The sequence below is a fragment of the Pseudophryne corroboree genome, chromosome 1 (assembly GCF_028390025.1).
Source record: "Pseudophryne corroboree isolate aPseCor3 chromosome 1, aPseCor3.hap2, whole genome shotgun sequence".
Classification (NCBI taxonomy): domain Eukaryota; kingdom Metazoa; phylum Chordata; class Amphibia; order Anura; family Myobatrachidae; genus Pseudophryne; species Pseudophryne corroboree.
The window spans coordinates 1,115,656,841-1,115,801,019 of NC_086444.1; the positions used below are offsets into that span (position 1 = coordinate 1,115,656,841).

General features: G+C 45.3%; 1 long non-coding RNA gene across 1 annotated transcript; it reads left to right on the plus strand.

Annotated features, from left to right (window-relative positions):
- Positions 1-2,696: 2,696 nt before the first annotated feature.
- Positions 2,697-97,541, plus strand: LOC134996004 (uncharacterized). Its single transcript, XR_010198764.1, has 5 exons — positions 2,697-2,776; positions 78,212-78,315; positions 91,295-91,326; positions 94,330-94,438; positions 97,110-97,541. It is a non-coding gene; the product is annotated as an uncharacterized LOC134996004 (long non-coding RNA).
- Positions 97,542-144,179: the final 46,638 nt, after the last annotated feature.

The following is a 144,179-nucleotide window of genomic DNA, read 5'->3' on the forward strand; positions in this document are numbered from 1 at the left end:
TACCTTGGATGACTGTTATTTTCCCAAGTAGCAGAGTGAACACACTTATTACAGTAATAACAAATATACAGCTGTCAATCAGCTGTTCAAATTTTTCTTTGTCTTACAAAGTGTAATGTTGCACATGTGCGGAGATAAGCCAAGAGGAATGGTGATCTTGTGCGGGATGTGCGGGATTCCGGCCGAACTCAGAATTTTTTTTAAAGAAGCAATCACTTACAAGGCATGGTTTTCCTTGTAAGTGATTAACCCTTTAAAAAAACATCCGAATTCAGCCGGAAGTGTCTATTCTATGTTACATGGCACTAATTACAATTGGATTATTACTCAATTAATTATTCCTTCTGTTACCTTATAGATATAGACAGTGGTCGGAGTGTGCCGGTATGCGGCATTATGGCATACCAGCACATCTCCACAGACCTGGAAGTATTTTTTTTTTAAAACTAATAGCAGTGTGCAGACTCGCTATTAATAGATACAGCGCTGTGCAGCAGGAGGATTGGGGAGTGGCCAGCCCTACATCATTAGGAGCTGGGCGCCCAAGTGGGTTGTGCCCGGTTCCTTCACCCGGCGCCACTGGAGCTCTCTGGGTGCTCGTATAGCCACCGCTGGGGCCCGAGCCTAGACACTCCTCTACCCCCTGCCATATCCCTGCTATAAGGAGAGCGGTAAGTGCTTTTCTGGGGTGGGGGTGGGGGGGGATTAAATTACAACATGAAAAATAACCTTTTTTGGTGTTGCTGGTTTTGCATTTAGATGTAGGTGTGGATGTAAGTTTTTTGTGTATATTACACTGGTTTTAAAATTACCCTTTGCAGCGTCTAGCAACTTATAGGGCAAAGTGTAAGGTTACAGTATAGTGATGGACCACGAACAGTGAATTGGCAGCAAGTCACATATTTTCTATTAGCAGATAAAAAACTTGTATTTTACTGTGAAAAGTTATAAAATTTTGTACTGCTTCCATACATTTGTCCCAATCAAAGGTCCTATTTATAATTTAGAGATGAGCGGGTTCGGTTTTACTCGGTTTTACTCGGATTTACTCTGTTCTCAAAACGGCATCTTATTGGCTCACGGATGTCACATGTTTTGGATAGCCAATAGAAAAAATCCGGATAAAACCGAACTGGCGTTAATTCTGGTGTTTAATCCAAACCTGCTCAACTCTAATTTATATATGTATGATTATGTTGTTATGGGGTTACCTGGAGTAACGTGTGTCAAGGTGCTGTACCTGGAATAACGTGTGCCAATGTTCTGTACCTGGAATAACGTGTGTCAAGGTGCTGTACCTAGCGTAACGTGTGCAAGGGGCTGCACCTGACATAACGTGTGCAAGGGGCTGAACCTGGCGGAACGTGTGCAAGGGGCTACATCTGGTGTAACGTGTGTAAGGGGCTCTACCTGGTGTAATGTGTATAAGCGGCCCTACCTCGCGTAATGTGTGTAAGCGGCCATTGGCATAATGTTAATTTTGGCTCATTCCGTGGGAATTTTGGCTCATTCTGAGCGGCATAATGTGAATTTTAGCTCATTCTGTGTGGCATAATGTGTAAGGGGCACCAGTACTAGATAGTGTAAGGGGTCCTGCATAATGTGTATAAGGGATATAAGGAGTATATGGTGAAGTACACTACACTTAATACCACGCCCCTTTTGGTGACCACACCCCTTTTTAGTGGCCACACACCTTTTTCGAAGCGTAATTACAACCTGCACTTTTCCATACCCCCACTTCAAAATTTCCACTTCGACCACTGGATATACAGTAGATGCAAATGAGATTTGAGTTTCTTCACATAAGTGTTAGTATGCTGGCAGCATAGAAGAAGACAATGGTGAGGGTTTTTGCAAGGGATCGTGGGTCAACCAAAGTCTTGGCTATGTGGTCGAGTGTCCCAGGTCTGTGACCCTGCTGTGTACCAGGGTTATTCCCGGGACTGTCTGCGTCACCTGTGGTCTGGAAGTCATTGCCTGAGTCGCTATGCCCTGGGACATCCCTAGAAGGAGCTTCTTGGCGGGCACAGCAGCTCTCAGAGATGACATCATCTCCAAGTGTTCACTGGAAGCCAGAAGATACTGGAGGACATGGGTCAAGTGTGAACGACGATAACCTGTGTACATCATTGATGTGTGAAAGGAAGTAAGTACTGAAACTCCGGCTTCAACCGGTGCTCAGTGTCCCGTGTCCGAGTCGGGTTAAAGTGGGGGTTTATGTGTGAAATGGGTATAAATGACAGACACTGCTGATGATTTTTAATTGTCAATAGAGATCCTAATAAAAGGAAATGTAATTCTGCTAAAAAGCCAGATAAGGCTTGTAAGTGCCTACAAAGGATTGGCTTTAATAAATAATAAGAAAACAATACAAAACAATAAGAAACCCCCTTCATAATAATGTAATCATTTTAAGATTCCTATGATCAATAGAAGAAAAAATAACAGCTATCGTCCATTTCTCTATAAATGAAAAATGATAGCCTTGATAAAGCTACAGTAGATGAAAAAACTAGAGTTGCCATGTTAACCCATGCTACTGCTATTTCCAATCCCAACTGTAATGCCAATGCGGTGATGGGCAGCAGAGCAGAGACTGTGAAGCAATCCACCTCTATCCTGCAGAGCTGCAGCGGTGAGACTTCTATTTTTGGTAAAAACTTTATTGACAACCAGCCAAGTGACAGAGAGTCACTTCTTGCTTTACCAGTGAGTAGAGGCAGATAACTTTAGATACAGGCGAGGAAGCCAGTGCTGGAAAAGACATCTGACAGTAAGTGACCTCTCACCTTAGTAGCACCTGGGTCACTTAGTGCTGCCATAAGTGCCTAAGGCAGCATGTTATTGTAACCCGCTATTAGCGCTACAGGCAGAAGGCGGAGTACATATAGAGAAGCCATTTGTACAGGGATTTTCTCTGCCTTTTCGTTTGACCCGCTTATCTCTCAGTATGCATGGACCCCTTTATCTCTCTCCACTTTATCTCTCTTTAAGTTTTGATAAATCTCCCCTACAGTAATACCGCTTTCAGATCGCAAATGCCGGATCCCACCCGGTAAGAGAAACGTGTCCTTACCGGGTGGGATCCGGCATTTTCTCTGCTATGGTGGCTTTCCGAACCGGCAATATACCGGGTCGGTTGCCATAGCAGCGGGGGGGGCACAGCAGCAGCAGGGGCGGGGGTGGAAGCGGTGCTGGGAGATAAGCTCATCTCCTGCGCCGCCTCTCCCTATGCTGTGAATGGGAGCCGTGTCGCATCGACGCGGCTCCCATTCACGTTGCGCCTGACCCGGTATTCAACCCGGGTATAATCCTTCTTTTATAACGGGTTGAATTACCGGGTCAGGCGACCCGCTAATTCGCCGAAAGTGCTTTCACATCGCACACTGACCTGTTTCGACATGGCAATATGCCGTGTCGATACCGGGTTATTTGTGCGATGTGAAAGGGCTATAAGACAGCTGATACATTCATAATATAACAATTTAACATGCAAGTTAAGTGGTAGAATATATTAGGGTGAGAACAATACAGACTACCGATATCAAACAAATGACACTTAGGCCTCAAGACAGAGATGGATTGGCCATAGAGCTCATCAGGAATATTCCTGGTAGGCCGACATGTCTGTGGGGCCTGTTTTGTGTGTTGTCATGTGGCCCCAACCCCGACATGACAGGCAGCCCACCACACTCAGTCCCCATTTATTCTGTTATTCCATCTCTGCAGTACAGCATCTCTGCCATCCAGTGATGCTGCCATGGCTACACAGTATGTTATACCTCTTGTGCTGCCCATGTCGGGCCACTTCTACAAAATGTTACAGGGACACTTTTACTTCCCAATCTGACCCTAGTCTCAGACACAGCTTCAGCAAGAGATGCAATGAATGTCCAATTGCGTACAATCAGGCCCTATGACGAGGGATCCTGCCCCCCTCAACAGACCACACCCCCTTATCAGACCACACCCCCACTAGGGCTGCTTCTGTAAATTTCATGGGCTGGTTTTCCATCCCAATGCACCCCTACCTCAAGATAACAAATTCAGGGAGACATGTACTAAGCAGTGATAAAAGTGGAGAAATGAGCCAGTGGAGAAGTTGCTCATGGAAACCAATCAGCTGCTCTGTATACTATTACAGTATGCAAATTAGAAATGTTACGTCAGTGCTGATTGGTTGCCATGGGCCACTTCTCCACTGGCTCACTTCTCCACTTTTATCACTGCTTAGTAAATCTACCCCTCAGTTGGTTACTGTACTGTACACATCAGTTTTGAGGAAAGCTATAAAAGTAACAGTGTGATCTCAAATGAATCTTGTTACCACAATCCTGTTTACTGTATTATTACTATACCTTAGAATAGATCATGGAACATTAATATTTGAACAAGAATAAGATATTTCAGAAAATGTAATTAACTCTGAATTAAAAAACTGATCTCCCAGACAATGTTTGGAGCCAACGTTGCCTATTCAGGAAAGGTATGACATGCAGAGAACTCTGGGCTAACATTAGTAACATCAGATTATAATATAAACCCTTGTGCTATGTTTGGGATTTTTATAATATTAATATATAGATGGAAAGAATTCCTTGACACACAAAGGAAGAAGCAGTACATAAATTGCTTTTCAAATTTGACATCTTTTATTTAAATGCTGTTTTTCATACACTTTTAGATTGAGCAGCTGACCTGTTGCTCATTGTATAAAGACTGCACTCAGTTCTCAGTTTGTTCCTCGGCATACGATATCAGAGCAGCCACACCAGGTCAGAAAATAAGTGTGACTTTAGAGCGTTACCTCTGTGTGCCAACAGTGGGATCTTCAATGCATAGAAAACTCCTAGATAAGTGGGATACCTTTGATTAGGAACTAAATCATTAGGGTGCTGAAACGGGATGCAGTTAAAATATCACCTGTCGGGATCCCGGCATTCAGGAGGTAGATGATAGAGGATTGGGTGAGGGCTTTGTACTTGAGTGTGAGAACCTTGAATTGGGGTCTGGAGGGAAAGGAAGCCAGTGTAGGAGAGGGAAGCAGATATAGTACGTTTGGAGAGGAAGATGAGTTGGGCAGCAGCATTAAGGAGAGATTGGGTTGGAGAGAGGTGGGAGTCTCGGAGGCCAGTTAGTAGGAGGTTACACTAGACCAATCTGAAGGTGACCATTTGCATCCAGGGTGAGAAAGGGTCTGATCCTAGAAATATTTCTGAGATGGAAACGACAGGACTGCGACAGGTACTGACTGTTTAAATGAGAGGGAGTAGTCAAGGATAACTCCAAGAGAGCGCATTTGGGTGCTAGAGGAGATGGTTGTTCTGTCAGTAGATAATGAAATAGTTGGAGATGAGGTTATATGGGAGGATGGGAAAATGATCAGCTCAGTTTTAGACATGTTAAGTTTAAGAAAGCGCTGGGACATCCAGGACGAAATAGCAGACGTCAGGGTAGGAAAGGTAGATCTGAGTAACATAAGCATAGAGATGATGTTGGAGGCCAAAAGAGCTGATGTGCTCACCTAGAGAGTACGTGTAGTGGGAGAATAGTAGAGATTCCAACAGAACCTTGGGAGACACTTACCGTTAGAGGGGGTGTAGTACGGTATGCCGGCGCTCGGACTCCCGGCGACCAGCATACCGGCGCCGGGAGCCCGATCGCCGGCATACCAACAGCGTGGCGAGCGCTAAGGAGTCCCTTGCGGGCTCGCTGCGCTCGCCACGCTGCGGGCACGGTGGCACGCTACGCGAGCCACACTATTTTATTCTCCCTCCAGGGGGGTCGTGGACCCCCACGAGGGAGAATAGCTGTCGGTATGCCGGCGCCGGTATAATGTGCGCCGGGATCCCGACATTCGGCATACTGAAGACCACCCGTTAGAGGTAGTGTGGGGGAAAGTGGAGTCTTGAGAGGAGAGTGAGATATGTTGCTCTTTGAAGCAACATCATTTTCTTCACCCAGGTTCTGACTAAAGGTGCATACACAGAGGGCGTTTTTGCCCAGCGTCTATACAGCAATGATCATGGACATCGCTGGCAGGAAGATAGGTCAGTGCTTACACACTGAGCTATTTTCCCTGTGCCAGTGATGTCCACGGGGGGTGAAGCACTTTCCACAGTAGGAGTCTGTGGAAAGTGCTTCACTCGGCTGTACAAACAGCCCGACGGACGGCGGCGGCCAGCGATGATGCGGAAGCGCGCATCAGCGCTCACCACTCCTTGCCCGCCCATATACACTGGCCAAGTTTGAGCTCAAAGTAGCTCAAAATGCCCAAAATTAGCTACTTTGAGCTCAAAATCGCTCAGTGTGTATTTGCCTTAAGTGCCGCCTTGTATGAGCTATATATATAATATACAGTACATACTGTGTATATAAAATGAATAGCAGTAAGTTTGGTTAACTCCTGTGTGCAGGGTGTTGCCCCCTCACCTTTTGCCTCCCCAGGCATGATCATATGAGGCCAGCTTTCAGCTTGTATATTACAGCTGCCTCCACAAACACATCCCCTGCCCTAGGGCTTATTCGTTTATTCTGTATCACACAATATGTGAAAATTTTATTTAAGCACCTGAACAATTACAAAACTCTAAACACATTTTTACATTTACTGTCATTAGAGGTTAATGATAGTAATAATAATATATGTAGGTGTGTTAGGCTTCCCTGAGTCACTGGCTTGTGATCATGAGCCTCATAACAAACCAAATCTGTGCAGCAGATTCCTCTATGGAATGCTTAGACTTGCCTGGGACTGTCAGAAGACCTTTGTTGTGACCTATTACTTGTAATATGGAACAACAACTGACAACAATAAGTGCAACTAATATATATAACTGACAGCATGACGAGCTGCTGATAATGTGCGTCTGCTGTATGTAGCTCTGAGTTACATTACTGCTTATTGATGTCACCATTTATGGACCTGTGTGTTTATGCGGTTGCTTGATAGTTGTAATATGGAGCACGGAACCCGTCACACAGGTGTTCTTTACCAAAACGTTCCCCTCGCCCACACATAGTGGATACATCCATTATGTGGGCTGAACTAATAGTGATATAAATACTCTATAATCTATCAATTCATTAGGTACCAGTCATGAAGGGTGGTATTCAGGTGACCGGCGGTCGGGAGACCGACGGTCACATATCCTCAACCAAAATCCCGCCCCCTCACTATCACGATAGTCGGCATGCTGACCAACAGGGACTATTTCCACTCGTGGGTGCCCACAACACCCATAGAGTGGGAATAGAACACAGTCGCCACCGAGCCCGCAAGGGGCTTGGTGCACTCCCCCCTGCCGGGAGCCCAGCATCGGTATGCTGCCTGGATCCCGGCGTCAGTTTGCTGACCGGCGGTCTCCTGACCGCCAGTCAGCCATACTACACCCGTCATGAGTTCATGAGTCATGGCTCTCTACACTGTGTCTACCTTAATGCTTGCATTGCCCAAATATAATTTGTATTACATTTGTAAAAGTTATTTAGTGGAGTAGAAACGAGTCATTTGAATATTCTATACTTTGTATGTGCAAGTAACTTAATTATCAACTTGGCCACAATGCTGTCATAAATGCACATTATCCATCTCTCCAAGGGGCAATTTATTAAGTACCAGGTTCTAGACTGCTAGTTCTAGCAGCAATGTGAAACTAGGGATCGTGTAAATGTATTGAAAACCACCCACAGGGACAGGGGGGTGCGAAAGGGCTCATCTCTGGTGGTATGCAGGTGTTAAGTCGACCACACTTAAGTCAACAGTCAATAAGTCGACCGCTGTTGGTCAATGTGTATTAGGTCGACATGGTTCAAAGGCCAACATGACAAAGGGAGACACAGGAAAAGGTCGATGTTAGTTTTTCACCTTTTTTTCCTTTTCATTTTTTAAACTTTTTCATACTTTACAATCCATGTGGACTACGATTGGGAATAGTAACCTGTGCCGAGTGCAGCGTTAGCGGAGCGAGGCACCTTGCCCGAAGCATGGCGAGCGAAGTGGGCCATGAGAGGGGATGCAGTGCACTGCTCGGGGTTCCTGATGAATTTACAGAGTAAACAACACCAAAAAAAAGATTCCTTCCACCCAAAGCTAAGTTTAGGTTGTACATCAACTGCTCTTCCAATTCAAGTCTCGGAAGTAGAGAGGAAAGGACCTTACTCAGTTTTATATAGAAGCACCAAGGATAGGAATACAGATATTTGAGGTAGCATTTATCAAGTACACTCAAAATGATAGGTAGTTGCTGATTGGTTGTCATGGGCAACTTCTCCACTGGCCCACTTCCCCACTCTTATCACTGCTTCATACATCTCCCCCATAGTCCTTTGTGGGAACGTTCTGGATAAGCAGTGCTAGGCTGGTAATGTTTTTATGATGTCACATTGTTTTGCCCCAAGTTATCAATATGCCACATTGTACTGCTGCCAGTACACATGACCAGGGCCGCCATCAAGGGGGTGCCCTGTGTACAGTTGTCCCGGGCCCGGCCACTCTGACAGAGTGGAGGGCCCGGGCTGCACACACAGCCACCCGTGGATACACCCGGCGGCATCTGCCGCTGCCGTACCCACGGGCAGGGCCGCCATCAAGGGGGTGCCCTGTGTACAGTTGTCCCGGGCCCGGCCACTCTGACAGAGTGGAGGGCCCGGGCTGCACACACAGCCATCCATGGATATACCCGGCGGCATCTGCCGCCGCCGTACCCATGGGCCGCTGCTCCCCGTCCCTCCCACCTCCCTCTGCTGCTCACCGGCTCCTGCTGATGTGAGGGGAGGAGAGCGCAGCCCTGCGCCTCTCCTGCCCCTCTGTGTCTTCAATTCAGCGCCGCCTGTGAGCCAATCAGAAATCGCGGACCGCGACCTTTGATTGGCTCACGGATCGCCGCTGAATTGAACGGAGACACCCGCAGCCGCCGGAGACTGAGGGGAAGGAGAGGCACAGGCTGCACTCTCCTCCCCTCACACAGATACAGGTGAGCAGCAGGGGAGGCTTCCTGCATATCTGGCACTGGGGGGATGGGGGCATGTATACCTGGCAATGGGGGCATATCTGGCACTGGGGGGGGGGGCATGTATACCTGGCAGTGGGAGCATATCTGGCAGTGGGGGCATATCTGGCACTGGGGGGGGGGGCATGTATACTTGGCAATGGGGGCATATCTGGCACTGGGGGGGGCATGTATACCTGGCAGTGGGAGCATATCTGGCACTGGGGGCATATCTGGCACTGGGGGGGACATGTGTATCTGGCACTGGGGGCATATCTGGCACTGGGGGGACATGTATACCTGGCAATGGGGGCATATCTGGCACTGGGGGATATCTGGCACTGGGGGCATATCTGGCACTGGGGGCATATCTGGCACTGGGGGGACATGTGTACCTGGCACTGGGGGCATATCTGGCACTGTGGGGGCATTTGTGTATCTGGCACTCCGGGGACATTTGTGTATCTGGCACTGTGGGGCAATGAATATCTGGCACTGTGGGGCAATATATATCTGGCACTGTGGGACAACGTATATCTGGTACTGTGGGGCAACGTATATCTGGCACTATTGGGGTCATATGTGTATCTGCCCCTCCCCCCATATGTGTATCACGCCCCCATTTTCATTGGCCACACCCCATGTGGCATTTGGTCACACCCATTTTTGGCGCGTGCGCCTTCGGCGCGAGCACACAGTACCTGTAAGACATTTTTTCTACTTGCACCACTGGCCGCCGGTGACACTGACCGCGGCTGACCTGCTGCTAGTCAGTGGTGGATTCGAAAATTTAAGCCACCGCCAGCGGCGCTGGGTCCACGCCTGTACTTCCGCGGGCCGCACCGTCCGAGCAGCAGCAGCACTGACTGAGTGTGAGAGACCGCCCTGCACTGCTGCTGCTGCTGGTAGGTTGTGATGCGGGGACTGCTTTACTAACGTGGCTATTACCTCCATTGGGTGGGTGGGGGCCCTGCCTATTTTTTCAGTCCCGGGCCCCACATTTTCTGGTGGCAGCCCTGCCCACGGGCTGCTGCTCCCCGTCCCTCCCACCTCCCTCTGCTGCTCACCGACTCCTGCTGATGTGAGGGGAGGAGAGCGCAGCCCTGCGCCTCTCCTGCCCCTCTGTGTCTTCAATTCAGCGCCGCCCGTGATCCAATCAGAGATCGCGGACCGCGACCTTTGATTGGCTCACGGATCGGCGCTGAATTGAACGGAGACACCCGCACCCGCCGGAGACTGAGGGGAAGGAGAGGCACAGGCTGCACTCTCCTCCCCTCACACAGATACAGGTGAGCAGCAGGGGAGGCTTCCTGCATATCTGGCACTGGGGGGGGGGCATGTATACCTGGCAATAGGGGCATATCTGGCACTGTGGGGGGGCATGTATACCTGGCAGTGGGAGCATATCTGGCACTGGGGGCATATATGGCACTGGGGGGCATGTATACCTCGCAATGGGGGCATATCTGGCACTGGGGGGGCATGTATACCTGGCAGTGGGAGCATATCTGGCACTGGGGGCATATCTGCCACTGGGGGGGGCATGTATACCTGGCAGTGGGAGCATATCTGGCACTGGGGTATATCTGGCACTGGGGGGGGGGACATGTGTATCTGGCACTGGGGGCATATCTGGCACTGGGGGGACATGTATACCTGGCAATGGGGGCATATCTGGCACTGGGGGATATCTGGCACTGGGGGCATATCTGGCACTGGGAGGACATGTGTACGTGGCACTGGGGGCATATCTGGCACTGTGGGGGCATTAGTGTATCTGGCACTGTGGGGCAATGTGTATCTGGCACTGTGAGGCAATGTATATCTGGCACTCTGGGAGCATTGTGTATCTGGCACAGTGAGGCAATGTGTGTCTGCCACTGTGGGGCAATGTATATCTGGCACTGTGGGGCAATGTATATCTGGCACTGTGGGGCAATGTGCATCTGGCACTGTGAGGCAATGTATATCTGGCACTCTGGGAGCATTGTGTATCTGGCACAGTGAGGCAATGTGTATCTGCCACTGTGGGGCAATGTATATCTGGCACTGTGGGGCAATGTATATCTGGCACTGTGGGGCAATGTATATCTGGCACTGTGGGGCAACGTATATCTGGCACTATTGGGGTCATATGTGTATCTGCCCCTCCCCCCATATGTGTATCACGCCCCCATTTTCATTGGCCACACCCCATGTGGCATTTGGTCACACCCATTTTTTGGTGCGTGCGCCTTCGGCGCGAGCACACAGTACCTGTAAGACATTTTTTCTACTTGCACCACTGGCCGCCGGTGACACTGACCGCGGCTGACCTGCTGCTAGTCAGTGGCGGATTTGAAAATTGAAACCACTGCCAGCGGCGCTGGGCCCACGCCTGTACTTCCGCGGGCCTCGCCGTCCGAGCAGCAACAGCACTGACTGAGTGTGAGAGACCGCCCTCCACCGCTGCTGCTGCTGGTAGGTTGTGATGCGGGGACTGCTTTACTAATGTGGCTATTACCTCCATTGGGTGGGGGGGCCCTGCCTATTTTTTCAGTCCCGGGCCCCACAATTTCTGGTGGCAGCCCGGCACATGACACACAGTACCTTCACTCCATATTATGCCACACAGTGCTTAGCAGGCATTTCCAGGGAACCTGGTAGACAACTTCACGACCTATGTGCAGTTGAGTCATGCACCAGAGGTAGGCCCCCTGTGCTTCTGGTCCCATAGCAATGGCACTCCCTGCACCCACTATAGCTATGCCCAGTTCACCTTCCCCGTTTACTAGATCTAACACTGCGAACATTGCAATGCATGACTTTGTTGGCCAATATTCACTGAGTCTATTCCACTATCCATGCATGCACATAGGGATTTACCCAGCATCCAGCGAAGCCTCTTGATTTTATCGGTCCCCATTACATGTTATAGCTAGCGACATCTTGAGATGGCATTAGTACCAAAAAGCTAGGGTTTTCACCACTTGTTACATTGACTAAGGCCGCAATCCCCATAGAGGTCTAAGCAGAGCTAGATTAGAGGAGGATGGGGGAGGGGGAGCATGGGGGCATGTGCCCTATGCTCCCTCTCTATGCCCCCCTCCCACAAGCGCAAATTTGCACGTTTGTCCATTTCTGCCTTTGCACCCAACCGGAGCACACTGCTGCACTGTGCATTCCCATCGATTTTCTAAGGGAAAGGCCGAACGAGTAGGAACGGACTGCACAATGAGTGGTGGGGGATCAGACGATGAGTGAGGGTGAGCCGGATGGTGAGTGGGATAGGGCCAGAAGAGTGTCTTAAGTGCCCTGAAGGCTTAATTTAGCCTTGGTCTGCGGGGTCCAATGTATAGACAGACAATGTGTAGTTTGACAGTCATTCAGTCGACTCCATAAGGTCGACATGCATTAGGTTGACGCTGACAAAAGGTCGGCAATGTTTAATGCACAAAGTTATAAAAAATATTGGCTAAAATGACCTTCAGGCTGTGTGCATAAGGTGTATATGAAACATAAGTGCTTCTCTGCTTAGACTTGGGTCCCATCACCATGATATCTCATTATGGTATGCAAATATTCCAAAATACGGAAAAATCCGATATCCAAAATACTTCTGGTCCCAAGCATTTTGGATAAGGGATACTCATCCTGTAATACAAAATTACAAAAAGACTGAAAACTGAATATTACGCTGCTCTAAGGAACATTTTGTTTTGAGGGTAAGCAGTCATAATTTTACAATATTGTGTCTGAAAATGTAAACAGGGAAAGCAATGACTAGAAGCTAAAATACAACCAATATGCTGCTTATATAAACATTTTTTTACAGTGATAAAGAGTTTATTGACATGAGGTCAGGGTGGGGCAGTACCCTCCTTGTTTGTAGTCCCCCTATTTTCTCTGTATGTCTCCTCCCTGCCACCAGCGCACAACACCTTTACCTCTCCCTCACCCTTCTCAGACCTCACACTACAGTACCATCCTTCTCCCCTTTTAACTTGAGCCTGATCAAGCTTGCATCACAGGCATTCTTGACAGAAATATACCTTCATCACATGAAATCTGGCAGCATTCCATTCTGAAGATGCTTAGTGGTAAGAACTCTTTGCCTCCAGCTCCGTAATTATAGTTTTGTCTAGTGTCAGGAAATATGACTTGTGAAATAACTTATTGTGTATTTTTTTCAGCAAATAACAAAGCTGATTCTTCAGTGTAGAAGTGAATCCCCTCACCACCCTTGGCGACCATGATTATTACTCTCTAAACTGCGCTGGGAGGTGACTAAGTTAAAAAGCTGTCAAATGGATTAATCTTCTATTTACCAAGTGATGCAAGACAGCTGAGGCCATTGTTTCTGACGCATGTGACCTCATTATGAGTTACAACCTGTAATTAGAGCTGGGGTGGGAACTTGTGAGGATCAGGCTTCACTGCTCATTGCTAACAGTTTCAAATAATTTCCAGGAACACTCTGCTGCTGCAGTAATAGAACGTGTGACAAAACATGCTTGGTACTGATGGAATACTACTCTTTAAAATACGTTCTTATTCCTTAATGAAGCCCAGAGACTAAGGGGTCCACAGATGTAGCCATACCCATCTTACTGCGATGCAGCATGCTGCATGGTGTGCCAGGCCGAGACCATACCTCCCAACTGTCCCGATTTTCGCGGGACAGTCCCATTTTTGGGGACTGCGGTTGGGGGCTCCTGTCACTTACTGCAGCGGTGAATAGACGCTGTGCCGGAATCCCTATTTCTACCTCCTAAAAGTAAGTATGCTGAGACTATTCACAGCCGGCAATCGCTCCATTAATTTCTTTAGGAATAAATGGAGGTACCGGCTGCGAATAGTTGCAGCCTGGCATGCCATGCAGCAAGCCATGTTGCAGCATGCGGCACCGCAGCAAAGATGAGGATGAACATGGCTACTTCTGTCTGTACTAAGCCTTGGAAGAGAGATAAAGTGGACAGAGATAAAGTACCAGCCAATCAGCTCCTAGTTATTATTTTTCAAATACAGCCTGTAAAATGGCAGTTAGGAGCTGATTGGCTGGTCCATTTTGTATCTCTCCAAGGCTTAGTACACAGACACTTATGAATAAATAAATAAAATGTAATAATAAATATTATAAATGATCGGGTTTGGTTCCCTGAGAACCAAACCCCCCTGAACTTCACGCTCCGATCCGGTAACCGAGCCCGGCTCGGGACTTCCCGCCAGACACGGAAATCAGAATGAGGCAAATTGTCATCATCGGAAACCAGAATGAGGCAAATCGTCATCAAATCGTCATCATCAGATTCTCGCTGGTTTTGGATTCCATATAAGGAGCCGCGCGTCGCCGCCATTTTCACTCCGGACTTCGAGAGTGAGGGGGATAGACCTCTATCTCTGTCTGTGGGTGGTGGCGTCGGGTGGGGTTAGTGTGTGCTCTGTAGGGGTGCTGCTGCAGTCACTGTTGTGTACGTGTGCTGTGTTAGGGGTGCTGTCCTGGCTGTCACTGGTGTTTCATGTGCAGTTACGGCGGGTGCTGCAGCTGTACAAGGGTGTTGCTGTCACTGTGTTGTACAGGGTGCAGGGGCACTGTCCTCCTCCTGTATACTGTTAAATATAGGGGTTCTGCTGGCCTGTATGTTGTAAATATTCAGGGGTGCAGTTGTTAAAAATTAAAAGCACACTGCTCCTGTATGCTGTAAAATATAGGGGTGCTGCTGTTAAAATAACATTACATTGGCCCTGTATGTTGTAAAAATTCAGGGGTGCAGTTGTTAAAAATGAAAAGCACACTGCTCCTGTATGCTGTAAAATATAGGGGTGCTGCTGTTAAAATAACATTACACTGGCCCTGTATGTTGTAAAAATTCAGGGGTGCAGTTGTTTAAAATTAAAAGCACACTGCTCCTGTATGCTGTAAAATATATGGGTGCTGCTGTTAAAATAACATTACACTGGCTCTGTATGCTGTAATAATTCTAGGGTGTAGTGAAAATCGGGCAGTACGGATGGTGTAATAGTTAGCATTACTGCCTCACAGCACTGAGGTCATGGGATTGATTCCCACCATGGCCCTAAGTGTGTGGAGTTTGTATATTCTCCCCGTACTTGCGTTGGTTTCCTCCGGATACTCCAGTTTCCTCCCACAATCCAAAAATATACTGATAGATTAATTGGATCTGAACAAAATTAACCCTAGCGTCAATGTGTGTGCATGTACTGTATATGTGGTAGGGAATATAGACTGTAAGGTCCAGTGGGGCAGGTACTGATGTGAATGGACAAATATTCTCTGTAAAGCAAATTCCAATAGTTACCACCCTCTATTCCAAGCGCTTTTAGAACATCCCAGGCAGGAATTCAATTTCTTAGAAAAGCTGGAGTGTTTGTCCTTTAAAATAAAATATACAACACAGACATAGGGGTATATTTACTAAGGTCCCGATTTTGACCGAGATGCCGTTTTTTCTTCAAAGTGTCATCTCGGTAATTTACTAAGCAAAAATCACGGCAGTGATGAGGGCATTCGTAATATTTTGGAAGTCCTAGGAAAAAATCACGAATCAATACACCATCGGTCAAATACGCCTGCAATTTGGTAGAAATCGGGAATTTACTAAAAAGTGCAAATCACAAACACTGCCGACAATAGCCAAACACTGCCGTGCAGAAATACAAATCGTAAAAAAGTGCAAAAAAAAAACAGACCTGCTTTTTTATCCCGTGTTTGGATAGGCATGCAGGGATCCATGAGATCCGTGCATGTTTATCAGTGGGAAGGGGATGGGAAAGTGTTAATTTTTAGAAAAAAAATTGTGTGGGGTCCCCCCTCCTAAGCCAAACCAGCCTCGGGCTCTTTGAGCCGGTCCTGGTTACAAAAATATGGGAAAAAAATTGACAGGGGTTCCCCCATATTTAAGCAACCAGCACCGGGCTCTGCGCCTGGTCCTGGTTCCAAAAATACGGGGGACAAAAAGCGTAGGGGTCCCCCGTATTTTTGAAACCAGCACCGGGCTCCACTAGATGGACAGATAATGCCACAGCCGGGGGTCACTTTTATACAGCGCCCTGCGGCCGTGGCATTAAATACCCAACTAGTCGCCCCTGGCCGGGGTACCCTGGAGGAGTGGGAACCCCTTCAATCAAGGGGTCCCCCCCCTCCAGCCACCCAAGGGCCAGGGGTGAAGCCCGAGGCTGTCCCCCCCATCCAATGGGCTGCGGATGGGGGGCTGATAGCCTTTGTTGTAAGTTATGAATATTGTTTTTAGTAGCAGTACTACAAGTCCCAGCAAGCCTCCCCCGCAAGCTGGTACTTGGAGAACCACAAGTACCAGCATGCGGCAGAAAACCGGGCCCGCTGGTACCTGTAGTACTACTACTAAAAAAATACCCCAATAAAGACATAACACACACACCTTGAAAGTATAACTTTAATGCATACATACACACCACCATACACACATACTTACCTTATGTTCACACGAGGGTCGGTCCTCTTCTCCATGTAGAATCCATGGTGTACCTGTTGAAAAAATTCTACTCACCAAATCCAGTGTAGACGGCTCCTCGGGTAATCCATTTGTAATCCACGTACTTGTAAAAATAAAAAAACGGACACCCGACCACGAGCTGAAAGGGGCCCCATGTTTTCACATGGGACCCCTTTCCCCGAATGCCAGAAACCCCCTCTGACTTATGTCTAAGAGGGTTTCTTCAGCCAATCAGGGAGCGCCACGTTGTGGCACCCTCCTAATCGGCTGTGTGCTCCTGTACTGTCTGACAGGCGGCACACGGCAGTGTTACAATGTAGCGCCTATGCGCTCCATTATAACCAATGGTGGGAACTTTGTGGTCAGCGGTGAGGTTACTTTCGGTCACCCGCTGACCACAAAGTTCCCACCATTGGTTACAATGGAGCGCATAGGCGCTACATTGTAACACTGCCGTGTGCCGCCTGTCATACAGTACAGGAGCACACATCCGATCAGGAGGGTGCCACAACGTGGCGCTCCCTGATTGGCTGATGGAACCCTCTTAGACTTAAGTCAGAGGGGGTTCCTGGCATTCGGGGAAAGGGGTCCCATGTGAAAACATGGGGCCCCTTTCAGTTCGTGGTCGGGTGTCCGTTTTTTTATTTTTACAAGTACGTGGATTACAAATGGATTACCCGAGGAGCCCTCTACACTGGATTTGGTGAGTAGAATTTTTTCAACAGGTACACCATGGATTCTACATGGAGAAGAGGACCGACCCTCGTGTGAACATAAGGTAAGTATGTGTGTATGGTGGTGTGTATGTATGCATTAAAGTTATACTTTCAAGGTGTGTGTGTTATGTCTTTATTGGGGTATTTTTTTAGTAGTAGTACTACAGGTACCAGCGGGCCCGGTTTTCCGCCGCATGCTGGTACTTGTGGTTCTCCAAGTACCAGCTTGCGGGGGAGGCTTGCTGGGACTTGTAGTACTGCTACTAAAAACAATATTCATAACTTACAACAAAGGCTATCAGCCCCCCATCCGCAGCCCATTGGATGGGGGGGACAGCCTCGGGCTTCACCCCTGGCCCTTGGGTGGCTGGAGGGGGGGACCCCTTGATTGAAGGGGTTCCCACTCCTCCAGGGTACCCCGGCCAGGGGTGACTAGTTGGGTATTTAATGCCACGGCCGCAGGGCGCTGTATAAAAGTGACCCCCGGCTGTGGCATTATCTGTCCAGCTAGTGGAGCCCGGTGCTGGTTTCAAAAATACGGGGGACCCCTACGCTTTTTGTCCCCCGTATTTTTGGAACCAGGACCAGGCGCAGAGCCCGGTGCTGGTTGCTTAAATATGGGGGAACCCCTGTCAATTTTCCCCCCATATTTTTGCAAACAGGGCCGGCTCAAAGAGCCCGAGGCTGGTTTGGCTTAGGAGGGGGGACCCCACGCAATTTTTTTTTTAAGTTTAAACATTTTTTTTTTTTTTTTACAAGGTGCACAATGAAGCCCAGCACGGATCTCTCAGATCCGGCCGAGATTCATTGTATTAAAGTCGGCAGTGTTTTACAAGTCACTCACGTAAAACACTGCCTAAAAAAACGAATGACATCGACATCGGAAAAACCGAAAATGCAGAATACGGCAGCTTAGTAAATTAGTCGTAATCAATTCAAAAAGTTGCATATTTACACTTTCGATGTCATTCGTGATTGAACTTTGACCTCAAACGGGAAAATACGATTCTTAGTAAATTTACCCCCTAGTGTGATACTGTAGGAAACTTAATATAAAATAAATGAGTAAGGTCCAGACTCGTACCCCAAGTTGTGGTCTACAATGGTAGACAATATCGCCTTATTGGGAACAGATCACCAACTCGCAAGTATCCTGGCACCTCTGTGGTCTTTTAGGAGAAGCTCCCCTTCTTACTCCACCAAAGGTATATGTGAATCAAAATAATTTCCAGATAGTGTATTACCGTAAAATTTATTGACACATACAACATAAAAAGAAATCTACAAGGTGGGTTCTCACCAGATGGAATGGTCTACACAAAATGGCAGACAACAGCGTTTGTTAATGATAAAAACCAGGCGTCCCCAGAGTTGATCAGATACAGCCAGGCAAGAACTCCACAAGTAGTCTGCTACCTTCACCTAGGTGATTTCTTTTTATGTTGTATGTGTCAATAAATTTTACGGTAATACACTATCTGGAAATTATTTTGATTCACATATACCTTTGGTGGAGTAAGAAGGGGAGCTTCTCCTAAAAGACCACAGAGGTGCCAGGATACTTGCGAGTTGGTGATCTGTTCCCAATAAGGCGATATTGTCTACCATTGTAGACCACAACTTGGGGTACGAGTCTGGACCTTACTCATTTATTTTATATTAAGTTTCCTACAGTATCACACTATGTCTGTGTTGTATATTTTGTTTTAAAGGACAAACACTCCAGTTTTTCTAAGAGATTGAATTCCTGCCTGGGATGTGCTAAAAGCACTTGGAATAGAGGGTGGTAACTATTGGAATTTGCATATGTATTGGAAGTGTTGGTGACACTTCATTACCACTCGTATTTTCAGGCTGCTCTTGTTTGGCGCACTGTATGTGATCTTTACTTTGTGTTTGGAATTCTCTGTAAAGCGCTGCGGAATATGTGTGCGCTATATAAATAACTGGAAATAAATAAATAAATCAATGTACACTGGCCCTGTCTTGTATGAGGTAAAAATTCAGGGGTGCAGTGAAAATAAATTAGAGAGGTTCTTCTCAGTTATGTCATGTTAGGGACTCACTCAAATGAATGGCTCCAATTAGTCAACCTTAATTTTGATTTATTATTGATCTTCCACATTTTGGGATTATTTATTTACAAGATGCGCATTTGTAGTACAGGGATCTTCTTTTCCTAAGGGCTGCGTAGGGTTATTGCAAGCCCTCGCAGTGTTAGAAGAACAGAGTTTCAGTGATCTTGCATTGCATCAGCTTTCCATTGCACTGCAGCACTAGATGGGCCAGGAGGTCCTGTGATGCGCAGACAGTTCCTGAATAAGGCCCAGTATGGAGTCTCATGGTGGCTTACAGCCAGGAAGATGTCTGGCTTGCCAGGCCGAGGCATGCTGTGGGCACAGAGGTTAGCATTGCTTCCTCCCACAGTCCTACTTATAGTCCTACTTATAGTATGAAATGAATTTGGTCTGTAGAGTGGTAAGCTCCACTAGGGCAGGGGCTCTATAACAAAAAAATGTACTGCACAGTCGTGCTTAGTACTTTACCGAACCCAACCCAAACTCAACTCGCTCCATCCGAGGCTGCTGTGGGGGCTCAGGAAGGGCTGCTAAAACATCTAAGGGGCTACTTTATTTAAAAAATAAAATATGAATAATATAAACAAGGCACACAGGTATGCTCACATGCGTGTAACTGGGACGCACAGATATGCTCACATGCGTGTAACTGGGAGCTGTTAAAAACAAAAATAAGGCATTGTTAGGATCTCCTGCTCTGTGCTGCCACGTCGCCATGGCAACCGGGAGGCAAGTGTTAGCGAAGAAACCTGAGCGCAGCTGATACTCAGGTCCGGGTTTTTACTGTGTAGTGGTTACAGGCTCTGTGCACGGCAAGGAATCCGGCGCTGGTTTTGTGCTCACAGTCTGTGAGGTCTGAGTGGGGCGTGGACAGCACCTGCTATATAAACCATCCTCTCAGGCTAGGCAAATGCTGCTGAATCTTTGTTTGTTAGTCAGTTCCAGAAAGTTAGCTAGTACTGTGTGACTTTGTATTTACTTGTTGCTTACTGCGAATAGGTGTAACACTGTGTTAGTAAATGCTAGGGAGAATAAGATAGTTCAGAGATTAATAATACTGTATAGTAATGTATAGAAGGTATTAGAGTACATTATAGAAATCTATGTATTAATGTGAATTGGGTGGCGCGAGGATGCTGGGGAGACTGTTCTGGAAGCCCTCGCTCCGCTGAGAAAAAAAAAAAAACTGAAGGGGAACGGACACCTGGCGAGCGCTGCTGCACGAGCCGCTCTGAGGGGGGCTGCACGAGCCGCTCAGAGGGGGGCCGCACGAGCCGCTCTGAGGGGGGTCAGACGAGCCGCTGAGGGGAGAGGCTGAGGAGATTGTGAGGGGAGAAGACGTACCGCTGAAGGGTCCCGCAAGCTGCCGCTAAGGAGTCAGAGCCGTGGCGGAGAAAGAGAACGGGGTTACCGCTGTAGTGTCCAGCCAGCTGTTGCTAAGGATACGGAGCTGTTGCCTAGAGAGAGGGAGAAGCTTTCCAAGGAGGACCCCTGACAGCCGCCACTGAGGAGACAGGAGTCTGCATTATACTCCTATGCCAGCCGACCGCAGCGGAAAGGGAGACAGCGCCAGTCATTACTGCTGGAGACTAGTACCACAGCCCTGAGCTGCCTTCAACTACCAACACTACTGCAGGAGGTCAGGTACTATGGCTAGCTGCAGGGACGAGCTGTGAGGAGCTATTAAGCCCAATGATAAGGGAGATCCACAGCCCTGAATTGTGACAGTGACAGAGGGAGGTGGGAGAGAGAATTAAGGCTGAGTTTGGTGGGGACAACAAATTACAAGCTGTAAAAAAATGGTATACAGCCATATATATATATCTAAGAGATATGACCCAAAACACCTAGATGCCACACAGTTATAGAACTGTCATATTGATCATCCCCCAGTCACTGAATAGACTGGAGCATTAGGCAAGGTCAGCCTTTTAATTGCGTCCTCTTTCCACCCCACACCTTATACTTTTCTTCTAGACAGAGAGAGATATTGGAACTATGTAAGCTAATTACCTCAATTTAGCCGGCATTGAGAGGAGCTGTATTTCTTTTGTCATCCTTCCATTCCTATCTGCTTGTTTCGCAAGAGACATTTACGTATAATAATTCATTGAGTGCACTCTTAATAACGCCTATTACCTGCATGCCAAGGGATTCTTGTCAATCATCTCTGCATTTCCTTGCTTAAATCTTTTACTCTCACTAATCCACCTTCTCTGAACCCTAACCTTTCCTTAAGGCGCTCAACTGATTTAAATGAATATAATTACCACCATTGGCCGATAGCCTGCCCCGCAGTATAAACTTTTAAGGAAAGTAGAGAAGGAGTCGGGGGAGTGCCCTACGAATATAATAAAAAAAAACAAAAACTAAACTGTGAGGAAAGGCGTAATAGGGGGGAATATTTGCACAGATTACCCTAATGGGAAGCAGTTGACCAGGGATTATAATCAGAGAAGGGAAGAAGATTGCACATCGTATATCCCCTCTGCAACTGGATTAAAGATCCATTACTGGAGAGTAATTTACCATAAGGAACCCCCTCATACCCTCTGGTGGCCATCCAGATACTGACACATTATAGAGAGTATATTATATAGGTAACTCTGCGCAGGTGGTAATACGGAAAATTATCTAAAACCCCGGGTCCACAGATTTTTTCTACTGTGGGTTAATTATAAATATAATTTTTTGTTGATGCATGCATATATGGTGTGACATATGTTTAAATGAGTGTAATATTGGAAAGTATATGATTTGATGCTTATATATATCATATAACCCTGCATGTTTTATCAATTTAGTACCAATAAAATTACTTACCTGTTTAGCTTGTTGGTTGTATCTGGGAACCCTGTAAGAGAAGAGAATAGTATCATAAATTAAGAAATCTGCTGAAGAAAACAACAAAGAAAGGTGAGGAAAGTTAACGTCCATAATTTTCCAGTATTTAATAGGGTTATTGTGATCTGAGCGATTATCACCATCTAACCCAATATCCTAATAAAGGAAGGCTTTCCCAAGCAAGCCAGGGTATATCTGCTTGGGTGGAGGCACGCCACAAGTGAATAAGGGTTACATTGTGGAGGCACTGCTGAGAGCCTATTATACCAGCGTCTTCTGTTGACTAACTATCTGTTGGAATATAGTGTCGTGATGGAGAAGGTTACGGAGGAAGATATCAGTCGTTGGTGCCAAGAGAAGGGAGTGCATGTTAACTATAGTCTGAGTTTGGTTGGGAATCTTTCCACCGTCAAGGAAGAAGAGGTATTGAAATTTATGGAACAAGTCTATGGGCTAAGTTATCCCTGTATCGTGGATAAATGGAAGGATCAGAATGGAGAAGTGTCTGCTATGCTCCTCAGTGGTAAGGACGTATTGGACAGGACTTTATTTCCAGGTATGATCATATTGGAACGAAGATCTGGGAGGAAAATCCAAATAATATGGCCTGAAGGACAAAGGTCAGAAGAGGAAGAGGCCACCCAAGGAGATGATCAAGGGGCAGGAGAACATATCACTGGTGTTAATTCTGCAGGATCCTATATGATTCGTGATGAAACCAATGCTGCATCTCGACAACGTACCAGCAGCTCAGAACCCCAGGTGGAAGCTGTAGTCGACAAAGTGGTTAGCCATCTGGAAAGATGGCACTTTGAAGGAGGATATCGTAGATTGAGGATATTCTCGGGAATTACGCCTGTACCTGCAGGAGAAGAATCATACGATATGTGGAGGGAGGCTGCCATCCAACATTCTGAGGAATGGCAATGCCCGGAGCATATAAGAAAGCAGAGAGTGGTGGAGAGTCTACGTGGGCCTGCTATGAGGGTGATCCAAGCGACCCGGAGGAGCAACCCCATTGCCACTTTGCGGGAATATATTGAGGCTTTGGATTTCTCCTTTGGAACCTTGGAAGATGTTGGAGATATGTTGGCCAGGCTGAACGGCACTTATCAAAATTACGGAGAGACGTTAACCCAATTTATATATAGAGTGGACCGGTTAATATATAAGATTGTGGACAAAGGAGGACTTACATCAGACGTCGTGGATGAGAGGCGATTAAGACAAATTTTAAAAGGGGCTCTTACCAACAGTCCGATAGCTCAGAAACTTCGTTGTACTATGACTCCAGCTCGACCCCCCACCTTGAATTGTCAAAGTCAGAAAAATATCTCTACACACACTGCCATATTTGCACCTCATACTGGTCCGCGCTGCGCATGCGTACGCTCTCCCGTACGTGCACATACTCACAGTCGCGGGCACCCGCAGGCGCACGGTATGCGTATTTACGGTAGAGTTTATGTAATCGTAGCGTGCGACCCATTCGTTACATATTTTCACTAATAATGTATTTTGTAGATCATGGTCCCTTTGATAGATACTGAAAGTTTAGTTAACATAGCATGTTCCTGAACAGAGAGATCCCTCTTTGTATTGTACGAAGGGTCTAACAGGGGTCATACAGTAGTGTTTGGTACCCATCGGAAGAGTATTTAAATAGCAATATTCCGGTGTTGGTTTGGAGCGGATTAATCGCTCGTGCGAATAGTTATGGACATAAGAAGTTTATGTCCATTTACTATTATTTGTTCTTACTTAGTCATGCGGCGGGAAACCCTGTATCCCACCCACCTGGACAGTTGGAAACAGTCACAGCCCACCTGTATGAATCAACCTATGACCTTTTGTTATAATGCGAAGCCGAATTCCTGTGTCCAATGAACAATGAGATTGTAGGGACCATTGAATTGTATTGTGTGTGGGGCATAAATAGGCAGGCCGACCGTATCCAGTACACTCTCTTCAACGGTTCTCATTGCTGATAATCGGGAGCTGGATATCGAGGCGCATGCGATCGTTTCCCCTTGTGCGTAAGTGTTTCTCCGCAATCATATTGTCTTGATGTTATTGTGAGCCATATCTCTCTCTCTCTCTCTCTCTCTCTCTCTCTCTTCTATTTCTCCCGTATTTTTCCCTTAATTGTATTGTATTGTATTTCCTGTGTAGTTATCTGGTTGGTTAGTCTATGTTATATTGTAGTGTATGCTTTGTACTGTGATTCTTTTGCAAGTATAATAGTCATAATACATATAATAGGTTTTGGACCCTAAGCCCAGGTATCTGTGTATTTCTTATAGTGTTAAGTATTCCCTGAGCGTCGGTGACGCTCAAGCAGCTTTTTAGTTAATCAGGTTACACCAGGTTGCACTTACACTCTGTCACCACACTAAGGTTTACTGTATATTTCGTTGTTAAAGGTATAGATATAAAGGGTTAACGTTATAAGCGTCTGCACCGCTGGTGATCTCCTCGTGGTCCTGAGCGTCCGCTACGCTATAGCGAATCATTACGTTAGTCGGCAGCCAATAGCGTGCCTGCCTGTGATCTCTGGGCCGTAAGCGAACGTGACGCTTGAGCGTCTCGACTACGGTTGAGCGATCGTTACGCAACTTGCGTACCCTTACGGTACTTCTTACGTAGATAGCGTATAGTGTTCTTAGACCTCTTAAAGTGTTTTATATACAATAAATATTTAGCTTTATCAATTGGGGGCTCATCCAGTCCTTCACATATCTGCACTAGGTAGATCAGCAGACATTATCCCTCAGCAAAGGGCGGGAGGTTGTATCCCTCGTAGTGCTGACGGGATAAGCGTCTGCTTCGCTTAGGTAAAGGGTGCTGAAGGAATCCGGGAACCGGAGGTAAGAGCAAAACGCTAGTGTCTTTTAAAACTGTTTATTTTTCTATCTTGCGTACACACGCACGCATATATCTGCATTTCCTTTTCATTTGTGTATTTTCGTATACCACTCTCCTGTCTGCCAGTTTTATAGTTGATAAAAGTGCTAAAAGAGATTTGCTGTTATTTCATAATTTAAGAATAGAGGTAATATAGTTAAAGTATAGACAAACACACAGTTTTTGCCTGGGAGATAAGGCGAAGTCAGTGTGGTGTGTGGTAGATGATCAAGGATCATCTACATTGATAAAAGTATAAATTGTGTTACGGTGGATCTTTGCTTTGCGTGCACGTGTCCCTAACAAAGACTTGCGTACGCAATCCAAAGGCCGACGCACGCAGCGTATATTACGCAACGGAGCGTCCGGTTACGCCCATGTAGCTCAAGTCACGATAAGTTGATTTTTAACGCAAAGCGATAAATAACGCAAAGCGGTAAATAACGCGAGGCGAGAAATAACGCAAGTCTATTTTTGGGTGTCCGAAATTTAAATTAACAGATCCTGCTCCTAATTGGTAACACATCTGGTCTAAAGAAAAATTTCTGCGCAGAAATAGAAATAGAAACAAAAGTGTACATGTGATGAGTGAGTGTTTTTGTATTACATAAGTTTATATAACTTGGAGGTTGAACCAAAAGAAATCACCGAGTACTCGTGAGGAACATACGTGTAAGTGACATGCACGGTGGCTAGGGAGGCATCCTTAGTTAAACATACAATTTGAGCATTAGAGTATAGCGGACCAGGAGGTCGTATAAAACAAGACCAGGAGGTCAGACCAGGAGGTCGTATAGAACAAGACCAGGAGGTCATAGTAGACCAGCAGGTCCAGGTACAGTAAACAAGGAAGTCCGCTATACAGTCCACAGGCACAACACCGAAAAGGGTTGGTGCAACACCCATATAGGCCATACAAGCTCTCGCTGAAGGAATTCGCAGCCGCAATTTTCGATTCCATTGGTCTTTCCGTACATAAGCTTAGTTGCTTGTGTGCTGAACGATTGGACCGCACGTAATTGTGTACAGTAGTTAGTAATCTGACCTAGTACCATTAGAGTAAAGGGGTCACAAACGCTATTTGTACATTCTAACGTGATTTGTGTAATTTTTTATTTTTTCAAAAAGGGAAGTTCGCTGGTCACTCAGGAACTATCTGACAACCCCACCTTTACTGGAAAGGGTAGTGCTCTTCGGATCACACTCGCATTTTTCAAGTAAACAAAGGTTAATAGGTGCCCTGGGTCGAGTGCGCCAGCACCATATCGGTGTGATCAGGTCGCATTGGTCGGCGTGGGCGAGCGAGTGGGGTGCTCGGTAAACTTCACCGTCTGCCTATCGTGAATATTTTGGTTTTCTGTAAGGGTTCGCTGAAGACCCTGATATAGAGATCAGAGGTAGAGCAAGCAACACCTGCAGATTATGGGGGCCAGTTGTTCAGGAAGGGGGCGATCAACCTCGGTTCGGGTTGACTCTGTAAACCGACCAGTAGGATCGGCCAGATACGTAATGTGTGAGAAATATGGAAGTCACACAGAGGTTTTATGTGATGAATGGGAGAGAATGACGGTACATAACGGGGAGAAATTCCCAAGAATAGGTAGCTTCAGCCCAGAAGTGTTACAAAATTTAAGGAGGAGGATATGTCTCATAAAATCAGCAAAGAGACGAATCAAGCATTATGATTATTTGCAGTTGTGGCAACAGGAAGGTGAGATACAGAGAGGTTTGGCTCAGGCGGCGGGATCTGGGTCGGTCAGGAAACTGATAGCCACGGCCCCACCGCCACCATATATAGCGGGAGAGAAGTTGATTGCGGAGAAAGACGCACTAAGGTGTAACACACAATCACTTAGTAACCATGTAAATGTTAAAGATAATGTTGAACCATTAACCCATGCAAGTATTAACCCGTGCAAGTTGTACCCTGTTTTGAACTTTCCTCAGGAGTGTGATCAAGAAGACGATTCGGCAACAATTTCAGCGCTCTCTCTAGCGGCCACCATATCGGAAACCACAGTAGGAACTGCTCCACCCCCGAGATTAGTAACAAAGGCCCCTAGCGGAGGGATAGGTGAGGTCGTGTCAACGGGTAAGTACGGCACCATACATTATGCTGAAACAATTTCACCACAGGCTGTAGAATCTACACAGAATGAGGTTGTTAGAGTAAATCCTGTTAAGGTAATAGTAGTTCCCAATGGGAAAACAGACACGTCAGGAGCCACACCCGTTAGGAACATTGCCATGTATTGCCCGTTTACCCGAATAGAATTGAGGACCATAGTGTCTGAATTCCCTGACCCTAGAAAAGATTTAGTTGCTAGCCAAAAATACATCAGGGACCTAGGAAACACTTTAGAGCCCAATAATAAAGATTGGCAGATATTGCTAAGAGCTTGTTTACCCTCCAATGTCGACGCAGCTCAATTCTTAGTTGACTGTGGATTAGATCAGGATGTACCTCTTACAGATGTGTACAACAAAGATAACGTAAAAAGGATAAATTTACAGTTAAAGGAGTATTTCCCAGCCGTTGTTAAATGGAACAAAATATTCTCCATTAAACAAAAGGAGTCAGAAACGGCAGCAGAATATTTTCACCGGGCACTATTAGAAATGGCAAAGTACACTGGTATAGAGGACATTAAGACCAATGCAAACCATCAAGAAGTAGCAGTATCTGTACTAATGGATGGTTTAAAGGAAGCATTAAAGGCAAGGGTACAGACCACGCAACCATGTTGGCGAGGTCTGTCAGTGGCCACTTTGAGAGAGGCTGCTATTGATCACGACCGGAACATCACCAGACACAGGGAGTCACAAGGTGATAAGTTAATGTCAGTAAGTATACAGGCCCTGACCACAAAGCAGCCTGTGGTAATATCACCAAACCCTGTGGGTAAGTCAACTGTGGTAACATGTTATTTTTGTCACAAACAGGGACACTTTGCACGAGACTGTAGATCAAGAAATCAACAAAAGTCTTACCAACCCCCTAGACAACGACACGACACACGACATTGGGATCACGGTCCACAGAGACGGAGTTATGAGCCACATACAGGGGAAACAAAAAGATATCCCCCGAACAGAGACTGGCATGCCTCTGGTAGTTCCCAGCTATCTCCCTCACAAGTAGTTGCTGCCAGCGGGATTCAGGGAGGTCACCATACCCAATAGGGGTGTGGCCATACCTGTAATCTGCAGCCAGTAAAATTGATTGCAAGCCTTGGAAGTGAACCCGAAATTGCAATTAATGTAAATCATTAAACTTTCTTGTAGACACAGGGGCGGCCAAGTCAGTGATAAATTCGACAGTGGGCATGAGAACCACTGGTAGGACAATTCCAGCCATGGGAGTAACAGGAGTAGTCCAGCACTACCCTGTTAGCAAACCAGCCGAGATTACAATAGGGCCTTTGCATACCAAGCATTCCTTTTTGCTGGCTGCATCGGCACCAACTAATCTCCTGGGAAGAGACTTACTGTGTAAAATGGGGTGCGTCATTTATTGTACTCCTGAAGGTGTATTCTTGGACATACCTGAGAATCACGCTCAGGAAGTGCGAGACATGTTAGACTCCCCGTCAAAATTAATGTCACATACCACTATGACAAATAGGACTCCCTCCCAAGTAGAAGAAATTACATCTCAGATACCAGAGTCACTTTGGACAAAAGACGGACAGGACACTGGATTAATGGCAAACGTAGCTCCAGTAGTTGTACAAGTAAAAGATGGTAGGATAGCTCCAAAAATCCCACAGTACCCTCTGAAGCCAGAGGTGGAGTTAGGAGTTTACCCAGTAATAGAGCGCTTGCTACAACAGGGCATTCTGGTAAGAACGTCCAGCACTGCCAATAGTCCCATCTTCCCTGTTAAAAAGAGTGGGGGGAGGGGTTACAGACTAGTGCAGGATCTAAGGGGGATTAACAAAATAGTTGAGAGTCAGTTCCCCGTAGTGCCAAATCCAGCTGTCATCCTAATGCAAATCCCTCCCACTGCCAAATTTTTCACTGTCATTGACCTCTGCTCCGCTTTCTTTTCGGTACCTCTGCACCCTGACAGCCAATATTTATTCGCATTCACATACAGAGGAGTCCAATACACGTGGACTCGATTACCCCAAGGTTTCATAGATAGTCCAAGTATATTTTCTCAGGCTTTGCATGATTGTTTACAGTCTTTCCAACCAGAGAGTGGATCAGTATTGATACAGTATGTGGACGATTTACTGCTGTGTTCAGATTCACTGGAAGCATCCCTGAAGGATACGAAACAGCTCCTGTTTCATCTTTCAGACACAGGACACAAGGTTTCCAAAGACAAGTTACAATTATGCCAAACTAAGGTAAAATATTTGGGACACTGTCTAACACAAGGACTGAGACACCTGACCGCTGATAGAATCCAAGCAATTAGAGACATGACTCTGCCACAAACCCAGCAACAGATCAGAACGTTTTTAGGAATGTGTGGGTATTGCCGTAATTGGATCCCAGGGTTTTCCATTTTAGCGTTACCTTTGCAGGAAATGGTCTCCTCAAACAAACCTGATAGGATTTCGCATACAGACGAGTCCGAAACAGCATTTGAGAGACTTAAACAGTGCCTAACGCAGGCACCAGCACTAGGTATGCCAGACTATGGGAAACCCTTTGAACTATACGGAACAGAAAGTGCTGGTTGCGCGGCAGGCGTACTAACCCAAAAGCACGGTGATGCCAGCAGGCCAGTTGCATACTACAGCGCTCAGCTAGACACGGTAGCGCGATCCCTCCCCACATGCTTGCGAAGCGTTGCTGCGATAGCATTGCTAGTGACAAAAAGCGAAGATGTCGTGCTAGGCCACAACCTCACAATCCATACGCCACATGCAGTGTCAGCCTTATTGAATTCTGCCCAAACCAGACACGTATCATCAGCGAGGTTTACAAGATGGGAATTGGCCCTAATGGCCCCCGTAAACATCACCATAAGGAGATGCAGTGCATTAAATCCTGCAACATATCTCCCAGGTGTGCCTGGTCAGGCACAAAGGGTGGAAGGTGAGAGTGATGGGGAAGGAGGATTTAATACAAAGGAAGATACACATGATTGTATGGAATATTTGACCCAAAATTTTACCGCAAGGCCTGACATCAGTGACAACCCACTGGAAGATGCAGAACTCACGTTCTACACGGACGGTAGTTGTCATAGACAGTCAGACTCGGGAGACTTGTGTACTGGATACGCAGTCGTAGATGACCAAGACACCATAGAAGCGGAACCGCTAGGCCCACCTCACTCAGCCCAGGTTGCTGAACTGGTCGCCCTAACCAGAGCATGTGAATTGGCTAAGGGTAAGTCAGCCAATATCTACACCGATTCTAGATACGCCTTCGGGGTAGTCCATGATTTCGGAGCCCTATGGCGCCTCCGAAATTTCATGACGGCAGCTGGTACACCGGTAGCGCATGCAGCTCACATAAAAAGGCTTCTAACAGCGATACAGGAACCCGACAGAGTGGCTGTTATCAAATGTAAAGCACATACATATAGCCAAGACCCAGTATTGCTTGGTAACAGCCGAGCAGACGAAGCAGCTAAGTTAGCAGCTGCTACCCCCAGACAGACAGACACAACACAACTGATGGTATTTAATACCATCAACACACAAAAGTTGTGTGAGATACAAAATTTGTGTTCCACACAGGAAAAGGCAGTCTGGAAGGCAAAGGGATATGGCCAGGAGTCCTCAGGACTCTGGACGGATGGACATGGTAAACCAGTGGCCCCCAGAGCATATCTTCCATGTCTGGCTGAAGCAGCTCACGGGCTGACTCATCTGGGCAAGGAAGGGATGTGCAAATTGGTAAGAGCATATTGGTGCGCCCCAGGATTCTCCTCTCATGCGAGTAAAAGAGCAATGTCATGCCTTACCTGTTTGAGAAAGAATATTGGAAAGGCAATACCTACAGAACCATCCCATATCCCACCTGCCGGCAGCCCTTTCCAGGTAATACAAATTGACTTTATACAATTACCCCCTTGTCGGAATTTGAAATATGTACTTGTTTGTATAGATGTTTTCTCAAATTGGGTCGAAGCATTTCCAGCGGCCACAAATACCGCTATGTTTACTGCGAAGAAAATTGTGCAGGAATTTGTATGTAGATATGGTATCCCTAGAATAATCGAAAGTGATAGGGGTACCCATTTTACAGGTGATGTCTTTCAAGGAATGTGTAAGTTGATGGGAATTGATAGCAAGCTGCACACTCCGTACCGTCCACAGGCGAGTGCGAAGGTCGAAAGAGTGAACAGCACTATTAAAAATAAATTGAGTAAAGTGATGGCAGAGACAGGATTGACATGGCCAGAAGCTTTACCCATTGTATTGTACAGTATCAGAACCACTCCCAGGTCCCCTCTTAATCTGTCTCCCTTTGAAATCTTGTTTGGTCGACAACCGCATGTCATGATTAACCCTCAGGATGATTTGAAATGTAACAATGAAGTGACTGTAAAGTACTTGATTAACATGAGTAAACAGTTAAGGAATCAAAATGATAATCTGAAGTTGGTGATTCCTGATTTACCAGATAGTAATTGTCATGACATTGAACCTGGGGATTATGTAATGATACGGAATTTTCTACGCTCAGGTTGCCTTATTGACAGATGGGAAGGACCATACCAGGTCTTATTGACTAGCACTACAGCATTGAAGGTTGCTGAGAGAGAGACTTGGGTTCATTCATCCCACTGCAAGAAGGTTGCTGATCCAGAGAAGTCCCGTGATAAGGAACAGACGGTAGAGGTTGTATCACTGGAGTGTCTGTTCCAGGAGGACTGAGGCGGCACCTGAGCCGTGAAAATCTCAAGACCAAGAGCTGTTGTCGACTCCCCACTCCCTTTTATTGTTTTTCTCCACTTCCCATCCCCTCTCCCTAAAATTTCTTTTTCCCCCTTCTCATTCTTCTCCGTTTCCTCCTATAAGATGGACTTGCCCCAAGAGACTGTGATCCGGATTTTCCTGTTAACCATGATGTTGACCAGAGCAGTCTGTTCCGGCGAGAGTACCATGGAGGTCGAGAGAGGTTCTGGAATGGGTTCTGATGATAAAGATGGAGGCGTAGTTTTCCGAGAACAACATAACCAACAAGCAAAGGCGAGTATCAGAAAACGATCCGATAGCATTGACCATAGAAGGAATTGTGAAGGATTGTTAGCTGAAGAAAACTGTATCTGTAGGCTCTGTAACAATGTCATTGAGGATGGGTGCATTAAGAAATGCCAATCCAGTTTTAATATCCATATGGACCGGCATCCATTGAGTGATTATCACTCCTTAGTGGGTAGTGTGTTAAACAAAACAGATTGTTGGGTATGCTCTCAAGTACCTCAGGGTCATAGCAAATCAGGGCTAGTACCATTTCCTTTAACGATAGGGGAGGTACTTGAGTTAAATGGTGGGAGACCGGTGGACCGGAGGTTTAATATCTCCAGTCCTCCTAGTTTAAAGCTCCACCAATACCACGTGGATAGGTCCCTATTATGTTTCAACATCTCCAATCCCCGAAAACCGGGAAATTGGGAAGTGTCATGGAGTAACCACACCATGACCTTTTTGCATAGAGCAGATAGAATGCCTACAGATACAGAGCTTGTACGCCACATAGCCAGTAGAGGAAAATCTTTCCGGTATAGGTATACCTTAGGAAATAGGATTACTAGAGTTGGAGAGGTATCACCAGGATACTGTGCACATATCGTACAACCTGATACGTGTACTAAACAGATGGAAGAATTAGGGTTAGGAGATTTCACATGGAAGGTGTGTAATATGGTTATGTCCTACTCCGTCCCATATGTTCTCCCCGATGATGCATATTTCATATGCGGGAGAAAGGCGTACAAGTGGCTTGCCCCAAACTCTGAAGGATTGTGTTATATTGGAAAAGTATTGCCTGAAGTAATGACTGTGTCACATGACAAAATGAAAGACATACACCGTGGTGCCCAAGCTCCTTATACTCACACCCATTACGAGCACGTTGTTAAAAGGCACCTGATAGAGAAGACAGAGCATCCGGCCTCTGATCTGATAAGTGAATCCACCGGGATTCAATTCTTAATCGCGTTAGATTTCACCCGCACCGCTAGAGGAGTGCTGAATTATAAATACATATCGGCGCTCGCAAATTTGTTAGATAATATCACTGAAATGTATGATGACACGTTTAGATATACTGGAAGGGAACTTCAAACTTATAAAACAGAACTGGTGCAGCATAGAATGGTTCTTAATTATCTCACAGCAGTGACAGGCGGATATTGTGTCACTCTGGCAACACAATACGGCGTGAAATGTTGCACATATATCACGAATAGCACCGAGGATCCGGTCGAGGTCATAGACCAAAAAGATGGACGATATTCTCCAATTGAAGTGGGAATTTCGCCGAAAACACAATCTCACTCTTGCTGCTGTAGGTAATGAGCTGACTGGTTGGGTGTCATGGTTGAACCCGCGAAATTGGTTCTCCGGTTTAGGAGACTGGGCTCAAGGAGTCATAATGGATGTTGGGAAGTTTCTCCTATGTATCTTAGGTGTTGTCATATCAATTGGCTTGATATTTAGATGCGGTCAGGCTTTAATGAAGTGCAAACAAAGTACAAGAGTAATGAGTTTGAGGAGTGAGGAAACTGTAATTAACCTGGATTTGATTTATGACCCAACAATAGAAACAATGATGTAATGAAAATGCGATTATACGGTCCGTTTCTTTCACCTGTTTTTCTGGTTTTTTTCTCCAAGATAAAAAGACCCACTTGGACAAGGAAGTTGACGAGACGCTATACAGACAACGGATTGACCAAAGAAGAAGTTTTGACCACTGTAGATACGGACATTTGATGAACTTTGCCATGGATCCCCAGTTTCCCTAGAATTCTTAAACTTACGCTAGCCCAACATTTTTTTTGTAAATCTGATGGCATTGACAAAGCTTTTTGCTCGCACCTAATGGGCAAAACAGCGCAAAGAAGACGACTTTCAACTGATACCGAACAAAACTTCAACCGACAGATGTACATTAACCTGACATAGAATACCACTGCATTTTCCATAAGTGTTCTTTATCATCATCTCTACAACCCTCAGGTAATAACACACATAGTCGATAGGGAATACAGGCACAGATATCAGCAACCACATACCTCCCCTATTCATGTATCATCAACTAAAATGTGCTCCCCATTTTGTTCAAAATCCGAAAAGAGCTCGGTAAAGTTTGACAGCCCATCCACAGACCCGTACCACGGGATAAGAAGGAATTCAAATGTATACTTCGCAATACCTCGAAGCTTGATTTTACAACACGCACGGCACGATGATACATGACCCCCCAAACATGGACTCATACACACATGCTTCTGCTATCTCACTAGGTCATACCCTCTTCCCACCTACTCCTCTCTCCTCCCTTACCCAACCATGGAAATGAATTAACCCCTGACATATATTTTTCTCCTTTTGAAATGTTTTAGAAGGTGGCAGTTATTATTGACTGCCAAAGGGTGGACTGTCAAAGTCAGAAAAATATCTCTACACACACTGCCATATTTGCACCTCATACTGGTCCGCGCTGCGCATGCGTACGCTCTCCCGTACGTGCACATACTCACAGTCGCGGGCACCCGCAGGCGCACGGTATGCGTATTTACGGTAGAGTTTATGTAATCGTAGCGTGCGACCCATTCGTTACATATTTTCACTAATAATGTATTTTGTAGATCATGGTCCCTTTGATAGATACTGAAAGTTTAGTTAACATAGCATGTTCCTGAACAGAGAGATCCCTCTTTGTATTGTACGAAGGGTCTAACAGGGGTCATACAGTAGTGTTTGGTACCCATCAGAAGAGTATTTAAATAGCAATATTCCGGTGTTGGTTTGGAGCGGATTAATCGCTCGTGCGAATAGTTATGGACATAAGAAGTTTATGTCCATTTACTATTATTTGTTCTTACTTAGTCATGCGGCGGGAAACCCTGTATCCCACCCACCTGGACAGTTGGAAACAGTCACAGCCCACCTGTATGAATCAACCTATGACCTTTTGTTATAATGCGAAGCCGAATTCCTGTGTCCAATGAACAATGAGATTGTAGGGACCATTGAATTGTATTGTGTGTGGGGCATAAATAGGCAGGCCGACCGTATCCAGTACACTCTCTTCAACGGTTCTCATTGCTGATAATCGGGAGCTGGATATCGAGGCGCATGCGATCGTTTCCCCTTGTGCGTAAGTGTTTCTCCGCAATCATATTGTCTTGATGTTATTGTGAGCCATATCTCTCTCTCTATCTCTCTCTCTCTCTCTCTCTCTCTTCTATTTCTCCCGTATTTTTCCCTTAATTGTATTGTATTGTATTTCCTGTGTAGTTATCTGGTTAGTTAGTCTATGTTATATTGTAGTGTATGCTTTGTACTGTGATTCTTTTGCAAGTATAATAGTCATAATACATATAATAGGTTTTGGACCCTAAGCCCAGGTATCTGTGTATTTCTTATAGTGTTAAGTATTCCCTGAGCGTCGGTGACGCTCAAGCAGCTTTTTAGTTAATCAGGTTACACCAGGTTGCACTTACACTCTGTCACCACACTAAGGTTTACTGTATATTTCGTTGTTAAAGGTATAGATATAAAGGGTTAACGTTATAAGCGTCTGCACCGCTGGTGATCTCCTCGTGGTCCTGAGCGTCCGCTACGCTATAGCGAATCATTACGTTAGTCGGCAGCCAATAGCGTGCCTGCCTGTGATCTCTGGGCCGTAAGCGAACGTGACGCTTGAGCGTCTCGACTACGGTTGAGCGATCGTTACGCAACTTGCGTACCCTTATGGTACTTCTTACGTAGATAGCGTATAGTGTTCTTAGACCTCTTAAAGTGTTTTATATACGATAAATATTTAGCTTTATCAGAATGAATTAGTCAGAGATGTCAAATTGGAGGAAGTACAAATGGAAAACCGGGAAAAGTCTATAAAGAAGGTTAAAGTTATATTACCAACTGCTGATCCCCCTCCTGTGGATGACAGATTATTGAGGATGATAGAAGAACAGAACAAGAAAATCGATCAGCTTATAGCTTTGCAGACTAGCCAACAACGAGCCCCCAATAGGCTGTTGGGTGTAGGAAGAGGAGATAGAAGAAGTGACTTTAGAAATGCCTACGAGTGCTATAGTTGTGGGCAGTTTGGACATCGGTCATTTGAATGCCCTATAAGGGGGTCTGAGAGGAGGGGAATTAACAGCAATGAAAGAAGAAGGTCATATGAAGGGGGAAACTCCAACGGGAGTGCTGTGGACCCCTCACAGACTCCCCAATAATACAAGTTAGAGCTATGGGGAGTGCACAATGGTCCCACTCTGTTCCCGATAGTTTATTGGGACATGCCCCTATAACTAAGGCTATGATCAATGGTCACGATTGTACTATATTGATGGACAGTGGATCACAAGTGTCCATAATATTCGAATCTTGGTACAACCACCATCTGTCTGATGTTCCCATTCAACCTCTTAGTGGACTGACTATATGGGGATTGAGCGAACAACGTTACCCATATCTGGGGTATGTGGTTACCCAGATCACGTTTGATCCAGGATTGAGTTCTACTAACCAAACAGTTCCATTAGTAGCCTTGGTATGTCCGGATTCCCCTGGGGACAATGGGAAGTTGCCAGTAATCGTGGGCACCAATACAAATATGTTTCAGAACCTTATACAATGGTGTGAGAAGCAAGAGCAGGAAATATTGGAAGGGGTGAAGCCAGAGTCGCTAGGTACCCAACCCCAATGCCGAAGTCAACGGGTGGAGGGAAAGATGGCGACAGGAGAAAAGGATGTCCTCTTACTCAAGGAGGGAGTAAGGCCTTTTTCAAAGGTGGAGTTAGAAGCTTGTTTTACGGGAAGTGATATTGACTATGATAATAAACAAATTCTTATAGAACAATTACTACTGAGAGAGTCGGCCTTCTCCAGAAGTGAATGGGATTTAGGCACTGCTACCGGGGTTGAACATCACATTAAATTAAACAATGAGACCCCTTTCAGAGAAAGATCTAGACGTTTGGCACCAGCTGACTTCGAGGACGTGAGGAAGCATCTCAGGGGACTGCTTGAAAATAATGTGATAGCTGACTCTGAGAGCCAATACGCTTCTCCCATAGTGGTAGCTCGGAAAAAGAACGGTGAAATTAGATTATGCATTGACTATCGCACCCTTAACAATCGCACCGTGCCAGACCAATATACTGTCCCGAAAGTTGATGAAGCACTTGATTGTCTTCAGGGTAGTCAGTGGTTCTCGGTATTAGATCTGAGGAGTGGTTATTATCAGATACCGATGAGCGCTAATGATAGATCTAAAACTGCTTTCATTTGCCCCATCGGGTTCTTTGAATTTCTCAAGATGCCTCAGGGGATAACTGGTGCTCCTGCTACATTTCAGAGGACCATGGAAAAGACAATAGGGGATATGTGTTACAGGGAAGTACTCGTATACCTTGATGACATCATAGTGTTTGGAAGAACCCTTGATGAACACAACCAGCGCCTACTCAAAGTAGTGGATCGATTAATTGCCAGGGGATTGAAGCTCTCTCTTGAAAAATGCCAACTTTGTCGGTCATCAGTAAAGTATCTTGGTCACATAGTCAGTAGGCAAGGAGTGGCTACTGACCCAGATAAGGTAGAAACTGTAAAGAACTGGCCCCGACCTGATAATCTCCGAGATCTGAGATCCTTTCTGGGATTTTGCGGCTATTACAGAAAATTTGTGCCGCAATATTCTAAGATTGCCCGTCCCTTAACTGATCTGACCCGAGGCTATCCCCCAACGAGGAAAATTACAGGTTCTTCTATTAACTATGAGACCAAGTATTTAAAGCCTAAAGAGTCATTTGGAGTAAGATGGGATGAAAAATGCGAAGATGCTTTTCGTCAACTAAAAGAAAGTCTAACAAAATCTCCAGTGCTGGCATATGCAAATCCAGAACTCCCTTATGAGGTCCACATTGATGCCTCCTTTGAGGGACTTGGGGGAGTATTATATCAATTTGATGATAATCAGCTAAGACCTATTGCCTATGTAAGTCGTGGACTATCTCATAGTGAAAAAAATTATCCTGTACATAAATTAGAGTTTCTAGCTCTCAAATGGGCAGTCACGGAGAAGTTTCACGACTATCTATATGGAGTGGAATTTTTAGTGCAGACTGACAATAATCCCTTGACATATATTCAGTCCACAGCAAAATTAGATGCAACTGGTCATAGGTGGCTGGCCGCGTTAAATAACTACCAATTTACCATCAAATATAGACCAGGAATCACCAACCAGGATGCAGATGCGTTGTCCAGAATGCCCCATTCAACAGAAAAAACGGACAGCAATGAGTGGATCGAAGTTCCAGCTGCAGGCATCCAAGGACTATGCCATCAGATCAGTAGTACTGGATATCTACATGTGGCAGCAATCCGGATGATTGGGGCCTCCGATAAGGCCATACCACCCCAGTACCAGAGGGTAACAAGGTCCCAAATGGATGGATTGGAAACTATTACGACCCAACAATTGGCGCAGGATCAGAGGGCCGACCCTGATATACTACCTATCATTCAATGTTTGGAAAACCCTCATAATTCTATAAATTATAGGACCTTGTCCCCTAAATCTCGAGTACTTCTTCAACAATCAAAAAGATTGTGCATCAGGGAAGGTATAATCTACCGATACAGCCGAAGGAAAGATGGTCGGGATAAGTGGCAGATAGTACTACCCTATAAATATCAGTCATTGGTGATGATGGAGCTGCATGACAGGCATGGTCATCTTGGATATGAGAAGACTCTAGGTTTGATATCAGAAAGATTCTTTTGGCCCTTTATGAGTAGGGATATCGACCAGTACTGTAGGACATGTGGGAAGTGTATTCTTCGAAAGACTTTACCTATGAAAGTGGCCCCTCTAGTAAATATTCATAGCTCCGGGCCCATGGATTTAATTTGTATTGACTTTCTTTCATTGGAAGGGCCAGGAGGACAGGAAGGGAACATACTGGTAATCACAGACCATTTCACGCGCTATGCTCAAGCCTATGTGACTCCGAATCAGAAGGCCGTTACTGTCGCCAAAACCCTTTGGGAGAGATTTTTTCAACATTATGGATTGCCTGCTCGGATACACTCTGATCAAGGTCGATGTTTTGAAAGTGATCTCATTCATGAATTATGTAGATGTTGTGGGATAAAGAAATCGAGAACAACTCCATATCATCCTCAAGGCGACCCCCAACCTGAACGGTTTAATCGTACACTATTAAATATGTTGGGAACATTAAATGATAAGATGAAAAGGCGATGGAAACAGTGTGTCTCTTCGTTGGTTCATGCCTACAATTGTACTCAGAATGATTCTACGGGATATACTCCCTATTTCCTTATGTTCGGCCGAGAGGCTATACTACCCATCGATGTATGTTTGGGGACGCAAGTCAATTCACCTAAGGTAGCCTCACATCATCAATATGTAAAGCGATTACAACAGCAGTTAAGAGAGGCTTATCATATGGCTCAAACCTCAGCTGATCATATTGGGGAAAGGAATAAAAACAGGTACGACAGTCATGTAAAAGAAAATAGACTGTTCCCAGGAGATAAAGTGCTAATCCGAATGTTAGGGGCTCCACGAAGACAGAAAATGGGAAATCGGTGGAGATCCCAACCCTATATTATTGTAAATCAACTTGCCGATCTTCCAGTGTACCAACTGGCCCCTGAAAATGGACAGGGGCCCCATGTAACATATCATCGGCAGCATTTGCTCCCCATTGGACAAGATATACGGTGGGGGAGGATATTGGATGTGACATTCCTAAGAATGATCGGGGTGGTTCCACAGGGATGAACATCGGTACGGGTAATGGGAATTTAATGCATTCTGAGAATAGTGACCCTACGGATGAATATGCATCAGGATGTTTTTATCAAGACCAAGACTGTTTACAGGAAGAGAGTGCTCCAGAGCTGAATTATCGATACTCCGAATCTATTGATAAAAACCTTACGGGGGAAGTTACAGAGGAAAGTTGGGAAGTACGAGAAGACTCTGAATTGTTACCCGACACCCCAGTTGGAAAAGAGGTAGTGTCGGAGGGACTACATATGTCACCTAGACCTCAAAGAGTTCGGAAACCACCAAGAATTTTAACTTATGAGCAGTTAGGCACTCCCACGGAAGTTCCTTTGATAATACATCCTAGTTTGATAATGTCATGGCCATATTTTGGTTATAGTGTGTGTAAATAATAGATGCATCAACATGGTTATTAATTATATGGTGATTTTCACTCCTATCATAAGTGCCAATCACCAGGGGGAGAATGTAACACTGTGTTAGTAAATGCTAGGGAGAATAAGATAGTTCAGAGATTAATAATACTGTATAGTAATGTATAGAAGGTATTAGAGTACATTATAGAAATCTATGTATTAATGTGAATTGGGTGGCGCGAGGATGCTGGGGAGACTGTTCTGGAAGCCCTCGCTCCGCTGAGAAAAAAAAAAAAACTGAAGGGGAACGGACACCTGGCGAGCGCTGCTGCACGAGCCGCTCTGAGGGGGGCTGCACGAGCCGCTCAGAGGGGGGCCGCACGAGCCGCTCTGAGGGGGGTCAGACGAGCCGCTGAGGGGAGAGGCTGAGGAGATTGTGAGGGGAGAAGACGTACCGCTGAAGGGTCCCGCCAGCTGCCGCTAAGGAGTCAGAGCCGTGGCGGAGAAAGAGAACGGGGTTACCGCTGTAGTGTCCAGCCAGCTGTTGCTAAGGATACGGAGCTGTTGCCTAGAGAGAGGGAGAAGCTTTCCAAGGAGGACCCCTGACAGCCGCCACTGAGGAGACAGGAGTCTGCATTATACTCCTATGCCAGCCGACCGCAGCGGAAAGGGAGACAGCGCCAGTCATTACTGCTGGAGACTAGTACCACAGCCCTGAGCTGCCTTCGACTACCAACACTACTGCAGGAGGTCAGGTACTATGGCTAGCTGCAGGGACGAGCTGTGAGGAGCTATTAAGCCCAATGATAAGGGAGATCCACAGCCCTGAATTGTGACAGTGACAGAGGGAGGTGGGAGAGAGAATTAAGGCTGAGTTTGGTGGGGACAACAAATTACAAGCTGTAAAAAAATGGTATACAGCCATATATATATCTAAGAGATATGACCCAAAACACCTAGATGCCACACAGTTATAGAACTGTCATATTGATCATCCCCCAGTCACTGAATAGACTGGAGCATTAGGCAAGGTCAGCCTTTTAATTGCGTCCTCTTTCCACCCCACACCTTATACTTTTCTTCTAGACAGAGAGAGATATTGGAACTATGTAAGCTAATTACCTCAATTTAGCCGGCATTGAGAGGAGCTGTATTTCTTTTGTCATCCTTCCATTCCTATCTGCTTGTTTTGCAAGAGACATTTACGTATAATAATTCATTGAGTGCACTCTTAATAACGCCTATTACCTGCATGCCAAGGGATTCTTGTCAATCATCTCTGCATTTCCTTGCTTAAATCTTTTACTCTCACTAATCCACCTTCTCTGAACCCTAACCTTTCCTTAAGGCGCTCAACTGATTTAAATGAATATAATTACCACCATTGGCCGATAGCCTGCCCCGCAGTATAAACTTTTAAGGAAAGTAGAGAAGGAGTCGGGGGAGTGCCCTACGAATATAATAAAAAAAAACAAAAACTAAACTGTGAGGAAAGGCGTAATAGGGGGGAATATTTGCACAGATTACCCTAATGGGAAGCAGTTGACCAGGGATTATAATCAGAGAAGGGAAGAAGATTGCACATCGTATATCCCCTCTGCAACTGGATTAAAGATCCATTACTGGAGAGTAATTTACCATAAGGAACCCCCTCATACCCTCTGGTGGCCATCCAGATACTGACACATTATAGAGAGTATATTATATAGGTAACTCTGCGCAGGTGGTAATACGGAAAATTATCTAAAACCCCGGGTCCACAGATTTTTTCTACTGTGGGTTAATTATAAATATAATTTTTTGTTGATTCATGCATATATGGTGTGACATATGTTTAAATGAGTGTAATATTGGAAGGTATATGATTTGATGCTTATATATATCATATAACCCTGCATGTTTTATCAATTTAGTACCAATAAAATTACTTACCTGTTTAGCTTGTTGGTTGTATCTGGGAACCCTGTAAGAGAAGAGAATAGTATCATAAATTAAGAAATCTGCTGAAGAAAACAACAAAGAAAGGTGAGGAAAGTTAACGTCCATAATTTTCCAGTATTTAATAGGGTTATTGTGATCTGAGCGATTATCACCATCTAACCCAATATCCTAATAAAGGAAGGCTTTCCCAAGCAAGCCAGGGTATATCTGCTTGGGTGGAGGCACGCCACAAGTGAATAAGGGTTACATAGGCCTTGGGATTCGGTACTTCATTCTGCCAATCCGGACCTAGCAGTAAGACTGGAGTCAGTTGTTTGACCTGCTGGGGTTCTTTTGCTATTCTGTGAACCCAGCAGGTTTGCGGCTGTACTCTCAGACCTGCTTGCTTAATCCTCCCTCACTGTGCAGGGCGTCCAGGTGTCAGTTTAGTGGCAGTAAGCTAAACCTGTGCCCTGCAAGTGGGGGTTAGGATTGTGGATACTCTCCTTGTGTCTATATTTCTATGTCTGACCAAGGAGTTTATTCCCACACCCGTTGGTAACCCTTTGGGTTTTTTTCTGTTGCTCTTAGCAACATCATTTCAGGTGCTCCACATGTTAAATCACTACACATCGCTTCATTGTCCGCTCTATTCCATCTGAGCATTCCTGACACTAGGGAGACACCCAATTCCTGAGCCTTTGGGCTTCTCCGTTCACTTTGTGTTTATCAGTTATTCCATCACCTCCTGTGTATGTTATGTTATACTTTCTGTGAGTTCGTTTGCTTCGCTTCCCTCTCTGTTCATACACCGGTATACTCCTGTTAGCACTGGTGTGCGTAACATATTCAGCAGCCTTACTCCTGTTGAAATTTTGTGGGAATATGGAGCATACCCCTCAAAATACTTTGCAACAGGTGGTCGATCAGGTGCAGGTCCTGACTCGACAATTTAATGAGATGTCCATTAAAATGAACACCCCGCAGGCCGCTAGCGGAGCTCCCGCAGCAGCAGCGGCAAGTTCAGGGGTTAAGGAGCCGAAAGTAAATCTCCCGGATCGTTTTTCTGGAGATCGCTCGCAGTTCTTTTGTTTCAAGGAGAGCTGTAAGCTATATTTCAGGCTTAGGCCCCAGTCTTCTGGGTCGGAGATTCAGCGGGTGGGCATGGTGATTTCCTTGCTACAAGGAGACCCACAGGTCTGGGCATATGGGTTACAGCCTGACTGTCCATCGCTTAAAAGTGTTGATGCTTTTTTTACGGCACTGGGCATTTTGTATGATGACCATGACAAGATGGCTTCAGCCGAGGCTCAGATCACGGTTCTTAAGCAAGGGCGACGGCCAGCTGAGGTTTATAGTACGGAGTTTCGGAGGTTGGCTCATGATACCCAGTGGAATGACCCAGCCCTGAGAAACCAGTACCGAAGGGGCCTTTCTGACCAGATAAAGGACCAACTGGTACAATATCCCTCGCCTGATAGCTTAGATCAGCTCATGCAGTTATCCATCCGGGTGGATAGACGGCTGAGAGAGCGTAGGCTTGAAAGGGAGACCGCAGTTTCCTTTTTTCCCAAGGGAACCTCAGACTCTGAGGAATATTCCGAGGAGCCTATGCAGATTGGGGCTACCCGCCTCTCCTCGCGTGAGAAGACGCGGAGGAGACAGCAGGGTTTGTGTTTGTACTGTGGGAATAAAGGTCATGTTGTAGTATCATGACCAGAAAAAACGGAAAACTTCAGGGCCTGAGGGTGATGGGAAATATCCTGTCAGGCCAGAAGTCAGAATTTCCTAAAAAGACTTTCCTCATTCCGGTGACTTTGGAGATCCTCGGTCAAACTGTCAAGAGGCCTTTGTTGACAGTGGGGCCAATGGGGTTTTCATGGATCGTCAATTCGCCCTGGAACACTCTGTTCCCTCAGTACCTTTGGCATCAGAGATTGAGATCTGTGGGTTAAACGGGGAACCATTGTCCCAGGGTAAAATTACCTCCTGCCAAGCCAAATTCCTTTGTTTATTGGAGCCACACACTCTGAAAAATTTTCTTTTTATTTGACTGTCTGTTCTTTTGCCCCATTGGTTTTGGGGTTACCCTGGTTAAGGGCCCATAACCCTCAATTTGACTGGGTCTCTGGGGAGATTCTTAGTTGGGGTAGTGATTGTTTCAGGAGTTGCTTGAGCCTTCCAGTCAGGCTCTTGCAGCTAAGTTTGCCAGGATTGCCAGGATGTTATGCAGATTTTGCGGATGTGTTCTCCCAAAAAGTTGCGGAGGTACTACCTCCCCATCGCCCCTATGACTGTGCCATTGATTTGTTGCCGGATGCTAAGCTTCCCAAGAGCAGGTTGTACTCCCTGTCACGTCCTGAGACTCAGGCTATGGCAGAGTACATTCAGGAGAACTTGGCTAAAGGATTTATCAGACCCTCACAGTCCCCAGTTGGGTCGGGGTTCTTTTTCGTGGGTAAAAAGGACGGTTCGTTGCGACCCTGCATCGACTTCAGGGAATTGAACCGTATCACGATTAAAAACTCGTACCCACTGCCTCTCATTTCGGTTTTGTTTGACCAGCTTCGTACTGCCACCATTTTTTCTAAGATTGACCTACGCGGTGCTTACAATCTAATCCGAATAAGAGAGGGGGATGAATGGAAGACTGCCTTTAATACCCACTCAGGGCATTATGAATATTTGGTGATGCCTTTTGGGCTCTTTAATGCCCCGGCAGTCTTCCAGGAATTCATGAACGATGTGCTCAGGGAATATTTGGATAGATTCTTAGTTGTTTATCTAGATGACATCCTAATCTTCTCTCATTCCCTGGAGGAACATCGGAAGCATGTACGCTTAGAAACTCAGAGACCACCAGCTTGGGGCGAAGCTGGAGAAGTGCGAGTTTGAAGTCCAGCAAATCGCATTTCTAGGGTATATTATCTCCTCAGAAGGTTTCCAAATGGAGGGTTCTAAGGTACAGGCAGTCCTGGATTGGGTGCAGCCCACTAGTTTGAAGGCGCTTCATCGTTTTCTGGGCTTTGCAAATTTTTATAGACGGTTTATCGCTGGATTTTCGTCTATAGTGGCCCCCTTGGTGGCACTCACTAAGAAGGGGGCGGATGTTGCTCACTGGTCTTGTGAGGCCAAAGCGGCCTTTGCCCGTCTCAAAAGGGCATTTGTCTCGGCCAAGGTGCTGCGGCACCCAGATCCAGAGCGTCCTTTTGTGGTAGAAGTGGATGCCTCTGAGATAGGTATTGGGGCAGTGCTCTCTCAGATGGGGGTGTCTGATAATCGCCTTCATCCCTGTGCTTACTTTTCCCGTAAATTTTCGTCTGCCGAGATGAATTATGATGTGGGTAACCGGGAATTGTTGGCTATAAAGGATGCACTCGGGGAGTTTAGACACTGGCTTGAGGGGGCTAAGTTTGTGATCTTAATTCTCACCAACCATAAGAATCTGGCATATTTAGAGTCAGCAAAGCGGCTCAATGCCAGGCAGGCACGATGGGCTTTGTTTTTTGCTCGCTTTAATTTTTTGATAACAATTCGCCCTGGGTCAAAAAACATCAAGGCTGATGCGCTCTCGCGGAGTTTTGCTCCAGTTCAAGAGACCACCGAGGAGCCATTGCCCATTGTGTCCCCATCATGTATTAAAGTGGGCATTACCCAGGACCTCTTGTCATTAGTCCTTAGAGCACAGGAGCAGGCTCCTCCAGACCTTCCGGTAGGTCTCTTGTTTGTGCCTCCTAGGTTAAAACAGTGAGTGTCCCTGGAATTCCATGCCAAGAGGTCGGCAGGGCATCCGGGTATTGCCAGAACTCGGGAGTTGCTGTCTAGGGCGGTGTGGTGGCCCTCGGTGGCTAGGGATGTGGATCAGTGGGTTCGGGCATGTGACGTTTGTGCCCGAAATAAAACTCCTAGAGGGGTTCCTGTCGGCCCATTACATCCACTCTCTATTCCGTCTAAGCCATGGACCCACATTTCCATGGATTTTGTGGTGGACTTGCCCAAATCCTCGGGGGTGACAGCCATTTGGGTTGTCGTTGACAGGTTTTCGAAGATGACGCATTTCGTTCCACTGGTTGGGTTGCCATCGGCCAGACGCCTGTCTGAGTTATTTATGCAGCATGTTGTGCGCCTCCACGGGTTGCCACTTGATGTGGTCTCTGACCGTGGATCCCAGTTTGTGGCCAAATTCTGGAGGGCATTTTGTTCTGATCTCCAGATTTCTGTGAGCTTGTCGTCAGGCTACCATCCACAGTCTAATGGGCAGACTGAGAGGGTGAACCAGTCCTTGGAGCAGTTCCTCAGGTGTTATGTCTCCAAGTGTCATACTGACTGGGTTGCTCATCTGTCCATGGCGGAGTTTGCCTATAACAACGCGGCTCACTCTGCTACAGGGATCTCTCCCTTCCTTTGTGTGTATGGGCATCATCCTAAGGCCAATTCTTTTGACCGCCTGGATTCCACGTCTGGTGGTTCCTCTGTTGTTTCGGTCCTTAGGGGTATTTGGAGGAAAGTGAAGAAAGCCCTTGTGTCTGTGTCATTAGTGACCAAAAGGGTTTTTGATAAGCGGAGAAGACCCTGCAGCTTCAAATTAGGAGACTTCGTCTGGTTGTCCACCAAGAATTTGAAGTTGAGACAGCCATCTCATAAGTTTGGCCCCCGGTTCATCGGCCCTTATAAGATCACCAGGGTTATCAATCCGGTGGCATTTCAGTTAGATCTGCCCCGTTCATTGGGTATCAATAAAACATTTCATTGTTCCCTTTTAAAACTGGCGGTTAGTAATCCTTCTTCCAGTGGAAGACCTTCTCCTCTTCTGATACGGGGTCAGAGGGAGTTTGTGGTTGAAAGGGTTCTTGACTCCAAGATGGTTCGGGGTCGGCTGTCATTTTTGGTGCACTGGAAGGGGTATGGCCCGGAGGAGCGGTCGTGGGTGCGCAGTTGTGATCTTCATGCCCCCAGACTGATACGCTCTTTCTTCTCGCAGTTCCCCGATAAACCCAGTGGTAGGGGTTCTTTGACCCCTCGTCAGAGGGGGGGTACTGTTAGGATCTCCTGCTCTGTGCTGCCACGTCGCCATGGCAACCGGGAGGCAAGTGTTAGCGAAGTAACCTGAGCGCAGCTGATACTCCGGTCCGGGTTTTTACTGTGTAGTTGTTACAGGCTCTGTGCACGGCAGGGAATCCGGCGCTGGTTTTGTGCTCACAGTCTGTGAGGTCTGAGTGGGGCGTGGACAGCACCTGCTATATAAACCATCCTCTCAGGCTAGGCAAATGCTGCTGAATCTTTGTTTGTTAGTCAGTTCCAGAGAGTTAGCTAGTACTGTGTGACTTTGTATTTACTTGTTGCTTACTGCGAATAGGCCTTGGGATTCGGTACTTCATTCTGCCAATCCGGACCTAGCAGTAAGACTGGAGTCAGTTGTTTGACCTGCTGGGGTTCTTTTGCTATTCTGTGAACCCAGCAGGTTTGCGGCTGTACTCTCAGACCTGCTTGCTTAATCCTCCCTCACTGTGCAGGGCGTCCAGGTGTCAGTTTAGTGGCAGTAAGCTGAACCTGTGCCCTGCAAGTGGGGGTTAGGATTGTGGATACTCTCCTTGTGTCTATAGTTCTATCTCTGACCAAGGAGTTTATTCCCACACCCGTTGGTAACCCTTTGGGGTTTTTTCTGTTGCTCTTAGCAACATCATTTCAGGTGCTCCACATGTTAAATCACTACACATCGCTTCATTGTCCGCTCTATTCCATCTGAGCATTCCTGACACTAGGGAGACACCCAATTCCTGAGCCTTTGGGCTTCTCCGTTCGCTTTGTGTTTATTAGTTATTCCATCACCTCCTGTGTATGTTATGTTATACTGTCTGTGAGTTCGTTTGCTTCGCTTCCCTCTCTGTTCATACACCGGTATACTCCTGTTAGCACTGGTGTGCGTAACAGGCATCTGCCACAAAATATGAAAATAAAAATGCAATAAAAAAATGGGGTAAAAAAGGAAACCCACAAGATTTTCACAAAATAAGTCTCCAGACTCCGTGGAGGGGAAAATATCCAAACTTGATCCTGTGGTATAAACCAGTTTATTTGCATCTCAGCATTAAATCTGAGATTATCTTAATCTCTGAAAATGGAGAAGGGGGTACAATTTTGGAGGCTTTGGCCCCTAGTTTTTCAGTTTGTCCAGTAATGTGGTAATTATATATTTCCTTTCTGTTCCACACCAATATAGGAGTGGAGGTGAAAGCCTGTGTGTTGTTCCTGATTGCATGCCTCTCTAATTTTTAATCACCTTCTTGACACTGTCCTCTACCTCTTGCCTCTTCACATAATGTGAAAAGTCATCAAATATGGAGGTGGTATGTTAGTAGCTAGCTATGATTCAGAGAACTTGGCAAGCTTTTTCCAGGGGGACCACCTGTCGCTGAAATGATGGGTTTATTAAACTGTGCATGTCCTGTTTAAACAACATAAGGGTAGGTGGGTGAGACAATTCCATCTTGCACCTCTTTTCTTACTTTGCATTATGTGCTCTTTTGGGCCTAGTTTTTAAAACTGCCATCCTGTCTGCCACCGCAGTGCCACTCCTAGATGGGCCAGGTGTTTGTGCCGCCCACTTGTGTCGCTTAACTTAGTCATACAGCTACCTCGGTGCCACCTTTTGGCCTAAAAACAATATTGTCAGGTGTTCAGTGGTCAGAATAGACTGGAAATGAGTGGAAATGAATGTTATTGAGGTTAATAATAACGTAGGATCAAAATTACCCCCAAATTCTGTGATTTTAGCTGTTTTATGTTTTTTTCAAAAATCTTCCAGATCCAAAACCCGAAAGGGTGGTTTTGGCAAAACCAGTCCAGATCCAAAACACGAGCAGGGATCCAGATCCAAAACCAAAACACAAAACCCGAGAAGTGTCCGCCACACATCTCTAATAAATATATATAAAATAAGAACTACAGTAGGAGACACTGATGAATAATAACAAAAGGTCATTTTATAGGGACAGAAAGTTATTTAAACCTGGGACACTCCCTGAAAATGAGGGATGAGACTTATTATTAATAGTGTTGGCCCAATTCAGGGGGTCTACGCAACCTTGCATTACTTCCCCCAAGCGGTCACTACCCGCCCCTCACTTTGAGAATAAGTCTTCACTATGTCCATCATTGCAAACCAATCACCATTCATGCTCAGTGCAGATGTGATGCATGTGTAGTAGCAAACAGTTGCTCCACTGCATCCGACATTGCACCACAGTGCTCTACACTGCCACACAGTGGGGAAATCACGGCATACACGCACTCTGTTTGCATTCTCTATTTCAATTTAACATTGACCCTGCTGATGTTACAGACTCACCCTGTTTGTAACTGCACGCTGGTACTTTACAAGGAATAAAAATGGTGCTCTCTTTCTAATCCATTAAGAATGTAACCTTCATCAAAAACTAGTCATAAAGTGTCTGAAGAAGCTGGTAGTGGTCCCACGAAACGCGTAACACACACAAGGTGGATGTGTCAGAATGCCGACATTAGGATTAGACTGCAGGACAGGAGGGCTAAGGTTAGGTCATTCTGAGCATGGGCAGAAGCCTGGAAGCCTGGTACCCATACTCAATCCAGTGATTTACCTCAGTGCATGAGCAGTGAAACCTGAATTGGGCCGATGTATGCGCAGAACAGTCCTGTGCTCTGCTCTTCAAGATGGTGACCCAGCACTGCCGTACAGCCCTCACCTCTAGGACACATAGCAACTGCACACTCTGTAGTGATAGTGCCGAAACTGCTGTTAGCGATATCAATCTGCAACCTGTGTGCTATGTGTAAAAACGTTCCCCTACCGTAACATACAAAGACCCTTCATCAGCATTCTCTAATCTTTGTCATTGGTCATTGGCCACCCATGAAGAGACTGATGTAGCGCTGAATGGAAGATGTCTGTAATTACTCTATCATCGAGGAAAACTATTCTTGAAAACAGGCATATTTTGCTCGGCCCTGTTAAGATGCCCATTATCACCCTTCAGCTGCAGACGAAGATGTGACTCATTTGCCTTTGACCCTGAATTACGCATAGTTGTGTAGGCTCCGCTATTGAGCAGGTGCACTGCAAACACACGAAGACCCGTCCCCAAACCTGGCCTGCGTTCAACTTTGCCTAAAGCGTAGACAAAACATTGAACACCCCTGAAGCATAGAATAGTGTCTGCAAAATGAGTTCTCTCATTCACTCTCATTCACTTCCATTGTACGCTTAGGAGCTCAAACATCTCGGAAATCTTCATGCATTGTCTTAATTAAAGCGAAGCAGAGTGAACGCTTGTCAGAAGCGTGTGGACAGGTCTAGCACTTACATTGTTCTTTTTTAACTTCTGTACCAGCGTCAAAGAGCACTTACTAGGTTTTAAGAACTCACATTGATGGGGGGAATTCAACTGCTGGTGAAGGGTGCAAACTGACGTTGTTGCATTGTTTAAATGTTGGCAACAGCGTCCTGCATTGCACACTTTGCCCGGCTGGCCAACTGCCAGATTCGCCCTATGGGGTAGCAAACACTTTTGCGTGGCAGCTGCCTCCCCACAATGTATCTGCCTCTCACTTTGCTATAATAACCTCACTGTGACCACCACCGCAATACCATCACGGCACATGCGCAGTCCAGTCTGTATGCATGCGCAGTGGTACGAGGCCCAATAGAGAACCTTCTTTTCATTTATTCCTTGTTGCTGACAAGCATCAGCAGGGAGCAGGCACAGCGCTCCTCCTCTCACTGACTGTGGCATGGTGAAGGTGGCCTAAGGACAAGCTTTGCAATCCAGTGAGCCGCAAACTGACAGATATTCTCTAGTTCTAGGCAAAGAAAACCAACTGTGAGCATGGATACATTTTCCTTGGCAAGCCAGTCATGGTGTTACATTTCTGTGAAGGACACTTTTGTACACATGCTGGGCTTGCTGATTGAGAAAGATAGCATGGTATGATTGGTTTGCATGGATTAGCATTGTCAGCCCGGTGTACACCCATCTCCCCGCTGCTTTCATGCAGTCACAAACTAATCCAGGGAAAGGAACACACAAGATCTATAGAAAATGCCGCTCCTGTGAGGACTGCAAGTGATGGAAGTGCAATGTGAGGGGTTGTTGTGTATTACAATGATTGCTCACTCCAATCAGTCATTTTTATTCTGCACATTAAAGGACATTTTCAACTTGAAATTCTGTACAGAAATCTGAAATTTGCCCTGAAATTGTGTCTGTGGGTTTTTTGTTTTGCGATCTTGGCTATACTAGAAACCAAGCTATAATGGAGTGGCTGTCATGACGCTGGCTTTTATCGTTAAGTACCATACATGGGATGTGTTCAATTTGCCGCCAGCCGGAATCCCGGCGCAGCAGGGCTATTCCCACTCGTGGGTGTCCATGACACCCATAGAGTGGGAATAGATCCTGTGGTGAGTGCAGCGAGCTGCCGAGCCCGCAAGGGAACTCAGCGCTCGCCCCGCTGCCGGCATTCTGGCTGTCAGGATATGAACAGCCGTCACCCCGTCCGCCGGTGCAACATACTGAATCCTCATACACGTGTAACAATATGCACTACCTAGTCAAGGTTCTAGTCTATTTTTTCCAATGATGTAGATCCGTGGGAGAACCATCGTTGGTTCTACACCCATGGAACGATGCGCACTAGTTTTTCTAACGTTGTAGAATATATAGTGCATATTGTTAGCTAGTAACGCTCGGTATGTGTGCCCCTTAAGTCCTGGTAGTAGCTTTCTGTCTTTGTTTCGTGTCATAATGCAGTTCTAGGGTCCAAGGCTGGCTGATTTTGCATATATGTCATGGACTGCACATGCTCTGGAGCGGACCGTACTGAATTCAGACGCATGACCACTTGTGGCTGTTCTCATATTGGCTAAGCTCAGAGAAGGTGTGTTGATGGACTTGTGGGCTGGCAGATGTGTGTATACACGTAATTATGCTTGTTTTCGGATGGATTTGTGCTCCAAGGATAATGATGTTGGCTGTGAGACCAACTGTATAGTCCGACATACATCACTGCATGTGGGCAAATAAACGCGTTTAATCCTGTGCATAAAATCATGGAACGTCTATTCAACTCTGCATCATCCCCAATTACATGTGCGCTCTGCAAAGTGCCTTGTGCATCTGGAGGCATTTACACTCTGGTCATGAAGATGACTGCAAAGTCCCCAGGTGCACTTTGGTGTAAGGAAAAGCAAAGAAATCTCCAGAGACACACTGTGTAATTCAGCAAATATATGATCAAAGTGTTATAACTCACAATGTGCATAAATCCAAATACTGATTCAGTACCAGATGCAGGTGCATAAAATGTTTATTTTCCACAGCACATGTGAAAGCGAGGTTATACAGAACCTTGGGGGCTGAAGAACAAACACAGAACTCGGGATACAGTTCAAAGAATAGATGCAGAATAATCCACACTATAAATACAGACATATGCAGCAGCATACTTGCCTACTTTTGAAAAAGCATTTCAGGGAGATTGTGAAAGTAACACCTATCAGCGCGGGCGCGTACTGCTACATCGGAGAGGCGTGTCATGAAAATTACTTACTTCCAAATGTTAATGAGCCCCACAGTTAGTAAGATGTATTTGTTGAAGAAAAGACACTGATATTTTGCAGGATTTGTTTGTGTATTGTGTTTTACAAGAGCTTCCATATACTGTAAGTGGCCATAGGGATCATTGTGCCTTATAACCAAAGCAGGGAAATGGCACTAATGATCCCAATTGAATGTATGTAGCTCTGATTTCTTTTCCCCCCAAGAATGTAACAGCTGCAAAATGGGGGTAAGGTGCAATCAGGGAGATTGCTGGACTATTCAGGGAGTGAGGGGGATTGCTGCTATTTCAGGGAGTCTCCTGCTGAATGAGGGATGGTAGGCAACTATGCTGCAGCAGTGATCAGGCAGTTTTTAAAGTGTATACAATTTAGAGATGTGCAGCGGGCACTTTTGGTGTTTTGGTTTTGGTTCTAATTCCCCGCTCGTGTTTTGGATCTGGATTGGTTTTGCCAAAACCACCCTTTCATGTTTTGGTTTTGGATCTGGATGATTTTTGAAACCCCCCCCATAAAAACAGCTAAAATCACAGAATGTGGGGGTAATTTTGCTCCTACGGTATTATTAACCTCAATAACATTCATTTCCACTCATTTCCAGTCTATTCTGAACACCTCACAATATGGTTTTTAGGCCAAAGGTTGCACCGAGGTGGCTGTATGACTAAGCTAAGCGACACAAGTGTGCGGCACAAACACCTGGCCCATCTGGGAGTGGCACTGCAGTGGCAGACAGGATATCAGATATAAAAAAGGCCCTTCCTTATATGGAATCCAAACCCTGTGAGAATCCGACAGCGGGTTGATGACGTTTTGCCTCATTGCCTCGTTCTGGTTTCCGAGTCAGGCGGGAAAACCCGAGCCAAGCTTGTGTGGTGAAGTCTAGTAGGGCTCGGTTTCTCTGAGAACCGAACCCGCTAATCCCTAGTATATATACAAGCGAATGAGTCCAGCAAATGTGGTTACACTATCTCTTACACCCCATTTTTCCATGTCTGTCAATTCTTGTCAGCTAAGGTTTGGAACTAGCAGTGCAGCGCCATGTCAGGGATTACATCATACTTGCCTACCCTCCCAGAATGGCTGGGAGACTCCCAAAAATTGGGTGACCTCCCGGCTCCCTTGAAAAACAGGCAAGTCTCACGAGTCACGATTTTGTATGTTCCCCCTGCCCGGCCGCCCACTTAGTGAGTAAAGTGGGTGGTCCGGGCGGTCGATGACACGATTCATGCTGAATCGCGTCATTATAGCCATGCCCCCTGTAGTATAATACCGCTACTCTCAGCATTACAGAGCAGGGGTGTGGCTACAATGTCGCAATCATGTAACAACGCCCCCTTCCACCTCCACCCTGCCCCTTTGATGCACTATAACTCCGCCCCCGTCCCCTGCTGAGCCGACCTGGCTGCTCTCTCCCAGAGAGAGCAGCCAGGATGTCGGCAACTATGGACTACATGGAGGGTCGAGGAGCTCGCAGATCTGCAGGCGGCTTATTTCCGCTGTAGGGAGATACTGTCTTATAACATACTGTATGCAGAAACTGACAACAGAGGCCAGCTGATAGAATTCAGAGGCTTATAATTATCAAGTATTGTAAATAATGTCATATTTCTGTACAGTACATTTGTTATATTTATGTTTATAGAGCAGCTATGTACGTGCTTATTACTACACAATCAAGTCATCACTTCCATCACTCGTGATTTATCATACAAGGAATAATATACCCCTGCTGTACAGAATAATGAAATCACAAGATTAACCAAAATTCTTTGACTTTTTAGCATAATCACTTAGGGGTAAATGTAATAGGGCGCGATAAGCCGCAGGTGTGGGAGTTTATGTGGAAATGGCCGTATTTTTTAAGTGACAATCATTTACAAGGCAAAACCAGGTTAGATTTGACCTTTAAATGATTGCCGCTTTAAAAATACGGGCATTCTCGCGCAGATTCTCGTATTTCCGGCTTCTCACACCCTATTACATTTTACCTTTTATGATCAATGATGTCCTATGTTGCTTATTTATAATACCATTATAGTTAGGCTATAAACAATATTAATATCTCTATCTATATATCTATTAATAGTATACGTATAAAACAGATGTTCCATAGATGTAGGGCCGTTTACTAATGTAATGCTGAGAAATCTCACAAAAATTTCTCCAAAAAGTGCAACAAAAACATGAATATTTTAAGCTACAGTAATTGCTCATTGGGATCACACAAGGATTTCTTTCAATAGCACTTGAATTTAGAGGACAAGGACAACACCCAGTGTAAAGTACAGCTATTCAGCTTTTCCCTTTGGAAGGCAGGCTGGCTTCATGCATTCAGTGATGACTGACGGCGGTGAGTGCAGTTATTTTTTTTCCTCATCAGTGAATTTCTTCTTTGTCTGTGAGCCATCAGGAAAGGCGTGTAATAGGTGTGGTCTGCTGTTGGCACTTGCACATTAGGCAGAATGGCTAATTTTCCTATCATAGCCTGTTTCCTTTTGCCCTGGGCCTTAAATCTTCGTTTTGACTTGGAACGTTTCTCCAAATCAACAATGTAGTCAGTGATGACCTAATTACAGCAGATCTGCGCTCAGGTAGCTTGCCAGTGGTGTAAATACAATAGGATCATACTCTCTGTTTATAACTAGACCAGCAGTGACAGCAGCTGGAATACCGTAAGGCCCCCTCGTGGTCCCCGCTGCTGATTGCAGAATTGCAGTACCCCTATTATAGATAAGCTATTGTTAATATCATCACACCAGTAGCAGAAATACCAGTGGGTTCAATTCCCACCAATGCCCTAACTGTGTGGAGTTTGTATATTCTCCCTGTGAATGTGTGGGTTTCCTTCAGGCACTCCGGTTTCCTCCCACAGTCCAAAAATATACTGATAGGTTGATTGACTCCCAACAAAATGAACCCTAGTGTGTAAGTGTGTGCGTGTACATGTGGTATGGAATATAGATTGTAAGCTCCACTGGGGCAGGGACTGTTGGGAATGGCCAAAATATTCTCTGTAAAGTGCTGCGGAATATGTGTGCTATATATTCCACAGCGCTTTACAGAGAATGATATATAAATAACTGGTAATAATGATAATAGTCATTGACAGCCAGGGACCGTTTGGGGTTAGGTAATGGGGAGAGGCAGCAAAAACGCAGGCATGTCACTGTTTTGGGGGCATGTTTGAAGCCACAACAGTGATCCTCTATGCCACGGCAGTGTCTCTTATTTCCTGCGGCCATGCTGCTTGACTATAGGGCTTCTCAGAATGTTGGTAATCGTCTGATCTGCGACGGATGCTAAGTCTTTGTACGCAGTCGCTAGGATTTGTAAAGCCACGGGCATCACAATACAAATCCAGAAGGCAGCGACATTGGCAAACTTTTGCACAGTTTTTTCGTATACATTCACAGCTGACAATGCATTAGTGTACAGGCCCTATCAGTGCACACTTGCACCTGATAATTAAACTGTACGTAGTATTTCTCATCTTTAGATTTTATTTAAATAAAACAGTAAGAAGAAAGCATTTATTTTTCTCTATTTCTATTGAAGTTGTATTTTATATATAGTAGTGCATATTTGTTTTCATATATGAGGATGTGTCTTCTCTCTTTGTGGCAATTGACATCTCAGATGGGTATGGGATGTGATAAATTCACCCAAACTTGCAATGCTATATTTGAATACATCACAAGAATGTATCAGATGTCACATGCAGAGACAGAGCTTGTGAGGAAGTTCTGTCCTTTACAATCCTCTCCCCGCACTTCTCAGGGTATTGTTGCACAAAACAATACTCTGGGAGTGTGAACGCACATGTGCCACCTGCTGTGGCTGGAATTCAAGGTCACACTCTGTCTGAGCTTAGCATGGGTAGGGGAACCAGAGGGAAGCACTAATAACTAGAGATGAGCGGGTTCGGTTTCTTTGAATCCGAACCCGCACGAACTTCACTTTTTTTTTCACGGGTCCGAGCGACTCGGATCTTCCCGCCTTGCTCGGTTAACCCGAGCGCGCCCGAACGTCATCATGACGCTGTCGGATTCTCGCGAGACTCGGATTCTATATAAGGAGCCGCGCGTCGCCGCCATTTTCACACGTGCATTGAGATTGATAGGGAGAGGACGTGGCTGGCGTCCTCTCCATTAGAATAGATTAGAAGAGAGAGAGAGAGAGAGAGATTGTGCAGACAGAGTTTACCACAGTGACCAGTGCAGTTGTTGTTAAGTTAACTTTTATTTAATATATCCGTTCTCTGCTATATCCGTTCTCTGCCTGAAAAAAACGATACACAGCAGTCACACAGTGTGACTCAGTCTGTGTGCACTCAGCTCAGCCCAGTGTGCTGCACATCAATGTATAAAAGCTTATAATAATTGTGGGGGAGACTGGGGAGCACTGCAGGTTGTTATAGCAGGAGCCAGGAGTACATAATATTATATTAATTTAAAATTAAACAGTGCACACTTTTGCTGCAGGAGTGCCACTGCCAGTGTGACTAGTGGTGACCAGTGCCTGACCACCAGTATAGTAGTATATTGTTGTATACTATCTCTTTATCAACCAGTCTATATTAGCAGCAGACACAGTACAGTGCGGTAGTTCACGGCTGTGGCTACCTCTGTGTCGGCAGTCGGCACTCGGCAGGCAGTCCGTCCATCCATAATTGTATAATTATGAACAAATTGTATCCAGCGCTCTACTTGTGTGGATAAACGCTGTGGCAGCAAAATTGTGGTGGAGGTTAAACCCAATACCTCTTTAAAGATATATAACATAAGGGTACACAATTGCGCCTGAATATGTGGTGGTAATGGTTGTAATACTAAATGACAAGTATACACTGTATATATGAAGAATTAGTGTATTTATTCTAAAACAAAATGACAGAAAGAGAATAAATGGAAAAAGATGTGAAAAAATAGAAAATTAATACATTAATGAAAGAGTGTATATATATATATATGTATATGAAAGAATTCTATACATATGTATACTTTGGTCCGCAGTCCAGTACAATAGAGTGTGGCGTCCCACCTCGTTTAATTGTGCTCAAACTTCTACCACAATGTGTGGAGGGGTATATACAACACAGTCCCAGAGGAGCTCGTTCAGTAATATATGGGGGTCACGGTCAAAGAGTCTGTTGCAGCAGCTTGATCCTGTCTTGAGAGGGAGGGGGGGTGAGGTGATCTTCTGACGGTGCTAGCAAATGAAGGGGTACCCCAGGTGGCTATGCGGGAGGGATGAGTTGCAGGAGATAGGTAATTATTGGCTCTGGACTCGCCGCTCTCTGACTCGGTCTGTGGCTGCGGAAGGTGCCCGTGTAGACAGGCGTCTGCCGCCGGACAGATCCGAGGAGTGCGGTCGTGTCTCTGGGGGGGAAAGTGTCACTGACTTCGAGACCCGGAGCGGGACTGTCCGCAGCGGACAGTCCCGCTCCGGGTCTCGAAGTCAGTGACACTTTCCCCCCCAGAGACACGACCGCACTCCTCGGATCTGTCCGGCGGCAGACGCCTGTCTACACGGGCACCTTCCGCAGCCACAGACCGAGTCAGAGAGCGGCGAGTCCAGAGCCAATAATTACCTATCTCCTGCAACTCATCCCTCCCGCATAGCCACCTGGGGTACCCCTTCATTTGCTAGCACCGTCAGAAGATCACCTCACCCCCCCTCCCTCTCAAGACAGGATCAAGCTGCTGCAACAGACTCTTTGACCGTGACCCCCATATATTACTGAACGAGCTCCTCTGGGACTGTGTTGTATATACCCCTCCACACATTGTGGTAGAAGTTTGAGCACAATTAAACGAGGTGGGACGCCACACTCTATTGTACTGGACTGCGGACCAAAGTATACATATGTATAGAATTCTTTCATATACATATATATATATATACACTCTTTCATTAATGTATTAATTTTCTATTTTTTCACATCTTTTTCCATTTATTCTCTTTCTGTCATTTTGTTTTAGAATAAATACACTAATTCTTCATATATACAGTGTATACTTGTCATTTAGTATTACAACCATTACCACCACATATTCAGGCGCAATTGTGTACCCTTATGTTATAATTGTATAATTATATACCACCTAACCGTGGTATTTTTTTTTCTTTCTTTATACCGTCATAGTGTCATACTAGTTGTTACGAGTATACTACTATCTCTTTATCAACCAGTGTACAGTGCGGTAGTTCACGGCTGTGGCTACCTCTGTGTCGGCAGTCGGCAGGCAGTCCGTCCATCCATAATTGTATTATAATATATACCACCTAACCGTGTTTTTTTTTTCATTCTTTATACCGTCATAGTGTCATACTAGTTGTTACGAGTATACTACTATCTCTTTATCAACCAGTGTACAGTGCGGTAGTTCACGGCTGTGGCTACCTCTGTGTCGGCAGTCGGCAGGCAGTCCGTCCATCCATAATTGTATTATAATATATACCACCTAACCGTGGTTTTTTTTTCATTCTTTATACCGTCATAGTCAGTCATACTAGTTGTTACGAGTATACTACTATCTCTTTATCAACCAGTGTACAGTGCGGTAGTTCACGGCTGTGGCTACCTCTGTGTCGGAACTCGGCAGGCAGTCCGTCCATCCATAATTGTATTACAATATATACCACCTAACCGTGGTTTTTTTTTCATTCTTTATACCGTCATAGTCAGTCATACTAGTTGTTACGAGTATACTACTATCTCTTTATCAACCAGTGTACAGTGCGGTAGTTCACGGCTGTGGCTACCTCTGTGTCGGCACTCGGCAGGCAGTCCGTCCATCCATAATTGTATTACAATATATACCACCTAACCGTGGTTTTTTTATACCACCTAACCGTGGCAGTCCGTCCATAATTGTATACTAGTATCCAATCCATCCATCTCCATTGTTTACCTGAGGTGCCTTTTAGTTCTGCCTATAAAATATGGAGAACAAAAAAGTTGAGGTTCCAAAATTAGGGAAAGATCAAGATCCACTTCCACCTCGTGCTGAAGCTGCTGCCACTAGTCATGGCCGAGACGATGAAATGCCAGCAACGTCGTCTGCCAAGGCCGATTCCCAATGTCATAGTACAGAGCATGTCAAATCCAAAACACCAAATATCAGAAAAAAAAGGACTCCAAAACCTAAAATAAAATTGTCGGAGGAGAAGCGTAAACTTGCCAATATGCCATTTACCACACGGAGTGGCAAGGAACGGCTGAGGCCCTGGCCTATGTTCATGGCTAGTGGTTCAGCTTCACATGAGGATGGAAGCACTCAGCCTCTCGCTAGAAAACTGAAAAGACTCAAGCTGGCAAAAGCACCGCAAAGAACTGTGCGTTCTTTGAAATCCCAAATCCACAAGGAGAGTCCAATTGTGTCGTTTGCGATGCCTGACCTTCCCAACACTGGACGTGAAGAGCATGCGCCTTCCACTATTTGCATGCCCCCTGCAAGTGCTGGAAGGAGCACCCGCAGTCCAGTTCCTGATAGTCAGATTGAAGATGTCAGTGTTGAAGTACACCAGGATGAGGAGGATATGGGTGTTGCTGGCGCTGGGGAGGAAATTGACCAGAAGGATTCTGATGGTGAGGTGGTTTGTTTAAGTCAGGCACCCGGGGAGACACCTGTTGTCCGTGGGAGGAATATGGCCGTTGACATGCCAGGTGAAAATACCAAAAAAATCAGCTCTTCGGTGTGGAGGTATTTCACCAGAAATGCGGACAACAGGTGTCAAGCCGTGTGTTCCCTTTGTCAAGCTGTAATAAGTAGGGGTAAGGACGTTAACCACCTCGGAACATCCTCCCTTATACGTCACCTGCAGCGCATTCATAATAAGTCAGTGACAAGTTCAAAAACTTTGGGTGACAGCGGAAGCAGTCCACTGACCAGTAAATCCCTTCCTCTTGTAACCAAGCTCACGCAAACCACCCCACCAACTCCCTCAGTGTCAATTTCCTCCTTCCCCAGGAATGCCAATAGTCCTGCAGGCCATGTCACTGGCAAGTCTGACGAGTCCTCTCCTGCCTGGGATTCCTCCGATGCATCCTTGCGTGTAACGCCTACTGCTGCTGGCGCTGCTGTTGTTGCCGCTGGGAGTCGATGGTCATCCCAGAGGGGAAGTCGTAAGCCCACTTGTACTACTTCCAGTAAGCAATTGACTGTTCAACAGTCCTTTGCGAGGAAGATGAAATATCACAGCAGTCATCCTACTGCAAAGCGGATAACTGAGTCCTTGACAACTATGTTGGTGTTAGACGTGCGTCCGGTATCCGCCGTTAGTTCACAGGGAACTAGACAATTTATTGAGGCAGTGTGCCCCCGTTACCAAATACCATCTAGGTTCCACTTCTCTAGGCAGGCGATACCGAGAATGTACACGGACGTCAGAAAAAGACTCACCAGTGTCCTAAAAAATGCAGTTGTACCCAATGTCCACTTAACCACGGACATGTGGACAAGTGGAGCAGGGCAGGGTCAGGACTATATGACTGTGACAGCCCACTGGGTAGATGTATGGACTCCCGCCGCAAGAACAGCAGCGGCGGCACCAGTAGCAGCATCTCGCAAACGCCAACTCTTTCCTAGGCAGGCTACGCTTTGTATCACCGCTTTCCAGAATACGCACACAGCTGAAAACCTCTTACGTCAACTGAGGAAGATCATCGCGGAATGGCTTACCCCAATTGGACTCTCCTGTGGATTTGTGGCATCGGACAACGCCAGCAATATTGTGTGTGCATTAAATACGGGCAAATTCCAGCACGTCCCATGTTTTGCACATACCTTGAATTTGGTGGTGCAGAATTTTTTAAAAAACGACAGGGGTGTGCAAGAGATGCTGTCGGTGGCCAGAAGAATTGCGGGACACTTTCGGCGTACAGGCACCACGTACAGAAGACTGGAGCACCACCAAAAACTACTGAACCTGCCCTGCCATCATCTGAAGCAAGAAGTGGTAACGAGGTGGAATTCAACCCTCTATATGCTTCAGAGGTTGGAGGAGCAGCAAAAGGCCATTCAAGCCTATACAATTGAGCACGATATAGGAGATGGAATGCACCTGTCTCAAGTGCAGTGGAGAATGATTTCAACGTTGTGCAAGGTTCTGATGCCCTTTGAACTTGCCACACGTGAAGTCAGTTCAGACACTGCCAGCCTGAGTCAGGTCATTCCCCTCATCAGGCTTTTGCAGAAGAAGCTGGAGGCATTGAAGATGGAGCTAACACGGAGCGATTCCGCTAGGCATGTGGGACTTGTGGATGCAGCCCTTAATTCGCTTAACAAGGATTCACGGGTGGTCAATCTGTTGAAATCAGAGCACTACATTTTGGCCACCGTGCTCGATCCTAGATTTAAAGCCTACCTTGGATCTCTCTTTCCGGCAGACACAGGTCTGCTGGGGTTGAAAGACCTGCTGGTGACAAAATTGTCAAGTCAAGCGGAACGCGACCTGTCAACATCTCCTCCTTCACATTCTCCCGCAACTGGGGGTGCGAGGAAAAGGCTCAGAATTCCGAGCCCACCCGCTGGCGGTGATGCAGGGCAGTCTGGAGCGACTGCTGATGCTGACATCTGGTCCGGACTGAAGGACCTGACAACGATTACGGACATGTCGTCTACTGTCACTGCATATGATTCTCTCAACATTGATAGAATGGTGGAGGATTATATGAGTGACCGCATCCAAGTAGGCACGTCACACAGTCCGTACTTATACTGGCAGGAAAAAGAGGCAATTTGGAGGCCCTTGCACAAACTGGCTTTATTCTACCTAAGTTGCCCTCCCACAAGTGTGTACTCCGAAAGAGTGTTTAGTGCCGCCGCTCACCTTGTCAGCAATCGGCGTACGAGGTTACATCCAGAAAATGTGGAGAAGATGATGTTCATTAAAATGAATTATAATCAATTCCTCCGCGGAGACATTGACCAGCAGCAATTGCCTCCACAAAGTACACAGGGAGCTGAGATGGTGGATTCCAGTGGGGACGAATTGATAATCTGTGAGGAGGGGGATGTACACGGTGATATATCGGAGGGTGAAGATGAGGTGGACATCTTGCCTCTGTAGAGCCAGTTTGTGCAAGGAGAGATTAATTGCTTCTTTTTTGGGGGGGGGTCCAAACCAACCCGTCATATCAGTCACAGTCGTGTGGCAGACCCTGTCACTGAAATGATGGGTTGGTTAAAGTGTGCATGTCCTGTTTTGTTTATACAACATAAGGGTGGGTGGGAGGGCCCAAGGATAATTCCATCTTGCACCTCTTTTTTCTTTTCTTTTTCTTTGCATCATGTGCTGATTGGGGAGGGTTTTTTGGAAGGGACATCCTGCGTGACACTGCAGTGCCACTCCTAGATGGGCCCGGTGTTTGTGTCGGCCACTAGGGTCGCTAATCTTACTCACACAGCTACCTCATTGCGCCTCTTTTTTTCTTTGCGTCATGTGCTGTTTGGGGAGGGTTTTTTGGAAGGGACATCCTGCGTGACACTGCAGTGCCACTCCTAGATGTGCCCGGTGTTTGTGTCGGCCACTAGGGTCGCTAATCTTACTCACACAGTCAGCTACCTCATTGCGCCTCTTTTTTTCTTTGCGTCATGTGCTGTTTGGGGAGGGTTTTTTGGAAGGGCCATCCTGCGTGACACTGCAGTGCCACTCCTAGATGGGCCCGATGTTTGTGTCGGCCACTAGGGTCGCTAATCTTACTCACACAGCTACCTCATTGCGCCTCTTTTTTTCTTTGCGTCATGTGCTGTTTGGGGAGGGTTTTTTGGAAGGGACATCCTGCGTGACACTGCAGTGCCACTCCTAGATGGGCCCGGTGTTTGTGTCGGCCACTAGGGTCGCTTATCTTACTCACACAGCGACCTCGGTGCAAATTTTAGGACTAAAAATAATATTGTGAGGTATTCAGAATAGACTGAAAATGAGTGTAAATTATGGTTTTTGAGGTTAATAATACTTTGGGATCAAAATGACCCCCAAATTCTATGATTTAAGCTGTTTTTTAGTGTTTTTGGAAAAAAACACCCGAATCCAAAACACACCCGAATCCGACAAAAATAATTCGGTGAGGTTTTGCCAAAACGCGTTCGAACCCAAAACACGGCCGCGGAACCGAACCCAAAACCAAAACACAAAACCCGAAAAATTTCAGGCGCTCATCTCTACTAATAACGCCATCTGAAGATGGCAGTATTATCACAGTACTCCCTCCAGTATTTTCTTTTCACAATATAATTTTAATAAATTTGGAAGATCACATTTCCCATTACAAGTATAAGAAATGGTATCTGATTAATAAAAAATGTGAATTTAAGTGCTTGTTAGAGAATTTAGCAAAATCTCCTCCAATTGCCCTTTCATACATTTCTGCGATACTGAAATAATGTGAAAAGGGTGTGGAAATATGTCATGAAACCTATTATTCTCCCCAGCCCCGTGTCCCCATGACACCTAACTTGCACATTCACAGGATGCCATATATTAAACATAAACACAGATTGAAATGTGTGTTGGTTCAAAAGGTCATAGCCACACTGTAACAGACATATTTTATTGCTGTGACAACAATAGTGTTTCAGGTATGCTGAGGGTAGTGAGACATATATTCACGTCCACATAAGCTGTGTTGATCTTTCTGAAACATGTACTGTACATTACACTGCACAGAATATGTTACACCGTGACTAGCAGGCAAACCTACAAATCTTTAAAGCAGCGGTTTCCAAAGTTTTTTGAATTACAGTGCCCTAGAGTATCAGAATTTTTTTCCGGCACCCCTAGGCCAAAGTTTCTTATTGAGAAATTTAAAAAGATATATTAAATTAAGTAAATTGTGTTTATATGTAATCCTTCGGTTCAATTGTGTGGTGAGGGACAAGGGAATGTAAAATATGCAGAAAGATTTAAATTTGGGTGGGGTGTGTCCAAACTAACATCTAAATTGCAGTATAAAAACTAAAGCTAACATTTGTTGGCTACATGCAAAAGCAGCCAGTATTTACCCTGCACAGATAAAAACTAAAACACATTGTTTCACAACAGGAAAAAAGAAAACACATTGGCCCTCACAGGAAAAAAAATTAAAACATATTGGCCCCTCACAGGAAAAAAACCCACATGGGCCCCACTGAAAAAAACACTTTGGTCCCTATAGGAAAAACAAACACATTGACCCCCACAAGAAATAGAACACTTTGGCCTCCACAGAAAAAAGAAAAGAAAACCAAATTGGCCTCCATAAGAAAAAATAAAACACCTTTGCCTCACAGGAAAAAAATAAAATACATTGCCCCTCACAGGAAAAACACACACATTAGCCCCCACAGAAAACCCCCCCCCCCACTTTGTCCCTCACAAGAAGAAAATAAAACACATTGGCCTGATAAAAAAAACAACAACAACCAATTGGCCCCTACAGAAAACAATAAAACACATAAGTTCACACACACAAAAAAAGCAAACCCATTGACAGGAAAAAAAGACATTAGCCCCCACTGGGAACCCCCCCACAAAAAACACTAGCCCCCATAGGAAAAAATAAAAACACATTTGCCACCACAAGAAAAATAATAGGGTGGAGAGTGTATGTCTCTGGGTTGGGGGGTTACTGTGTCTATGGGAAGAAAGGGTCAGTTGGATGTGTATGTCCCTTGGGCCGGAGGATAGGGTGGATAGTGTATACACCCATGGATGAGGGGGTAGGGTGAGTACTATATGTGCCTGGGGCCAAGAGGGAGGGAATATGGGTGGTAGGGCCAGTAGTGTATGTCACTGGACTTGGGGTTTAATGTATGTCTAGGGGAACAGGGGGTAGAGTATGTTCTGGAGGCTGGGGTGGTAGGGTGGGTTACAGGTATGTTCTGGAGATGGGGGTGGTAGTTATGGTGGGTACTGTACTGTACTGTACTGTGAGGCCAGGGGGTTAGGCTGAGAGAAAACTCCTGGAGCACAAACTCCATATACTTTACCACCGGTGGCAGTAGTAGGAGTGTGGATCAGTAGGTAGGATGGGAGTAGTAGTAGTGCAGAGCACAGTGGGCAGGCTGGGAGTAGAGGGCAGAATGGGAGTAGTAGCAGTGCTGAGCAGAGGTGGATGGGAGTAGTAGTGCGGAGCATGGTGCAGGATGGGATTAATAGTGTAGAGCAGGGGGCAAGCTGGGAGAGCAGTAGTGAGAAGCAGGAGGGCAGAATTGGAGTAGTAGTGGGAAGCAGGGGGAAGGATGAGAGTAGTAGTAGTAGTGCAGAACAAGGGGCATATGGGAGTAGTAGTGCGGTTCAGGATGAGAGTAGTAGTGCGGAGCAGGCGGCAGGCTGAGAATAGTAATACTTGTCATGACTGCAGTTTTGTGAACCCGGCGTATATGTGAAATCCGTGTGGGTAACTGGAGGACTATGTGTATATTTGGCTGGTCTGTGGGAATCAGTGAGATGAAGTAGTAAGGAGCAATCCCTGACTGGGAGTTGAACCCGGGCCTCTGCAGAGGGAGCCGTATCCTGACTACTGGATCACCAGGGACTTGGTATTGATAGCGGGATGGTGAATGTATTGGTGAGAATGAACTGGATCAACGATGAACGGGATATGGCTGAATACACTGCAGGACCGAACTGACACAGGACTAGGTGTTTGTGTACCCAAAGTTAATTATGAAATAGGTTCTCTGCCTGGCACTGTCACCCCCTCCCTGTGTGTGTCTCTCTCTCCCTGACTCCCTTTCTCTCTCTTTCGTTCTCTCTCTCCTGGTCTGTCTCTTCCTGACACACTTACTCTCTCTTGCTGCCCTTCTCTTTTGCTCTCCCTCCCTCCTTGACACTCTCTCTCCCTCTGACACACTCTCTCTCTCCCTGATGCCATCTCTCTCTCTTCCCCTCTAACCCCCTTTCTCTCTCTCCCTGACCACTCTCTCTCTCTCTTTCTTGCTCCTCTCTCTCTTTCTGTTTCTCCCCTGACACCTTTGTTTTCTCTCTCACTCCCCTCATTATGTCCTGCTTCCCAAGGGGTATTGTAGTGACAATGGCGTGGGGGGCCCTTTGAAGATTTTGCTTTGGAGCCCTCAAAGTTCTAGTTACGTCCCTCCCTTTAGCCGTTAGCCATTAGAGCACCATATATACACCAGTCATCAGAGTTAATCCCTGAACCAGATTCATATTCTTACTGCATTATTAGGATCAAAGTATTTCTGTCACATTGTTGCTCATAAAAAAGAGCTGCAATCTGATCCTTCCTTCAGACCAATAACCCATGTGCCAAATTACACTTCTTTGGAAATCTTTCAACAACATTGTAATGGCACCACATCGTTGGGAGACCACATGCTGTAGAAACCACGTATGGACATCTGGTTGTGAATGAATGCATGGCTGATTATACTGTACCTGTATGCAGGAGCAGATCCACTATTGACCTCATCTTCACATTTCCCAGTAGGCCGTTGGCCTTATGGGGTTGCCCAGAGTATGGAGCTCACCTGAAGTGTTTTTTATTTCCCATCACCATTAGATTTATTTTCTTTTTGCAGGCGTGGTTTGGGCAGTCTGCAAAACGTGGACTGGGAAGGGTGTTTAGATAGGTGGTCTTACCACTGCTGTTTTAAATAGGAGGCATCCTCAGCACTGTTCTTGTAGGGGCTGTAAACATGTCCCCACCTTTACACAGATGCAAAGCCAGGACCTGTGTGGTTTGAGGCACCGTAGAGAAAAAATGGGAATGGATCACCAATAGGTGAGTGTGGAGACAGAGACCAAAATGCAAAAAGATATATCAGTTTAATAAACAGAGACAACAAAAGTGGTACAGGTTGAGTATCCCTTATCCAAAATGCTTGGGACCAGAGGTATTTTGGATAACGGATTTTTCTGTATTTTGGAATAATTGCATACCATAATGAGATATCATGGTGATGGGACCTAAATCTAAGCACAGAATGCATTTATGTTACATATACACCTTATACACACAGCCTGAAGGTCATTTTAGCCAATATTTTTTATAACTTTGTACATTAAACAAAGTGTGTCTACATTCACACAATTCATTTATGTTTCATATACACCTTATACACACAGCCTGAAGGTCATTTAATACAATATTTTAATAACTTTGTGTATTAAACAAAGTTTGTGTATATTGAGCCATCAAAAAACAAAGGTTTCACTATCTCACTTTCACTCAAAAAAGTCCGTATTTCGGAATATTCCGTATTTCGGAATATTTGGATATGGGATACTCAACCTGTAGAAGTAAACATGATATGTGAGATATTCTGGTACAGGCAAATTTGTGAAAATCTAATATATAATGTTTACCAAACTACAGTTTTCAGTATAATACCCCTGAAGAGATGACAGTTGAATACATAGTAGGTAAATACATTTTCCCACATAAAAACAGATTTTAAATGAGACTTAAAATGGTTGCTGGAGAAATCTTGGTGGTTTTGTTTTGACCCTGATTATATTACTGACATAAACCAAATAAAGGAAACTAAGAGGATTAGGGTTTTATAATGAGGGTGAAGGAGTTAATGCATTTAATGGGGTTAATTAAGATCTATTTGATGAGACAGAATTAAGCGGTAAATAACATAAATAGGTTTGATTGATGATGTGGTCTAACTAATTATTTAAACGGGTTAATTTGTTATGAAGGAGTTATTGATTTTTGAGGCGGGTTTAATCAATGACAAAAATTCTTACTTGTTTGGCGGTCACTGAGATGGTCTTTGCATTGTATGACTGCAATTGGAATGCTCTTTGCACTGTATAGTAGTCGCTGGGATGTATCCTGTGTTGTATGGTAGACACTAGGATGCTTTGTATATTGTAAGCAGAGTCCTTAATATTGAATTACTTGCTATTATGATACTCCCTGTATTTTATGGCAGCGATTAGGATGGTTTCTGTATTATATGCCAGACATTAGGATGCTCTCTGTACTGTATAACAGTCACTAGGATGCTGCTTATCCTTTTTAAATCACAGATTTTGCTTGAAAAGATCTTCCCCAAAGATTCATTGTAGTAGCTATCACCATGTGGGTAGATTATCCCAAATTCTTTATTGTCCAAGTGGAGGGTTGTTCATAGCAACCAATCAGATTCTAGATATCATTTTAAAGAATGCACTATATAAATGATAGCTTGAATCTGGTTGATATATGCAATATCTTTATAACATGAAGTAGGCAACACTTGTATTTATGAGACATCTGAATTGGCTTTCTCCTTGTACTAAATAAACCTGTAAAAGAAGGTGTCAGCACACAGAATACATATAATTAAGTGTACTGCATATTGGTACATATGTCGAAACATAAGATGTGAGACACAGTAGCTGTACATCTCAATATCTAGAAAAACACACATAAGTTGTAAGTAACGTTGGTATTCAGAAATGTGAGAACGTTGATTAATATGTCATCCGAAAGGTTTAATATTACTTATTTGTGATTAAGGGGCATAGTTATCAAATAATATTTGTGGCATATACTCCAAAAACACAGACTTATGGGGGTACCAGCAAATATTAAGGATTATTCTATTTCCAACAGTAGCGGGAAAGGGTTTATATGGAAAGGGCAAAGATGTCAGATTTACCAAGCTCCGATGCAAAGCATTCCAGAGTAGAGATGTGAGCGGACGCCCATGTTTTGTTTTTGCCAAAACTACCATCTGTGTTTTGTTTTTATTCTCTGCGTTTGACAAAACCACCCACACGTGTTTTGTTTTTATTTTCTGGTTTTGGGAAAACCACCCACACGTATTTTGGATCTGGATTTAAACCCCCCCAGCTAAAAACAACTAAAATCTTGTAAATTGTGCCTGTGTTTGTTCCTACCTGTTTAGTAACCTCAATAACAGTAATTTCCAGTCAATTTTGACCACTCACAGCTCACAATATTGTTCACCAATATTAACTAAAGGCTGGCTGACTAATCAAAGCCACAGAGCAGCGGCACAAAGAGTTACTGTAAGAATACAGCACATCTTTGAAACATTGCAGCACTGCAGTGGCAGACAGGATGGCAATTTAATAAACTATACAACATACCATAGAAAGAATGTTTACCCCCCCCCCCCCCCAAAAAAAAAGACCCCAGGGCAGTACAGGAAAATCAAAGTGGAGTATGTAGTGGCAGGCAGGTAAAGCATTTAATGATTGATTGATTGATTGATTGATGATTAATTAATTAAGTGAAAAAATTTATTAATTTATTGATTAATTTAGAAAATTAAATAAATTTGAAATGAGTAACAATCTGTTTTGCAGTAAATGAGATGAGAAAAGGCCATAAAAGAATATAATACATACTTCCCAACTTTGAAGGCTTCTGATGAGGGACATATGGCGCACCAAAAGTGCGCATCCAAAATTAGGGGTGTGGCCTCATGACTAGGGGGTGTGCCCTGTCGGTAGTGCCACAATTGTGGGCCACGTCCCCGTTTTCACCACTGTGGGGCATGGCCAGCGCTCTGTGAGCTGCTGGCCATGCCCCCTGTCCCTCTTTACGGTGGAATAGACGCTGTACGCATGTGCACAGTAGCTATTCCCCGCTGCTCTCCTAAGCAGAGCAGTGAGTGAATGGGACTGTCTCACCAAAATCGTGACAGTTGGGAGGTATGTATAAAATTAATAACCAAGGATTCCTGACAGGGATGAAAGAGAAGCCAAGAAAATGAATAGTTGCACTGCAGATATGCAAACTCCAAATCAGTTTATGTTACACAGTACTAAATATTAGGAGGCTGCATTTCTATTGATGATCTATATTTACTCCTAGGAATGGGCAGAGGTGTAGCTAGGCGCCATGGTGCCCGGGGCAAGGGTATGTTTTGGCGCCCCCTCCCCTGTACTGAATTGGGGGCCTGCCCAACATGTGGTGGCATGTTATATTTAAAAATAAAAAAATACTTAAATTCTAAATTGGTGACAGGACCTTGTAGCGCTCAGGGCGAAAGTTCTCTTTGAGCACCCCTCCCCCTCCCCCACCAAGTTTAAAACAGGGTCGGGGATTCATGGGGAACGGATGTGACCACAGTATAGTACCAATTTACATTACACCGCACAGTACTGTAGTTTCCGTTAATCACTTTACATCACACAGTACAGACTCTTATACATGTTACACCACAGTAGAGCCACTTATACATGTTACACCACAGAAGAGCCATTTATACATGTTACACCACAGAAGAGCCATTTATACACGTTATGCCACAGTAGAGCCCCTTATACACGTTACGCCACACAGTAGAGCCGCTTATATGTTACCCCACAGTAGAGCCACTTATACACGTTATGCCACACAGTAGAGCCACTTATACATTTTACGCCACACAGTAGAGCCACTTATACATTTTACGCCACACAGTAGAGCCACTTATACATATTACACCACAGTAGAGTAGCTTATACATGTTACACCACAGATGAGCCATTTATATATGTTACACCGCAGCTTTTACTGCAGAGAGAGGTGCTGCAGCATCAATGTAGAGAGAGGTTCTGTAGCAGCCGAGTCAGAGAGGAGTGGTACAACAGTTGGGCCAGAAAGTGGTGCTGCAGCATCCGAGGCAGAAAGTGGTGCTGCAGCAGCCGGGGAAGAAAGAGGTGCTGCAACAGCCGGGGCAGAAAGAGGCGCTACAGCATCCAGAGCAGAGAGAGGTCCTGCAGCAGCCAGGGCAGACAAAAGTAACCTGGCTGCACAGCTACAAGCAGACAATGAGACATATAAAAAGGGTGGGCAGAGCTCCGGCATGTGCTGGAGGTCAGTGTCTCCTGCTGTCACCACTGATCTGACCTGTTCATCACCTAGTCTCAGTCAGTGTGTGCCCCATCTGCGCCCTCTAACTTTTTTGGCGCCCGGAGCTTGCGCTCCACTGGAGCCACCCTCGCTACACCCCTGGGAATGGCTCCCTAATGAAGTCATTTTTTAACACAGTGCCTGAATAACACACAACAGTTTTATTTTCATTTATTTTTACATGTTGCTTGAACACACAGCACAGTGCCTCACAGTGGTGCAGCCCACAGTGCCTCTATGGGTTTTGTTTTTAACGGCACAGTGCCTCTTTAAGTTAACACAGTGCTCCTAATTATGTTTTTTTTTTTAATAATACAGTATAAACTATAATGGATTACACATTGCCCATTTATGTCTGGAGTGGCTTTAAGTCACACAGTGCTCCAGAGTCTGTTTTTTTTTTAGTGCCTTTGATACCACAGTCCTACATTCTCCATCTGGTCATGGCCACTGGAGTGTGTCCTGGGCTTTTGTTTTATTGCCTCAGAGCCCACAGTCCACACAGAGCTCCCAGTCCCACAACCTCTCTCTCCGCTATCTACTACTCCCTGGACTCTGCTGCCTTAACGTGTAAAAAAAGGGGACTCTGCTGCCTTAATGTGTACAAAGGGAACTCTGCTGTCGTAATGTGTAAAAAAGGGGACTCTGCTTCCGTAACGTATGAAAAAGGGGACACTCCTGCTGTAATGTGTGAAAAAGGGGGACTCTGCTGCTGTAATGTGTAAAAAAGGGGACTCTGCTGCCTTAATGTGTAAAAAGGAGGACTCTGCTGCTTTAATGTGTAAAAAGGAGGACTCTGCTGCTGTAATGTGTAAAAAAGGGGACTCTGCTGCCTTAATGTGTAAAATGGAGGACTCTGCTGCCTTAATGTGTAAAAAGGAGCACTCTGCTGCTGTAATGTGTAAAAAATGGGACTCTGCTGCCTTAATGTGTAAAAAGGAGGACTCTGCTGCCTTAATGTGTAAAAAGGAGGACTCTGCTGCTGTAATGTGTAAAAAAGGGGACTCTGCTGTGAAAAATACCCTGAGAGTGTGACCATGCAGGCACCGCCTGCTACAGCCCCCTTTCACACAGCGCTCACAACCCGGCATATTGCCGGGTTGGTGACGCTGCTAGTGAAGCGGCAGGGGCGGCGCTGGGAGATCACTGATATCCCAGCGCCACCCTCCCATACGCCTCCCGTTCACACTACACAGCTTGCCAGGTTGAACACATGTTCAACCCAGCAAGCTACCCTGGTAGGATTCCCGGATCACTTTATCTGGGAATTTGCAGGGGGACTCTTTTCCACTAGGGAAAAACATGGGTAAATGCGCGTCCCCGTGCATTTACCCTTGTTTTAAGGAGCTAGTGGAAAAGGGGTATTATTTTAATGCACCGGGGGTCACAGCAGGAGCACAGTATTTAGATGACCGCCTGTCCTCACTGGACCACCAATCACCGGTTTCTGTGTGCAGCTATTACTTTTTTTTCTAACTTTTCAGACACTCTCTATCAGACACACACGGCTGATCACAAGCGGCATCACTGAGCTCAGGCATCACTGTCAGCAGGCAGACTACGCAGGAAAAGAGGGACCAGAGGGAAGTCTGGATAACGTTATCTCAAGTTAGCATTATTATCACAGGGTTCCCTACAGTATTTATTAAACCTGTTTTATTTTTTCGTTTTTTATTCAGGCAGATCGCATATCCCATTACAATTATGTGATTTAAGGGCTTGGGAGACAATTTTGCACATTCTCCACCAATTGTCCATTAGTACATTTAGGGGATACTAAAATAATGTGAAAAGTGTGTAAAAACGCCCCTTTTCACATTATTTTAGTAAAAATTATTTAGATAAATATGCCCGCTAAAGTAATGCATCAATATAATCTCACCGGGACAGCTCCTCCAGTAAATTATTATCCTGGCACAGTCTTTACTCCTGGGTTTCACACCCGACAGATGTAATGGGCTTAGGCTCTCATCCGAAGGATCCCTCCCCATAAAAATGATCGATATTGTAGCCAGTATCATGCAGTGGATAATGCTATAAAAGTATGGAGTTAGTGATCAGAACTCAAGGTCCGAAAAGCTTTTCAGAGTTTTATATACTTGGCCAGATTGCAGTCCCTTACAAACCTATGAGGACAGCACTGCATATTGAAAATAGACGGACCGCAGCATCAGATATCTCATATATCTCTGCGGATCCCTTTTCAGTTTTCTTACATACTGGGAACCCTGAGCTGATGCAAAAATATTCAGAAAACTGCAGTTTTTTGAGGATTTCTGCATCAGGTCAAGATTGCCTCAATTATGCTTTGACACGTCTCCTCCTTTATTTCAGGAATCTTCATAATCCATTCCATTGTCCTAAACCAGTGGATTGGCTGGAAGAAGAGAGCTAGGTTCCTTAAGGCTGGAGATAAACAGGTTGCTTTCCTCTGTCCTTCAGCTTTAATGTTCCAGGTCTAAACATTTGGGGGCTGATTTAATACAGGTGCAAAGAGCAATATCGTTATCAGGTTATGGGTCGTTGGGTCGACCCAACTTAGGTCGACACTCATTAGGTCGACCACTGAAGGTTGACATTACCATTAGGTCGACATGGGCGTTAGGTCGACATGTACTAAGTCGACAGGTCAAAAGGTCGACATGAGGTTTTTGGTGTCGTTTTCTCCGCAAATTAGTGCACTGTGTCCCCTTGCAGCTTCGGGCAAGGTGCCTCGCTTCGCTCGGCACAGATTACCGTTACAATCGTAGCCCACGTGGATCGTTAAGTATGAAAAAAATCCAAAAAATGAAAGAAAAAAAATGTGAAAAACTCATGTCAAACTTTTGACCTGTCGACATAGTACATGTCGACCTAACGACCCTGTCGACCTAATGACATTGTCGACCTAATGAGTGTCGACCTAACGACCGTAACTCGGTTACCATGTGTTATATGCATAGTACAGTATTTTATTATTTAAGCCCTGATTGGGTCAAAAAATGCATATTCTGTTTTGTGATAATTGCTATTTTTTGCCATAAATTTAGAACCATTTGACCTATTAATCAATCTTTCTTTAGGCTGCATAACAACTGCTATTTGCAATGGGTATTTGAATGCAAGTAAAAAAGCACATAAGCCACAATGTACATTATATGTTTGATATGCACTTCCAGTTGCCATTAATCTGAATTTTTTGTACACATGCATCTGGGACAAAAGAGGAAGCCGTTATCTTATTCTAGCCAAACGCGTCGTAATTTTTTTTAAACCTATCACATTTACACAATGATATTTTATTTTATAATGCTTTTATTGTTTTGGCGCTACAAAGTGTCTACAGGGCTATACAAGGGGTAAACTTAAACACACTGCAAAATAACAGTAACTGAGCAAAGTATAAAACAACAGCTAACCTTATGTAAGTACATAGCACAAGCACTAGAGATGTGCACTAGAAATTTACTAGAGATGTGCACCAGAAATTTTTCGGGTTTTGTGTTTTGGTTTTGGATTCGGTTCCGCAGCCGTGTTTTGGATTCGGACGCGTTTTGGCAAAAAACCTCCCTGAAAATTTTTTGTCGGATTCGGGTGTTTTAAAAAAAAAAAAAACCCTCAGAAACAGCTTAAATCATAGAATTTGGGGGTAATTTTGATCCCATAGTATTATTAACCTCAATAACCACAATTTTCACTCATTTTCAGTCTATTCTGAACACCTCACAAATCACAATACTATTTTTAGTCCTAAAATTTGCACCGAGGTCACTGGATGACTAAGCAAAGCGGCCCAATAGGGCGGCACAAACACCTGGCCCATCTAGGAGGGGCACTGCAGTGTCAGACAGGATGGCACTTAAAAAAATTGGCCCCAAACAGCACATGATGCAAAGAAAAGAGAAAAACAGGTGCACTGTGGTCGCTGGACGGCTAAGCTAAGCGACACAAACACCTCAATATCACAGGAATTATTCTTTCTAATCAATGGTATTATTGGTCCAAATCACTGGAGAAAAAAATGACAAAATCACTGGAATTATTCGTAAACATTTGTAGAAAGTCGCTGCTTTCTGATTACAGAAATGCTCAGATATTCCTGCGAATCCACAATCCCTTCCCAGAGGAAAAAGAAATAGAGAAACCGTTGTTTGAGAACGTTTGTTCTCTTTCCTTTACAAAGGAACAAACCACTTTCCAAGAAGACTGACGTTTTTGGGATTATGGAGACATAATGTTTTTGAATATAAATCCTAAAGCAGGTGGTGTATTAGAGCAAAAGAGTGCAAGAGACCAGCCATGCAGTTTCTGAAATATTATGACAAAATGGTACTGTATTTCATAAGCACTCATTCCTAACTCTGCTAAGTACTGTTTGGTATACTGTATCTGGCTTCCATGAGGTAGTTGTCCATTATTTCAGCTTCCATTGACCTTTTTGAAAGCGGTAGAAGTTATCAATTCTTTTTTTTTATTTTTATTTTCCCCTATTTTTAATTTTCTCCTGCATAGCCCAGTAAAATGTTGCAATGTTAAGTATTGACTTGTGCCTTCTGGGGGTCCACTTCTTCACCAAACCCAGCCAAATCTCATTTTAACCCTCTGTTCCACGTTCTCTATGTACCCCATCTGTGTCACCCATGTCTGTCTACCCCTCCGCTTTCGATTGTAAGCTCTCACGAGCAGGGCCCGCTTCCTCATGTGCTTATCCTTTGTCTTACTTTAATAATCTTCAACTGTACCACATCCAGCAGTCTTCTGCCACCTGATACTTATTCCAGTGTCATCTGCTGATGTAACTATGTTTATTTACCCTGTACTTGTCCTATACTGTCATCAACTGTAAGTTGCTGTTTTCCTGTTTGAGTATTTATGTACTCTGTAATTGGGCGCTGCAGAACCCTTGTGGCGCCATATAAATAAAGGATAATAATAATAATATAGGGTGTATAATCCCCAGGTGTATCTCACACATCCCACAGTACAGTATATAGGGTGTATAATCCCCAGGTGTATCTCACACATCGCTCAGTACAGTATACAGGGTGTATAATCACCAGGTGTATCACAAACGTTGCACAGTACAGTATACAGGGTGTATAATCCCTAGGTGTATCTCACACATCGCTCAGTACAGATTACAGGATGTATAAAATCACCAGGTGTATAACACACGTCGCACAGTACAGTATACATACTGGTCACAACAATACAGCAGATATTGAGCACTGATCAGGATACTAAAAGTGACACAGAGCTGCAAGATACAGCAATGGCCTAATGTACTGTACTATACGTATACTGCTGGTCACCAAAATGCTGCACTGTCCTACTATATACTGCTCACAATAATGCAGCACAGAGATAGTATACTTGACACAGAGCTGCAAGATACAGCAATGGCCTACTGTACTGTACTATATGTATACTGCTGGTCACCAAAATGCTGCACTGTCCTACTATATACTGCTCACAATAATGCAGCACAGAGATAGTATACTTGACACAGAGCTGCAAGATACAGCAATGGGCTACTGTACTGTACTATGGGGGTAATTCCAAGTTGATCGCAGCAGGAATTTTGTTAGCAATTGGGCAAAACCATGTGCACTGCAGGGGAGGCAGATATAACATGTGCAGAAAGAGTTAGATTTGGGTGGGTTATTTTGTTTCTGTGCAGGGTAAATACTGGCTGCTTTATTTTTACACTGCAAATTAGATTGCAGATTGAACACGCCACACCCAAATCTAACTCTCTCTGCACATGTTAAATCTGCCTCCCCTGCAGTGCACATGGTTTTGCCCAACTGCTAACAAAATTCCTGCTACGATCAACTTGGAATTACCCCCATATGTATACTGAAGGTCACCAAAATGCTGCACTGTCCTACTATATACTGCTCACAATAATGCATCACAGAGATAGTATACTTGACACAGAGCTGCAAGATACAGCAATGGCCTACTGTACTGTACTACTATAATTATATACTGGTGGTACCCAGTCCCCACACTGCAGCACACTGAGCACAGATATTTGCAGCACACTGAGCACAGATATGGAGCGTTTTCAGGCAGAGAACGTAGATATTTTCAGCACACTGAGCACAGATATTTGCAGCACACTGAGCACAGATTCCGGAGCTTTTCAGGGAGAGAACGCAGCCACGTCCTCTCCGTTCAATCTCCAATGCACGAGTGAAAATGGCAGTGACGCGCGGCTCTTTATATAGAATACGAATCTCGCAAGAATCCGACAGCGGGATAATGACGTTCGGGCGCGTTCGGGTTAACCGAGCAAGGCGGGAAGATCCGAGGCTGCCTCGGAACCGTGTAAAATAGGTGAAGTTCGGGGGGTTCGGATCTCGGAGAACTGAACCCGCTCATCTCTAGTTTTTACTTGAGTTTGAACATCTGTATGAAATGAATCCTACATGCTGAGTTTTACTGCCACTGTGTCCAATTACCCTTCTGTAGATCTTAACTACTTTAATGTAATTTAGAACTTGCTATTAAAATCACTATTTTAATATATATATGTATTTTTATGTTCTCACTATTCCCTTAGACATGTCAATGCATAAATCCTGTGTCCTCTACTTCAAGTCTTAATAAAGTGAGAAGAAGGTGCGCTCTCGAAAAGAGGATACAGAAATATGTACAGTATACCAGGTAATTGTTATGACACCTCTGTGTTATTTGATATAAGGGTTAATCGCAGAGGCACATAATGAACAGGTACACACAAAGTTCCTGAAGGAGCAACTTGTCTCCTCCTTGCATCAATACACAACTCCACCTATTGCCTCTGGGGAAAAGGAGGGTGAGATGGGAATCCAAACACATACACACCCAATGCGTTTGCAAAATTTCATGACAATTTTAATACACTGGGGTTATACTCAGGTCATGGAAACTAAATACCTTAAAAAACCTCTACAGTAAGGGCTTGATTTAGAATGCTGTAGAAATTAATTTAGAAGGGGACAGTTTGCACATTTGTAAACCTTGGTGGTGGTGGTGGTGGTGGTGGTAGTGGAGTATTTATGGGGCAAGTGCCATAATTAAAATGTTCAGGCACAGTTATTGTTGTTAGTGGGGTGTAGACTAGAGCTGCCCAGTACCTGTGTTATGTGCTGGAGCAGCAGTATTTTCCCTGCATGCAATAGTTGCATCTACACCACATGGATTTGCCTAGGTGCAACTTTGCACTGTTACGATGGATTTGCGTCAAATTGTGAACTAGGCACTTCATTTAGGCAAATGCCATTATTTATAGGATTAACAGCTCTAAGGGGCAGATTCAATGAAGTGGTGTAGCGCTGGCTGCAACATGTGTTAGCTCACATCTGCTGAATCTTACTTGCAGCATATGGAGGTTAGAGCAGAAGTTAGCTACTGTAACAGGCTGGAAAAGGCACCTTGCGCCTATTTCAGTAAACCTCTAAGGAACATCATTATTCAACTGTCCAGATAACGGTTTAATGCAAATAAGACTAAACATAATATTAAGTATTACCAAGGGGAGGATGTATCAAACCTTCTAAAGAGTACATGTGAAGTTACTCAGTCTTCCTATCATTTATCTAGTACAGTGTATCACACGACAGCTAGAGTCTGGTTGGTTGGGCACAACCTCCAGTTTGATATCCCCAAACGTCTCTAATAACAAGTTAACATATCATTTAAGAAACTGCAGTAATTCCAGTGATGGCGACTGTGTATGAGGCTACTATATATGAGGCTACTGCATATGGGCCCTCATTCCAAGTTGTTCGCTCGCTAGCTGCTATTACCAGCCGTGCAAACGCTAAGCCGCCGCCCTCTGGGAGTGTATGTTAGCTTAGCAGAAGTGAGAACGAAAGGATCGCAGAGCGGCTACAAAATAATTTTGTGCAGTGTCAGAGTAGCTCCAGACCTACTCAGTGCTAGCGATCACTTCAGACTATTCAGTTCCTGTTTTGACGTCACGAATATGCCCTGCGTTCGGCCAGCCACGCCTGCGTTTCCCCAACCATGCCCGCGTTTTTATCTGGCACGCCTGTGTTTTTCCGAACACTCCCTGAAAACGGTCAGTTGCCACCCAGAAACGCCCACTTCTTGTCAATCCCTCTGCGGCCAGCAGTGCGACTGAAAAGCGTCGCTAGACCCTGTGTGAAACTACATCGTTCATTGTAATAGTACGATGGGCGTGCGCATTGCGGCGCATACGCATGCGCAGAAGTGCCGTGTTTTTGCCTGATCACTGCGCTGCGACCGAAATCTGCTAGCGAACAACTCGGAATGACCCCCCTGATGTGTTTAGGAATGTTAGTTGATGAGTTTCAACACAACAAATTAAAATGTCAGCTAATGGGTATTAAAGGCGGTTGATGGGTTTCGTGTTTGAAAAATGACAGGGGCGGGTTGGTTGGTACTTTATCTCTCTCCACTTTATCACTCTCCAAGGCTTAGTACATCAGCCCTCATGTCTTTTCCAATAAACAATTTTTAAAATACATTTCTAGGTACTTTGCTTCTAGTACCAGAATAAAGTACTAGAATAATATTACACTCTGCAGACTCTCCTATCCTTTGTACCCTCCCCCCTTATAAAGTTGGCATGGCCCTGCACTGAATCCACTTTGATGGTTACTCAAATTATGCGGGTGCCAAAGTGCTTGTTTTTGTATAGCAGGTTAAATTAGTCTAAATGATTACAGTTGATTATCTGTGGATCACAGGAACTAGAGATGAGCGGGTTTGGTTCCCTGAGAACCGAACACCCCACCCCCTGAACATCACGTCCCGAGCCCGGATCCGAGTCCAGCTCGGGACTTCCCGCCAGACTCGGAAGCCAGAACGAGGCAAAACGTCATCATCCCGCTGTCAGATTCTTGCGGGGTTTGGATCCCATATAAACAGCCGCACGCCACCGCCATTTTCACTACGGACTTGGAGAGTGAGGGAGAGAGACCTCTGTCTCTCTCTATGGGTGGTGGCATCGGGTGGGGTTAGTGTGTGCTCTGTAGGGGTGCTGCTGCAGTCACTGTGGTGTACCTGTGCTGTGTTAGGGGTGCTGTCCTGGCTGTCACTGGTGTTTCATGTGCTGCAGCTGTATATGGGTGTTGCTGTCCCAGTGCCGTAACTAGGCATTTTAGCGCTGTGTGCAAGAAACGACATTGGCGCCCCCCCCATGCAAGATAGGGGCAGTGCTCGCCGTAGGCGCGTGGAAAATATATAGGGGCGTGGCTTCATAGGGAAGGGGCGTGGCCACAAAATAATAGCAATTCATACTACGGTGCACAGTAGTCTCCATTATTCAAATTACGCTGCACAGTAGCGCCACTACACCAGGTAGAGCCCCTTTTATACATTACAGCAGACAGCGTCCCCCTTTTTACACATTACAGCAGATAGTCTCCCTTTTTACACATTGCGGCAGCCAGGACCCCTTTTTACACATTGCGGCAGCCAGGCCCCCTTTTTACACTTTGCGGCAGCCAGTCCCCCTTTTTACACATTGCGGCAGACAGTCCGCCTTTTTACACATTGCAGCAGCCAGTCCCCCTTTTTACACATTGCGGCAGCCAGTCCCCATTTTTACACATTGCGGCAGCCAGTCCTCCTTTTTACACATTGCGGCAGCCAGTCCCCCTTTTTACACATTGCAGCAGCCAGGCCCCCTTTGCGGCAGCCAGTCCCCCTTTTTACACATTGCAGCAGCCAGGCCCCCTTTGCGGCAGCCAGTCCCCCTTTTTACACATTGCGGCAGCCAGGCCACCTTTTTACACATTGCGGCAGCCAGGACCCCTTTTTACACATTATGGCAGATGGTGTCCCCCAGAGAGAGAGAGAGAGAGAAAGAGAGAGAGAGAGAGAGGGATATACTTACCTTCTCCCCGCTGACAGGCTCCTCGTGCTGGCATCTCCCTCTGTGCAGTGTGCAGGCATCGGACAAGGAGGAGGAGGGAGGGGGACTGGAGCCGCAGCAGCGCTATGTCATTGGTAGTAAGCGCCGCTGCAGCATCCCCCTCTCCTTCCGTATTGGTTGCCTGGCGCTGCTGTGGATGCTGGGATGGAGGAACCGCATCGGAAGGAGAGGGGGATGTTGCAGCGGCGCTTACTACCAATGAAATAGCGCTGCTGCGGCTCCAGTTCCCCTCCCTCCTCCTCCTTCTGCGCTGCTCTCCTCCCCAGTGCGGCTACGGCGCACGGCGCGGACTTCAGAGGCGGCATGTAATGAGTCAATTTGACTCATTACATGCCGCTGGCCGTGCGCCCTCAGGGCAACTGCGCTGTGTGCCAAGCCCACTTGGCACACACGTAGTTACGGCCCTGTGCTGTCCTGTCTGTCACAGTGTTGTACAGGGTGCAGGGGCACAGTCCTCCTATATGCTGGAAAATATAGGGGTGCTGCTGGCCTTGTATGTTGTAAAAATTCAGGGGTGCAGGTGTTAAAAATTTAAAGCACACTTCTCCTTTATGATTGAAAATATAGGGGTGCTGCTGGTCCTGTATGTTGTAAACATTCAGGGGTGCAGTTGTTAAAAATTAAAAGCACACTGCTGTATGCTGTAAAATATAGGGGTGCTGTTGGCCCTGTATGTTGTCAAAATTCAGGGGTGCAGTTGTTAAAAATTAAAAGCACACTGCTGTATGCCATAAAATATAGGGGTGTTGCTGTTCAAATAACATTACATTGGTCCTGTATGCTATAAAAATTCAGGGGTGCAGTTGTTAAAAATTAAAAGCACACTGCTCCTGTATACTGTAAAATATAAGGGGTGCCACTGTTCAAATAACATTACACTGGCCCTGTATGTTAAAAAAATTCAGGGGTGCCGTTATTCAAAATTAAAAGCACACTGCTACTGTATGCTGTAAAACATAGGGGTGTTGCTGTTCAAATAACATTACACTGGCCCTGTATGTTGTAAAATTCAGTGGTGCAGTTGTTAAAAATTAAAAGCATACTGCTGTATGCTGTAAAATATAGGGGTGTTGCTGTTCAAATAACATTACACTGGCCCCATATGCTATAAAAATTCAGGGATGCAGTTGTTAAAAATTAAAAGCACACTGCTCCTGTATGCTGTAAAATACAGGGGTGCTGCTGGCCCTGTATGTTGTAAAAATTTAGGGGTGCAGTTGTTAAAAATTAAAAGTACACTGCTCCTGTATGCTGTAAAATATAGGGGTGCTGCTGGCCCTGTATGTTGTAAAAATTCAGGGGTGCAGTTGTTAGAAATTAAAAGCACACTGCTGTATTATTATTATTACCAGTTATTTATATAGTGCACACATATTCCGCAGCACTTTTACAGAGAATATTTGGCCATTCACATCAGTCCCTGCCCCAGTGGAGCTTACAACCTATATTCCCTACCACATGCACACACATTCACGCTAGGGTTAATTTTGTCAGGAGCCAATTAACCTACCAGTATATTTTTAGATTGTGGGAGGAAACCGGAGTACCCGGAGGAAACCCACGCAAGTACGGGGAGAATATACAAACTCCACACAGTTAGGGCCATGGTGGGAATTGAACCCACGACCTCATTGCTGTGAGGCAGTAATGCTAACCATTACACCATCCGTACTGCTGTATGCTGTAAAATATAGGAGTGTTGCTGTTCAAATAACATTACACTGGCTCTGTATGTTGTAAAAATTCAGGGGTGCAGTCAAAATAAATGTACACTGGCCCTGTGTGCTGTAATAATTCTAGGGTGCAGGGAAAATCAATGTACACTGGCCCTGTCTTGTATGCTGTAATGATTCTAGGGTGCAGTGAAAATCAATGTACACTGGCCCTGTCTTGTATGCTATAAGTTTTCTAGGGCGCAGTGAAAATCAATGTACACTGGCCCTGTCTTCTATGCTGTAATTATTCTACGGTGCAGTGAAAATCAATGTACACTGGCCCTGTCTTGTACGCTGTAAAATTACAGGGGTGCTGTAAAAATACAGGGGTGCTGACACTGTCTGCGGTTGCGATATCTAGGCCTGACCTTCACAACACTGTATGAGAAGAAGAGGCTCCTACCACCATTTGCATGCCCCCTGCAAGTGCTAGGAGGAGCACCGCCAGTCCAGTTGCTGATATTGAGGATGTCACTGTAGAAGTACACCAGGATGAGATGGATATGGGTGTAGCTGGCGCTGCAGAGGAAGTTGACAATGAGGATTCCAATGGTGATGTGTTTTTTTTTGAATAAGGCACCAGTGGAGACATTTGTTGGCCATAGGATGAAAAAGCCCATTGTCATGACTGGGCAAAATACCAAAAAAGCCACCTCTTCGGTGTGGAATTATTTCTCCACAAATCTGGACAAACAGTCAATCCATAATAAGTAGGGGTGATGACGTTAACCACCTTGGAACATCCTCCCTTATACATCAACTGCAGCGCATTCATCATAAGTCATTCTCAAGTTCAGAAACTTTGGGTAATAGCATAAGCAGTCCACTGACACCTAAATGATGTGGTTTTGTCTGTTTGAAATTATTCCTCTTGTGAGGATGAGGATGTAAACACTGAAGGGGAAGGGGGGGGGGTCTGAGGATGAGGACGACATATTGCCACTGTAGAACCAATTTGTGCAAGGAGAGATTAATTGCTTCTTTTTTGGTGGGGGTCCAAACAAACCAATCATTTCAGCCACAGTCGTGTGGTAGACCCTGTCACTGAAATGATTGGTTTTTTAAAGAGTGCATGTCCTGTTTATACAACATAAGGGTTGGTGGGAGGGCCCAAGGACATCTTGCATGTTTTTTCTTTGCCACATCATTCCAGGGGTGCTGCCTATGCTGTATAAATCCAGGGGTGCTGCTGTACTTGATCCTAGGTTTAAATGAAAGCCTAGAGCAGATATGAACAAGCTTCAACATCACAAACAGATTTGTGAAAACTAGCCGAAAAGCTGGAACTGGAAATGGAACGTGTTTTTAAATAAAGTGGGGAGAGACCAAATTTGTGGCCAAAGTCAGTGTGAGTCACAAGAGACTAAATTATAATCCAGCACAACTGCCAGAGAGGTAAACATGATGTTTTCTGCTGGAGCATTAGACAGAGGTTCTTCTCCATTATTTCATATTAGGGATTCACTCAAATGAATGGCTCCAATTAGTCAACCTTAATTTTGATTTATTATTGATCTTCCACATTTTGGGATTATTTATTTAGAAGATATGAATTTGTTGTACAGGGATCTTCTTTTCCTAAGGGCTGCATAGGGTTATTGCAAGACCTTGCGGTGTTAGAAGAACAGAGTTTCAGTGATCTTCCATTGCATCAGCTTTCCATTGCACTGCAGCACTAGATGGGCCAGGAGCTCCTGTGAGGCGCAAACAGTTACTGAATAAGGCCCAGTATGGAGTCTCATGGTGGCTTACAACCTGGAAGATGTCTAGGTTGCCAGGCTGAGGTAAGCTGTGGGCATGAAGGTTAGCATTGCTTCTTCCCACAGTCCTACTTATAGTAATAAATAAGTTTGGACTGTAGAGTGGTAAGCTCCACTAAACAGGGGCTCAATAACAAAATAATGTACTGCACAGTCGTGCTTAGTACTTAATAGGAATAAAATAAACAAGACACACAGGTATGCTCATATGCGTGTAACTGGGACACACAGGTATGCTCACATGCGTGTAACTGGGAGCTGTGAAAAACAAAAATAAAGCATCTGCCATAAAATATGTAAATAAAAATGCAATTAAAAAATGAAACAAAAAGAAACCCACAAGATTTTCCCCAAATAAGTCTCCAGACTCCGTGGAGGGGAAAATATCCAATCTTGATCCTGTGTATACACTAGTTTATTTGCATCCCAGCATTAAATCCGAGATTATCTTAATCCCTGAAAATGGAGAAGGGGGTACCATTTTGGAAGCTTTGGCCCCCAGTTTTTCAGTTTGTCCAGTAATGTGGTAATTAATAGTTAAATATTTGCTTGGTTGAAGTCCTTTCTGTTCCACACCAATATAGGAGTGGAGGTGAAAGCCTGTGTTGCATGTGCCTCTCTAATTTTTAATCACCTTCTTGACACTGTCCTCTTCCTCTTGCCTCTTCTCATAATGTGAAAAGTCATCAAATATGGAGGTGGTATGTTTGTAGCTAGCTATGATTCAGAGAACTTAGCAAGCTTTTTCCAGGGGGACCACCTGTCGCTGAAATGATGGGTTTATTAAACTGTGCATGTCCTGTTTAAACAACATAAGGGTAGGTGGGAGGGCCCAAGACAATTCCATCTTGCACCTCTTTTTTTCCCTTGCATTATGTGCTCTTTGGGGCCTAGTTTTTAAACTGCCATCCTGTCTGCCACTGCAGTGCCACTCCTAGATTGGCCAGGTGTTTGTGCCGCCCACTTGTGTCGCTTAGCTTAGTTATCCAGCGACCTCGGTGCACCTTTTTTTTCTTTGCATTATGTGCTCTTTGGGGGCCTATTTTTTAAAACAGCCATCCTGTCTGCCACTGCAGTGCCACTCCTAGATGGGCCAGGTGTTTGTGCCACCCACTTTTGTCGCTTAACGTCATCCAGCTACCTTGGTGCAACCTTTTGGCCAGTGGCGTGCGGTGAGGTCAGTGGCTGGTGAGGCATGTCCGCTACCACCACCGCTATGGCCACTGCCAGTGCCCGCTACTGTACTGCCGCCCATGCCAGCTGCCAATGCCTGCTAAAGTCGCCGCCAATGCCAGCGAAATCTGGGAAGCAGCAGCAGCCAGGGCCGGTTAAGGAGAGCAGTGGAGGGTCTGCCTGGAAGTGGGATTACAGCTGCAGGCTGGTTGATAAAGACAATGGTAGTAATTGTCCCCCTCTCCATATACCCCAGCACACACACAGTAATTACCCCCCTCCTCTTATAACCCAACACACACAGTAATTACCCCCCTCCTCTTATACCCCAACACACACACACACACACACACACACACACACACACACACACACACACACACACACACACACACATCACCCCCCCTCCCCTTATGCCCCAGCACATATTTAGTAATCACCCCCCCTTTTATGCCCCAGCACATATTTAGTAATCACCCTCCCTCCCTTTTATGCCCCAGCACATATCTAGTAATCCCCCCTCCCCCCCCCCTTTATGCCCCAGCCTCTCCCCTTTTCCCCTGGCACACATGGTGTTTGATTGCCTGCCAACCCCTGCCCGCCCGCTCCCCCCCTCCCCCCCCCCCCCCCATACCCTGGCACAGTGCACACATCTCAGTGCTGAGCACTGCTGTGTACGGTCCATGTGCTGTCCTGCTATCTGAAACATAGAGCGCAGGGCAGTCTATGGTCTGCAGTACGCAGAAGCGCTCAGCACGGACACGGGTGATGGCGGGACATGCGGGTCTGTACAGCGGCTCTCTACAGCGGCGCGGACACAGACATGTGGAGGGGCGGAGGATGACGGCTTATGTTGTGCTGCGGCGCCCCTGACGCTGGCCCTTACCTGGAGCAATCCCGGCGGCAGTGGGAGCGGGACCCGTCAATGAAATAGAGGTGAGCAGACAGGTGTTCTGGTGCAGGAGCCTCTCTAAGGGTGGAGGGTGGGCTGGACCCCAGGGGGGAGCTGTGATTCTGGTGCCCAATCATATCTGGCTCAGTGACAGGGGCGTGCTTTGATATGGGCTGCAAGCACGCCCCTGTCACTGAGGCACTCACACTAGTGCCGCTTACAGTGCTTTTTAAATGGGCTTTTTACTGCCCATCTCTTAGCCCCGCCCCCTGCCCGCCCCCCGCTTCCAGTCCTTTATAATTGACCGCAAGAGGCACCGTTCTCGGTGCCGCCTAGACTAATTTAAACCTGTTTTACAATGAATACAATAATATAAAGCATTTACTTATGACACAGAATGTGTCATAAGTATCTCTTTGTATTATTGTAATCATTAATGACAGGGGAGGCACTGCCTCCCCTGCCTCCCCTGACTGCACGTCCCTGCTTTTGGCCTAAAAACAATATTGTGAGGTGTTCACAATAGACTGGAAATTAATGTTATTGAGGTTAATAATGCCGTAGGATCAAAATTACCCCCAAATTCTGTGATTTTAGCTGTTTTTATGTATTATTAAAAAATCATCCAGATCCAAAACCAAAACCCGAAAAAGTTGTTTTGGCAAAACCAATCCAGACCCAAAAGACGAGCGGGGATCCAGATCCAAAACCAAAACACCAAACACGAAAAGTGTCTGCCGCACATCTCTATATTACCCTCACAGTAAAGTGGCAGTATAAACTGCTTAAGAGCACCTTTTGCCCTCCGCACTTAAAATGGAAATAATATTAAAACAAAGCACACTTGGTATAGCCTTTAATATTACTGCCATTTTAAAACTGTGGGCAAAGGCGACGACAATCAGTAGCTTGGAAAAAATGCTGTTTAGTAGATATACCCCCTGGTGTGTTTTTGGATTTAACAATTTTAATCCTGAGATGGTCCTCACACTTACACATTTGGGTGGTAGCTATGACAGCAAAATGCAGGTGATCACAATTGCACAGTGATTTCATATACTCCAACACTTTGTGTTAAAGTATGCATATTAAATAAATATCTCTACCCTTCGCTTAAACTCATATTGCACCTTTTCCTTTCTTAAGCTCTTCCTCATACCTAAGAAGTCAAACAAAGTCTGGCCTCACACGGGCGTGTTGCAATCGCATGGCATTTATGTTTTATACTGTTTGGAACCTCAGGCACGTTCACAAGGGTGAGCACAGATAGAACTATTGAACACTTTAAACAATAGAGTTCTAGAGAAGAAAAGAACAACGTACAAAAACATGTGATGTGAAACACAAAATGCAGAACATGTTGTAGAACTGCCCCAGGACATTCAAACACCCACCAAGCCAAACGTTAAGCTTTAAAACCACTGGATACAAAACTGACATTTCAGATATTTTCTGCAAAACCCTTCCCCCCTCCCGGAAGCACAAATGGGTGATTGTCTCACACCTTGTCTGACGCATAAGGAGTGTGCTTGCCTTGAGAGGCATGTTGCGTGTATACCACAAGGGTTTCAAACAATTACATCAGTGACCCTAAGTGAGCATTTTTCCCATACATCTAGGATTTGATCTGCTCAGGCCTATGGGGTCTATATACTAAAGGGAGGATTTACTAAGCAGTGATAAAAGTGGAGAAGTGAGCCAGTGGAGAAGTTACCCATGGCAACCAATCAGCATTGACGTAACATTTATAATTTGCATACTATAAAATTATACAGAGCAGCTGATTGGTTGCCATGGGTAATTTCTCCACTGGCACACTTCTCCACTTTTATCACTGCTTAGTACATCTCCCCCTTAGTCTTGGAGAGAGATAACATGGACGGAGATAAAGTACCAGCCATCCAGCTCCTGTCATTTTTCAAACACAACCTAAAACATGGCAGTTAGGAGCTGATTGGTTGGTACCACTGGCATTTCTATAATGGGTGCAATGTGTGTGAGTTTCTTCCTCATACTCCACAGTTTCTTCCCACAATCCAAAAGTATAAATTGGTAGGGCAGCTGGCTCCCAACAAGAAATAACCCTAGTTTGTAAGTGTGTGTACATGGGCAGACTAGATGGGCCAAGTGGTCAAATTCTATGTTTCTACATTACTTGAGGACTGGAGTTGAATACCCTGGAGTTCTAAGAGTATTGTAAAGGATATACTGCTTCTAACCTGCCCAGTGACATGTGAATTAAGGAGTATGAGCCTGAGGGGTTCGTGACTGCACTCACTAGAATCCCAAAAGTGACCCAGGAGGGAGGGTGGTGAGCTTGGGAGTGTGCTTATGTGACTGCAAGCAGAGAAGTGAGAAAGTTAGAGAGAAGTCCAACTACATGAGACGGTCAACTCTTATACCAAGCATAACTATTGCCTTTTATTTATATGTAATATACTGTACATATGTGTGTGCATACAAAGACCCCCTTCCCCACCCTTACAAGTCCTATGTTTGCCTCAATCTGTGTGACTGATGACTGACATGAGAGTGAGGGTAATACAGTGGCAGGTCCACCAGCAAAACAGCAGTTTACATCTGTATCAAATCATACAGTATGTAAGTGTATGAACGACCCTTGCGTGGAACAACATGGCTGCTAAGCTGTGTCCTAAAGTTGACCTAACTTTATCCGGGAAAGGGGAGAAGGAGAAATTTATGTTCAGGGAACAGATAGCGATCTCTTATCTTGTACCAGTCATAAATGTTTGGGGGTAGAAAACTGCATCCTTCATGCTCAAACAACCAGACTTGGTCAAGCTAGGCCAGGAGTAATAAATTAAAGTACAATTTCACCTTTTAAGAAGAATGGAATGTCTGTGTCCCATCTGGGCTATATCCCCCTACCCTATCTACTGAGTTACAGACTTGGGAGGACATGATACCTTACATGTCCAGTGTCCAGCAGTGAGCTACTTAAAAACACAAAGGTGGAAGGGAGAAAAAGTATAATTGCACCTCTCCCTAAAAGCTAAGATTTAATTCTTTTTTGGGATTCAGCTAAGAGAGCTGAGGAATGCGTCGTCCTAACCTGTCAATTCCCCTCACATCAGAGTCATCTAAGTTCTTTGTGTAAGTGTTAGGATTCTGAAATATTACTTTCTTTTTGTTTTCTGAGATTCATGTATTTCTGTCCATATTTGCAATCTTTTAGTTATAATACCTTGGATTATTTTGAACGAATTAAAAGATAATTAATTCTAATATGCTCCATGTCTCTTGGTGAGTCTATGAGCCTGTGAGGCCAAAGCTACTAACGAAGCGTAAGTGAGTGTGCAATTAATAATTTTGGATGCAGATAACTGCAAAGGACTGTCTGTTATCGATGCACTTAAATCTTTATTTGCTGGTGGCAGTTACCAGGTTTTCATTAACCACGTGTGCTGATGTAGCCATAAATCACTGGTGGTGATTTTTAGATTGAGGTATGTGGAGAATCGGCTTGTCAGTCATGACAAATACGATATTAAAATAATACTAAATGTTCAAATGTAAAAATTAACGTGTTCTAAAATACAATAAACTAGAATGTTATACTGAAAAAGGAAATACAAATTGGTATTTCCTTCACAATTTACACCCTTCCTTTGCTTTATCTCACTCATGACCATTCTAGCTGATTGCATTTTAGAATAAATGTATATGTATATTTAAAATAAAATAAAAAGTCAATGCAGCGCTGACGTTTTTAGATATGGGATGCGGTCAAGATGCCGCCGGCCGGAATCCCGGCGGTCGAAATACCGACGCCGGAATCCCGACCGCCACAAGCCCGACATATTCTCCCTCCGTGGGTGTCCACGACACCCATAGAGGGAGAATATAATAGTGTGCCGAGTGTAGCGAGGCACCGTGCCCGCAAGGTGCTGCGTTCTGCTCGCCACCCCTGTCGGGATTGTGTGGTCGGGATTCCGGCGTCGGTATTTCGACCGCCGGGATTCCGGCCGGCGGCATTTAGTACTGATCCCTTAGATATTTGCTTTTACACAGCCTACAGTAGCTCATAGTGCATAGCAGAATTATTGGTTAGAGCAATAATAGCCATTATAACTTTACATGATACATTCTAATATGTTACAGTGCATTCGTTAGTGGCATGAAGAGAAGTATTATATAAACATTGTAACACCAAAGGATTTCTGTGTTTGTCCTGTAGGTCTATGACTAGTTATTGATAGGATCTTAAAGGTAAGAGGACTGAATGTAAATGTTCTAGGATTTCCCATCAATAAATATATTTAAGGACGAATGATTATAATGAATTGTTATAGTTTAGTTTTGAAACCAAAAGAGAAAAATTTTTGAATTAAGCCACCTCCTCGATTGGATTACCATCTAAAAATACAGGATGTAATGGTCTACTACTACCACGTCTAAAATCAATTACCATTTCCTTTGTTTTAGATATATTTAAAATCAAACAATTTTCTTTACTCCATTCTAGTAAACGTAGAATTTCGTGTCTATAGGCCGTCGAATCATTTTCACTTATCAGGCCAACAGCAGCTGTGTCATCTGCGATGTCACAACTGAGGGCTGGTGCTGACCAGGGGAAGCCTCAATTGTAGGAGCTGAGGTATATGTGAACCTGGGAGGCAGTACAGCAGGGGTGGGGAACCTTTTTTCTACCGAGGGCCATTTGGATATTTATAAAATCCTTCGGGGGCCATACAAAAATTCTCAACTTAAAAAATTACCCTGCCCCCCAGTAGGTCTGCCCCTTAGAGGTACTGTGTGTGTGCGCCGGAGGCGCGCACGCGCCAAAAAAATGGGTGTGGCCAGTTAAAATGGGACTTGATACACATATGCCCCCAATAGTGCGGTGCCAGATCCACAATTGCCCCCACAGTGCCAGGTATACAAATGCCCCCACAGTGCCAGGTATACAAATGCCCCTCACAGTGCCAGGTATACAAATGCCCCTCACAGTGCCAGGTATACAGATGTCCCCACAGTGCCAGGTATACAGATGCCCCCACAGTGCCAGGTATACAAATGCCCCTCACAGTGCCAGGTATACAGATGCCCCCACAGTGCCAGGTATACAAATGCCCCCAGTGCCAGGTATACAAATGCCCCTCACCGTGCCAGGTATACAGATGTCCCCACAGTGCCAGGTATACAGATGCCACCACAGTGCCAGGTATACAAATGCCCCCCACAGTGCCAGGTATACAAATGCCCCTCACAGTGCCAGGTATACAAATGCCCCCACAGTGCCAGGTATACAAATGCCCCCACAGTGCCAGCTATACAAATGCCCCTCACAGTGCCAGGTATACAAATGTCCCCACAGTGCCAGCTATACAGATGCCCTCCCCCCTCACCTCCGTGCTGCTTACCGTGGGACACGGAGGAGAGCACGGCTGTCGTGTGGGAGCGGCGGCGTGTAGTACTTCAATCCAGCCGCCGGTTCGAGAGCCAATCAGAGCTCGCGGACCGGCAGCCGCGGCTCCTGATTGGCTGCCGGTCCGCGAGCTCTGTTTGGCTCACGGACCGGCGGCTGGTTTGAAGTACTACACGCCGCCGCTCCCACTCGACAGCCGCGCTCTCCTCCGTCTCCCTGTTCTGACAGCTGAGACACGCTGCCGCCGGACTGAGCGGCAGCGTGTCTCACTGACACAAGCTGGTGGGCCGGACCAAACGGCTTCGCGGGCCGTATACGGCCCGCGGGCCGGAGGTTCCCCACCCCTGCAGTACAGGGTTCTTAGACATGCAGGGAACCTTTATCACAGATGTCCGAAGGCGTGACCACGACAACAAAGGAAAGTTCAAAGGTTTTATTGAAACTCAGTTCACAAGCATATGTCGGCAGTTAGCAATAATAAGAACAGCGTATAAGTCACAGTTCCCAGGAGTATATATAGGCAGTCTCTAGGTGTGGTATAATTAAGCACAGTCTTGAAGGACTTGGAGATGATATGTCCTTACCAACACCGATGCACTGGGTAGCTGATGGGAAACAGAAGCTGATGACTGAACTGCCGGGAAATGCCGGATAGAACCGACACAGGTGGTGAGCTGTGAAATGGTGTCAGATACCAGTGTAATGGAAGATCAGACGCAGAAACACTTGTGATACTAGAGATCGATGACAGAGCACCGATGGTGACTTGGGATCGATGACGGAACACCGATGGTGACTTGAGATCGATGGCGGAACACCGATGGTTACTGGAGATCGATGGCAGAACACCGATGGTTACTTGGGATCGATGGCGGAACACCGATGGTTACTGGCAGAGCAGAGCACCGCTGGAAGTTGGAAGCTGGAAGCCGGTGTCGGGTAACTGCCAGTCACAGGGTGCAATGATGAGACACTGCAGAGTCAGGCTGTACTGCAGAGAAAGTCCATGGGAGGACTGCACACTGGAATTACTGAAGACAATTGAAGCACTGACAATCTTCCCAGCCCAGGAACAGGATATATATACCTGCTGGGAAGCACGTATTGGCTGGGCAATTAACCAGAGACCAGAGTGCAGCTGCTGGGTAATCAGACAGAGAGCAGAGTGCAGCTGATAGGCTGAAAGGTAACATGTGATTAGGAAAACATGGCTGCGCCCATGTTAGCTTTTGGAGGGAAAGTCTGTTTGTAAAACCAACAGAAAATAGCAGCGCTTAAGTGTACAAACTAGCAAACATAGATGGATTGAATGAAAAAAATTGACAACATTTATTAAAATACTCCAATAAAAACTAATAAACCATTTTCACCAACAAGGTTTTTAGATTGTAGTGTCCGTTCCTGTTCATAATAACTGGACCAATAATGGTATGGAAATATTTTTGAGAAACTGATAGCACAGTCCCAATGGTTACTTTACCGCTCTTGCACCGCTGAAGGAAAAAATCCCTTTGGAAAGTCCTTTAGTTAAGGGTTGAAGCCATGCTCATATGTCCTCACCAGATTGTCTGTGAAAATGGTTTATTAGTTTTTATTGGAGTATTTTAATAAATGTTGTAAAAAAATTTCATTCAATCCATCTATGTTTGCTAGTTTGTACACTTAAGCGCTGCTATTTTCTGTTGGTTTTATGTTTTCTTGGTGTTCACAGGATTGACTAATCCTGTGTTTTTAGCAGCAGCATTAGAATAGTGACCCTTTTTGCGCCCGAGCACCTATCTTGATAATTTTTCTTGAAAGTCTGTTTGTAACCTGCATGTGAAACTTAACCCTGATGCTGCCAGAATCACAGTGAGGAGACCTGAGACAATGGGATGCAGCGTGCTGCACGCAGACAGCACAGATGGAATCCGGGCTTGGAACGCTGGGACAGTCTCAGGAGGCATTTGGAAGGTAAATACTGATAAGGAATTACCTGGATCGTGACATGCGAATTTCACCACTTTATCAGAATCAGAAACTGAAAAACAATCATACGTAAATAACAAATATAGTAGTGGACTCAGGATACACCCCTGTGGAACACCAGTTCCTATCCGAACTTCACCAGACACAAACTTACCTAACTTCACTACTTCAGGCCTATCAGTCAAAAAATGTAAGATCCAATTGCACATAAACCTGTTTAAGCCTAAATTAAAAAGCTTAAAAACCAAAGATGCCGGTACTATTGTACTAAACGCAGAACTAAAATCCACAAATAAAATTCTAACACATGTCCCTTTCTTCACTAAGTGGTTCTGTGCCTGATGTAAAACAGTCAAAGCTGCATCATCTGTAGACCGGTTCTGCCTATAGGCAAATTGAAAAGGATCAAAGTTGGCAGAAAAATGGGATTTGATATGACTTAACATCAGGCGTTCGAAGCACTTCATAACTAACGACGTTAACACAATAGGTCGATAATCGTCTAAGCATTTGGGCGTGCCCTTTTGTAAGTACGGGAATAATTTTTGTAAACTTAAGACAATTTGGAATTTTACAGACCTGTAATGAGATATTAAATATTAACGTAAAAATCCCAGCTAGTTGATCACTGCATACTCAGAGATTTTTACCTTGAATCCCATCTGGGCCAGCAGCTTTACCTATGCTGACACCTCGAAGGCACTTCAGAACATCTTGTTCGTCCACAGGGACCTCACCAGATCTAATCTCAACAGTTTTGGCAATAGTCAAATTATTCCTATCAAATCTAGAATAAAAGATATTAAGATCTTCCGCTAAAATACTATTTTCTGCACTAGACTCCTCCTTTTGTGGTTTATAATCAGCAATATCTTGCAGGTTCCTCCACATACTCTTAGAATCATGACATTGTTTAAACTTATCCTCCATTCTATTATAAAACTACATTTTTGCCTTTTTTATCCCTCTCCTCAAATCTGCCCATGCTACTGAATAGGCGTCTTTATCCCCCCTTTTAAAAGTCCTATCCCTAGACTTTATTAAAGAACGTACTTCAGCATTCAACCAGGGTTTCTCATTTGCATAGACTTTAAAACACCGCTTAGTTGTTACACTCTCTACACAGCAATTTATATAACCTATCACCATAGTTGCTAATAGGTCAATAATATCTATGGCTCCACTTCTCATGGACTCCTCGATTAACAACTCCCAATTTGTGAATGCAAAGGTGTCCTGGAGCCTCTCTACAGCATTTTCAGGCCATACTAGGACAGATCTTCTAGCAGGCCTAACACGTCTGACTAAAGATTTATACATAGGGATCAGAAATAAAGAAGCATGATCTGATTTTCCAATATGCGGTAACACAACAGTCTCGTAAGCAAGATCCATATTAGTATACACTTGGTCCAAAGTATTTTCACCACGTGTGGGTACCTGAAAATGTTTATAAAATTTCGTTAGGACCGTTTGTAGATAAGACCGATTAAAATCCCCAGCTATAATAAAAGCAGCAGCTACATATTTTGACTGTAAACCAATTAACATATCATGTAAAGTGTCAAGTGCACAACCCACATTAGCCTTCAGACAAATATAAACAACCATTACTATAATAACTGAGTATTCTCTAGGTAAATAATAAGGACTACATTTAACCAGCCAATATTCTAAGTCCTCTGAGCAATAGGTTTCAATAAGGACAGCATTAGAACACACAGATTATTCACAAAAATACTAACCCCACCGCCTATAAGCTTCTCCGATGCACTAGTCCTATCTGCTCTAAACAAAGTCCTGTCCATATGGTCCAAAGCGGTATCAGGAACAGTCTCAGTCAACCATGTCTCAGTAAAAATTAAAAGAGAACCATTTCTCAGACAGTGCTTATTAGCTATTTCCATTTGGATATCATCCAATTTATTGGCCAGAGAACGCATATTATCCAAGAATAAACTAGGCAAAGGAGGCTTCACAGGGCAAAGCTGTAGTCTTACTTTCGTCTCTCCCTTCATGGGCACCGTTTCCAGCCTCCCACAAGGTCAGACCCCCAGCTCTCCTGTTGTGGTGGTATTGGTATTGACGGCCATGATGTCTTCCCCTTCCTTGGCTCGCCCAGCTCCCCCTCCTTCACCTGGGAGACCAGCCTCCCCTGCATAGCAGCCATGGCCGGGAGCACATGACCGCTTCCCTCAGCAGCAGCAGCAGCAGGGTCAGCGGGAGCAGCGGCCGCGGCTGGAAGCACATAGTCGCTTCCCGCAGGGCCAGCGATACCATCAGCCCCCGCTCCAGTGACCGCGGCCGGAAACACATAGCCGCTTCCGATACCATTCGCCCCCGCTCCAGCTCCGACACCGTAGGCCGCCTCCACTCCACCATCAACTGCTCCACCATCAGCAGCCTCCGCATCGCCATACAGGGCCCCTGATGTCACAATGCCGCACCGCAGCCCCAGCAAGACTTTGCCGGGGGTGAAGTAGTCCTCGTAATGCCGCTGCCCCATATACATGTTATGAAGAAAATAATATAGGTTGCTGTCGTTCCAGTAATACAGGAGCTCCGAGCCGCTGCATCTGAGCGCGCCGCCATGTTAGCAAGTCATGAGATTCTATATAATCCACTTTGGGATTTGATTACACTTTGTTTATTTCAGGTTCTAGCGTGACAATATGCAATACCAGGAAAGCTCAGAGTCGTGTATGGCGGTCGGAGGGGACGGACGCGTCCATTAATAAACATTACTGAAGAACGGGCTAGGTTTGGGACACAACAACTGAAGCGTTACCCTGCAGCAGAATCCCCTACCCGAGACCTCTCCCCTGGCCGCTGCTGGATGGCTCACCCCACCCTCATCATTAGCCCTGCCCACTGCCAGCTGCGAGAGGATCCAGGAGAGCTACACCCTGCCTGCTGATAGGTAGACCTGGATATGATTAGCATGTCACCCACTGTCGCAGTGTGCTGGGAAGCTAGGGGCACCAAACGGAAATTATATCTTGCCCCCACCAACCTAAAAAAGTTCTGACGCCCCTGTGTGCAATAAATAATATTTGTTCAAATAAAAAATCCATCATAAAACTATTAATTTTTTTGCAATTGCACTCTTTTTTCTGAGTGCTAGTCGCTCATTGGGTAAGCTACAGATGTTCCATTTTAATAAATGTGACAATCAGGGTTCCATATTAACATTAGTATATTGTGATTGTATATGGGCTGTTCCGGTGCTTCTTCAACCTTTATTCACAAGATGTGTGGGTTATTTTACTACACAAAAGAGGAAAACAAGTATAGTGTACAATGCGTGAGTCCAAAAACATACACTCAGTATGATAGCAAGTGTTAGGTGTTCCTCAGAAAGGGCTACAGAAAAGACAACGTAATATCTACTGTCACGTATGGTGGTGGTGGTATTGGCCATGATAAAGCCTTCAGGCTCATATTCACCCTTTATAAATGTGTTGTTTGCCTTGTACATTCATTTATAGTACAGTAATATGTACAGAAGTAGTGCCCAGTAATATATACAGTAGTAGTATTGCCCATTAATATGTACAGTAGTAGTGCCCAGTAATATGTACAGTAGTAGTATTGCCCATTAATATGTACAGTAGTAGTGCCCAGTAATATATACAGTAGTGGTGCCCAGTAATACTCATACAGTAGTAAAATTGCCCAGTAATATGTACAGTAATAGTGCCCAGTTATACAGTAGTAGTATTTCCCAGTAATATGTACAGTAGTAGTGCCCAGTAATATATACAGTAGTAGTATTGGTGAGTAATAAGTACAGTAGTATTGCCCAGTAATATGTACATTAGTAGTATTTCCCAGTAATATGTACAGTAGTAGTGCCCAGTAATATATACAGTAGTATTTCTGAGTAATAAGTACAGTAGTATTGCCCAGTAATATGTACAGTAGTAGTGCCCAGTAATATATATAGTAGTAGTAGTGCCCAGTAATATGTACAGTAATAGTGCCCAGTAATATATACAGTAGTAGTATTGCCCAGTAATATGTACAGTAGTAGTGCCCAGTAATATATATAGTAGTAGTGCCCAGTAATATATACAGTAGTAGTGCCCAGTAATACTCATACATTAGCAAAATTGCCCAGTTATATGTACAGTAATAGTGCCCAGTAATATATACAGTAGTAGTATTTCCCAGTAATATGTACAGTAGTAGTGCCCAGTAATATATACAGTAGTAGTATTGCAGAGTAATAAGTACAGTAGTAGTGCCCAGTAATATGTACAGTAATAGTGCCCAGTAATATATACAGTAGTAGTATTGCCCAGTAATATGTACAGTAGTAGTGCCCAGTAATATATATAGTAGTAGTAGTGCCCAGTAATATATATACAGTAGTAGTGCCCAGTAATACTCATACATTAGCAAAATTGCCCAGTTATATGTACAGTAATAGTGCCCAGTAATATATACAGTAGTAGTATTTCCTAGTAATATGTACAGTAGTAGTGCCCAGTAATATATACAGTAGTAGTATTGGTGAGTAATAAGTACAGTAGTATTGCCCAGTAATATGTACAGTAGTAGTATTTCCCAGTAATATGTACAGTAGTAGTGCCCAGTAATATATACAGTAGTAGTATTTCCCAGTAATATGTACAGTAGTATTGCCCAGTAATATATACAGTAGTAGTATTGCTGAGTAATAAGTACAGTAGTAGTGCCCAGTAATATATACAGTACTAGTATTTCCCAGTAATATGTACAGTAGTAGTGCCCAGTAATATATACAGTAGTAGTATTGCAGAGTAATAAGTACAGTAGTAGTGCCCAGTAATATGTACAGTAATAGTGCCCAGTAATATATACAGTAGTAGTATTGCCCAGTAATATGTACAGTAGTAGTGCCCAGTAATACATATAGTAGTAGTAGTGCCCAGTAATATATACAGTAGTAGTGCCCAGTAATACTCATACATTAGCAAAATTGCCCAGTTATATGTACAGTAATAGTGCCCAGTAATATATACAGTAGTATTTCCCAGTAATATGTACAGTAGTAGTGCCCAGTAATATATACAGTAGTAGTATTGGTGAGTAATAAGTACAGTAGTATTGCCCAGTAATATGTACAGTAGTAGTATTTCCCAGTAATACGTACAGTAGTAGTGCCCAGTAATATATACAGTAGTAGTATTTCCCAGTAATATGTACAGTAGTATTGCCCAGTAATATATACAGTAGTAGTATTGCTGAGTAATAAGTACAGTAGTAGTGCCCAGTAATATATACAGTACTAGTATTTCCCAGTAATATGTACAGAAGTAGTGCCCAGTAATATATACAGTAGTAGTATTGCCCATTAATATGTACAGTAGTAGTGCCCAGTAATATGTACAGTAGTAGTGCCCAGTAATATATACAGTAGTGGTGCCCAGTAATACTCATACAGTAGTAAAATTGCCCAGTAATATGTACAGTAATAGTGCCCAGTTATACAGTAGTAGTATTTCCCAGTAATATGTACAGTAGTAGTGCCCAGTAATATATACAGTAGTATTTCTGAGTAATAAGTACAGTAGTATTGCCCAGTAATATGTACAGTAGTAGTGCCCAGTAATATATACAGTAGTAGTATTGCCCAGTAATATGTACAGTAGTAGTGCCCAGTAATATATATAGTAGTAGTAGTGCCCAGTAATATATACAGTAGTAGTGCCCAGTAATACTCATACATTAGCAAAATTGCCCAGTTATATGTACAGTAATAGTGCCCAGTAATATATACAGTAGTATTTCCCAGTAATATGTACAGTAGTAGTGCCCAGTAATATATACAGTAGTAGTATTGCAGAGTAATAAGTACAGTAGTAGTGCCCAGTAATATGTACAGTAATAGTGCCCAGTAATATATACAGTAGTAGTATTGCCCAGTAATATGTACAGTAGTAGTGCCCAGTAATATATATACAGTAGTAGTGCCCAGTAATACTCATACATTAGCAAAATTGCCCAGTTATATGTACAGTAATAGTGCCAGGTAATATATACAGAAGTAGTATTTCCTAGTAATATGTACAGTAGTAGTGCCCAGTAATATATACAGTAGTAGTATTGGTGAGTAATAAGTACAGTAGTATTGCCCAGTAATATGTACAGTAGTAGTATTTCCCAGTAATATGTACAGTAGTAGTGCCCAGTAATATATACAGTAGTAGTATTTCCTAGTAATATGTACAGTAGTATTGCCCAGTAATATATACAGTAGTAGTATTGCTGAGTAATAAGTACAGTAGTAGTGCCCGGTAATATATACAGTACTAGTATTTCCCAGTAATATGTACAGTAGTAGTGCCCAGTAATATATACAGTAGTAGTATTGCAGAGTAATAAGTACAGTAGTAGTGCCCAGTAATATGTACAGTAATAGTGCCCAGTAATATATACAGTAGTAGTATTGCCCAGTAATATGTACAGTAGTAGTGCCCAGTAATATATATAGTAGTAGTAGTGCCCAGTAATATATACAGTAGTAGTGCCCAGTAATACTCATACATTAGCAAAATTGCCCAGTTATATGTACAGTAATAGTGCCCAGTAATATATACAGTAGTATTTCCCAGTAATATGTACAGTAGTAGTGCCCAGTAATATATACAGTAGTAGTATTGGTGAGTAATAAGTACAGTAGTATTGCCCAGTAATATGTACAGTAGTAGTATTTCCCAGTAATATGTACAGTAGTAGTGCCCAGTAATATATACAGTAGTAGTATTTCCCAGTAATGTGTACAGTAGTAGTGCCCAGTAATATATACAGTAGTAGTATTGCAGAGTAATAAGTACAGTAGTAGTGCCCAGTAATATGTACAGTAATAGTGCCCAGTAATATATACAGTAGTAGTATTGCCCAGTAATATGTACAGTAGTAGTGCCCAGTAATATATATAGTAGTAGTAGTGCCCAGTAATATATATACAGTAGTAGTGCCCAGTAATACTCATACATTAGCAAAATTGCCCAGTTATATGTACAGTAATAGTGCCCAGTAATATATACAGTAGTAGTATTTCCTAGTAATATGTACAGTAGTAGTGCCCAGTAATATATACAGTAGTAGTATTTCCCAGTAATATGTACAGTAGTATTGCCCAGTAATATATACAGTAGTAGTATTGCTGAGTAATAAGTACAGTAGTAGTGCCCAGTAATATATACAGTACTAGTATTTCCCAGTAATATGTACAGTAGTAGTGCCCAGTAATATATACAGTAGTAGTATTGCAGAGTAATAAGTACAGTAGTAGTGCCCAGTAATATGTACAGTAATAGTGCCCAGTAATATATACAGTAGTAGTATTGCCCAGTAATATGTACAGTAGTAGTGCCCAGTAATATATATAGTAGTAGTAGTGCCCAGTAATATATACAGTAGTAGTGCCCAGTAATACTCATACATTAGCAAAATTGCCCAGTTATATGTACAGTAATAGTGCCCAGTAATATATACAGTAGTATTTCCCAGTAATATGTACAGTAGTAGTGCCCAGTAATATATACAGTAGTAGTATTGGTGAGTAATAAGTACAGTAGTATTGCCCAGTAATATGTACAGTAGTAGTATTTCCCAGTAATATGTACAGTAGTAGTGCCCAGTAATATATACAGTAGTAGTATTTCCCAGTAATATGTACAGTAGTATTGCCCAGTAATATATACAGTAGTAGTATTGCTGAGTAATAAGTACAGTAGTAGTGCCCAGTAATATATACAGTACTAGTATTTCCCAGTAATATGTACAGAAGTAGTGCCCAGTAATATATACAGTAGTAGTATTGCCCATTAATATGTACAGTAGTAGTGCCCAGTAATATGTACAGTAGTAGTGCCCAGTAATATATACAGTAGTGGTGCCCAGTAATACTCATACAGTAGTAAAATTGCCCAGTAATATGTACAGTAATAGTGCCCAGTTATACAGTAGTAGTATTTCCCAGTAATATGTACAGTAGTAGTGCCCAGTAATATATACAGTAGTATTTCTGAGTAATAAGTACAGTAGTATTGCCCAGTAATATGTACAGTAGTAGTGCCCAGTAATATATACAGTAGTAGTATTGCCCAGTAATATGTACAGTAGTAGTGCCCAGTAATATATATAGTAGAAGTAGTGCCCAGTAATATATACAGTAGTAGTGCCCAGTAATACTCATACATTAGCAAAATTGCCCAGTTATATGTACAGTAATAGTGCCCAGTAATATATACAGTAGTAGTATTTCCCAGTAATATGTACAGTAGTAGTGCCCAGTAATATATACAGTAGTAGTATTGCAGAGTAATAAGTACAGTAGTAGTGCCCAGTAATATGTACAGTAATAGTGCCCAGTAATATATACAGTAGTAGTATTGCCCAGTAATATGTACAGTAGTAGTGCCCAGTAATATATATAGTAGTAGTAGTGCCCAGTAATATATATACAGTAGTAGTGCCCAGTAATACTCATACATTAGCAAAATTGCCCAGTTATATGTACAGTAATAGTGCCCAGTAATATATACAGAAGTAGTATTTCCTAGTAATATGTACAGTAGTAGTGCCCAGTAATATATACAGTAGTAGTATTGGTGAGTAATAAGTACAGTAGTATTGCCCAGTAATATGTACAGTAGTAGTATTTCCCAGTAATATGTACAGTAGTAGTGCCCAGTAATATATACAGTAGTAGTATTTCCCAGTAATATGTACAGTAGTATTGCCCAGTAATATATACAGTAGTAGTATTGCTGAGTAATAAGTACAGTAGTAGTGCCCGGTAATATATACAGTACTAGTATTTCCCAGTAATATGTACAGTAGTAGTGCCCAGTAATATATACAGTAGTAGTATTGCAGAGTAATAAGTACAGTAGTAGTGCCCAGTAATATGTACAGTAATAGTGCCCAGTAATATATACAGTAGTAGTATTGCCCAGTAATATGTACAGTAGTAGTGCCCAGTAATATATATAGTAGTAGTAGTGCCCAGTAATATATACAGTAGTAGTGCCCAGTAATACTCATACATTAGCAAAATTGTCCAGTTATATGTACAGTAATAGTGCCCAGTAATATATACAGTAGTATTTCCCAGTAATATGTACAGTAGTAGTATTGGTGAGTAATAAGTACAGTAGTATTGCCCAGTAATATGTACAGTAATAGTATTTCCCAGTAATATGTACAGTAGTAGTGCCCAGTAATATATACAGTAGTAGTTTTTCCCAGTAATATGTACAGTAGTAGTGCCCAGTAATATATACAGTAGTAGTATTGCAGAGTAATAAGTACAGTAGTAGTGCCCAGTAATATGTACAGTAATAGTGCCCAGTAATATATACAGTAGTAGTATTGCCCAGTAATATGTACAGTAGTAGTGCCCAGTAATATATATAGTAGTAGTAGTGCCCAGTAATATATATACAGTAGTAGTGCCCAGTAATACTCATACATTAGCAAAATTGCCCAGTTATATGTACAGTAATAGTGCCCAGTAATATATACAGTAGTAGTATTTCCTAGTAATATGTACAGTAGTAGTGCCCAGTATTATATACAGTAGTAGTATTGGTGAGTAATAAGTACAGTAGTATTGCCCAGTAATATGTACAGTAGTAGTGCCCAGTAATATATACAGTAGTAGTATTGCTGAGTAATAAGTACAGTAGTAGTGCCCAGTAATATATACAGTACTAGTATTTCCCAGTAATATGTACAGTAGTAGTGCCCAGTAATATATACAGTAGTAGTATTTCAGAGTAATAAGTACAGTAGTAGTGCCCAGTAATATGTACAGTAATAGTGCCCAGTAATATATATAGTAGTAGTAGTGCCCAGTAATATGTACAGTAATAGTGCCCAGTAATATATACAGTAGTAGTATTGCCCAGTAATATGTACAGTAGTAGTGCCCAGTAATATATATAGTAGTAGTGCCCAGTAATATATACAGTAGTAGTGCCCAGTAATACTCATACATTAGCAAAATTGCCCAGTTATATGTACCGTAATAGTGCCCAGTAATATATACAGTAGTAGTATTTCCCAGTAATATGTACAGTAGTAGTGCCCAGTAATATATACAGTAGTAGTATTGCAGAGTAATAAGTACAGTAGTAGTGCCCAGTAATATGTACAGTAATAGTGCCCAGTAATATATACAGTAGTAGTATTGCCCAGTAATATGTACAGTAGTAGTGCCCAGTAATATATATAGTAGTAGTAGTGCCCAGTAATATATACAGTAGTAGTGCCCAGTAATACTCATACATTAGCAAAATTGCCCAGTTATATGTACAGTAATAGTGCCCAGTAATATATACAGTAGTATTTCCCAGTAATATGTACAGTAATAGTGCCCAGTAATATATACAGTAGTAGTATTGGTGAGTAATAAGTACAGTAGTATTGTCCAGTAATATGTACAGTAGTAGTATTTCCCAGTAATATGTACAGTAGTAGTGCCCAGTAATATATACAGTAGTAGTATTTCCCAGTAATATGTACAGTAGTATTGCCCAGTAATATATACAGTAGTAGTATTGCTGAGTAATAAGTACAGTAGTAGTGCCCAGTAATATATACAGTACTAGTATTTCCCAGTAATATGTACAGTAGTAGTGCCCAGTAATATATACAGTAGTAGTATTGCAGAGTAATAAGTACAGTAGTAGTGCCCAGTAGTTATATGTACAGTAATAGTGCCCAGTAATATTTACAGTAGTAGTTTTCCCAGTAATATATACAGTAGTCTTCAAACCTTCAAGCGTTCTCTGAAAATTTATCTATTCAGACAAGCTTATCAAATTCCAAAACCACTTACATTACCTTCATAGCTTTCCTATCCAATTATATCCCCACAGTACAGTCCACACATATCCCCCACATATTTAAATCTTCACTCTTCCTTCCTCCTAAACCCGGTTCATCACTGCTGTGATGTCATATCAGGCGCCCACCAAGAACGTTTGCAATCTGGTGGACAACTATGCAATAGATAGCACCTATCCTTGTGTATCAATGCCTATTTCCCCATAGATTGTAAGCTTGCGAGCAGGGCCCTCCTACCTCTATGACTGTTTGTGTTTACCCAGTTTTGACTTCTAATTGTGTCCAGTTATAAATTGGCCAGTAATATATACAGTAGCCCAGATGAGCAGTCTATGTCCTAGACGGAGGCTGGGACAGTAGACCATAATGCGGCGATGGGGGGGAAGTACTGGAGCGGCACCCCCATATCAGCTTCTGCACACTTTATGAGTGGAGCTTACAATCTAAACTCCCTACCACATGTACAGTAGGTATAATTTTTATAAGGAGCCACTTAATCTACTATACTGATGAATTTGACGCTTCAAACTCGATGAAGCCACTTAATAAATGTAATGCAATTGATTTAAAGTATACAGTGTATTAGAAACCAACATACATTTTGAACACACAGTTCTAATTTAAAAATACAAATTGCAGATTATACATTATGGCTTTACCAGAACAGAAAACTGCAAATTGGTAAAAATGAAAATACAATGGGGGTCATTCAGACCTGATCGCTCGATAGCAGTTTTTTGCAGTCCTGCTATCAGATAGTCGCCGCCTACAGGGGAGTGTATTTTAGCTGTGCAAATGTGCGAACGCATGTGCAGCAGAGTGGCACAAAAAAACTTTGTGCAGTTACTGAGTTGCCCAGGACTTACTCAGCTGCTGTGATCACTTCAGCCTGTCTGGGGCCGGAATTGACAACAGACACCCGCCCTGCAAACGCTTTTTTCCAACCACTCCCAGAAAACGGTCAGTTGACACCCACAAACGCCTTCTTCCTATCAATCTCCCTGCGATCAACTGTGCGAATGGATTCTTCGTAAAACCCATCGCACGGCAACAATCCGCTTTGTACCCGTGCGACGTGCCTGCGCATTGCGGTGCATACATATGCGCAGTTCTGACCTGATCGCAGCGCTACAAAAACTTTAGCGAGTGATCAGATCTGAATTACCCCCAATAATAAGTAAAACGTGTTTGGAATACAATGTAAAAATAGGATTTTAATACCTACCGGTAAATCCTTTTCTCCTAGTCCGTAGAGGATGCTGGGGACTCCAAAAGGACCATGGGGTATAGACGGGATCCGCAGGAGCTTGGGCACACTATAAAGACTTAAACTGGGTGTGAACTGGCTCCTCCCTCTATGCCCCTCCTCCAGACCTCAGTTATAGAAACTGTGCCCAGGAGAGACGGACATTTCGAGAAAAGGATTTTTGTTCACACAAAGGGCGAGAAACATACCAGCCCAAACCACAACATACCATACAACTGGAATAGTATAAAACCAGATAACCGTATGAATCAACAACAGCAACAAGCTGAATAAACTAATACACATCCCATGTGTAAACAAATACAACCAGTAAACTACAACTGCAAGTAACAGTCCGCACTGGGAAGGGCGCCCAGCATCCTCTACAGACTAGGAGAAAAGGATTTACCGGTAGGTATTAAAATCCTATTTTCTCTTACGTCCTAGAGGATGCTGGGGACTCCAAAAGGACCATGGGGTCTATACCAAAGCTCCAGACCGGGCGGGAGAGTGCGGACGACTCTGCAGCACCGATTGAGCAAACATGAGGTCCTCATCAGCCAGGGTATCAAACTTGTAAAACTTAGCAAATGTGTTTGAACCCGACCACATAGCTGCTCGGCAAAGCTGAAGTGCCGAGACCCCTCGAGCAGCCGCCCAAGAAGAGCCCACCTTCCTAGTAGAATGGGCCTTTACCGACTTCGGCAACGGTAGCTCAGCCGAAGAATGAGCCTGCTGAATCGTATTACAAATCCAGCGAGCAATAGTTTGTTTAGAAACAGGATTTCCAATCTTGTTGGAAGCATACAGGACAAACAAAGCTTCTGTTTTCCTGGTACGAGCCGTTCTGGCGACATACATTTTCAAAGCCCTGACCACATCAAGAGACTTTGGAACTGCCACAGCATCCGTAGCCACAGGCACCACAATAGGCTGGTTAATGTGGAACGAAGAAACCACCTTCGGCAGAAATTGTTGACGAGTCCTCAATTCCGCTCTATCCGAATGGAAAATCAAATACGGGCTCTTGTGAGACAAGGCCGTCAACTCTGACACTCGCCTGGCCAATGCCAGAGCCAAAAGCATGACCACCTTCCAAGTGAGAAACTTTAACTCAACCTTACGCAAAGGTTCAAACCAGTGAGACATAAGGAACTGCAAGACCACCTCAAGATCCCAGGGCGCCACCGGCGGCACAAATGGAGGGTGGATATGCAACACTCCCTTCACAAAGGTCTGAACCTCTGGAAGGACGGCCAATTCTTTCTGAAAGAAAATAGATAAAGCCGAAATCTGCACTTTTATGGAACCCAATTTCAGGCCTGCATCTACGCCAGCCTGCAAAAAATGGAGAAACCGACCCAAGTGAAACACCTCCACCGGAGCTGCTTTGGTCTCACACCAGGAAACATATTTCCTCCAAATATGGTGATAATGTTTTGCCGTAACTTCCATCCTAGCTTTAAGGAGAGTGGGGATGACCTCCCCTGGAATACCCTTCCGAGCTAAGATTTGGCGCTCAACTTCCACGCCGTCAAACGCAGATGCGGTAAGTCCAGAAACACACAGGGCCCCTGCAACAACAGGTCCCCTCATAGAGGAGGCGGCCAGGGATCTTCCACTAGTAATTCTTGAAGATCCGGATACCAGGCCCTCCGTGGCCAATCTGGAACGACGAGTATCGCCTGAACCCCTGTTCGTCGAACGATCCTCAGCACCTTCGGAATGAGAGGAAGCGGAGGGAACACATACACCCACGGAGACACCAGGGCGTCCACTGTGCTGGTCTCGGGGTCCCTCGACCTGGAACAATACCTCGGAAGCTTCTTGTTGAGGCGAGATGCCATCATGTCTATCAGAGGAAGTCCCCAATGCTTTATCACTTCTGCAAACACCTCTTGATGAAAAGCCCACTCTCCTGGATGGAGATCGTGTCTGCTGAGGAAATCTGCTTCCCAGTTGTCTACTCCCGGGAGGAAGACTGCTGACAGAGCGTTCATGTGCTGTTCCGCCCAGCGTAGGATTCTTGTGGCCTCCTCCATAGCCACCCTGCTCCTTGTTCCGCCTTGGCGGTTTACGTACGCCACTGTTGTTATGTTGTCTGACTGGATTAGGACAGGGCAACCCTGAAGAAGGTTCTTTGCTTGCAGCAGGCCGTTGTAAATGGCTCTCAACTTGAGAACATTTATGTGGAGACAAGATTCCTGGCTTGACTATTTTCCCTGGAAATTTCTTCCTAGCGTGACTGCGCCCCAGCCTCGGAGACTTGCATCTGTTGTCAGGAGGACCCAGTCCTGGATTCCGAATCGGCGTCCCTCTAGAAGGTGAGAGCCTTGCAGCCACCACAGGAGAGAAATCCTGGCTCTGGAAGATAGAGTTATTTTCCGGTGCATGTGCAGGTGAGACCCGGACCATTTTTTCAGCAGATCCCACTGAAACACCCGGGCATGAAACCTGCCAAACGGAATGGCTTCGTAAGCCGCAACCATCTTCCCTAGTACCCGAGTGCACTGATGAATCGACACACTTGTCGGCCTCAGGAGCTCCCTGACCATGGTCTGGATTTCCAGAGCTTTGACCTCCTGAGGAAACACTCTCTGTATCTCCGTGTCCAGGACCATGCCCAGGAAGGGCAGCCGAGTGGCCGGGCTCAACTGAGACTTTGGCAAATTTAGTATCCAACCGTGATGCCGCAGAACAGACAGGGAAAGATCCACATTCCTTAGCAACTGCTCCTTGAACCTCGCCTTTATCAGGAGATCGTCCAAGTACGGGATAATTGTGACCCCTTGCTTGCGCAGGAGGACCATCATCTCTGCCATTACCTTGGTGAAAACCCTCGGGGCCGTGGAAAGCCCAAACGGCAATGCCTGAAATTGGTAATGACAATCCTGTACCGCGAACCTCAGGAAGGCTTGATGAGGAGGGAATATCGGGATGTGTAAGTAAGCATCCTTAATGTCGACTGACGCCATAAAATCTCCCCCTTCGAGACTGGAGATCACCGCTCGAAGAGACTCCATCTTGAACTTGAAAGTTTTCAAGTATGGATTGAGGGATTTAAGGTTCAGAATCGGTCTGACCGAACCGTCCGGCTTCGGCACCACAAAGAGGCTCGAATAGAACCCTTTCCCCCGATCCGACGGAGGAACCGGTACCACGACCCTCTGTTGACACAACTTTTGTATCGCATCTCTTACCACCTCTCTTTCAGGAAGAGAAGTTGGCAAGGCCGACACGAAAAACCGGTTGGGGGGCATCTCCTGAAACTCCAGTCTGTACCCTTGGAACACTATGTCTAAGACCCAAGGATCCAGAGCCGAACAAACCCAGACCTGACTGAAGAATCGGAGACGGCCCCCCACCGGTAGGGACTCCCCCAGGGGAGCCCCAGCGTCATGCGGTGGACTTGGTAGAGGCAGGGGAGGACTTTTGTTCCTGGGTGCCTGATACTGCAGGCGACTTCCTTCCCCTACCTCTACCCTTTGAAGCGAGGAAGGATGTGCCCTTACCTCTTTTGTATTTATTAGGCCGAAAGGACTGCATCTGCTGATGGGGTGCCTTCTTCTGTTGTGTGGGAACATAAGGAAGAAAAGATGACTTACCCGCTGAACCGGTCGACTCCAGGTCAGCCAGGCCTTCACCGAACAAGACACTACCTTTAAAAGGAAGAGCTTCCATATTCTTCTTGGAGTCGGCATCAGCATTCCATTGGTGAATCCACAGCGCCCTCCTGGCTGAAATCGCCATGGCATTGGCTCTTGATCCCAAGAGACCAACATCCCTTGCCGCATCCTTTAGGTAATCTGTAACGTCCTTAATATAACCAAGAGTCAGAAGAATATTATCTTTATCAAGAGCATCCATATCAGAAGCCAAATTTTCAGCCAACTTTGCAATAGCACTACTCACCCATACCGACGCCACAGCAGGTCTGAGCAATGCACCAGTATTGACGAAAATGGACTTCAAAGTCGTCTCCAGCTTACGATCCGCCGGATCCTTGAGGGCAGCCGTATCAGGAGACGGAAGTGCCACCTTCTTGGACAATCGGGATAGAGCCTTGTCCACATTTGGAGACGACTCCCATTTTTCCCTATGATCAGAGGGAAAAGGATATGCCATCAAAATTCGCTTGGGAATCTGCCACCTTTTTTCAGGCGACTCCCAAGCCTTTTCACAAAGTGCATTCATTTCATGAGAGGGGGGAAATTTTACCTCAGGTCTTTTCCCCTTAAATAAACAGACTCTTGTGTCAGGAACAGCAGGTTCCTTAGATATACGTAAAACATCTTTAATGGCTATAAACATGTACTGAATACTCTTGACAACCCGTGGATGCAAAGAAGCCTCATTTAAATCGACATCGGAATCAGAGTCCGTGTCGGTACCTGTATCTGCCATCTGGTTAAAAGCACGTTTCTGTGACCCTGAGACTGTTTGTACCTGAGACAATGCGTCCTCCACCGACTGTCTGAGAATCAGATTTATCCAGTCTTTTTGACAATAAAGCCACATTTGTATTCAGTGTACTCAGCATAGTCATCCAGTCAGCCGTCGGCTGTGCCGACAGATACATACTTAAATCTTTTTCTGCAGCCCCCATAACCTCCTCCGGGGAGGAACACCCAGGCTCAGACATGTTTACACCACTTGCCGACACACTCACACTGTCCACAAACCCAGGGACAGACCCACAGAGAAGCCCTTAGGGAGAACACAGAGAGAGTATGCCAGCTCACACCCCCAGCGCCCATACACTAACCGAAGCTAGTAATATGCTCAGCACCGGCAATATAAATTGAAAAACACCAATTTTATGTGCCCCCCTCCCCCCCCGTTTTTCCTCCCCATGTACTTGCGGGAGCTTGGAGGACCGGGCAGCGTCTCTGTAGCGCTGTAGAGATAGGAGAAAATGGTGCTGGTGAGCAATGTGCGGCTAAGCCCCGCCCCCTTCCCGGCGCGCTGTAGCCCGCTAAAATTTTAATCTTTAACCTGGCGGGGGTACTCTATAGTGATAGCCTTTTATTATGCCAGCCAAACCTCAGTAACTGCTGCCCAGGGCGCTCCCCCCTAGCGCCCTGCACCCTGTGAGTGCCATTGGTGAAGTGTGTGGGAGCATGGAGCGCGCTGTACCTCCATTACTGAAGTCTTCTGCCGTCACTGAAGTCTTCGGTTCTTCTAATACTCACCCGGCTTCTTTCTTCTGGCTTCTGTGAGGGGGTTGACGGCGCGGCTCCGGGAACAAGCAGCTAGGCGAACCAAGTGATCGAACCCTCTGGAGCTAATGGTGTCCAGTAGCCTAAGAAGCAGAGCCCTTAACTAAGAAGAAGTAGGTCTGCTTCTCTCCCCTCAGTCCCACGATGCAGGGAGCCTGTAGCCAGCAGGTCTGCCTGAAAATAAAAAACCTAACATAAAGTCTTTTCTCTATCGTCCTAAGTGGATGCTGGGGTTCCTGAAAGGACCATGGGGAATAGCGGCTCCGCAGGAGACAGGGCACAAAAAGTAAAGCTTTTACAGGTCAGGTGGTGTGCACTGGCTCCTCCCCCTATGACCCTCCTCCAGACTCCAGTTAGATTTTTGTGCCCGGCCGAGAAGGGTGCAATTCTAGGTGGCTCTCATAAAGAGCTGCTTAGAGAAGTTTAGCTTAGGTTTTTTATTTTACAGTGATTCCTGCTGGCAACAGGATCACTGCAACGAGGGACAGAGGGGAGAAGAAGTGAACTCACCTGCGTGCAGGATGGATTGGCTTCTTGGCTACTGGACATGAAGCTCCAGAGGGACGATCACAGGTACAGCCTGGATGGTCACCGGAGCCTCGCCGCCGGCCCCCTCGCAGATGCTGAAGCAAGAAGAGGTCCAGAATCGGCGGCTGAAGACTCCTGCAGTCTTCTAAAGGTAGCGCACAGCACTGCAGCTGTGCGCCATTTTCCTCTCAGCACACTTCACACGGCAGTCACTGAGGGTGCAGGGCGCTGGGGGGGGGCGCCCTGGGAGGCAAATGTAAACCTATATAAGGCTAAAAATACCTCACATATAGCCCCCAGAGGCTATATGGAGATATTTAACCCCTGCCTAAATACAATAAATAGCGGGAGACGAGCCCGCCGAAAAAGGGGCGGGGCCTATCTCCTCAGCACACAGCGCCATTTTCTCTCACAGAAAGGCTGGAGAGAAGGCTCCCAGGCTCTCCCCTGCACTGCACTACAGAAACAGGGTTTAAACAGAGAGGGGGGGCACTAAATTGGCGACATAAATATATTAAAGATGCTATAAGGGAGAAACACTTATATAAGGTTGTCCCTATGTAATTATAGCGTTTTTTTGGTGTGTGCTGGCAAACTCTCCCTCTGTCTCTCCAAAGGGCTAGTGGGGTCCTGTCCTCTGTCAGAGCATTCCCGGTGTGTGTGCTGTGTGTCGGTACGTGTGTGTCGACATGTATGAGGACGATGTTGGAGGAGGCGGAGCAATTGCCTATGATGGTGATGTCACTCTCTAGGGAGTCGACACCGGTATGGATGGCTTATTTAGGGAATTACGTGAGAATGTCAACACGCTGCAAGGTCGGTTGACGACATGAGACGGCCGACAAACAATTAGTACCGGTCCAGGCGTCTCAGAAACACCGTCAGGGGTTTTTAATAACGCCCATTTACCTCAGTCGGTCGACACAGACACAGACACCGACACTGAATCCAGTGTCGACGGTGAATAAACAAACGTATTCCTTATTAGGGCCACACGTTAAGGGCAATGAAGGAGGTGTTACATATTTCTGATACTACAAGTACCACAAAAAAGGGTATTATGTGGGAGTGAAAAAACTACCTGTAGTTTTTCCTGAATCAGATAAAATAAAATAAAGTGTGTGATGATGCGTGGGTGTACCCCGATAGCAAATATTGGCGTTATACCCTTTCCCGCCAGAAGTTAGGGCGCGTTGGGAATGAATAAGGCGCTCACACGCTTATCAAGTGGCGTTACCGTCGCCAGATACGGCCGCCCTCAAGGAGCCAGCTGATAGGCAGCTGGAAAAATATCCTAAAAAGTATATACACACATAAGGTGGTTATACTGCGACCAGCGATCGCCATCAGCCTGGAGATGCAGTGCTGGGTTGGCTTGGTCGGTTTCCCTGACTGAAAATATTTGATTGATATAGAGCATTTAATAGGATGCATTATATATTTATGTATGCGAGATGCACAGAGGGATATGTGCACTCTGGCATCAAAATAAGTGCGTGATCCATATCTCCCAGAAGATGTCATGGACACGACAGTGGTCAGGTGATACATATCCCATACGACACATGGAAGTATGGCCGTATAAAGGGAAAGAGTTATTTGGGGTCGGTCCAACGGACCTGGGGGTCTCGGCAACAGCTGGAAATCCAACCTTTTTACCCCAAGTTACATCTCAGCAGAAACAGACACCGTCTTTTCAGCCTCAATCCTTCCGTTCCCATGAGGGCAAGCGGGCAAAAGGCCAGTCATATCTGCCCAGACATAGAGGAAAGGGAAGTAGACTGCAGCAGACAGCTCCTTCCCAGGAAAGGAAGCCTTCCACCGCGTCTGCCAAGTCCCCAGCATGACGCTGGGGCCGTGTAAGCGGACTCAGGTTAGGTGGGGGTGTAGTCTCAAGAGTCTCAACGCGCAGTGGGATCACTCGCAAGTTGACCCCTGGATCGTACTAGTATTATCCCAGGGGTACAGATTGGAGAGTCGAGACATCTTTTCCTCGCAGGTTCCTGAAGTCTGCGTTACCAACGGCTCCCTCCAACAGGGAGGCAGTATTGGGAAAAATTCACAAGCTGTATTTCCAGCAGGTGATAATCAAAGTACCCCTCCTACAACAAGGAAAAGGGTATTAGTCTTCCACACTATATGGTGGTACTGAAGCCAGACGGCTTGGTGAGACATAGTCTAAATCTGAAATCTTTGAACACTTACATAAAGGTTCAAATCAAGATGGAGTCACTCAGAGCAGTGATAGCGAACCGGAAAGAAGGGGACTATATGGTGTCCCTGGACATCAAGGATTACCTCCATGTCCAAATTTGCCCTTCTCAACAAGGGTACATCGGGTTCGTGATACAGAACTGTCAATATCAGTTTCAAAAGTTGCCGTTGAATTATCCACGGCACCCCGGGCCTTTACCAAGGTAATGGCCGAAAAGATGACTCTCTTCAAAGAAAAGGGCATCTTAATTATCCCTTACTTGGACGATATCCTGAAAGGGGCAAGTTCCAGAGAACAGTTGGAGGTCGGAAAAGAACTATCTAAAGTAGTTCTACGATAGCACGAGTGGATTCTAAATATTCCAAAAATCGCAGCTGTGTTTTCCGATGATACGTCTGCTGTTCCCAGGAATGATTCTGGGCATAGTCCAGAAAAAGGTATTTCTCCTGGAGGGGAAAGCCAGGGAGTTATCCGACCTAGTCAGAAACCTCCTAAAACCAGGCCAAGTATCAGTGCATTAATGCACAGGAGGCCTGGAAAAAAAAAAAAAAAAAAAAAAAAAAATGGTGGCTTCTTACGAAGCGATTCCATTCGGCAGATCTCACGCAAAACATTTTCAGGGAGATTTGCTGGACGAATGGTCCGGATCGCATCTTCAGATGCATCAGCGGATAACCCTGTCTCCAAGGACAAGGGTATCTCTTCTGTGGTGGTTGCAGGAGGCTCATCTACTGGAGGGCCGCAGATTCGGCATACAGGATTGGATCCTGGTGACCACGGACGCCAGCCTGAGAGGCTGGGGAGCAGTCACACAGGGAAGAAACTTCCAGGGAGTGTGGACGAGCCTGGAAAAGTCTCTTCACATAAACATTCTGGAACTAAGAGCAATCTACAATGCTCTAAACCAGGCGGAACCTCTGCTTCAAGGAAGACCGGTGTTGATCCAGTCGGACAACATCACGGCAGTCGCCCATGTAAACAGACAGGGCGGCACAAGAAGCAGGAGTGCAATGGCAGAAGCTGCCAGGATCCTTCGCTGGGCGGAGAATCACGTGATAGCATTGTCAGCAGTATTCATCCCGGACGTGGACAACTGGGAAGCAGACTTCCTCAGCAGACACGATCTTCACCCGGGAGAGTGGGGACTTCATTCAGAAGTTTTCCTCATGATAATAAACCGTTGGGAAAAACCAATGGTGGACATGATGGCGTCTCGCCTCAACAAAAAACTGGACAGGTATTGCGCCAGGTCAAGAGATCCGCAGGCAATAGCTGTGGATGCGCTGGTAACACCTTGGGTGTACCAGTCGGTATATGTGTTTCCTCCTCTGCCTCTCATACCAAAGGTATTGAGGATTATACGGCAAAGAGGAGTAAGAACGATACTAGTGGCTCCGGATTGGCCAAGAAGGACTTGGTACCCGGAACTTCAAGAGATGGTCACGGACGATCCGTGGCCTCTACCTCTGAGAAGGGACCTGCCTCAGCAGGGTCCTTGTCTTTTTCAAGACTTACCGCGGCTGCGTTTGACGGCATGGCGGTTGAACGCCAGATTCTAAAAGAAAAAGGCATTCCTGAAGAAGTCATTCCTACCTTGATTAAGGCAAGGAAAGAAGTCACCGAAAAGCATTATCACCGCATTTGGCGGAAATATGTGGCATGGTGCGAGGGTCGGAATGCTCCGACGGAGGAATTTCAACTGGGTCGTTTCCTACATTTCCTGCAATCAGGATTGTCTATGGGTCTCAAATTGGGATCTATTAAGGTTCAAATTTCGGCCCTGTCTATATTCTTCCAAAAAGAATTGGCCTCAGTTCCTGAGGTCCAGACTTTTGTCAAAGGAGTACTGCATATACAGCCTCCTGTGGTGCCTCCGGTGGCACCGTGGGATCTAAATGTAGTTTTAGATTTCCTCAAATCCCATTGGTTTGAACCACTTAAGAAGGTGGATTTGAAATATCTCACATGGAAAGTGACTATGTTACTGGCCCTGGCTTCGGCCAGGAGAGTATCAGAACTGGCGGCTTTATCTTATAAAAGTCCTTATTTAATTTTCCATTCAGATAGGGCAGAGCTGCGGACGCGTCCGCATTTTCTCCCGAAGGTGGTGTCAGCGTTTCACCTGAACCAGCCTATTGTAGTGCCTGCGGCTACAAACGACTTGGAAGACTCCAAGTTGTTGGACGTTGTCAGAGCTTAAAGATATACATTTCAAGGACGGCTGGAGTCAGAAAATCTGACTCGCTGTTTATACTGTATGCACCCAACAAGTTGGGTGCACCTGCTTCTAAGCAGTCGATTGCTCGTTGGATTTGTAACACGATTCAACTTGCACATTCTGTGGCAGGCCTACCACAGCCTAATTCTGTTAAGGCCCATTCCACAAGGAAGGTGGGCTCATCCTGGGCGGCTGCCCGAGGGGTCTCGGCATTACAACTCTGCCGAGCAGCTACGTGGTCAGGGGAGAACACGTTTGTAAAATTTTACAAATTTGATACCCTGGCAAAAGAGGACCTGGAGTTCTCTCATTCGGTGCTGCAGAGTCATCCGCACTCTCCCGCCCGTTTGGGAGCTTTGGTATAATCCCCATGGTCCTTTCAGGAACCCCAGCATCCACTTAGGACGATAGAGAAAATAAGAATTTACTTACCGATAATTCTATTTCTCGGAGTCCGTAGTGGATGCTGGGCGCCCATCCCAAGTGCGGATTATCTGCAAGACTTGTACATAGTTATTGTTAACTATTTCGGGTTATTTTGTTTAGGGAGCCATCTTTCAGAGGCTCCTCTGTTATCATACTGTTAACTGGGTTTAGATCACAAGTTGTACGGTGTGATTGGTGTGGCTGGTATGAGTCTTACCCGGGATTCAAAATCCTCCCTTATTGTGTACGCTCGTCCGGGCACAGTACCTAACTGGAGTCTGGAGGAGGGTCATAGGGGGAGGAGCCAGTGCACACCACCTGACCTGTAAAAGCTTTACTTTTTGTGCCCTGTCTCCTGCGGAGCCGCTATTCCCCATGGTCCTTTCAGGAACCCCAGCATCCACTACGGACTCCGAGAAATAGAATTATCGGTAAGTAAATTCTTATTTTAGAGAAACTCTGTAGAGCTCCGCTAGTGTGTGTCCAGTTACTCCTATGCACAAAGTCTAACTGAGGTCTGGAGGAGGGGCATAGAGGGAGGAGCCAGTTCACACCCAGTTTTAGTCTTTATAGTGTGCCCAAGCTCCTGCGGATCCCGTCTATACCCCATGGTCCTTTTGGAGACCCCAGCATCCTCTAGGACATAAGAGAAATGTCATGTATGGTAATGTAAGATGTAAAGATGGAACTATATTATTGAAACTATAGTAGATAAAAAGAAATATTCCCTATGGATGTGCTTTAGGCTAATACCTACAGTAACATGTGAATCGCAGCTGGCCTGGATAAACAGCAGGGTGCTATAAATCTAGCAAATAACATTGATCGAATGAAGAAAGATTTAATGCAATATGGGAAAATATATGAATTAGGTAGTCCAAATTACCATTATTTTCCATCATCTCCTAAAGTTTTACAAAGTAGTATCATGCCTTCAGAATCTCGCTCAGTAGTAATGTAGGTCTGTTTAATACATATTTCATTTTCATTTTTACCTGTCCTAAATCACTGCTGGAAATATAAAGCAGATGGTTACACAATGTTATAATATGTATTTTAAATGATTTTCAGTCAAATTTTCTTTTTGTGTTCAAAAACAGAAATGTAAATATGGGCTCAGTACTTGCATGACTGATTATCTGTTAACTTGCAAGTGCATTTTTCCTTTACTCAAACTGGAAAATAATATTAACTTTAAAAAAAAATTAAAACGTCTTGACAGTTCACATCTGGAATTGTGATAATCGTCTGCTGAGCTTCTGGTCTTTTGGATGGAAGAAAAAGACACAGGAATCAGATTGTACAGGATCCCTTGTGCAAAAACAATGCTTGCAACCTATTAATATTAGTGATTGGAGAGTCTATTGACTATAATTTGTGGTGGCCCCGTAGAAAGTAGTAGCAGACACCAATGCACCGGAGCAATACAGAATCGGGGAGACTTCTCTGAAGAGCAGCTGTCCTGTGAGCCTTACAACTACTACTTTCAATGCTAACTAGTGGCAGTGAGTGTTTACAATGTTGGGCAATGGTACTTTCATGTAAACTTAGTTCATGAATATACATAGTGAGGACCAGAGGAGAGATATGAATGGATACCTTTTTGCAGTCCATCTCTTCTATTAATTAGTAGTGGGTTCGGTGCAGGGCCAGACTGGCCAACTGGCAGTTCTGGCAAATGCCAGAAGGGCAGATGGCCATATTAGGGGCAGTCTGGCCAGGGACACCAAGGGGGATTTGGTGCTGGGCAGCCAGCTGATTACAGGTGCACCAGCAGGCATCCATGGAGAGACAGCGGCACAGCACCACCATCATTTTGAATCTGACACTGTCTGCGGGCCTACGAATCAGAGGTTACCGACCGACAGCAAATTCAGGAGAGGCTTTACTGTGAGGCTTAATGTCATAAGGGACACTACTATTGTGTGGCATAATGTGTAAGGACACTACTACTGCGTGGCATCATTTGTAAAGGGCATTATTGTATGGCATAATGTGTAAGGGGTATTACTGTGTGTGGCATAGTGTGTAAAGGACATTACTGTGTTGCGTAATTTATAAGGGGTACTACTACTGCATGGCATAATTTGTAGAGAGCATTACTGTGTGGCATAATGTGTAAGAAGCATTGCTGTGTGACATAATGGAGGAAATTCAAATGTTTGAAAAGTCGGTTGGGTGTCTGTTTATTCCTGTCTATTAGATAGGAAAAAACAGACTCCCAACTGACTTTTCAAACAATTGAATACCCCCCAGTGCATTAATGAGTGTGTCATAATGTGTAAGGGGCACTACTACTGCATTGCATAATGTGTTATTAGGGGCACTACTACTGTGTTGTATAATTTGTATAAGGGGTACTATTATGTGGCATAATGAGAATGGGCTTTGTGTGGCATAACGTGAATGGACTCTACTGTGTGGCATAATGTTACTGGGCTCTACTGTGTGGCGTAACCTGAATGGGCTCTACTGTGTGGCGTAAATGTGAATAAGGGGGACTGCTCTGTGACATACTGCGCATTGCGCATGTACTGACAGACATCAGCCTGTATGCAAGCCAGAGCCACGGGGAAACAGCATCCTCTACCTTCCTCCAAAAAAGCTCTGAATGCAGCAACCCAGGGGGTAACTGGACCCCGGCCCAGTCTGCTCATTCTCAAAGGCCCCTAGAATCGTGGGACCGTGAGCAGCTGCCCAGTGAGCCCATATGTTAAGATGGGCCTGTTTAGAAATCATTTCAGTGTAGTTTAAGCAGCTAAAATACAAAACAGAGCCATACATAGTTTGGGAACAGCACTTACATCAGTCTTACTAGACAGCTGAACACAATTTTGCATGGAGTAAGGCTAGATAGGAGACCAAGCAGAGAAGAAACTTATACTTTATTAGTTCCTTGAATTCCACTTCACCTTAAAAATAATTTATATTTATTAATAAAAAAAATGAATTTGACTAATTTTTAGGGTTTGCGTTGTCAATAATACACAATCGGTATGTATAATAATAAAGTCTTGGTTATAATATGAAAAAAATCGATTTAATGTATCACTTGCTATTAATACAAGCAAGACTTTGAGAACCCTGCATGAAAGTATGCCATGGAGGTTTGAGTAAAGCTGCATACAGGAGACAGAGAATACTTCTGACTAGATATTACATCACAGAGAACACTCATATAATCATAGCCAGATGGTACATTATATCCTGTAGGCTTTCAAAAACATATACCGAGCTAGTCCATCTCAAATATAAATGACATTTAACATTCATCCTAATCGCAGATCTGCTCCTTTCATTCCTGGAAACTCTGAAAAATACATTAAACAAGACATTATTTTTATTTAAAGAGACAGTGGAGGTCATATACTAAGTGCAAAACAGCCAAGGCGTGCATAGCGTTCACAGCAAGAGCTCCAAACACAAGAAAATGCTCCATGTAAAGTCCTCTGTCTCTCATCATTCATTTAATCCATAGCTTAGGCCCACATTTATCAAGCATTGGAGAGTAATAAACAGCACGGTGATAAAGTGCCAACCAATTAGCTCCTAACTGTCATTTTTCAAACACAGCATGTAACATGACAGTTAGGAGCTGATTGGCTGGTATTTTATCGCCAAGCTATTTATCACTCTCCTAGGCTTGATAAATGGGCCTTAATGACTAATTTAACCAAAGATAATGCTAAACTAAGCAGTATTATTGTAGTAAAAAAGATCTATGAGAGAAATAAAGTACCAGTCAATCAGCTTCTAACTGCCATGTTACAGACAATTTGAATAATGACAGTTAGGAGCTGGTTGGTTGTTACTTTATCTTGGTCCATGTTATCTCTCTCCAAAGGGTAAATTTACTAAGATGGGATTTCTACTTAAGATGGGATGTTGTCCATAGCAACCAGATTTTACTGCTCATTTATCTAGCACCTTCTAGAAGATAATACCTGGAATCTCATTGGTTGCTGTGCGCAACATCCCATCTTAAATAGAACTCCCATCTTAGTAAATTTACTCCCAAGACTTAGTACATAATGTTGGTACATATACACATCTGCGTATTCTGAGGTTTTTCCATCAAACCACAAACTTAGGGGTATATTTACTAAGGTCCCGATTTTGACCGAGATGGTGTTTTTTCTTCAAAGTGTCATCTCGGGAATTTACTAAACTCAAATCACGGCAGTGATGAGGGCATTCGTATTTTTTTGGAAGTCCAAGTAAAAAAATACGAATGAATACACCATCGGTCAAATTCGCCTGTAATTTGGAAGAACACGGTCATTTACTAAAAACTGTAATTCACAAACACTGCCGACAATAGCCAAACACTGCCGTGAAAAAACACCAATCGTGAAAAAGTGCTAAAATAAAAAACCTGCTTTTTTTTTACCGTGTTCTGATAGGCATGCACGGATCCATGAGATCCGTGCATGTTTATCAGTGGGAAGGGGTGGGAAAGAGTTAAATTTGCCAAAAAAAAATGCATAGGGTCCCCCCTCCTAAGCAAAACCAGCCTCGGGCTCTTTGAGCCGGTCCTGGTTGAAAAAATATGGGATAAAAATTGACCGGTGATCCCCCATATTTAATCAACCAGCACCGGGCTCTGCGCCTGGTCCTGGTTCCAAAAATACGGGGGACAAAAAGCGTAGGGGTCCCCCGTATTTCTGAAACCAGCACCGGGCTCCACTAGCCAGATACATAATGCCACAGCCGGGGGACACTTTTATATTGGTCCCTGCGGCCCTGGCATTACATACCCAACTAGTCACCCCTGGCCGGGGTACCCTGGAGGAGTGGGGGCCCCTTCAATCAAGGGGTCCCCCCCCTCCAGCCACCCAAGGGCCAGGGGTGAAGCCCGAGGCTGTCCCCCCCATCCAAGGGCGGCGGATGGGGGGCTGATAGCCTTTTTGTCAAAATTTGAATATTGTTTTTAGTAGCAGTACTACAAGTCCCAGCAAGCCTCCCCTGCAAGCTGGTACTTGGAGAACCACAAGTACCAGCATGCGATGGAAAACCGGGCCCGCTGGTACCTGTAGTACTACTTCTAAAAAAATACCCCAATAAAAACAGAAGACACACACCTTGAAAGTAAAAGTTTAATTCATACATCCACACCACCAAACATACATACTTACCTATGTTCACACGAGGGTCGGTCCTCTTCTCCATGTAGAATCCATGGGGTACCTGTTGGAAAAAATATACTCACATAATCCAGTGTAGATCGGTCCTCTTCTGTCCTATTTGTAATCCACGTACTTTGCAAAATAAAAAAACGGACACCCGACCACGCACTGAAAGGGGCCCCATGTTTTCACATGGGACCCCTTTCCCCGACTGCCAGGAACCCCCTCCCCTGACTTCTGTCTAAGAGGGTTCCTTCAGCCAATCAGGGAGCGCCACGTTGTGGCACCCTCCTGATTGGCTGTGTGCTCCTGTAGTGTATGTCAGGCAGCACACGGCAGTGATACAATGTAGCATCTATGCGCTCCATTGTAACCAATGGTGGGAACTTTGTGGTCAGCGGTTGACCGAAAGTAACCTCACCGCTGACCACAAAGTTCCCACCATTGGTTACAATGGAGCGCATAGGCGCTACATTGTATCACTGCCGTGTGCTGCCTGACATACACTACAGAAGCACACAGCCAATCAGGAGGGTGCCACGACGTGGCGCTCCCTGATTGGCTGAAGGAACCCTCTTAGACAGAAGTCAGGGGGGGGGGGGGGTTCCTGGCAGTCGGGGAAAGGGGTCCTATGTGAAAACATGGGACCCCTTTCAGTGCGTGGTCGGGTGTCCGTTTTTTTATTTTGCAAAGTACGTGGATTACAAATAGGACAGAAGAGGACCGATCTACACTGGATTATGTGAGTATATTTTTTCCAACAGGTACCCCATGGATTCTACATGGAGAAGAGGACCGACCCTCGTGTGAACATAGGTAAGTATGTATGTTTGGTGGTGTGGATGTATGAATTAAACTTTTACTTTCAAGGTGTGTGTCTTCTGTTTTTTTATTGGGGTATTTTTTTAGTAGTAGTACTACAGGTACCAGCGGGCCCGGTTTTCCACCGCATGCTGGTACTTGTGGTTCTCCAAGTACCAGCTTGCGGGGGAGGCTTGCTGGGACTTGTAGTACTGCTACTAAAAACAATATTCAAATTTTGACAAAAAGGCTATCAGCCCCCCATCCGCCGCCCTTGGATGGGGGGGGACAGCCTCGGGCTTCACCACTGGCCCTTAGGTGGCTGGAGGGGGGGGACCCCTTGATTGAAGGGGCCCCCACTCCTCCAGGGCACCCCGGCCAGGGGTGACTAGTTGGGTATATAATGCCAGGGCCGCAGGGACCAATATAAAAGTGTCCCCCGGCTGTGGCATTATGTATCTGGCTAGTGGAGCCCGGTGCTGGTTTCAGAAATACGGGGGACCCCTACGCTTTTTGTCCCCCGTATTTTTGGAACCAGGACCAGGCGCAGAGCCCGGTGCTGGTTGATTAAATATGGGGGAACCCCGGTCAATTTTTTACCCATATTTTTTCAACCAGGACCGGCTCAAAGAGCCCGAGGCTGGTTTTGCTTAGGAGGGGGGACCCCACGCATTTTTTTTATTTTTTTTAACAATGTATTATTTTTTACGAAAGGCGCACAATGAAGCCCAGCACGGATCTCACAGATCCCGCCGAGATTCATTGTGTTAAAGTCGGCAGTGTTTTACAATTCACTCACTTAAAACACTGCCAAAAAATACGAATGACATCGACATCGGTAAATACGAAAAAGCAGAATACGACAGCTTAGTAAATTAGTCGTAATAAATTCAAAAAGTTGCAATTTTACACTTTCGATGTCATTCGTGATTGAACTTTAACCTCATTCGGAAAAATACGATTTTTAGTAAATATACCCCTTAGTCTTCAAATTTGTGGAAAGCAGATTCCAAGAGCAGAGAGTAGGTTTAGGGCACCAAAACATCTGCTTGAGATGGTGTGTGGGCATGCATGCTCACATGGGGAAAAGCTCACTATGACTCCGCCTCCAGGGCTAGCCTAGTCCCCAGCAGTGGCCCCCAAGGCAATCCCAAGCCCATGTTATCAGTACATGCCCCACTTCCCTCTCAATGCCCTAGAGTAGGCGTGCACCTTAAACTGGACAGAACGCTCCTTCTAGGTGCAGCAGTACAAAGCCAATGTGTTTTGCACTGGGCATTCGGTGTGCTTTGTAAATAAGGTTCACTTTATTCTAGAAAGCAAATGTTTTTTCTTTTTCTTTTCATTATAATCTGTTCAGATATAGCCTATGGACCCTGGTCCTGCGGCTTGACCAGGGTCTCGGCTATGTGTGAACATACCTGGGTTATTCCATTGACTGAACTGAGATGCAATGATGACCTGGGTCATGCCTAAAAAGTCTGATTGGAAGGGACAGTAGCGCTTGGAGATTACACCATCTCCAAGAGTCCACTGTAAGCCGGAAGACATGGGCCACTGAAAGGCCCAGGTCCAGTGTGAACAGCGACACCGCGGGAATAACCTGGGTCTGTCACCCATGGTATCCGGTCTCTAGGTCGACCACACTTAGGTCGACATGTCTAGGTTGACCACTATTGGTCAACAGTAACTAGGTGGACAGGGTTTCTAGGTCGACAGATCAGTTTTTCACAATTTTTTCTTTTCTTTAAACCTAAAGATCCACGTGGACTATGATTGGGAATTGTAACCTGTGCCGAGCACAGTAGTAGCGGAGAGAGGCACCTTGCCCGAAGCATGGCGAGTGAAGCGAGCCATGCAAGGGGACACAGTGCACTAATTGGGGTTCCCGGTCACTGTACAGAGAAAATGACACCCGTTTAAAAAAACAAAAACCTCATGTCGACCTTTTGACTGGTCGACCTAGAGCATGTCAACCTAGAGACCCTGTCGACCTAGAATCCCCGTAGACCTAGTTACTGTCGACCAATACTGGTCGACCTGCCATACCACCCCCGTCACCCATGTCTGAAAGGGGATAAGTACAGAAACCCTTGCTTCAATCCGTCCCAGGTCCGAGCTAGGTTAAAACCGGGGTTTATGTGTGAAAGGGATGTTACTTACATGTGTATTTGCAATGTAGTTTAGTAGATTTGATTCATTATGAAAACAAATGTATTTAACATGCTAAACATCATAGTAAATGATAATACAGATGCACTGAAATAAAAGGTTTGGCATGGCTTATGCAGGGGCTTATGGAAAAAGTATTAAGGGAAAAGGTTACTGAAAATGAATAAAAGATGTTCTGTATATAATGCCTTCTGCCTGAGATTCAGTTACTAACCTATAGAAGCAATGCAACATTCGGGTTTGTGTTTTTGTCATAATAGTGGTATACCAGTAGAGATTATATAACAAGGCAAAATAATAGCCAAATCAACTGTGACTTCCAAACCCTCCTCCTCTGCACATGAAAAACATGAACAAGAATCCAAATTTAGACAGGAATAAAAAGGGAGGGGATAGGAGGCCAGAGTCGCTGATATTAGCAAAAAAGATACCGTAAAGGTGGTGTAGTAATAACCTCCACGTGGTAAACATTGGAAATACAAGGATGATAGTAATAAAGGGGTGTGGCATATTTTGTTGACATTCATCATGTCAAAATGAGAATGTCAACATGGTCATTATGTCGGCATGCTTGGCATGTTGACATTCATCGTGTCAACACAGATGAAATGCTGACTTGATTAGAATGCCAATAACTTGTTCCTGGTGGTCTAGTGGTGACTTACTTGATACAGCAGTTCTGGCAGCTCCAATGGTGTCTCCCAGGTCCTTCAGTAATGCTGTGATGACTTAAGGTTCATCCTGCGGTGTTTATAGTAATTAGTATCACTATCACCTAATTCTAACCCTACTTCTAGTGTCTAACCCTAACCGACCCTCCTGTATCCTAACCCTCCCCCTAGTGCCTATCCCTAACCAATCCTACTGTAGCCTAATCCTCCCCCTAGTACCTAAACCTAGCCTACCCTCCTGTATCCTACCTTTACCTACCCTTCTGTAGCCTAACCTCCCTTTGTTCCTAACCCTAACCTACCATCCTGTATCCTAATACTCCCCCTAGTGCATAACCCTAACCTACCCTCCTGTAGCCTAACCATCCCCCTAAGGCCTAACCCTAAATTACCCTCCTGTAGCCTAATCCTCCCCATAGTGACTAACTCTAACTGACTCTCCAGTAGCCTAACTCTCCCCCTACTGCCTAACCCTAACCTCCCCTCCTGTAGCCTATCCCTACCTAGTGCCTGACCCTAACCTACCCTCGGGTAGCCTAACCTTCCTCCCTTTGCCTAACCCTAACCTACCCTTCTGTAACCTAACCCTCCCCCTAGTGCCTAGCCCTAACCTATCCTCCTGTAGCCTCCCCCTCCCCCTAGTGCCTAACCTTAACCTTTCCTCCTGTAGCCTAACCCTCCTCCTAGTGCCTAACCCTAATCTACCCTCCTGTAGCCTAATCCTCCCCATAGTGACTAACCCTAACTGACTCTCCTGTAGCCTAACTCTCCCCCTACTGCCTAACCCTAACCTCCCCTCCTGTAGCCTATCCCTACCTAGTGCCTTACCCTAACCTACCCTCTGGTAGCCTAACCTTCCTCCCTTTGCCTAACCCTAACCTACCCTTCTGTAACCTAACCCTCTCCTAGTGCCTATCCCTAACCTACCCTTCTGTAACCTAACCCTCTCCTAGTGCCTAGCCCTAACCTATCCTCCTGTAGCCTAACCCTCCCCCCTAGTGCCTAACCTTAACCTTCCCTCCTGTAGCCTAACCCTTCTCCTAGTGCCTAACCCTAATCTACCCTCATGTAACCTAACCCCCACCCTAATGCCTAACCTATCCTTCTGTAACCTAACCCTCTCCATAGTGCCTAACCCAAACCTACACTTCCGTAATCTACCCCTACCCCCTAGTGCCTAATACTAACCTGCCCTCCAGTAGCCTATCCTTAACCCTCCCTCTCTGGTCAGTGCAGAATGTCGACACTTCCCTCACTAACATTTCAGATGTTGACATTGTGAACATGTCAACATTCTTCAGATTCCGATATGTCAACATCATAACTATTGATATTGTGATGTTGAAATTATGACTGCATCCTGTAAAAATGAAGAACAAACTGGTAATCAAAACTATATCATAATGAAATTACTGGAGAGGCGGAGTTCGGGCAAGGTGTTCTTTATAAATGAATGCCACTGAAAACAATGAATCAAAAGGGAAGGCTTCCATATCAAAGTTCCATTGGACATTAGTTATTATGAAAGAAAGGGGCAGGGGCGAGTACTGCTACCATTGGGGATAGGAGGAAGCAGCCCTAATGGAGGTGGCGTCTGTTGAGGGAGGCGGGAACCCTCCTTATAGGGCCTGATTGTATGCAAATGTGGCTTTCCGTGCGGCTTTGCTGCCGCTGTGTCTGAGACCAGGGGCAAACTGGGAACTAAAAGTGGTCCTGTACTATTTTGTAGAAGTGGCCCGACATGGGCAGCAAAAGAGGTACAGTATAACTAAACATACTGTACCATCATGTAACCATGGAAGCATCACTGGCAGAGTTGCTGTGCTACAGAGATGGAATAACAGAATGAATGGGGACAATGCAGTGTACTGAGTGTGGCTGGTTACCTGTAATGTGTGGGCTGGGGTCACATGACAACACACAAGACAGGCCCCACAGACACATTGGCCTACCAGGATTCTTCCTGGCGAGCCCTATGGCCAATCCGTCCCTGTCCGTAAAGACAACATTAAGTAGATTTCGATGAACGAGAATCAGACCCGGGCTCCCGACAGTCCCCACTTGGGTAATTCGTACCCACTCACTCTTACTTTTGGTGCTCCTGTACAGTTGGACATAGATTAAACAAATAGCAAGATAAAACAACTGATAGTTAGTGTTTCAATCACCCTGATCATGATATATTTTATTTGTAGGACAAAGAAATGGGCATGGTTAATATGTACTGTGTCCATTGGCGTTTCAATAATGGGTGCAATGGGTGCGGTGCACACGGGCTCCTGGGTCCAGGGGGGGTCCACACCACACCTATTGCACCCATTTTAATACTTACCTTTCCGGAGCCCAGGCTGGGAGCTGTGATCGTGCCGTAAATCGCAGCCAAAATGACAGTCGCGCATGCGCAGTAGCCAAATTGGTCTCCGGATCATGGTGGGCGCCACGTTTTCCGGAAACCTGCGCATGCACAGTAGACTCCGGCACAATATCCGGAGTCTACAGCGCCATGCAGAGTAGGGGGCCCACCCGGAGGTGCACACGAGCCCCCTCCTCTGTAGAAACGCCCCTAACTGTGTCCAAAGAAGTTGGGGATTGCTTGATTGCACATTATGCACTTCATTTAAAGTTATCAATTTGGTTACCATTTATTAATATTTTGCCAGCAAATTCTACTGCCCACTCACTGCATAAAAGCAACAGGAAATATATTGTTTGAAATATTTAATCCCTGTTATTTAGAATGCTGACTTCCCTAATGCTCTCCAATTCATTTTTCAGGAATATCTCAGTAAATCAGTGCATTTTTATCAATGCACACCACTTCCAAGGTGCACTGGGAAGCTGGACTCCCACATACCTCCCAACTGTCCAGATTTCAGTGGGACAGTCCCGCTATCCGGACACTGGCCCTCCCGCGGGTCGCAGTGTCCCGCGGGCGCGCGGGGGGTAGTTGGGGAAAGCTTTGGTCACCCGCTGCTTTGCTCAGCAAAGCAGCCGGTGATCACTGAATAGATGCCGTGCCAACGTGCACGGCATCTATTCGATGCTGAGAGGGGAGCAGGGGGCTGCCCAACTGCTCGGGGAGCGCTGGGCACGCCCCCAAATTGCCGAATACAGATCCGTGGCTCTCGACCATGCCCACTCGACCGAGGTCACGCCCCTTCCATGGTAGGTCACACCCCCTTTTAGGGTCGTGCGCGGCTACGCCGCACAAGTGTCCCGCCTTGCTGTTATGAAAAGTAGGGAGGTATGCTCCCATAATTATTATGGCAACTAAGAGGAACATGTAAGGATCTATGACTTGGAAATTTTATTTTATTCTAGAGATAGAGCTATCGCCTACCAACAGCTAGTGGAAGTGTTGGAGCTCTTCAGTTTGTACAACTGAGATATACATTTTTATTAAGACTTTACAAGAAAGCATGGTTTCAGATCAGGCTGATACACTGGGTTACACACACATACATAGATGCATATATTCGGTACAGGATTGTGGGCAAAAACGCTCTGGATTGCTAATGCCAGTACCTGACTCATTGCTGCCTCTCCTGCTTGTCTAAAAGAAATGCCGATGTTGCCAGTGTCATGTTTTGCTACAGAACGCAGCCCAGCTCATCTCCACACCAGCATTTCCTGCAACGTCATGTTCAAAGCAGTCAACTGGTCGCAGCCAGCCAGTCCAAGCTCTGTTCCTGCTCAGCTGACCACAGCACTCAATTGGAAAACAGCCCTATATAAGGATTCCTGGAGCAGTGGGCAGTTGCCAGTGCAACGTTGATTCTCCAGACGCCTAGTGGGTCCTTTGCAGCCTGCATACAATTTAGTTGTTCCTGCTTATTCTTTTGCAGTCAGCATTATAACAGTTCCAGTCTGGTTCAGCATTCCAGTTCCAGCCAGTTCAGCATTCTAGTTCCATAGCAGTTCAGCATTCCGGTTCCAGCCGATTCAGCATTCCTGTTCAAGTATGGTTAACATTCTGGTTCCAGTCTGGTTCAGCATTTTGGTTCCGGTCTAGTTAAAGTCAACATTCAGGTTCCATTACAGCTTAGTATTCTGTTTTCAGTTCAGTCAAGTTATATAGTTCCAGTCAAGTCGAGTCACCTGGTTCCAGTCCAGTTGTATAATCGGTCATAGCCCTGCATCAAGCATTACCAGTTCCAGCCTGTTTTCCCTATTTAGCCAGTTTCAGCCTAGAATTAAGCATGGTCAGTTTCAGCCTGGCTTCCCTACATAGTTGGCCAGTCCGGCATCAAGTATTGGGTCCTAGACCATTCTGCCATATTCTGTACAGTTCCACCTATTAATCTGATATCAACTCACAAGTGCCACTCGCCTCCTATAAATCACTCTCACCTCATGTATAGGTGTTTCAGTCTACCACCCATCCTTCTGACCTGGCTCCTGGTACTCAACTCTGCCCAGGTACAAGCAAACCTTTATGCGTAACACAGTGCAGTTACTGTTAAGTGCACCATACTCTGTTACTGTTGTGTGCACCACCCTCTGTTACTGTTATGTGCACAGTCCTCTGTTACTGTTGTGTGCACCATCTTCTGTTACTGTTTTGTGCCTCATCCTCTGTTACTGTTGTCTGCACCATCCTGTTGCTGTTGTGTGCACCATCTTCTGTTACTGTTATGTGCACCATCCTGTTACTGTTGTGCACCATCCTCTATTACTGTTATGTGCACCATCCTCTGTTACTGTTCTGTGCACCATCCTCTCTTACTGTTCTGTGCATCATCCTCTGTTACTGTTATGTGCACTATCCTCTGTTACTGTTGTGTACACCATCCTCTGTTACTGGTGTGTGCACCATCCTGTAACTGTTGTGTGCACCATTCTCTGCTACTGTTGTGTGCACCATCCTGTGACTGTGGTGTGCAACATCCTCTGTTACTGTTGTGTGCACCATCCTCTGATACTGTTGTGTGCACCATCATCTGCAACTGTTGTGACACCTATCCTCTGTTACTGTTGTGTGCACCATCCTCTGTTACTGTTGTGTCCACCATCCTGTTACCGTTGTGTACACCATCTTATGTTACTGTTGTGTGCACCATCCTCTGCTACTGTTGTGTGCACCATCCCCTGCTACTGTTGTGTGCTCCATCCCCTGTTACTGTTGTGTGCACCACCCCATTACTGTTGTGTGCACCAACTCCTGTTACTGCTGTGTGTACTGTCCTCTGTTACTGCTGTGTGTACCAATTACTCTGCTACTGTTGTGCGCACCATCCCGTTACTGCTGTGTGTACCATCCTCTGCTACTGTTGTGTGCACCATCCCGTTACTGTTGTGTGTACCATCCTCTGTTACTGCTGTGTGTACCATCCTCTGTTACTGATGTGTGCAATACCCTGTTACTGCTGTGTGCACCATCCTCTGTTACTGCAGTGTGCACCATCCTCTGTTACTGCACTGTGCACTATCCTCTGTTACCATTGTATGCACAATCCTGTTACTGTTGTGTGCACCATACTCTGTTCTGTTGTGTGCACCATCCTGTTACTGCTGTGTGTACCATCCTCTGCTACTGTTGTGTGCACCATCCTCTGCTACTGTTGTGTGCACCATCCCGTTACTGTTGTGTGTACCATCCTCTGCTACTGTTGTGTGCACCATCCCGTTACTGCTGTGTGTACCATCCTCTGCTACTGTTGTGTGCACCATCCTCTGCTACTGTTGTGTGCACCATCCCGTTACTGTTGTGTGTACCATCCCGTTACTGCTGTGTGTACCATCCTCTGTTACTGTTGTGTGCACTATCCTGTTACTGTTGTGTGCACCATCCTGTTACTATTGTGTGCACCATCCTCTGTTACTGTTGTGTGCACCATCCTGTTACTGTTGTGTGCACCATCCACTGTTACTGTTGTGTCCACCATCCTCTGCTACTGCTGTGTGCACCATCCTGTTACTGTTGTGTGCACCATCCTCTGTTACTGTTGTGTCCACCATCCTGTTACTGTTGTGTGCACCACCCCCTGCTACTGTTGTGTGCACCACCCTCTGCTACTGTTGTGTGCTCCATCCCCTGCTGTTACTGTTGTGTGCACAATTCTCTGTTACTGCTGTGTGCACCACCCCTTGTTACTTTTGTGTGCACCAACCCGTTACTGATTTGTGCACCAACCCCTGTTACTGCTGTGTGTACCATCCCGTTACTGCTGTGTGTACCATCCTCTGTTTCTGCTGTGTGTACCATCCTCTGCTACTGTTGTGTGCACTATCCTCTGTTACTGTTGTGCACCATCCTCTATTACTGTTCTGTGCACCATCCTCTGTTACTGTTATGTGCACCATCCTCTGTTACAGTTCTGTGCACCATCCTCTGTTACTGTTATGTGCACTATCCTCTGTTACTGTTGTGTACACCATCCTGTAACTGTTGTGTGCACCATCCTCTGCTACTGTTGTGTGCACCATCCTGTTACTGTGGTGTGCACCATCCTGTTAATGTTCTGTGCACCATCCTCTGATACTGTTGTGACCACTATCCACTGTTACTGTTGTGAACACCATCCTCTGTTACTGCTGTGTGCACCATCCTGTTACTGTTGTGTGCACCATCCACTGTTACGGTTGTGTGCACCATCCTCTGTTACTGTTGTGTCCACCATCCTGTTACCGTTGTGTCCACCATCCTGTTACCATTGTGTGCACCATCTTATGTTCCTGTTGTGTGCACCACCCCATTACTGTTGTGTGCACCACCCCATTACTGTTGTGTGCACCAACTCCTGTTACTGCTGTGTGTACCATCCTCTGTTACTGCTGTGTGTACCACTTACTCTGCTACTGTTGTGCGCACCATCCCCTGTTACTACTGTGTGTACCATCCTCTGCTACTGTTGTGTGCACTATCCCGTTACTGCTGTGTGTACCATCCTCTGTTACTGCTGTGTGCACTATCCTGTTACTGCTGTGTGCACCATCCCCTGGTACTGCAGTGTGCACCATCCTCTGTTACTGCACTGTGCACTATCCTCTGTTACTGTTGTATGCACAATCCTGTTACTGTTGTGTGCACCATACTCTGTACTGCTGTGTGTACCATCCTCTGCTACTGTTGTGTGCATCATCCTCTGCTACTGTTGTGACCACCATCCTCTGTTTCTGTTGTGTGCACCATCCTGTTACTGTTGTGTGCACCATCCACTGTTTTTGTTGCGAACACCATCCTCTGTTACTGTTGTGTGCACCATCCTGTTACTGATGTGTGCATCATCCCCTGTTACTGCTGTGTGTTTCATCCTCTGTTACTGCAGTGTGCACCATCCTCTGTTACTGCAGTGTGCACCATCCTCTGCTATTGTTGTGACCACCATCCTGTTACTGTTGTGTTCTCCATCCCGTTACAGTTGTGTGCATCATCCTCTGCTACTGTTGTGTGCACCATCCCCTGCTGTTACTGTTGTGTGCACCATCCTCTGTTACTGCTGTGTGCACCACCCCCTGTTACTGTTGTGTGCACCACCCCCTGTTACTGTTGTGTGCACCAACCCCTGTTACTGCTGTGTGTACCATCCCCTGTTACTGCTGTGTGTACCATCCTCTGCTACTGTTGTGCGCACCATCCCGTTACTGCTGTGTGTACCATCCTCTGCTACTGTTGTGCGCACCATCCCCTGTTACTGCTGTGTGTACCATCCTCTGCTACTGTTGTGCGCACCATCCCGTTACTGCTGTGTGTACCATCCTCTGCTACTGTTGTGTGCACCATCCCCTGTTACTGTTGTGTGTACCATCCTCTGTTACTGCTGTGTGTACCATGCTCTGCTACTGTTGTGTGCACCATCCCTTGTTATTGCTGTGTGTACCATCCCCTGTTACTGCTGTGTACTATCCCCTGTTACTGCTGTGTGTACCATCCTCTGTTACTGCTGTGTGTACCATCCTCTGCTACTGTTGTGTGCACCATCCCTTGTTATTTCTGTGTGTACCATCCCCTGTTACTGCTGTGTACTATCCCCTGTTACTGCTGTGTGTACCATCCTCTGTTACTGCTGTGTGTACCATCCTCTGCTACTGTTGTGTGCACCATCCCTTGTTATTTCTGTGTGTACCATCCCGTTACTGCTGTGTACTATCCCCTGTTACTGCTGTGTGTACCATACTCTGTTACTGTTGTGTGCACCATCCTCTGTTCTGTTGTGTGCACCATCCTTTGTTACCGCTGTGTGTACAAGCCTTTGTTACTGTTGTGTGCACCATCCTCTGTTCTGTTGTGTGCACCATCCTTTGTTACAGCTGTGTGTACAATCCTTTGTTACCGCTGTGTGTACAAGCCTTTGTTACTGTTGTGTGCACCATCCTCTGTTCTGTTGTGTGCACCATCCTCTGTTACCGCTGTGTGTACAATCCTTTGTTACTGTTATAGCTGCCTCCCCTGCATGCACACGGTTTTGCCCAACTGCTAACAAAATTCCTGCTGCGATCAACTCAGAATTACCCCCAGTAACTTGTGCTAAAATAAAAAACACAGATGGAGCCGCACTCACCTGAGGCGGCTCCATTGCAGGCGTGCACTCCCGTCCGCCTAGTGACGCCAGGAGCGCACAGAGACGCTCTCCCATTCTATGAATGTATATGCAGTATATGCATAAGGTGGGCTCCTACTTATTTTGAATCTAATCCCACTGGAATTGAAGTGGGAAAGTATTTGGGGATTGTTTCAAAGGTGGATGCAGTGACCATATTGGAAGCAAGCGTCCAATACTTTCAGTCTTGCTGTGCATGCATCCCGATTGTTGGTTGCAGGTCAAAGTTGCACACAGAGAGATTGATTTTCAGTAGGCGATCCTGTGAGGTAACGTGGGGGTAGCTAGCCAAACGCGGGCCAGAAGTCACAAGTAGCAGAAACATGTCCCTCTGTATCTGTTCTCCTTGTGATAGATCAAATTTGAGGGAGTAGCTGCCATACGTTCAATTCAGCAGCAGGGACGTATCTACCTATTGGCCAGGATGGCACTCGCCAGGGGCGCAAGCGGAGGAGTGACGGTGCCACCCGTGGCCAGTAGGTAGCGGCTGAATCCATTCTCCCCCCCCCCCTCCCGCGCCGGGTAGTTCCTCACCTGCTGTAAGGGCCAGCAATGAACACAGCATGCAGCAGCAGGCGCCAGGGTCCAGCACTGCACTACAAATAAGAAACTCTACATAAACTACACCTCCCAGCAGCCCTTGCAACCAGGAGCTCCCGACAGCAAGGGCTGCTGGGAGGTGTAGTTTATGTAGAGTTCCTTGTTAGTAGAGCGGTGCAGTGCCGGACCCCTGCACCAATTATAGCGGCTGCTGCTTGCTGTGTTCATTGCTGGCTGTCAGCAGGTGAGGAATTACTGGGGGGGAGAGGGGTTCAGCTACTGCCTCTAAAAGTGCAAGAATTATATATATATATGTATATATATATATAATAACAATAGAGAAAAACAGCACACACTTTACTTAAAACATAATCAGGTGCTGTAGTTCCATACTGACATTAATATCCAATCTTTCTCCAGTCCACGTATAGCAGGCAGAAAAAAGAGAGACCAGCACACCACCAAAAACTTATTTTCAAATATTTCTTATGCAATCAAAAGTGCCCATAAAAGTTAAGAACAGCATTGTAGCAAAAAATTCTGAAGTTCAATGGGAGACAAATATGTTACTTATCATGTCCTCACGGAGACCTGAACTCAGGTTATCCCTCAGCAGCCCAACTGCCGTTTCGGTGGTGACCCACCTTCCTGAAGAGCCTCACAGATAAAGTGCAAAGTGCTGTACTTATAAATGGTAGGGCGTCTGCCATTAGCCAAACAATCCCCCACATCTGTGTGCATCGTTACTCACCTGCGCTCACCTATTCTCAGCTCCATACTAGCTCTCATTCTCGACACTTGCAGCAATGAACCGCACGCCGTGACCCGCTGGAACGCATATTTTTGTTCCATCATGCATTACGGCCCTCATCTAGCTGTGAACCGCATCAAAGAGTCCGCTGAAACGCATATCCGGTCCCATCTACTTCAGATATATGTATATATACAGTCAGGTCCATAAATATTGGGACATCGACACAATTCTCATATTTTGGGCTCTATACACCACCACAATGGATTTGAAATGAAACAAACAAGATGTGCTTTAACTGCAGACTTTCCGCTTTAATTTGAAGGTATTTACATCCAAATCAGGTGAACGGTGGAGGAATTACAACGGTTTCTATATGTGCCTCCCACTTTTTAAGGGACCGAAAGTAATGGGACAATTGACTCAAAAGCTATTTCATGGACAGGAGTGGGCTATTCCCTCGTTATTTCATCATCAATTAAGCAGGTAAAAGGTCTGGAGTAGATTCCAGATGTAACATTTGCTTTTGGAATCTGTTGCCGTCGACTCTCAATATGAGATCCAAAGAGCTGACACTATCAGTGAAGCAAGCCGCCATTAGGCTGAAAAAGCAAAACAAACCCATCAGAGAGCAAAAACATTAGGTGTGGCCAAATCAACTGTTTGGAACATTCTTAAAAAGAAAGAATGCACCGGAGAGCTCAGCAACACCAAAAGACCCAGAAGACCACGGAAAACAACTGTGGTGGATGACAGAAAAATAATTTCCCTGGTGAAGAAAAACCCCTTCACAACAGTTAACCAGATCAAGAACACTCTCCAGGAGGTAGGTGTATATGTGTCAAAGTCAACAATCAAGAGTGAATATAGAGGGTTCACCACAAGATGTAAACCACTGGTGAGCCACAAAAACAGGAAGACCAGATTAGAGTTTGCCAAACAACATCTAAAAAAGCCTTTACAATTCTGGAACAACATCCTATGGACAGATGAGACAAAGATCAACCTGTACCAGAGTGATGGGAAGAGAAGAGTATGGAGAAGGAAAGGAACTGCTCATGATCCAAAACATACCACCTCATCAGTGAAGCATGGTGGTGGTAGTGTCATGGCGTGGGCATGTATGGCTGCCAATGGAACTGGTTCCCTTGTATTTATTAATAATGTGACTGCTGACAAAAGCAGCAGGATGAATTCTGAAGTGTTTCGGGCAATATTATCTGCTCATATTCAGTCAAATGCTTCAGAACTCATTGGATGGCGCTTCACAGTGCAGATGGACAATGATCCGAAGCATACTGCGAAAGCAACCAAAGAGTTTTTTGAGGCAAATAAGTGGAATGTTATGCAATGGCCAAGTCAGTCACCTGACCTGAATCCGACTGAGCATGCATTTCACTTGATGAAGACAAAACTGAAGGGAAAATACCCCAAGGACAAGCAGGTACTGAAGACATTTGCAGTAGAGGCCTGGCAGAGCATCACCAGGGATGAAACCCAGCGTCTGGTGAGGTCTATGCGTTCCAGACTTCAGGCTGTAATTGACTGCAAAGGATTTGAAACAAAGTATTAAAAAGTGAAAGTTTAATTTAGGATTGTTTAGTCTGTCCCATTACTTTTGGTTGTAATTCCTACACCGTTCACCTGATTTGGATGTTAATACCCTCAAATTAAAGCGGAAAGTTTGCAGTTAAAGCATATCTTGTTTGTTTCACTTCAAATCCATTGTGGTGGTGTATAGTGCCCAAAATATGAGAATTGTGTTGATGTCCCAATATTTATGGACCTGACTGTATGTATATGTGTGTGTGTATATATCTATCCAGTGCCCGAAGTGGGCCGGTATACAACGGTATGGCATACCGGCACTTCTTCGAGCACTAAGTCAGTCTGCCCCCGCATTGAGCTCTCACTTTTATGACCGCAGTCCTCCAATTTCAAATCTGCCGCGGGCTGGCAGCCAATCAGGAGCAGCCGTGCGGCTGCTCCTGATTGACTGCCGGTCCGTGGCAGATTTTAAATACTAGTGCCGCAGTCATAGGAGCCGCAGTGCCGCCGACCGCAGCCTCCTCCTCCTTGCACCGCTGCCGCCCTCTGCCTCCTCCTCTGCTACACAGCCACCGCCCTTAGTCCTTCTCTGCACCTTCGCCTCCTCCGCACCATGCCGACCACAGGCTCCTCATCCACTGCACCACAGACCACAGCATCCTCAGCACCACCACTTCTAAATAGATAATCTTACACTGCTGCCTTTCTCTCTCCCTAGTCCCTACTGTATGCCCTTGCTGTCCCTCTCTCTGTCACTCTCCCTGTCCCTATGTCCCTGCTGTCACTTTCCCTGTCCCTCTGTCACTCTCCCTGTCCCTATGTCCCTGCTGTCACTTTCCCTGTCCCTCTGTCACTCTCCCTGTCCCTATGTCCCTGCTGTCACTTTCCCTGTCCCTCTGTCTCTCTCCTTGTCCCTATGTCCCTGCTGTCACTCTCCCTGAATTTTGTCTCATTCCATGTGGCATAACGTGAACTTTGGCTGAGTATTTGTGCTATAATGAGAATTTCGGCTCATACCGTGTGCTATAATGTGAATTCGGCTCATTCTGTGCGCTATAATGTGAATTTTGGATCATTTTGTGTGCTATAGTGTGAATTTCGGCTCATACCGTGTGGTATAATGTGAATTTAGGCTCATTCTATGTGCTATAATGTGAATTTTGGCTCATTCTGTGTGCTATAATGTGAATTTTGGCTCATACTGTGTGGTACAATGTGAATTTTGGCTCATTCTGTGTGCTATAAATAAGAATTTACTTACCGATAATTCTATTTCTCATAGTCCGTAGTGGATGCTGGGACTCCGTAAGGACCATGGGGAATAGCGGCTCCGCAGGAGACTGGGCACAAAAGTAAAAGCTTGAACTAGCTGGTGTGCACTGGCTCCTCCCCCTATGACCCTCCTCCAAGCCTCAGTTAGGATACTGTGCACGGACGAGCGTACATAATAAGGAAGGATATTGAATCCCGGGTAAGACTCATACCAGCCACACCAATCACACCGTACAACCTGTGATCTGAACCCAGTTAACAGTATGATAAACGAAGGAGCCTCTGAAAAGATGGCTCACAACAATAATAACCCGAATTTTGTAACAATAACTATATACAAGTATTGCAGACAATCCGCACTTGGGATGGGCGCCCAGCATCCACTACGGACTATGAGAAATAGAATTATCGGTAAGTAAATTCTTATTTTCTCTAACGTCCTAAGTGGATGCTGGGACTCCGTAAGGACCATGGGGATTATACCAAAGCTCCCAAACGGGCGGGAGAGTGTGGATGACTCTGCAGCACCGAATGAGAGAACTCCAGGTCCTCCTCAGCCAGGGTATCAAATTTGTAGAATTTAGCAAACGTGTTTGCCCCTGACCAAGTAGCTGCTCGGCAAAGTTGTAAAGCCGAGACCCCTCGGGCAGCCGCCCAAGATGAGCCCACCTTCCTTGTGGAATGGGCTTTTACAGATTTTGGCTGTGGCAGGCCTGCCACAGAATGTGCAAGCTGAATTGTACTACAAATCCAACGAGCAATCGTCTGCTTAGAAGCAGGAGCACCCAGCTTGTTGGGTGCATACAGGATAAACAGCGAGTCAGATTTCCTGACTCCAGCCGTCCTGGAAATATATATTTTCAGGGCCCTGACTACGTCCAGTAACTTGGAGTCCTCCAAGTCCCTAGTAGCCGCAGGCACCACAATAGGCTGGTTCACGTGAAACGCTGAAACCACCTTTGGGAGAAATTGAGGACGAGTCCTCAATTCTGCCCTATCCGTGTGAAAAATCAGGTAAGGGCTTTTATAAGATAAAGCCGCCAATTCTGAGACACGCCTGGCTGAAGCCAGGGCTAACAGCATTACCACCTTCCATGTGAGATATTTTAATTCCACAGTGGTGAGTGGTTCAAACCAATGTGATTTTAGGAACCCCAAAACCACATTGAGATCCCAAGGTGCCACCGGGGGCACAAAAGGAGGCTGTATATGCAGTACCCCTTTGACAAACGTCTGGACTTCAGGCACTGAAGACAGTTCTTTTTGGAAGAAAATCGACAGGGCCGAAATTTGAACCTTAATGGACCCTAATTTTAGGCCCATAGACAGTCCTGTTTGCAGGAAATGTAGGAAGCGACCCAGTTGAAATTCCTCTGTAGGGGCCTCTTTGGCCTCACACCACGCAACATATTTTCGCCAAATGCGGTGATAATGTTTCGCGGTTACATCCTTCCTGGCCTTTATCAGGGTAGGGATGACTTCTTCTGGAATGCCTTTTTCCTTCAGGATCCGGCGTTCAACCGCCATGCCGTCAAACGCAGCCGCGGTAAGTCTTGGAACAGACAAGGTCCCTGCTAGAGCAGGTCCTTTCTTAGAGGTAGAGGCCACGGGTCCTCCGTGAGCATCTCTTGAAGTTCCGGGTACCAAGTCCTTCTTGGCCAATCCGGAACCACGAGTATAGTTCTTACTCCTCTCCTTTTTATGATTCTCAGTACTTTTGGTATGAGAGGCAGAGGAGGGAACACATACACTGACTGGTACACCCATGGTGTTACCAGAGCGTCCACCGCTTTTGCCTGAGGGTCCCTTGACCTGGCGCAATATCTGTCTAGTTTTTTTGTTGAGACGGGACGCCATCATGTCCACCTTTGGTTTTTCCCAACGGTTTACCATCTCTTGGAAGACTTCTGGATGAAGTCCCCACTCCCCCGGGTGAAGGTCGTGTCTGCTGAGGAAGTCCGCTTCCCAGTTGTCCACTCCCGGAATGAACACTGCTGACAGTGCTATCACATGATTCTCCGCCCAGCGAAGAATCCTTGCAGCTTCTGCCATCGCCCTCCTGCTTCTCGTGCCGCCCTGTCTGTTTACGTGGGCGACTGACGTGATGTTGTCCGATTGGATCAATACCGCCTGACCCTGAAGCAGGGGTTTTGCTTGACTTAGGGCATTGTAAATGGCCCTTAGTTCCAGAATGTTTATATGAAGAGATGTTTCCATGCTTGACCACAAGCCCTGGAAATTTTGTCCCTGTGTGACTGCTCCCCAGCCTCTCAGGCTGGCATCTGTGGTCACCAGGATCCAATCCTGAATGCCGAATCTGCGGCCCTCTAGTAGATGAGCACTCTGCAGCCACCACAGAAGAGACACCCTTGTCCTTGGCGACAGGGTTATCCGCTGATGCATCTGAAGATGCGATCCGGACCATTTGTCCAGAAGATCCCACTGAAACGTTCTTGCATGGAATCTTCCGAATGGAATCGCTTCGTAAGAAGCCACCATTTTTCCCAGGACCCTCGTGCACTGATGCACTGACACCTGGCCTGGTTTTAGGAGATTCCCGACTAGCTCGGATAACTCCCTGGCCTTCTCCTCTGGGAGAAACACCTTTTTCTGGACTGTGTCCAGAATCATTCCTAGGAACAGGAGACGTGTCGTTGGAATCAGCTGCGATTTTGGAATATTTAGAACCCACCCGTGCTGACGTAACACTAACTGAGATAGTGCTACTCCGACTTCTAACTGTTCCCTGGACCTTGCCCTTATCAGGAGATCGTCCAAGTAAGGGATAATTAAAACGCCTTTTCTTCGAAGAAGAATCATCATTTCGGCCATTACCTTGGTAAAGACCCGAGGTGCCGTGGACAATCCAAACGGCAGCATCTGAAACTGATAATGACAGTTTTGTACTACAAACCTGAGGTACCCTTGGTGAGAAGGGTAGATTGGGACGTGGAGATAAGCATCTTTGATGTCCAGAGACACCATATAGTCCCCTTCTTCCAGGTTTGCTATCACTGCTCTGAGTGACTCCATCTTGAATTTGAACCTCTTTATGTAAATGTTCAAGGATTTTAGATTTAAAATTGGTCTCACCGAGCCGTCCGGCTTCGGTACCACAAACAGCGTGGAATAATACCCCTTTCCCTGTTGTAGGAGAGGTACCTTGATTATCACCTGCTGGGAATACAGCTTGTGAATGGCTTCCAAAACTGCCTCCCTGTCGGAGGGAGACTTTGGTAGAGCAGACTTCAGGAACCGGCGAGGGGGAGACGTCTCGAATTCCAGTTTGTACCCCTGTGATACTACCTGCAGAATCCAGGGGTCCACTTGCGAGTGAGCCCACTGCGCGTTGAAATTTTTGAGACGGGCCCCCACCGTGTCCGAGTCCGCTTGTAAAGCCCCAGCGTCATGCTGAAGACTTGGCAGAAGCAGAGGAGGGCTTCTGCTCCTGGGAAGAGGCCGCCTGGTGCAGTCTTTTTCCTCTTCCTCTGCCCCGGGGCAGAAATGAGTGGCCTTTTGCCCGCCTGTACTTATGGGAACGAAAGGACTGAGTTTGAAAAGACGGTGTCTTTTTCTGCTGAGAGGTGACCTGGGGTAAAAAGGTGGACTTTCCGGCCGTTGCCGTGGCCACCAGGTCCGATAGACCGGCCCCAAATAACTCCTCCCCTTTAAACGGCAATACTTCCATATGTCGTTTGGAATCCGCATCCCCTGACCACTGTCGCGTCCATAACGCTCTTCTGGCAGAAATGGACATAGCACTCACTCTTGATGCCAGGGTGCAAATATCCCTCTGTGCATCACGCATATATAGTAATGCATCCTTCAAATGCTCTATAGTTAGTAATATACTGTCCCTATCGAGGGTATCAATATTTTCAGTCAGGGAATCCGACCACGCAACTCCAGCACTGCACATCCAGGCTGATGCGATTGCTGGTCGCAGTATAACACCAGTATGTGTGTATATACCCTTCAGGATATTTTCCAGCCTTCTATCCGCTGGTTCTTTGAGGGCGGCCGTATCAGGAGACGGTAACGCTACTTGTTTAGATAAACGTGTGAGCGCTTTATCTACTCTAGGGGGTGTTTCCCAACGCGCCCTAACCTCTGGCGGGAAAGGGTATAGTGCCAATAATTTATTAGAAATTAGCACTTTTTTATCGGGGGAAACCCACGCTTTATCACACACCTCATTTAATTTATCTGACTCAGGAAAAGCTACTGGTAGTTTTTTCACTCCCCACATAATACCCTTCTTTGTGGTACTTGTAGTGTCAGAAATGTTCAATGCCTCCTTCATTGCCGTGATCATGTAACGTGTGGCCCTACTGGACATTACGTTTGTCTCCTCACCGTCGACACTGGACTCAGTATCCGTGTCTGGGTCTGTGTCGACCCACTGAGGTAACGGGCGTTTTATCGCCCCTGACGGTGTCTGAGACGCCTGGACAGGCACTAATTGATTTGTCGGCTGTCTCAAGTCGTCAACAGTTTTTTGTAAAGTGCTGACATTGTCACGTAGTTCTTTAAATACAACCATCCAGTCAGGTGTCGACTCCCTAGGGGGTGACATCACTAATACAGGCAATTGCTCTGCTTCCACATCATTTTCCTCCTCATACATGTCGACACAATCGTACCGACACCCAGCACACACACAGGGAATGCTCTGATAGAGGACAGGACCCCACTAGCCCTTTGGGGAGACAGAGGGAGAGTTTGCCAGCACACACCAGAGCGCTATATATATATATATAGGGATAACCTTATATAAGTGTTACTCCCTTTTATAGCTGCTGTTTATAATTTAGCTGCCAATAGTGCCCCCCCTCTCTCGTTTTTACCCTGATTCTGTAGGGACTGCAGGGGAGAGTCAGGGAGCCGTCCTTCCAGCGGAACTGTGAGGGAAAATGGCGCTTGTGTGCTGAGGAGATAGGCTCCGCCCCTTCACGACGGCCTTATCTCCCGCTTTTTTCTGGAAAACTGGCAGGGGTTAAATACATCCATATAGCCCATGAGCTATATGTGATGTATTTCTTTTGCCATCCTAAGGTATTTCTGTTTTTATTGCGTCTCAGGGCGCTCCCCCCCAGCGCCCTGCACCCTCAGTGACCGGAGTGTGAAGTGTGCTGAGAGCAATGGCGCACAGCTGCAGTGCTGTGCGCTACCTTAGTTGAAGACAGGAACGTCTTCTGCCGTTGATTTCACCGGACCTCTTCGTTCTTCTGGCTCTGTAAGGGGGCCGGCGGCGCGGCTCCAGGACCCATCCAGGCTGAACCTGTGATCGTCCCTCTGGAGCTAATGTCCAGTAGCCTAAGAAACCCAATCCACTCTGCACGCAGGTGAGTTCGTTTCTTCTCCCCTTAGTCCCACGATGCAGTGAGCCTGTTGCCAGCAGGACTCACTGAAAATAAAAAACCTAAAATAAACTTTTACTCTAAGCAGCTCAGGAGAGCCACCTAGCATGCACCCTTCTCGTTCGGGCACAAAAATCTAACTGAGGCTTGGAGGAGGTTCATAGGGGGAGGAGCCAGTGCACACCAGCTAGTTCAAGCTTTTACTTTTGTGCCCAGTCTCCTGCGGAGCCGCTATTCCCCATGGTCCT